This window comes from Amborella trichopoda, chromosome 9 (assembly GCF_054954075.1).
Source record: "Amborella trichopoda isolate Santa Cruz 75 chromosome 9, AtrichopodaSantaCruz75HAP2 v2.0, whole genome shotgun sequence".
NCBI lineage: Eukaryota > Viridiplantae > Streptophyta > Magnoliopsida > Amborellales > Amborellaceae > Amborella > Amborella trichopoda.
The window spans coordinates 38,873,561-38,975,793 of NC_142344.1; the positions used below are offsets into that span (position 1 = coordinate 38,873,561).

The following is a 102,233-nucleotide window of genomic DNA, read 5'->3' on the forward strand; positions in this document are numbered from 1 at the left end:
AATACACCATTTATTATGGTCAAAAAACTAAGCCAAGCTGTTATTCAGGGAGTCCCATTTCTTACATTACTATATCCCTTATCAATAGATCAAACAGGAATGTCTTCTAATTATCAAAATGTACCAATACACTTTGATTTTATTCATAAACCAAAATTAAAAGAAATCAATAATGTCAAAAGTCTATTACAAAATAAAGAAAAATTGCTTTGTACTTCAAAACAAGAAATTAAATATAAATATGTGGAAGAACAAATACAGAATCCTTTGATCCAACAAAAGATTCAATCCATTCAACAACAAATAGAAACCTCTATCTGTAGTGAGCATCCCAATGCTTTTTGGGAAAGAAAAAACATAGTATTAGTCTACCATACGAACCTGGATTTGATGAAAAAAAAATTCCTACTAAAGCTAGACTAATACAAATGAATACAACTTTATCAGACATGTGTAGAAAAGAAATTACTGATCTCCAAACAAAAAAGTTAATAAGACCAAGCGCATCACCATGGAGTTGTACAGCATTCTATGTCAATAAAAATGCTGAAAAAGAAGGAGGAGTTCCAAGATTAGTCATTAATTATAAACCTTTAAATAAAGTGTTACAATAGATTAGATATCTTATTCCCAATAAAAAAGATTTACTAGATAGAGTAGCCAACCCTTGTTTGCCTTTCTCATCTTCATCCTACTGCTTTCAAAATAATTAAATGTGAAGCCTCAGAATTGGGATTAGGGGGTATCCTCAAACAACGCATCGATGGTCATGAACAACTACTTAGGTATACCTCTAAAGCTAGGAATCCAACCCAACAAAATTATTCTATGGTCAAAAAAGAATTACTTGCAATAGTCCATTGCGTTACCAAATTTCAAAGTGATATTCTCAATCAACAGTTTCTTATTCGAACTGATTGCAAAGCCGCTAAAGATATTCTGCAAAAAGATGTTCAAAACCTTGTTGCCAAACAAATATTTGCTCGCTGGCAAGCTATACTTTCTGCCTTTGATTTTACTATTGAACACCTTCCCCGGTCTTCTAATTCACTTCCTGATTTTTTAACCCGTGAATTTTTGCAGGGGGGGCAACACTGACGCTAACGACGATTCACCATTATCACTTGCACCACAGCTCTTTGCAGCTAATAATAATAATACTCTGTCCAATCCACCTACCCTCATGGGCTCTCGTAGCAATTCCTCTCGCAGTGAGAAACGCCCTTTGACAATAATACCCTTTGAAAGTGAGAACCCGCCTTTGGTAACCCTTTCATCTTCCATTTCTCCTGTTCACCAAATCACTTATCTAGACACTAATACATCCACTCCCGCCTATACTCCAGCTCAATCAAAACCAAACCAAAGGCTTAATGTTCCTCGCTCTGCATATATTGAACGAGCATATCTTATAGATATTACAATAGATGACCACTATACTAATATGGACCCTATCAAACTTGCTTCATTATATTTTATCAACCATTTGAATCCAAGCAATGGAGTCAAAACTCGTGAGTATTATGAAGCCATTCTTATGGAAACAGGATCCATCTCTGTTGTCCATTACTACCAGCAAAATACCAGAGTAATTGCCTATTCAAAAATACAGATCAAGAAATTGCTTTCTTATGATGAGTGGGGTTGCAATCCTGCTCAAGGCAAAAAATTACATAATCCTGATTTTTCATACAAATATTACAAGTATGTCGAATACATAGAAGCATGGCATAAAATGTTTTATTACCAAAATCCAAACAATACTCATAGTTGGTATATTCAGTTTCGTTTACTCATTTTCGAAAGGTTCCCCAAATGGTTTAAAAAATTGTTTTTAGTTTGGGGATCAACCACTGCAATTTTACCTCCTGCTTTCCAAAAAGTGCAGGAACAATTCGTTATATTCAATAATAGTGATGATAATACAGACAATCACCTATAGTTTGTTGCACTATACCAACTCCCATGGATTATGAAATGGGAATACTCCATCTCTGTTAATAATACAACCGACCATACTTATATCTCACGCCTGGGAAAAACCATCTCAGTAAAATGGTGGAACATCTTCATCATGGATCCCACAACTATCGTCCCCAAACACATACCACCACAAAAACCTATATATAATCCCAGTCCAAGTGGACATAATATAGCCAATACTTTCTTTGACTTTCCCACGTATTTGAGAAATATGCTACAAACAAACCCTAATGCTTCCAAAGAAACCTTGGAACAACACATGAAGGAAATCTTTGCAGAAGCAGGAAGAAAGTCGGTCTCATCAGATGAGACCGTACAGTCATCACCAGCTCACAACAATAGATATTTTCCCTTGGACGAAACAGACCCTGAAGAAGAAGATGATCCAGACGAATTCAGTCAAAGACCACGACTCATTGCTGCCATTCACTCATATCACTGTGTCAAGATGCTCTCCACCAATATACGACAAACCAAGACTGTGTCAAGATGCTCTCCACCATTATACGACAAACCAAGACTGTGTCAAGATGCTCTTCACCGACATAAAAAGACAAATGAAGACTATTCCAAGATACCATCACTGTAGCACCGACATAAAAGACAAAGTCGCATACTATTCACTAGTGCCTTTTTGTCCACAAGTGCCGACAAAGACAAAAGGCTTTTTCATTTTTCTTTTCCATTTTGTTTTCTTCCGCCGACAGCATCTTCTTTATGTCACATGCCTTTTTCTTTTGCTTTACGCCTTGTCATCCTTCCTTCGCGACGAAGGCACTCCTTTTCCCCTCTATATAAGGGCTTGTCTTCCTCAAAAGAGGCAGGTCACTCAGGAGCTCTTCCTCGAACACTCTCCTCCCCTCTCTGCAGTCTTCTCTGCAATTCTCTTTGCAGTCTTCTCTGCAATTCTCTCCTCTCTTCTCTCATCTCTCTCAGAAGATACTTTTCTGTCTTTTACCTGCTCCATCCACTGCAACAGCTATCTTGACCTCATAGCTCATGAATACCAGATCACATAATTCACCTTAATTTCCAGGTTCTATCTTTTCCTCCTTTTCCATATTTCCTAGCATGTGTGATTGTAATCTTCGCTCTCTCCCTTCCTATTGCCCTCAACACTGGAAACTCTTTTCCAGCTATTGCATATGTAAACAGTAAGTGTGTTTTTACAGTTTACAGTTTGTTAATTTGTATACAGTTTGTTAGTTTGCATACAGATAGTTTGTTTTACAGTTTGTTACCTACAGTTTGTATAAGTTCTCTTATTCCTTTTTGATGTATCTGTACAAAGTTTTATAAGAATGTGATGTGATGTTATGCAATTCAAAATAGTGTTTAGTATCAAAATAGGTAATCTCAACCACACACAGTGGTTAGTCATAGATATATCAATCATACCTTTTATTTTCATAATTCTATTCTGTCTAAACTATTACAGAATTTTACAAGAAATATTAAAATATAACAGCTTAATATTCACATACTCAGTATAAACAATATGAACATGTTTTTACTGTAGATCCCGGCGCGTTTGGATAAATATCTTTTATTGGTACTTGGCTGTATTATGTCCACTTGGACTTGGGTTATATATAGGTTTTTGTGGTGGTATACGTTTTGGTATCAGAGCCAAACAGTAAAACAGTGAACTGTTAAGAGTTAAAAGTTACAATATTACTGTAAAAACCTATTTAAATTTACATCTAAAAAAGTTGGTCCGAGAGTTAAGGCAAGAGACGACAGGAAAAGTCTAAGCAAAGTACCCGCCAAGGCCAGGAAGAGCCGCTTAGGGGAACACGCTGGACCCTTGATCGTCCAAATTGTCATTATCCGCAACCTACAGATGGCAAATTTAATTAGAAATCTTAAAGGTAATACTGCAACTCAATCTCAAACCTTAAGAGTTAAAAATAAAGAAGAAATCATCATCAATGTTATTGAACATCATATCCAAAATTGGAATATTCCTAAAGTACCAATAAAATATATTTATCAGAAAGGATCTTTCAAATTCAAATTAGGTTATGTTATAAAAACAGTAGATGAAAGTCTATCAGTAACCCAAAACCAGGAAGACTTTCAACTATTATCAAGAAAAACTATCGAAAAACATAAAGAAAATAATTATAAATATTTACACATTGGATTAATATAAATAGCCATTAAACCTTTAACCCGTCTAGGGTTAAACACTTTAGTGCTTGTATGCCTAAGAGATACAAGACACAAAAAGTTCTCATATTCACTCCTAGGCATGGTAGAATCCAGCCTATGTAGTGGACCCATATATTTTAATTGTTTTCCAAATTTTTCTGTTTCATTAACATATCCAAATATATTAGATATATTAACTATCAATTTGAAAACTCATGGATTTAATATGACACATGGTTCTCAGAATTTGACATTAGTATACAGAATTTATTATAAAGTAATGAATACTCTCTGTCCTAATATTATGCAAACTGATAAGAAGGATCAAACTATATTATTTCAAACTAATATAGAAAAATCAAATACTATTATACCAAAAACTATTACTTGGTCCGATATTATTCTCCCTCAATCATGGGCATTGAAAAATGCAAACCAGCCCAGGGAAGTTCCTGTGAATAATATTCCAAATCAAATAATCGCGTATCAAGATGGAAATATTGAAATAAAATTTCAACAACCTATAGTACAGGATGATATAGATATTAATAGGAAAAGAAATAAAAAACCATTAATACCTGCTAGAAAATCTTGTCATACTACTCTCGATGTCATAATACTTCCTTCTCCATCAATACCTACAACATCTTCAGACTTCCAATTACAAGGAGTCAAAAGAACAGCTGATCATGTAGTTATTCCCATGTATACATCTGAACCTGACATAGCTGAATTTCAAATACTTATTTTACAAGTAGAATATGATATAGATAATGATGATGCATATCTAGAAGAATATTTAGCTGCTAAATTAGAAAGAAAAAAGAGAAAAATAAATATTAATTATATCAAACAAGATTATCTTGCTTCAGAAAATCAGAGTATTAGGGAATGGTATCTTAAAACCTTTCAACCCAGGTTAGTAGAAATATTCCAAAAAAAATATAATAAATTCTTGAAAAAAGAAAGAGAAACAAAATGATTTTTTATATGGTTATATGTAATATGTACTCAATATAACATAAACATTCCTCAATTTAATACTCTTCAAACAATAGAAGAAAAAACATACATCAGCACGGATGGTACTACTACTGCTAGTACACACCCTCTTGAAAAAAGTATAATACTAAAAGGAGTAATAACCCCTTTAAGCAATGGAGAACCACCACAATCCCTATATGATATTAATGCAACACCATATAAAGTTCTACCAAAAGAAATAGGTAAAAAACAAGAACTAATACCGCATATAGTAGAACAAAACAATTGTACCAATTTATATATGCAATCTTTAGGAAAATAAGCAGAACGTATAGAAAGATTAGTTACTCCTCAAACTAAGGGAATAACTCCTTCTATTCCTAAAGCAGTATTGTTCAAACTTCCTCCAGAACTCAATAAAAATAAATTCCATATAGGATAAAATAATAAAACACTACTAGACCAGTTAATATCTAAATTAGCCCAACTAGATATCAAAGAAATCCCTTCTCCTAAACTCAGTATTCCTATACCAATACCCAGTATACATGTACCAACCATCCCAGAATCTTCAGATAGGGGAAAAACAAAAATATCAGAGCATGAGACTATGATGCTCCAAGAAGAGGATCCAATTATAGAAGATACTATCCAAAACCAAGAATCTGCTTTTATGGATACTTCACCTATTGATTTAAATAGAATAGCATATGGTAAAACATGGAAACCAATCATAGCTTTACCATACTATAAGAGACCTACACCTATTGATGTACAACTTAAAGAAGATGTCATATAACAAGATGTTTCCTATTCAAGAAGATCAATAGTCAACTGGACAATAGATGGTTTATCTGAACTCAAGATATTAGATGTCATGAGACATATGACAATGTTTGCGTCAACAAATAAAATGGCAGGCAATCCAGACCAAGAGGTTGCCAAAGCAATAGTAAATGGATTTACTTGCTGGTTAAGAGGCTGATGGGATTTCTATATAGATGATGAAACCAAAAACAGAATCCTCACCAATACAAGACAATGGACCGCCAGAAATGAACAAAATCAAGAAATAATTTATACTGAAAGTGATGCAGTAAACACCTTAATATATACGATCACATTACATTTTGTAGGAAGTACAGCCCTATTAGCAGCAAGATCTGAAGATCTCCTGTCCAACCTTCGCTGTCCTACATTATCCCATTATAAATGGTACAAGGACGTCTTTTTCTCAAGATTACTGATACGAGAAGATTGTCAGTTAGACCATTGGAAAGAAAAATTTATTGCTGGTCTACCATACTTATTTACAAAAAAAGTCAAAGAGAGACTAAGAAAGAAACATAATGGAGTTATAGTATACTCTGCATATATACTTGGAGAGCTATCAACAGAAATATGTGCTGAAGGATTAGCTTCATGTATTGATCTTAACTCAAAAGACAACTTGATAAACAGCAAATTACCAAGCGTAAAGAACTTGGTAATTTTTGTGAGCAATTTGGTTGTCATTTAGATAGAAAAAATAAACCTGAAAAGCTATATAAGAAAAAGAAAAAATGCAAAAAAGACAAATATAGGTCCAATAAAGTCCATAAAAAAATATAAAAAGTCTAAACAAAAATTTATAAAGAAGTTTTCTCCAAATACTAAAAGGAAACTACCAGTATGTTGTAAATGTGGAAAAGTTGGCCATTACAAACACTAATGCAAGTTAAAAAAGAAAATAGAAGCATTACACCTAGATGAAACAATCAAATCAAAATTATATAATATAATCAATTATGATACCACGTCCTCAGATTCTACTGAATTACATATAGCAAATATCCAAGATGATGACCTATTATGGATAGAGTCATCTGATTCTTCAGATTCTTCTACTGATACAGAATCATCTCATCAAATGGAAGAATCCAATTGCACTTGTCCTATACCCACTCATAATTTTCATATGCTTACTATAGAAGATAATAAAATCCTAGAATTACAAAATGTATCTCATCAAAATTCAGATACAGATGAAATAGAATTCAATCATCTTGTCACAACATTTAGTCCAGATCCGCCGGAAGATATACCAGAAACATCAGAAGCTAAACCACTTCTGATCACAACTTCTTCTGTAAATCAGATAGATAAAATTATGATTCAAAAATGGTTTGTTCAAGTCACTATTATAGTAGCAGAAGATTATCACTTTCAAACATCAGTCTTAATAAACTCAGGTGCTGACCTTAATTGTATCAATGAAGAATTAGTACCAACAAAATATTTTGACAAAACAACTCAAATCCTAAATACTGCAGATGGCAGTAGACTCTTTATTAATTATAAATTATCCAATGCTTCTGTTAGTTATAATCAACAATGTATCAACACACCATTTATTATGGTCAAAGGACTAAGCCAAGCTGTTATTCATGGAGTCCCATTTCTTACATTACTATATCCCTTATCAATAGATCAAACGGGAATATCTTCTAATTATCAAAATGTACCAATACACTTTGATTCTATTCATAAACCAAAATTAAAAGAAATCAATAATGTCAAAAGTCAATTACAAAGTACAAAAAAATTTCTTTGTACTTTAAAACAAGAAATTAAATATAAATATGTGGAAGAACAAATACAGAATCCTTTGATCCAACAAAAGATTCAATCCATTCAACAACAAATAGAACCTCTATCTGTAGTGAGCATCCCAATGCTTTTTGGGAAAGGAAAAAACATAGTATTAGTCTACCATACGAACCTGGATTTGATGAAAAACAAATCCCTACTAAAGCTAGACCAATACAAATGAATACTACTTTATTAGACATGTGTAGAAAAGAAATTACTGATCTCCAAACAAAAAAGTTAATAAGACCAAGCGCATCACCATGGAGTTGTACAGCTTTCTATATCAATAAAAATGCTGAAAAAGAACGAGGAGTTCCAAGATTAGTCATTAATTATAAACCTTTAAATAAAGTGTTACAATGGATTAGATATCCTATTCCCAATAAAAAGGATTTACTAGATAGAGTAGCAAATGCTTGTATATTTTCCAAATTTGACATGAAATCAGGATATTGGTAAATACAAATTCAAGAAAAAGATAACTATAAAACAATATTTAATGTACTTTTTGGACAATACGAATGGAATGTAATGCCATTTGGTCTCAAAAATGCTCCGTCAGAATTTCAGAAAATAATGAATGATGTATTCAATGCTTACTATCAATTCATGATAGTTTATATCGATGACGTCTTGATCTTTTCTGAATCCATAGATGAACATATTAATACTTTTATTCATGCAGTCCAGAATGCTGGTTTAGTTGTATTTGCAAGAAAGATTACTTTATTCAAAACAAATATTAGGCTTCTAGGCCACAATATCCATCATGGCACTATTATTCCTATAAATCGATCCATACAATTTGCTAACAAATTTCCTGATCAAATATTAGATAAAAAAGAACTTCAAAAGTTCTAGGATGTTTAAATTATGTTAGTGATTTTTATCCCAATCTTGCTATAGATGCTAAGCCTTTACATAATAGATTAAAAAAGAATCCTCCAACTTAGACGGATATTCATACCATAGCAGTCCAACTCATCAAACAAAAAGTCAAAACCCTTGTTTGCCATTCTCATCTTCATCCTACTGCTTTCAAAATAATTGAATGTGAAGCCTCAGAATTGGGATTAGGGGGTATTCTCAAACAACGCATCGATGGTCATGAACAACTACTCAGGTATACCTCTAAAGCTAGGAATCCAACGCAACAAAATTATTCTATGGTCAAAAAAGAATTACTTGCAATAGTCCATTGCGTTACCAAATTTCAAAGTGATATTCTCAATCAACAGTTTCTTATTCGAACTGATTGCAAAGCCGCTAAAGATATTCTGCAAAAAGATGTTCAAAACCTTGTTGCCAAACAAATATTTGCTCGCTGGCAAGCTATACTTTCTGCCTTTGATTTTACTATTGAACACCTTCCCCGGTCTTCTAATTCACTTCCTGATTTTTTAACCCGTGAATTTTTGCAGGGGGGCAACACTGACGCCAACGACGATTCACCATTATCACTTGCACTACAGCTCTTTGCAGCTAATAATAATAATACTCTGTCCAATCCACCTACCCTCATGAGCTCTCGTAGCAATTCCTCTCGCAGTGAGAAACGCCCTTTGACAATAATACCCTTTGAAGATGAGAACCCGCCTTTGGCAACCCTTTCACCTTCCATTTCTCCTGTTCACCAAATCACTTATCCAGACGCTAATACATCCACTCCCGCCTATACTCCAGCTCAATCAAAACCAAACCAAAGGCCTAATGTTCCTCGCTCTGCATATATTGAACGAGCATATCTTATATATATTACAATAGATGACCACCATACTAATATGGACCCTATCAAACTTGCTTCATTATATCTTATCAACCATTTGAATCCAAGCAATGGAGTCAAAACTCGTGAGTATTATGAAGTCATTCTTATGGAAACAGGATCCATCTCTGTTGTCCATTACTACCATTCAAAAATACAGATCAAGAAATTGCTTTCTTATGATGAATGGGGTTGCAATCCTGCTCAAGGCAAAAAATTACATAATCCTGATTTTTCATACGAATATTACAAGTATGCCGAATACATAGAAGCATGGCATAAAATGTTTTACTACCAAAATCCAAACAATACTCATAGTTGGTATATTCAATTTCGTTTACCCATTTTCGAAAGGTTCCCCAATTGGTTTAAAAATTTGTTTTTAGTTTGGGGATCAACCACTGCAATTTTACCTCCTGCTTTCCAAAAAGTGCAGGAGCAATTCGTTATATTCAATAATAGTGATGATAATACAGATAATCACTTATACTTTGTTGCACTATACCAACTCCCATGGATTATGAAATGGGAATACTCCATCTCTGTTAATAATACAGCCGACCATACTTATATCCTACGCCTGGGAAAAACCATCTCAGTAAAATGGTGGGACATCTTCAATATGGATCTCACAACTATCGTCCCTAAACGCATACCACCACAAAAACCTATATATAACCCCAGTCCACGTGGACATAATACAACCAATACTTCCTTTGACTTCCCCACATATTTGAGAAATATGCTACAAACAAACCCTAATGCTTCCAAAGAAACCTTGGACAACAAATGAACAAAATCTTTGCAGAAGCAGGAAGAAAGCCGATCTCATCAGATAAGACCGTATAGTCATCACCAGCTCACAACAATAGATATTTTTCCTTGGACGAAACAGACCTTGAAGAAGAAGATGATATAGACGAATTCAGTCAAAGACGAATTACAAAGGTTCAAGATAGAGAGAGTTGTGAATGATGGATTTATTAATTTTGTACTTTATTTTTTTAAAAAAATTACTTTTATGGGGTAATTTTGTAAATATTACTACAAGACAAAAAGGTAATTTTGTCATCCCCGTCAAATTTTCATCACCGTCAAATTGTGTCCATATGGGCGTGCAAGTCACTCGGTAAAGAAATTAACATATTTAGAGAGCTCTCTCTATCTCTAAAACCGATATCGGATTTCTCTCTTACCCCATATCCCGAAAATTAATGAAATCCTCTCGATCCCCTTCAACCCATTTCTCTTAATGTTCTTAGATAGAGAAAGAAGCGAGCCCTCTTCAAAAATGTACTCTCTTCGTGTTTTTTCTAATTTCAGATAAGAAAGCAACAACAAATGTCTACAAAAACCCAATTCCGCGCTTAAGATAGGCATTCTCCCAAAAGCCCAATCTGTAGAATGTAAGAGAGAGAGAGAAGAGAGCTTCTTTCAATCTTCCTTGTTTTTTTAGAGGAAGAGAGTTCTCTCTCACTAAAACCCTAATCTTTGTGGGTTTCTTGTGTTCTTTCTAGAGAGAGAGATCTCTCTAAAAGCCAAATCTTTGATGCGTTTTTCTCTCACCTCAGATTCCCAAATTAGAGAAATCCACTATATCCGGACAATGTAGAAACCAAATTGGCGGCAACTTTTGGGAGGTTGTCTGCAATGAACATGGCATCAATACCACTGGTGCATACAAAGGAGACTCTCTATTGCAGTTAGAGAGAGTGACGGTTTATTACAATGAAGTGAGCAAAGGCCACTACGTTCCAAGAGCTGTGTTGATGGACCTTGAAGGCTTGAACCATGGAAAGGTTCTTTTCGTTTGAATTTTCATGCCTGATAACTTTTGCTTTTGGGCAAAATGGTGCTGGGAACAACTAGGCCATAGGGCATTACGGAGAGGGGGCAGAGCTCATTGATGCATGTGTTTGATGTGGTCAAGGATGAGGGGGCAGAGCTCATTGATGCATGTGTTTGATGTGGTCAAGGATGAGGGGGCAGAGCTCATTGATGCATGTGTTTGATGTGGTCAAGGAGGTTGGGAGTAGTGGTCACGAAGGAGATTAAGAATTGTGCCTGCCTGCAACATCATCTCGCCAAGGATTTCTTACTTCTTTACCGGGTGACTTTGACACCCCGAAACATCATCGAAATATGGTCAGAGATTTGACGGTGACAGAAGGGGTTCTATGCAACCGGCGTGTATGACATAAGATCATTAGTCATATATAGCATGCCTCGTTTTGTTTTTCTTTACAAACAGCAAGTTGAGCTTAAATTTTACCTCTAAATACTCTTTCTTTCATGGAATCTTACGAGTTATCAAAGAAAATGATTATTATACTCTCTTAACTTGCTTTCAAAGAAATAATGTTTTCAAGTGCTTGATTTCTCTAAAGTAGGATTTTCCATATAAATTATCTGAAATGTGCTAAAATCTTATTTATGAAACTCCACTTACGATTAAAAGTTAAGCTACTGTAGACAATTGGAGAGAGAGAGGGAGAAACAAATAATAAAAGAGATAAAATGGGTCGATTCATTAGGACTTCATTCTTGAAGATAGAAGAGAGAGAGAGAGAGAGGATTTTTTAAGAGATAGAATCCCACTTTCCTTAACTTATTAATTGACATTAAGAAGTTTACATTTGCACTATTAAATATTTATAAGTATATAGAATTTTATGTCAAAAATGTTTGTTGAATTTTCTGCATTTTTGATAGAGCACAAGAGTTTAAACCACAATTAGAAGTATGAATCTGTCTTTGAACTATTGCTGGTGTCATTATTCAAGCTTGGCTCATTGATGGGCCTAAATAATCGACACATCATCCAATGTATTTGAACGCATGGGTAAGTTCTTAAAAGCATAGCTAAAATTCATCTCACAACCAACTAGATGTAAGGTAAAAGCTACAACGCTTAGCGAAACTGCCACCTGCATATCAAGATACAACCTTCCCTAATAACACACAGCACAAGAAGCTCACCCAAACTCTGCCATGGCCGGTCCCAACCCGGTCATGCTGGTCCCTAGTCCGGAAGGATTGTGTTAGGTAGGGAAGCTAGTGTAAAACTTTGCCACATCTTTTCATAAATCCTGAACTATAAGCTCACTCAACAACCTTCTCATTAGATGATCCCTCTTTTCTCATGAACTAAAAGCTCACTCAACAACCTTCTCATTGGATGATCCCTCTTTTGTTTTATTGGACATCGCCATAGAGCTCACACCCTCAACGCCCTTCCCTTTCTCCTTACAAACTTTATCTGGATATTTTGCAAGAGCAGCAGCTAGAGCTGATCCAACAGTCAAGCCGGGTTCCTCGTGCTCCTTGGTCTCATGACCTTTCTTCTCTTCTTCTTTTCTCTCTCCACATGTTTCTTTACTTTTACCTGCCTCGTCAAGTTTTGGATCCTCTGGGGCTGGAATTCCTGATCCAGTAAAAGGATGGCTTGGCACATTGCGTTTGAATGGTTCATGAAATGTGTCATACAAGCGCTTAACCTGGAGAGAGAGATTAAGATCAGATTCAAGAGGTGTATTTTCTTGTTTTCACAAGATGATGAAGTAGCAAAACAGAGTAAACACCAGAAAGAGTTGAATAAACAGCATTCACAACATAATTTCTTAAAAATGGGAAAAATAAAGACCTGGACCATTAAAAACAGGCCCAAGTTTCCATTATCTCGTTAGGAGGCATGGTTCAGAACAAGAACCGATAGACTAGTATAGACAGCCTGTGGCGTAGCATATGAATCAGAGAGAGAGAGAGAGAGAGAGAGATCATGACAGAAGTCTAGGAAAATAATTGAACATACCATTGTCTTAGACTCTTCAAAATGCTCATCCAAATGTGTGTGTGTGAGAGAGAGAGAGATCATGGTAGGAGAGTAATAAACGATCTTGTTGTCTTAGGAATGCTCATCCACATGAAACACAAGTAGAAGATATCGTGGTGTACTGAGAGAAATATTAGGAGATTACGTCTTAAGGAAATTGAGAAGATCTCGTACTTAGGAATCTCAAGCGATTCTTTAGAATTTAGTATGTATAGACCATGATTTATGAGAGAGAAGATAAGATGAATGGCCATGGTGCCTTGAGCACAACACGGCGTTTGTCACTCAAGACAATTAGACGAGAGGATAGTAAGCATATATTTCAATAAGAAAAGCAATAAGGTCACATGCTCGTGGGGGAGTAAAATCTACATGTATCTGAGCAAAAACCTACCTATGGGAAATTTTTGGACCACAAATATTGGGCATTTAATCTCTTCATTAAAAAAGGAAGAGTGTGCACCCTAGAACTGCATGAAAAAATCACTCTCGAAGATTGAAAATAGACTACTCAGATCTAGATGTTTACGGACTCAAAATCTTTTTTTTGGTTGTTTATTGAAAACATTCCCCTGACGATTATAAGGTGATTCCCAAAGATTTAAATAAATCCTTCCTAAGTGGATATTTTGTCCCTGGGAAAAGTGAACAATTTGCTCCCCCAATAGTACACCATACGCACCATATGAATTTGTTACCCGGGTGTACACCAACAATTTGCCCCCCAGGAGTACACCACAATAAAAAATAGACAGAAAGACGACAAGAAAAGTGACAGGAAGTTTACATGAGATCACCCCACAAGAATTAAAAAGCTGCACATGTAAGTGTTCTGCAACTTCCAGGCTAGAAAATACATGAAGAGGTTAGCTGCTTCGCACATGGTTTTGCTCAGAAACCATGATTCCTAGAATGCAGAGATACTCCAAACAATACAAATTAAGCCTAATAAAGCATCGTCATATACCTATATTAACACACTCCACAGTATACATACAATGATTTCTTTCTATGAAAACAAATCAAACATAATAAGAAATTTCAACATACTGAATAGGACGAGTATCAGGAGAATAACTAAGATCCCAACCAGACTAGTGTGACAATGCACATATAACTATGTACTGGAAATTCCTTGTTTCTTTATAGCACTCATTGATAGAAATCTCTTTTCTTTTAAGTCAAAAGATTAACATGCTTCATGAGCTGGAAATGCAATCCAGTATGAATTTGTGTACTGTGCGATAAAGTAGCAATCCAGTTCTATGAACAAAAAATCACAAACATTGAGAATACATCCTACTGCTTTTGACTTCATACATTCCACAACTGCGGAATAGAAAAAAAAAACGATCACAATAGGTACAAAACTTTCTGTAGCAGCAAAATACAATGTTGTCTAGATGAAACCTTGTATCAAAATACTAAATGAACGACCATGCCGTGAAATTTATGGATAAAAGGAAAGAATATCAGGCATTTTCCTATATTTCAAGAAAACAAAAAAAAATCAGGCATTTACCTTGTGTTCACCAATACCTGGGCAGCGAGCTAAGTCTTCCATGGAGGCATCCATAACACGAGAGAGTGACTGCAATGGCATTTACATAGAGAACATTCAGAATTAACAATCTTCATCAGTGATGCAGGAAAATTTGAGAAAACAGTAAAACAAAAAGAAACAAAGCCAAACACAAACATAATTCAAAGAAACCTAGGTTTTCTTCTCCACACCCAAACTAGGGTTGCAAAAGCCTGAGCTTTTCTTTTTTCTCAATCCTGGAAAATCACGTGACTGCCTTCTCCTAGGCCCCCAAGCACTTCTTTATAATATAATTTAATGTTCCAAGTACAAAAAGTGTCCAAATAAACAATACATACTCTCATATATCCAAACTTGAACTTAAAATTCGTAACAATAGTGGTACCCCTGTAAACAGTACCCATCCATAGTATTCATATAGTAAATAAAAATATAAAAAACCTTAGAATCCTTAAAAAAAAAAAACGTTAGAAATAAAATCCAAAACTAAAACTGTAATATACATCATTTAAAAGTGAAAAAAATTAAAAATAAGAATAATTTTACTCTCCATCATTTTCCCCTGGTTGGAAAAAACTCATCCTCAAGTTTTGAAGTGTGCTAAAATGAATTCAACATCAAAATCATCTTCTTCAACCTTCTTTTTCTTTGTTGGTTCAAATATTATTCGTGGTAAAAATAATTCCTAATGAAATAGATCTCGATATGTATATTGAGGAATCAATGCAAATCTATCAAATACAACTATCCTTGAACTCCTATTGAAAATCATGTACAAAACTTCAAACCCAATTTTATAGTTTTTAGAGGTTTTCTTAACATCTATTTTCATTACTTTCTGAAATCAGGGTCACAATTTGTGGTTTGTGAGTTGACCACGTTTCATCTGTGCTACTCTGATTCCAATGCCCTAAAATTCTTGAATGCTCTACCTCTTTGATATTAATGAGATCTTCAAATGCCATGATTCAGATGAGTCCTATTGTCTTCTCTCCATACTCTTTACCCTCTTCCAAAATCCTTTCATTATCATCTTGATCCTTATCATATTTCAAATCCCCTAAATGATCTTATTGTTCATCAGAGTATCTATCTGAGGAATTCCAGGAACTTACAATCCCTATTACAGTTTTACATCAACCCTCTATATGAGGTCGAACACCCTTGATTCTGGCCTTGAAGCTTATACACTCATAGTTCTAAGAAGACAAATATACAGACAAGTAAAAAAACATCAATATGGGCCCGTATACCTGACTATGTGTTGGGGTACTATCCACGAATCTGCTACTTCTCGAGCTGAGGCTTCAAGTGAATTAGGATCAACAATTTCTTTCTCTATCTTAATGATTTCTACACCACAGATCAGAAGATGGTGACATCAGGACCTATCTCTTGAATGCCCGTGCAATCGGTATTGTCACTCCCCTTGTCTCTCTATCACGCACAAAATGGAAATGGGTGCGTATCAATTTTTTCCTCCCCCTTCTCACTGAAAAGTGGATTTAAGTAGACTTCCTGAAGTGATAAGGATGAGAATCCATGAAGTATATCCAAATCGTTGACCATATCGGTTTTCTCTCATGATTTGGTTTGAAAAGGTAAGCTTGTATCCTTGTTTGAATTTGAAAGCGCTTCCAGATAGCTTTAATGATAATTTTGTCCTTGTTTGATCTTGATCTTGCAATAATGTTCTAATTTGATTGTGCAACTACCAAGATTCGTTGCGAGATTCTATGAGAAAATCAAGGAAAGTGGTTATTTCTTATCCGTCGTCGATTAATCTGCAGAACAACATTGACATGTCTTGGTATTTCCGCTGCTGCATTCTGATGCCAAAACCTTTCACCATGAAATTTTGAGAGATAATAGAGGACTCAAAGACGAACACAATGTTTCAAACCTCACCTCAAATGGATCACAGACGAGAAAGATACGGCCCGTCGAAGTGAACCGATTTCTGCTACAGATTGCGACGGCAGATCTGAGGATTGCGGTAACCGCTTCCACCACAGGGGATTATAAACCTTGGGAATATGATAGTTTTGTGGAGGGGACTATGACACACATCTCCACAAAATTTGGGCTCAAGACTCTCCATATCTTGGGCAAAACGATCTAGCGACAGTCAAACTTTTGCACAGTTTTCATGGTTACTATTCCAGAGCTTGTTGCTTTCTCATGAAAGAATCATAGGATGCTGCACTTACATGGCTGATAGGGCATTGAGTAAGGAATCCAATGGTCTAGGTTTAATGAGAAAACTCTTTATAAATTGGGAGAAATCTCAAATTTAGCGACCGGAGTTCATCTTGGCTATCTGTCTGGCACGTAATGCATAAGGATCTGGCTGCAAATGAATATGGATGATGGGTTAAGCCATCTCCAAATGACCTAAATCTTTGAGATTAGGGGTATATAATTTCCAAGAGCTTCGGATCAATTCCCAAAATATCAAGCTCGGGGTCGTTGGTCAAGGCATATCTTGGCCGCCGATGAATCATGACCGGTGGGCCAAATGATGTCCAATTTATATGGTTCTTGGACTAGAGGCATATGAGGTCTCAATGAATATATTTGTAAAGACACACCTCATTTTGATATCATATGATGCGGTTTCCTTATGCTCCATCTGTCAAACACTCGTTTGGTAGACGATGGAGTCAAAAACGTATTGTACTGCATCAAACTCTTCCAATATTGTGTGGAGAGGTGTATTACAGCCTCGGAAATATATATCCCAGAGCTTGTCTCAAACTGAGATGGTCTAATGGTCCTTTACGACCGGTTGTTAGCCAAGATGCGCATATTTGACTGACGTCGGATTTGAAAGTGTATCATACTGTATCGAAACTCTTCCAATATTATGTGGAGAGGCGTATTGTTTCCTTGGGAGTATATGTCCCAGAGTTGGTCTCGAATTGAGATGGTTTACTTTTGCTATCATTGTTCCTAGAAAGATCATACTCCATTTATCATATCAAGGGCATGACTTGCAAATATCTTCAAGAATCACATCCTTCGGGTTTGTATAGTGACCCACCGTCTTCCAAGATATATTGATCTGGCGTCCGCTCAATACTTATTTCATGCGCCACGCCATAGCCCGATTGATGCATTTTTCCAAGTGTATTTAGTCTTGCATCATGACTAAAAATACACCCAACAATGATCAACAAAAACTTGCTAAAATCAGTAAGATCTACATTTGATTTCGCAAAATTTGGGCCAAATTCAGCCAACCCTAGATTTGGTTGGAGATCATTGGCCTTGTTGTTGAAGGAGCTTTGATACCAAATTAAAGAAGGGAAAATTGAAGAAAATAGTAAAATCAGCGAGAAACAAAGCCAAACACAAGAATGATTTACAGAAATCTAAGGTTTCTTCTCCACACCCAAGGTACGATTACAAAAGCTTGAGCTTTTCTTTTTCCTCAATTCTGGAAAATCACGTGACTGTCTTCTTCCAGGTCCCCATGCACCTCTTTATAATATTATTTAACGTTCCAAGTACAAAAAGTGTCCGAACAAATCATACATTGACCCATATCCAAACTTAAACTTAAAATTCGAAATGACAATTTTAGCCTCATGAACAGTACTAATAAACAATATTTATAATAGTACTCATAAAGTAAATAAAAAATATAAAAACCATAGAATCCCTAAACCTCAAAAAAACCTAGAAATAAACCCTAAGACTAACACTATAATATACATCTTTTGAAATTGAAGAAAAATTAAAAATAAGAAATTTTCCCTCATCCAATGAGCCGATAAATAAGTGATTGATAATAAGTGAACTATACACACTACAAGAAAATTGCAATAACCGAGACGAAATCAACGAAATTAATGGAATATTGCAAAGACTAGGATCAACTCATTTAACTTAGTAATAAAAAAACTAAATCACGAAACCGAAGAAACTAAGATCCAAATCTTCGACAAAAGAAGCAGGCAGAAACACTCGAACGCCCAATTCTATATCAACTAAGAAAAAACTAATATTACATAAAAATCAATAAAGACCTAATTAAAGTCAATTGCAAAGTAATTCTAGACTTGAGTTTGGAGGCAAAAAAAAAGTCTGGACCTCACTGAAGGAATTAACCTTGACAAAGCAGAAGATATATAGATATATGACCAAAATAGAAGTATGTCAAGATAGAGTATCCAGGAAAAATATTCACGCATCAACCTACTTTGGGACAAGAGAGTACCAATACAACTACAGACTAACAGCCTTACCCCAAAAGCAGACCCCAATGTGACAACATCACTCTTGTTCACACGCCGCACAACTGAAAGTGCATGTGATAGCTGCAAAACATTAAATAGTTTCAATCTATATGACATTGAGAGGTAATCATATCAATCCAGTGTAAATCATGACAAACTTAACATGTTTAAAAGTATTTCTAACACAAGATCATGGACGATAAAGTCAATTTAATTTCGAAAATGTTCAAAATAAGTTACCCGTGACAAATAGTCACTGTCTGTTCGCTCCTGAATAATGTCAGCAGGCTTATTTTCGTATACTTTTATGGTCTCCAAATACCGTCCACATTCTTCCAAGCTATGCAACAAAGAAATAAATTAAAAAAAGAAAAAGAAAACAAACACGGTTAGTAGCAAGAATTTTTCAAAATTTGTGAAAATTAAAAAGCCAGCTTGTCAATAAGTCAAGATAAAAATCTTCCTGTGAGAGGCTATGACTAGGTTCTAAAGGGTGTAACATTTTAAAATTTTGCTGCAGACTGAACTGAGCACCTTTCACCAAAGCCCCTATAACATGGTCTTACAAAAGCCTATAATGAAATTTTATTGAGTGAAACTAGAGTCACTGGACTGAAAAATACAGAAGAAAAACAAAGTTTACCCCAAGAAAACTTATTGTCACTGTTGCTAACTTGGTGCACCAAAAGAAGAAAAAACAACAAAGCTCACACACTAGAAAATTGACCTAGACTCACCTTCTAGGGTTTGTGTCACCCCATATGATCTCCCCGATCGATGGCACACCTTGTAGGAGACTAATTCACCTCTTTTCTTCTCTATAGGTTAGGTTTCACTCTTTCAGAGAATAGGTGGTTTTGGTTGTAGGGTTTCCTATCTCTTTTCTCAGATCTCTCACATAAGACAAGATATCCAAAACCCTGCCCAACCCCTCATGCACCACCTCTCCTTCTCTCTCACAAATTCCTTTTCATCAAGCCCTAAAACCCTACTTTTCTTGGAATTCACTTCTCTCTTTGACCTCTCTCTATACTCCACATGATGCTCTAAATCTCAGGGAAAGATATGGTGATCTCAGCATAAAGTGGTGGGTTACCCTTTATATAGAGGTTTAGGTGAATTAACCTGATCCATGGTGTGAAAAGGCAGATCTCAGTCATCCATCCCTTGGCTAGCCATCATGGATAAAGAGTGGATCTTAACACCATTATCCCTTAGGACTCCTAGATCCCAATCATCTTCCAATCTCTTTATGTTATTAGATTTCTTCATAGCACTAGTAGATCTAGTAGGATTCTCCAATCTCCAAAACTCTTAACTAAATAAGATCTCCTATGATTGATCCAATCTCGTACCCAAGTTGAATTTTGACTTTGTAAAAACAGATTTTATCCAAGTACAACCATTTTTATATTTCCAATTTGCAATCATCCATGGGCTCCATGAATCCCCTAGACATAAAGTGGGCCTATGCCATTGACTTTAGGCCTAAAGGTCATCACATCCCCTCAACCTAAAGTGGTCCATGTGGGTCAATTGGTCGAACCATGTGGGTTCAATATTATGCCACATACAATGAACAATTGACCTCAACTTGGGGTGAGAAAAAATTAACGACCTCTTTTGTAACAAATTAAAAATAATAAAACATCCATGATCTAAAATAAAATATCGCAATCCTGTGTTTAATATAGAGAAAACAAAACCATTTTATTTTCTTGAAAAATCCTTTGGAAAGTCACTATTAAAATTATTAGCAGCCAATGCTAGCATTGGAAATAGAAAATCCACTAGGCATTTAGTAACTAACCTACGATCTCATCTACACCTCAAACTAAAATAACAGAACCGTAACAAAGTCTCCAATGCAAGGGGCTCGTGATTGGTTGTCAAACCTGACTAAGACATAAATGTGCCACAATGTATGCATAGATTCCAGGTGTGTACCCAAGGATAAGTTTGAGTCACATTGACCAAGTATGGAGTTGTAGTGTCCAGGTTCCCTCCTTCATGCTTTGTTGGAGGCATTGTCGAAGCTCTTAGGCACTCGTCCTCACAAGGCACCATCCTAACATACAGGAGCCTATTTCATCACCTAGGTAAATGATATCTACTGGGCTGATATCGACCTCGATAGGGTACCTGTTAATAGGGGGTAATCCTATCTGGCCCAGGGTGTGCGTCCATTCTTATAACCAAGGCCTAATTGTACACCATGGCAAGAGTGAAAGAGCCCATTATGTCCCAAACAGAGATAGCTCCAACCAATTATAATGGCCTATTTCATCGAAGTAGAGCCTACTCAATCCTGCCCTAATGGCCTATTTCATTCAAGTAGAGCCTATTCACATCACCCTAATGGCCTATTTCATCCAAGTAAAGTTCATCTACATTAATGGCCTGTCTCATCCAAGTAGGGCAGGCTCACATAACCTATTTCATCTATGTGAGTCTTAACACACCCACTCATGCTAGGAAAGTAAAAAAATAAAAAAAATCTTGAACTACAAACACCTAGGGAAGACAAAAAGAACATTTATTAAAAAGATCCAAGTATCAAGGCCTTTGAAAGCCACAAAACTCCAACACTTCTCAATCTGAAAATGAATTTGTGTCCAAACAAGAAAAAAATTATTTATGGAAAATAATTCAGCACAACCCAAGTTTTTTATTTGTGAATTTTCATTAGACCTGTGAATTTGACTCTCTGTGTTTTCCCGAGTCAAAAATAATTTTTTATGCACTGATAAATACAAACATGCATGCAGTCATGTATATATCACTGGCAATGTAGATGAAAACGCGGAGTTGCGACTGTTAAAGAGAAAATCCATCTCCAGAATCAAAACAAACCAACTTTGATATTTATAGATGCCGGAACAAAGTAGAAGCAACATAATCCCTAGTTTAGGAATCTATTTATCAAAGAACGATAAAACCTATAGAATCCAATGAATTCTGCAGCCACACAAAGCCATCTACACTACTTTGACAAAACTAAGGTAACCATGGAATAATGAATTCTGCAGCCACACAAAGCCATCTACACTACTTTGACAAACTAAGGTAACCATGGAACAAGGACAGTGATGGATGTAAGGCTATGGCAAGAAGGTGACTGCTCTAAGTTATTATTCTAGGCACATGGAGAAGGTTTTGCTTCTATTTGTGGACACCAGATCATTAGGCAGCTGCTTGCAAAGTATAACGGGGTTACTAATAAGGAGGATATTTAACTAATTGATGGATCAGGACATGTCTACATAGAATTATTTGAGTTGAAATCAATTGCAAGAGGTGGGTTTCCTTGTGTTCTGAAGCAATACATTGAGAGTTCAGTACAAATCCTAACAAAAAATAAAAAAAAAGGAAATTTTTCAAAAACACACCTAGAAAATCAATTATTCAACATTTCACTCATTTATCAAAACAACAACACCTAAGATATAAATTATTCTAAGTAATGGTGATATGCCCTTTGATGAGTTGTTTGAAATTAAATCAAAAGAAATGGGTGAGATTATGAATAGCTGATCTCTTGAGTGCTTTGTGATAGATTTTCCAAAAATGAAATTGTCATTTTCCCTAAACAGATAAACCAAAAGTATAAGATGCATTTCAGAAACTGTTGTTCGAACAAAAGCATCATAAGCAAGGGCTTCTGAGAGATACATTTTACAAACCATTTCAAATCACGGTTTCTTATTGTTAATTCTATTGCATGCTTTTATTCCCAAAAACATGGGCTTCTATAATTGGTAGTTTCCTGTCTTCTTATACCATTTTCTTGACGTCCAACTTGTTGATCTTCAAAAGATATAGGAGACAATTTCAAAAAAATGGAAGAGTTGGCATCATACCTCCAGCCGCATAAAAGGGTACAGTCATGAAGCAAAGCAGTCCTTGTAACTTCAAGTAAAGGTTTCACCACATCTTCCTAACAATCACAGATCAATAACATTGAGGTCTTGATACATGCTAGGAAAATGCCAGCCCCAAAATATAAAAATAAGATCCCTAGACATTTGCTCTCAACAACTTTAGACTTTGCATATGAATTGTCAGTCCAGTCATCTTACCAAATCAACATGGCATAAAACAACCCGAAGCCTAAAATTCTTCTGTAACTCTCTGATCCGATAATATAAATAGTCAGGGTGAAGAAGATGGTACCGCAAGCTGTGTACCAATCATCAAATCAGCCCACATATAAAAGGATCTGGAAAAGACAAATGTATGTTGCTCTAATTTATCCTCAATTGTTTTTGTGATCCAAAAAGAAAACAGAAGGAAAGTGTGATAAGAACATCAAAAGTACGTGATAATCCAAGTTCAATAATTTTTAAGTTTGCACGGGTCTGGAAATCAAGTAGGGCGCAAATGTAATTTACATAGAGGATATGTGACACATGAATGATCCAACAGTGCAACTATCCACCCTGGCAACACGTTGCTCCATTGATCGTCTATAAATGAAACGAACCATTCATTTCAAAAGTTCATTCAAGATTATGATATGTACTTCTTGGTAACGTTAAGGCTTCATCATCAACAGTGTCAAATTGCCAGTCTTACACTATCAGCCCAGTGCTACATTGCAAATAGCATAATAGCAAAGAAAGGCCATTTGAGGTTTTCTCTTCTATATCATAAAACATGGACCATGAGTGGTGTTGTCAATATCCCCTTAATTGTAAAAGATAGCAGCAAGTGGACAGTTAACCACCATTGCATCTTCAACTGTATTGAGTCTTTATTGAAAGAACAATCCCAAAAGAAACCTAACTAGGTGCGAATTCACCCTATTTCCTCTAATTGAGTTCCATGTTATTCGATGCCAATCTACAATAATTCAATGGCTGCAAAATAGACACCCCTCGGTATCTCTTTCAAGCATCTTAGTGTGGTCATGATCATCAGGTGTCTATTTTGCAGTGATCGTCTATAAACATCGAAGAGTAGAATATACACTGATCTTAGCAGATAACTCTTTCAGGATTCAAGCTGAACTACGTAAGTGTAAACTTATAGTGGAAGTGGCATCAAATGGAATCTTACATCTATTTCCCCCAAACAAGAAAATCTGTATGAGCATCATCAGTAGAAAATTTTGAACTCTAGTGCCTATCAAGTACTCAAAATAATGTTTTATAAGAGAATATCATGAAAGGAAACATGGTTAATGGGGAGAACCTTAAATATAGTGCACAGGAAGTTTGCCCCAGCTGATAGTCCGGAACGATATCAGCAAACATCCACCTCGCATTTCGAATGTGTTTAAGCAATGGATTTCCTTGCTGCACAGAATACATGACCAACAAACAAAGTTTGCCAAATGAGTTAATATAAGAAGAAATGTAATTCATATTAGAAGTCGATGAGGTATAATATAGATATACAAATTTGAAATTCTGAATGCAAGGGTGTAGAAGAAAGAACTACAAATCATGTGGATTTGTAAGAGCAGTCTGAGACTGAGGAGACAATTTTGGTCTAAGCTAAAACATGTGTTACCATACCAATAATGACCAGTGATCAGATAGGAGTCATCTTTAATAAACAATCAACTACTTGAATATTTTTATTCTGGGCACCGGGAGTCTTAATTATGACAAGAATTACACACAGTATATGTTTATCTACTCCAATGCATACTTTATTCCTATCTGTCTTTACAACTAGAGCAAATTAAGCATACTTCCAAAGTATACTTTTCCCCCAACTAAAACATGCACTATCGATACCAATATTTACCAATGATAAACTTGGGACCTTCTTTACAAAACAAAACAACTATTTGATTGTTTTCGGACCTTTGGATAGTTCAATAGCGATGGGATCCCTACCCGTGGTAAGAACGGAACTCAAGACGTCATGTTTTGGTGCTCCGCCACCCTAACCACCTGACCTTGAGCTCATTTCTAGTTTCACACCTAATTGCTAATGAATAATCATGCAAGATAGGAGCATTAACAACTAGAGCAACTTAAGCATGATTCAAATGCATACCAGAATATGAATTCATGAAGAGCAATGTCCCAAATCATAAGGCTTGATATGACCAGCAACGACCTTAAAATTGAAGAAAAAAAGACATACGAAGTAGCCACAAAAGGTTTGGATAAACCCATAAAAATAGATTCATGGACTAAACTGACTCAACTGTGAATTGTAGTTATCCTTCAAATTGAGGCAGAAATTTCAAGTATTGACATATGCTTATTAAAGGCTGTAAAAACTAACCTGTCTACGACTAACGAGAACTGCATTGCAACCTTGGACAGAAGGAGAGGATGATGAAGAAGAAGAAGGCCCAGCTGATGCAATTTGCCTTCAAACAACCGAAAACAAATTTTAAAAAGGAACTCGAAAACATAAGGTTAGCAACAATCAGAACAAAAGAAACTAAAAATAAAAATAAAAATGATAACAAATGACCCACCTTCCATTCCCACAGTTAACATATCAAATAACAAAGAAAATAAAAACACCCAAAAAAAAAAAAAAACTATGAACAGAAAGCTAATGGACTAATGGAATAATTCCAATAAGATGGGCCCCATAGAGAGAGAGAGAGAGAGAGAGAGAGAGAGAGAGAGGACTACTAACCTTGGGGTGTTCTCTGAAACGGTGGGAGCAGGAGGAGGGGTATAAAACTCCGAGTTTTTTATGAAAGAAAAGGCCTCAGAGAAAGGAGGTAAAGAAGGAGAAGAGGAAGAGGGGCGAAAAAGTGACGGGGGAGGTTGAGGTTTTGAAGCTTCGAAGACCTCCTGGTAAGATGGGATCTTTATGAAGCTTCTCTGCTGCTCTTCATTTTCTCTCTCTTGCATCCTCTTCTCTCTCCTCGCTGCTCCGTGATTTTCACTCTCCGCACTCCTACTCTATTCTCTCTTTCCTAACTGCCTCTAGTGCGGGCGGGTCATCTAGGTCTGTTTGGGTACCTGGATTAGATTGCCCTGGGGATAGGCTTATTCTGGAATTGGTTCATCTTCGAATTCGTCTGTCCTGGGATAAGGTTGTTTGCTGTTTGGATAGCACTTGATAAGAAACATGGATATGCCTAGCACCTGATAAGAAACATGGATATGCCTGTCCACTGTTTGGATTGCCTGGAATAAATGAATCCATGGAAATTTAGTTGCAATTGTTGTATTATTACTCTTTAATTAATTTTATAATAATTAACTCCACAAATTCATTCAAAACTTGAAAATATTATTTCTAAGTATGATGAAATCCTTATTTTTTTATTGTTCCTTCCATTGTATCCTATATAATATATATATATATAGGAAGATGCTAGGGTGAGCCCACTAGCTCAAAGGAAAAAATGAGCTCAACGGCCCAGATTGAATCTGAGTCAATCTGACGATCACGGATGTCTGGTAGTGTTTGAATTTTAATTTTTTTCAACAAATCCAAATCACTTGAAATTTGAAGCGTATGAACATAAAAAATAAGTGAAGCTTCGAAAAATATCAAAAAAATATTTTACATGAAATAAATTGACCAAAATACCCCCGAAAAGTTTCGTGGGTATTTTGATCAATTTGTTTTTTAGAAATAATATTATTCTTATTTTATTAGGTGCGGCTTGATGAGAAGAACACACGTCTAAAATTTCAAGTGATTTGAATATGTAGAAAAAAATTAAAATTCAAACATTACCGAACATCTGTGATCGTCAGATCGACCCAGATTCAATCTAGGCCGTTGGGCTCATTTTTTCCTATGAGTTAGTGGACTCACCTAAGCTTTTTCCTATATATATATATATCTTACATATCAAATATTCAATTAACATCGATGTTTTGGGAAATCATGAAGTTATATACTTTGCTATTTTGAAACTTAGAATTAAATTATCTCTAATTCTTGTAGGGCAAACAATGTAGCTTGTGAAAAAAAAAAGAAAAAGAAGTAAGTTTATTCCAATATCTATTAGATGAAATATTGAACTTTCTACTTGTAATTTTTTGTTTAATTGCAAAACGTCCATCACAAAACACATGATTGAATTTTTAAAGGATACATGTTTTAATCAATTTTCCCCAAAATCAACCAGTTTGATTGGTGATGACAAGGACCTATTGGCCATGAGTATGTTCTCGGGCTTCAAGTCTGTATGAACAATGCCCATATCATGGCAATAGATCACAACTTCCATAAGATGCTTAAATAGAATGGCAGCCTCAGGTTCATAGTACAAAGCTTCATCACCAAATGCACATAATCCTCTTCTTCATATACAGCTTTGAGGGCCACCACATTTGGGTGGCCAGACAATTTGACCAACCTATCTTTGGCTATGGACTTACAAGCCAGGGTCCCACTAGTTAGCTTATCCTTAAAGGCTTTGATAAGGCCAAATTGGCCCCAACCTAATTGCTCACCTAACACACATTGATCCTCTAATTTAAAGGTCTTCTTTGCATCAAGAATGGATTTGATAAGAAAAGGTGTCTTATAATAGTTGCAAAAAGGGATTGATGAGCTATTGGTGCTCTTGATAATAGCCATTTAAAGACTTGAAGAGCTCAATACCCCTAATTGGACTTCTTTTCAGCAAAAATTGCAGCTTCTTCTGATTAGTGTTTCTGGGTTTTGAAGGAATCCCCAAATGCATATGTTTTATAGAGCTTGATGCATCATCATAACAGTCTACAAGAAGAAAAGGGCCACCTAAAAGGTTTTGAACCTGAAAGTCAAATTTTGTAAACATCAGATATGCAAATAGGATAGAAACCAAGTGAAGAGGTAAAGAGGAGTTCAGTCGATTAGCAGTAGCACCAATTATCAGAATTCAGAAACAATGAGATCAAAACATAAACTAAACTGAAACCGTGTAATAAGTTCAAAACTATGAAAGTATTTCTGAACATATCAACCCTTACAATCGCTTAATATATCCAATATTAAAGAAACATAGTTTTAAATTAGTTATCAATCTGATCTTGGAAAACATAGACATTAAAGATGATGGCGTAGTTGAGGAAAAGAATTTTCATGTACCCTCAATTCAATAAATGAGAAGCATTTCTCCAAAACTTTACACAGAAATTCTCATTGCAACTGACACACCACCTCATCTTAAAATTTTACCAGAGAAAAACAGTTTTTACAGTGAAAATGATCAGAAAACAAAAGTTCGTCAAAGAAACAGCAATTTAACAAATAAAAATGGATACTACTACTAATTACACCAAAATTACACATGAATCACATATTCTAAAAACAGAAAATTAGTGAGCTTGATCATTTCATTTGAAAAATAAATGCAAGTAAATTTCAGGTGAAAAGGAGAGAGTTCAGTGAATACCTCTCATTTCTCTGAGATCGAAGAACTGCACAAATTTGACTGGGCTTGAGGCTCCTCAAGAGATTCCTCATTGGCCTTCGAGGTTGGGGTTCCAGGAACTCCTCCTATATGTAAGCCTATAAGTTTCTCTCACTAGTGGGTTCCTAAACTCCTCTTCATATCTTCGTTTTCAATATCGGGGTTCTGAATTCTACAATCATCTACTACTCTGCAAGTTTGTCGAACAAGAGAGAGCTTGATTTCATCTTTACCTGTGGCAACCTCATCAATCTTTTCTTGGTTATTATCTTTGCTTTGATTAAACAGATCTAAAACCCCAAAACCTTCGTCTCCTTCTTCTGAGCTCTCCCCTTCTGATTCTCGCTTACCATGCAAAACTTCTTGACAAAAAAAAAAGTTCTGGATTTAGGGCTTCTCTAGTGATTTAGGGCTTACATGACTCAGGGCAATTTGGCGCGCACTACACAATCCACGTCATATGCGCTACCCAAACAGTGAATTCGAATTGAAAACCTGGATAGGCTTTATCCTGGAGAGATCAATCCAGGTACCCAAACGACCGGCTTGTTTAGTTACGAGAACAAGACGTTCCAGATAATGCATTGCATGGTATATTGTATTAAAAAATTGGAGTCGATTTTTTTTTTTTTGTTTGATATGTAGATTGAAGTAATAGTTGAACTTCTTCATTTTTTATACACTAGTGAACATAGATGAAATAAGCACACGAGAGTGTGAGTGTCGGGCTTGGCAGGCATTGGGCCTGCCATGTAAGCAAGCATGTAAAGCTCTTCAGATGGTTAAGAGAGATTTATATGAATATTGTGATAACTACTTCACAATTGCAAAGTACAAAGAAAGTCATGCCATACCATTACGGCCAGTCTCATACTTTGATATATCTTTACAAGGAGAGTCATCTTCTTATGAGCCAAAGATACTACCTCCACACACGAAATGTCCTCCTGGGCATCCTAGGAAGAAACGCATTGAGAAATAAGGCCTCTTCACTGTAGCAAGTGTGGCCAGCATCGACATAATAGAGCTACATGCGAGGTAGCTCTTTCATGGGAGGTCAGTATAATTTGTTGCTGAATTTTGCACTCGTTACTCATATTATGCATGTAGCTTGTACATGAAGCAAAGGTACTTAGTAATTTTGCACTCATTAATCACTTCATTATTTTTCAATTGAAAAAAAATCTGTATGCACCATTGACATTGTTCTGCCCTTCTCAAATACCGGTTTTTTGTTGTTTGTTATGCTGCTATTGTGAACCCAAAATTAGCATCAAACAACAATAGTTTTCTGCTGATTATAGTGGCCTTTTGTTGCTGAAGTGTAGTGCAACGCTCCTATAAGTTGAGGGGCTGTTTGGATAACTTGAAATGTATTATCTGTGAAATATATTATTGGCGTAATACATTACTGGGTAATATATTACCTGTAAATTAGTTGTTACTGTTTGGGTAGTATTTAGATGCAACCTGGAAAATACATTGTTATTGTGTGGCAATGTCTGAAAGAAAAATAGGAAATGCATTACCAACATTTTACCAACACGTGCCTATAAACTATCATTTCTTTCTTTTTTGTCACAAAATTCCACTAAAATGCAGAATTATCATTTTTTTCTTTTTTGTCATAGAATTTCACTAAAATACGGAATTAAAATCATCGTCACACCATTCCAAAAAGATTTCTAATAATAACATCATCACCATTCCAAAAAGATTTTTTAATAATAACTTGTACCATTTTACAGTCATCATGACACTATTTCATACTTATTTTACATGCTTTCGGCAGTTACATGGAATCACATGTCTTCTAACATGACATTAGTTTCAGCATGATAAGTCATTGGAACAATATGATTGGAATAACATGATTTTATTATGATAAGCATTATTTTTATTTCTTTTTTATAGAAGTCTTTCAAATGTCTCTCTATATAATTTAAAATAAACAATAAATTTATGATACTAAATTCAAAATCTCTATGGTACGAGTTAAAAAATAGGAAGAAGTTTGATTAGTAAACTAGAAGGTTTGGTAATTGGAGTATAAAATTTTGAGGTATTGGAGGAGACTAAAGATTTAGAGGAGACTAAAGATTTATGTTATTTCAATTGAGATTTTAGTAATATCGTATGAGGATTATGTTGTGTGAAATATTTTATTATGATTGTGTTGTGTAATTTATCATTAATTACTAATTTTTATTTTTATATGACAACTGTTGCCTTCAGATGAGGGGACGAGCTTTTGTATTATGATTGTGTTGTATAATTTATGATTGATTACTAATTTTTACTTTTATTATTTTTGTTTTTATATGACTGCTGATACCTTCAGATGAGGGAACGAGCTTAAAATCGGAGGGATCACCTATGCCTAGTATATGGAATACAAGTTTAGTAATAATAAGAGTAGAGAGGAAGAAGTAGTTAAGTTTGACGACTAAGAAATATAAAAAAAAACGCATTTTCGATATCTTGGGTCGATAATCCAGGAAAATAGAGAGATTGATGAAGATGTTGCACAAAGAATCATAACTGGGTGAGCAAAGTGGAGATGTACAGCCGGTATTATATGTGATCCCCACATACCAATGAAGTTAGAGGGTAAGTGGTATGAGATAGATATGAGACTAGCATTGCTCTATGAGGTGGTATGTTGGACGGTCAAAAATAATATACCCATAGAATGAGTATAGCAGAGATGCGGATGTTGAGATGGATAAATGACAAGCTAAGAAAGGATAAAATTCGAAAAGAATACATTTGGGAAATTTTAAGTGTAGATGGGAGAGAGTAGACTTAAGTGGGCTAAAAGGCTCAAAAAAAGCAAGGGCTATGCCTAAAAAGACATTATTAGAAGTTGTGAGGAAAAGTATGGGACCTATGACCACATTGATGGTATGACTTTTAATAGAGCAGATCAGGATTTGTATAGCCGACCGTAATTAGTTGGGAAGAAGTTTTGACGATGATGATTTGTGGGATTTTATTTTATTTTATTTTAGCTTGACCACCAAAATAAACTTAATAAATATCGGGATTTGAAAATGAGCATAATCAGTAAAAAAAAAAAACAAAAACAAAAATCATACAAAAAAAATCTCTATAGATTTTGGGTTTCACCAGTTTGATCTTAATTAGAAAAAAACAATCCAATCAGTTCTAAAATTTCTAGTTGAAGATTTACATTTACCTACTTGAGCCCCTAAAAATAAAATAAAATTATAACTCACTCTAGCTCTTTAGGGCTTGCCCTTGAGAGTTCTATTTTTTCCCAGCGCTGCCACTTCACAAAATTACGCTGCCGGGGCAAAGTCGGGGACTTTCCCACGTTTTCGCGGTTATCAAACGCACAAAAAAAAAGCCAAATATATTTCGGAACTCAGGTGGTAAAAAAATGAAGAAATGCATACTCGACCATCTCACCAATGGCTCGAGGTTTCTCGAGCTTTCTTTCACTTCCCTTAATGGTGGAACTCTTTCGCTTTTACCTATTGAGCGAGTACCCGTGCAGCTCTTACCTAGCCTTTAGGGCTAGTTAAGCCTCCTGTAAATCAGCTTTACCTTTAAAACGAGGTTTTGGGCTTTCTTCCTCTCCCATTAATGGTGGTTCTTTATTTTTTTTTGGTAATAATGGTGGTTCTTGTTCATTTTGCTGAAAATGATTCTTGCTAAACCTAAACCATGTACATTGGGGACCTTTAAATCCAGGTTATCTGATCAATGATTATAAGCTCTCAGGCCTTTTTCAGCTTTCGTTAATGGCTTCTAGGGTTCATTTTGTGAAATTAATGAGTATTTCATGTGTGTGCTTCCCTTAGGATTAGTTAGGCCTGGTTCTTATGTTGCTTTTTCCATTTGAAGGCAGGATATCGGACATAAGATCTGAATCATGTTGAAGTTAAGGGCTTTTCGCCTCGCCCTACAAATGACAAGATCATGCGAATTCAGACGCACCCTACATATCCATGGATTGTGACTGCGGATGCATCGGATCATGTGGTTGTCTGGAATTGGAAGCATCGCCAGGTAATTTTCAAAATTTCTTCCCTTCCCCTTCTCTGCAATATATTGATCTCATTGTAGTCTTTGTTGTTTCTCATTTATCTTTGTGTTGCCATTGTTTTTTGTGTCTCACATTTGCTATTGAATTTTCAGATTATTTATGAGCTTAAAGCTGGGGTGTGGATGAGAGGCGTTTGGTGGGGGCAAAGCTTGAGAAGCTTGCTGAGGGCGAGACTGGTATGCGTCTTGCCCTTTTGAACTGTCTTTAACTTTTCTTCTCTTTTTTGATTTGTGTTTTTGAGTATTTCTCCCTTTGTTTGTTTTCTTGCAGTGGATCAGGGTTTTCATTTTTGTTAGTTTTGAGGTTTTATGCATGCAAAATGCTTCAAATATTGTGAATCATGGCTAGTTTTTTGGATCATATGATGAAAATGATCGAATGGCTCATTCTCAATATTTTGGTTTAGTTCTTTAAGGCTGTTAAGTATGATAATTTATGTGAATATAACCCAAAAGCAAGCCTATCAATGTGAAATTCATGTGTATAGAGATTTTTCTGTGAATAAACGTGTAAATAGCATAATAGAATGAGGAAACTGAAGTTCTGAATTACATAACTACTAATTTGGAATTTAAGAGGAATATTCCTTGTAAATTATTATTTATTATTATTTTTTTGGAAAAAGATGCTCCATAGACTGTTAATTGTGAGAAGGCATTATGTGTATGTCTATACCTTACATTTTGATATTCTCAGTAGCATGTCTTATCTCCTCACATTATAGGCTGTGAAATTTCTTTGAACTTTTTTTTGTAATCAATCTATACAAACTTGCATTTGTTACATGATACATTGAATCTCAACATGATTACTTTACGTGCAAGTTTTGTTGACCTTTTATTGAGCAAACCATCAATGGCATTAATATCAGTTAACTCGTAGTCTTCCTTTTTGCTTGATTGCTAGACTCAAAAGCAAAACCCATTGAAGCCATGCGGGGAGGGAGGTAATGGTTCTATAAGTGCTACTTTCTTTCTCTCTTTTGACTTTTATCTAATTCAAATGCATTTGAGCTTTGGTCTTTTCCAAGACACACCAAGTTATGAAGTGGTCTTTTACATTTGGTTTCCAAACAATGAAGTGTTAAGCAGGTGAGCTTTTATGATAACGATGTTCGTTTTTTGCAACTTTGGCGCAACCGTTCTGCAGCTGCCGAGGCACCTTCTGCAACAAATCAGCTCTCCTCTGCCTTCAGTTCTCCAGTGTCTTCAACAAAGGGTAGACATTTTCTTGTTGTTTGTTGTGAGAATAAAGCCATATTTCTCGACTTGGTTACAATGCGTGGCCCTGATGTACCCAAGCAAGACCTTGACAACAAATCCCTTATCTGGCAAGTCCTTCTAGCTTCATACGTGATGGGGTTTGGTGTTTTACTTTTTCGTAAGTGACTTAATATGATTTGAACTGTGATTACATTCATAAATGAATGCATCTTAAGTTGCTATGTTTAATGATTATACAATGGCAATGAGAACATAAGCATTTGTGTACAACATGGATCACGAGCAATTGAAGTGCCGTCTTCATTGCTATTATTATTTTCTTAATAATGACTAATTTTATTTCTACAAGTATGAGATTACAAAGTTGCTGTGGACACAACATATACACTTTACACAATTTTCATCCTCAAGTCTTTGAGGCTGAGTAACCCTCTCTAGCTAAAGACCATCAGAGAGTTTCTCCTCCTGAGTATGTACAAACTCTATAATTTGTATCATGATCTTTACATCAAGCAAAAGCTTACTCTGGAAAACATCAACCACCAAGATTGGTTGGCTCTGATTTTAGCCCAAGTTATGATAATCTCCTTCCATCACTATAGTTTTCCATTCACCTATCAAAATTTCACATTGGTAAGAAGTGTTCTTGCCTCACTTCGCTCACATTGCATATTCCCATTGGACCACTTATGTTTAGATTTGTATCATTTGTGGTCAATCGAAAACCTATGCCGATACTCTCAGGGCCTGGATTGTCCTTAGAGATTCATACTTTTGAAAGAATGTATCACTAGGAAAATTATTTATATTTTTTTTTGGAGAACTTGGGGTCAAGATGTGAGGTGAGATATATTGACAAAGTCAGTGATGTAATTCATGAATTTTTTGTGAAGCCCACGGCTCATAGGCACTACGTACATGAAACATGATGGTAATAATGCCAATGAACTAGCTTCTGAAAATATGCTGGTTTTAAACATTAAACTTAACCCTCTACCTCAATATCTTTGGTAGCATGAGGAGGAGACGTCGTCTTCCTCCTCTTCCACCTCCTTTTCCTGGACGTCCTTCTCATCCGGCCCTCGCTCATCCTTCACCTTCTACACCAACTCCCTTTAGGCTTCACTCTTCTTGGTCCCCGACCGCTCCTTCTTTCTGGAATAGGATATGCAAACTTTACCCTAAACCTCTCTGCGTCCCACACAAGGCTTCTCCTAAGGGTGAGACAATCTTTAACTCTTGGCTAACCACAAAGAGTGTTACCGACTACTGTTTCTGGGCCTCCTGTATCCGTCGCGCTTGTTGTCGCACGCTCCTCACCCTCCCTCCCTCTTGCAGGCTCTTCGGTTTGCCCTAAGGAGCCTCCCTCTTCTCTCTGCAGCCAGCCCCCGCTCGGTCCCTTCTTCATCTCCATCCCTTTTGAAGAGTCATCCTCGCTTAAGGCAAAGTTCCAGTCTTTTTAAGTAGGCTCGTTTCGCCCTTCTTGAGATGATTTTAGAGGAGTTGAGAAATGAGCACAGAAAATTTGGGAGGATACCAATATTTCGGCTCGACTCCTCTAGCGGAGACTATCTTTTCACCTTTTCATCACAAGCTTATGCCTGCCAGGTTTTGCAGAACTCCAAATCTACGTTTTTCAAAGGGGCATCTTTGCGTCTTCATGCTTGGTCCCCCAGGAAGGATCTTTCAGAAGGCAAAAAGTTTGGCTTACGCTACACCATGTGCCCCTCCATGCTTGGTCTCCTGCAACTTTTGGGAGAATAGCAGAAACTTGTGGAAAGTTGATCTCGATTTGATGGAAATCTCTGAAAACTCTACCGCTAGTCTCCATCCTGCACCTGGTGGAGGTCCTGGACCCTAAGAGTATTCCACCTTGTGTGTGGATAGAAGTGGATAACCTGTTCTATCTGATATCTCTGGCCTGGTCAGAGGTTTCTCCCCCCTCTGTTAACCTAGTAAATAGCTGTCCGCACTCGTTGCCAGAGATCGCTTCACCCCTTTCTTGGTTCGTCGTTGCTAGGAAATCAGGCAAAGCCAAGCGGCGCCACCGGCGGAATCTCCATGACCATTTTCCTGGCAAGAGAAACAATCGGCCAAGCTTTCCGGCCGGTCACCAGTCTTCCCAGTGGACACCACGGGGCACCCTCCCAGCGCAATCTGGGGATGGTGGAGTCAGAGAGTCGGCGACGATCGCATGCGTGGGGTTCACCTTCTCTGAACCATTCTCAGAAGGCAGTGGGCTTGGCCACAACTGTCTGTTACCATCGAGTTCCCTGGCTTCCTCGATCCATCGACCTGGTAAGGAGGTAGTAGAGGACTTTGTTCTCCAAACTTCTCCTGGGCTGTCGGGTTCTGTAAAGGAGCCGTCTTCCTCAGTCGGGGCTGTGGTTTGGGCCTCGGTAGCTGATCCGTTTCACGTGGTGAGGTCCCCACTGGACGAAGGTACACATGCTGCCCTAAAGCCTATCTCTGTGGCCACGCGGCAGGTGCATCCTTCCCCATGTGTCCCAGGCTTTCATGAGGAGACAAATGCTACCTTTTCGCCGCCTTCCATAGCTTCAGAAGCAGCCTTTGTCCTCGTATGATGTTGTGCACTCTGCCCAAGAAATTATCTCGCCTCCGCCTCTGCCACATGGCCTCTCGCCGCAACCACGCCATGATGGTCCACCTAACGCCGTCCCTCCCTCTACCTTTTCCTCCCATGATGTTCCACCTAGGCCTTCCAGTGAACCTACCCCCGCTTAGAGCTCACCGATCTCCACGGGCCAGGAGCTGCAAGCTTCCATCCTATCCAGTTCTCCGTGCAGGTCCTCTTTGTGCCTTCCAGAGGATGCCTACAACAAAGGCGAGAGAGCTTACCCTTGTCACCTTGGGTCCCCCTCTATTTTATCACTGACTTTCCTACCCTTTCACTTCTTTTCCCATAGAGAGCCCCCTCTGTTTGCTTCTTTTCTGCCAATGGAAGTGGACCCTTGACGTCTTCCTTTCGGCATCATCACGGTACAGTCCCTTCTTCCATCTCCCCTTGACCCTTCTCACCTCTTTGAGCTTCTTGGCCCCTTTCTTCCTCAACCCTCTCTCCTTATCCCTCTCGGCAGGATAATGACGGTATTCTTCCCTTTTAAGTTCTTCCCTGCTTCGACTTTCAACCTTGGTCTCCAACCTTTTCCTTATCACTATTTACCATTCTACACCCCTCCTCCATCTCTGCCTGTCAACCCTTGCCCTTATGCCATTTCCAACTAGGCTCTTCCCCCTGTCACCTTCTGGACCCCTACCTAGTCCGAAGCCTCTACCGGGCACCCTCTTGGCTCACCACCTACTTCTGCTCCTTCCCAGGTTAACCCAATTGCTAAGTTCCCCACTGCACTGTCGCTTGATCTTAGCCGTAGTGAACCAGTGTCCTTGCCGTCTGTCTTGCATCCCCCTTGCCAGTCCTCCTACTCCACTGAAATTTTTGGGATTGTTCGTGATCCACTATCCCAAGCACCTTCTTCTTCTTTTTCGACAGAAGGCGATCTAGAGAGAGCCGGTGGGAAAGATAACACTTGCGAAGCTGACATGATGAAGGAGATCTACAGGGTAATGGGATTTGAACACCATGGACCCGAGGGCCCGGCACATCGGTTCTTGCAGGCAGATGCCCAAAGTAGGCTCAAGATGAATCTCAAAGGACATCAAGAACTGTGTAACCTCTTTTCTTTTAGTAATTATGACATAATTGCTACTGATGTCAAGCCTCCTCCCACCACTGCCCAAACCTCCCCCACTCCAAGGCGGTTGCCCAAGACTGCCCCCACCCCTGCTTCTCCCCATAACTTATAAAGATACTCTCTTGGAATATTAGAGGGTTGGGACAAAAGTCCAAAAGGGATTCGGTGAGAGACTTTTCTTTAAAACTCTCCCCATCGATCCTTGCCTTGACAGAGACAAAACAATAGGAGCCTACTCTGCAATCCATCCGCAGCGTGTGGGGCAGAAGGCCGTGTCAATGGGCTTCATTACCGGCGATAGGGGCTTCTGGCGGATTTGGGTAATTTGGAACCCAACTGAGTTTAATCTCCGCTCGTCTCACATAAGAGAATTCTCGGTCACTGTCCTTCTCTCCAGAACAACAGACAGTGCGCTGCTTAAATTCTCCGCCATTTATGGTCCAAACTCAGCTTCCCTTTGCCCTCGTCTCTGGTCTCAATTGGATCTGGTAGCAGCCTTACCACATCCTGCATGGTGTCTGGGTGGTGATTTCAATATCACTTGATGGTGTCATGAGAGAAACTTCAACACCAATATTTCCCAGGGAATGTTGGATTTCTCTGACTTCATCTCTCGACATGAACTTATAGACATTCCAATTCAAGGGATTGCCTTCACGTGATCCAATCACTCTGCTCAGCCCTCCCTGGCTAAACTTGATTGTTTCCTTTTGTCCCTGGGTTAGGAAGTTGCTTTTCCTGGTTCACATGCTCTTACCCTGCCTAAACCTACCTCGGATCATTGCCCCATTCTTCTTGATACACTAGTGATTTGTAGGGGGCCAAAACCTTTTCGGTTTGAATTGGCTTGGTTAGAAGAGCAGTCCCTTGTGACTCTCATCCCCAATTGGTGGAGTTCTGTCTCTTCCCAAGTCTCGGGTAGAGAGGGATTCAAGCTTCAAACCAAAATCCAGCTGCTTAAAAAGTCCTTAAAAAATTGGAGCCAGTCTCAGCCAAGGAATTATTCTCAGTTAAAATGCTCTTGGCTCAACTGTATCCAAGACCTTGATAAAATTGAGGAAGTTAGACCTCTCTCAGACTCTGAAGTATAGGTCCGAACACAATCCAAGCTGGAATACGTTTCTACACTCAAGAAAGAAGAGCGTTTTTGGTACCAGAGGTCCCGGGTCAAATGGTTAAAATCAAGGGACTAGAACACTGCCTTCTTTCATCGTATAGCCAATTGTAGAAGGAGAGAGAATCTGATATCCACAATTAAGGTGGATAACAATTTTCTTACCTAGCCAGATGATATCGAATATGCCATCCTAAATTTCTTCACGTCCCTTTATACTGCCCTTGTGGGACTTAGGCCAAGGATGACCACTTTGGATTTCCTTACTGTTCCTGATCATTGGTCCAACGAGTTGGAAAGTCCTTTTACAGTAGAGGAAATCTCAATCGCCCTTGACCAATTAGTTAAAGACAAAGCTCTGGGGCCAGATGGTTTTCCCATGGCCCCTTTAATTCTTTCCTGGGTACTTTCTTACCTAATCTCAGGAGCTTCTTTGAAGAATTCTATCATAGGGGGATCCTCAACAAAGCTATCAGTGCCACCTTTATAGCCCCTGTCCCCAAGAAAGATGGCGCTGAAGAGCTTAAGGACTTTTGTCCAATTAGCTTACTCAACTCTTCATACAAAATTTTGGCCAAGGTATTGGCTGCAAGACTCAAGCAAGCCCTTCCTTTTATCATCTCGCAGTCCCAATCAGCCTTCATCCAAGAAAGGCTGATCCTAGATAGTGCTTTGGTCGCTCATGAGTGTATCCACTCTAGGCACCTATCCAAGAAACCAGGCTTGATTTTCAAAATTGATTGGGAGAAAGCATATGACCATGTGTACTGGTCATTGCTGGATGAGACAATGGCTAGAATGAATTTTGGTCCTCAATGGAGAAAATGGATAAAAGGTTGTATTTCTACCCCCATTTTTCGGTCCTTATTAATGGGAGCCCGAAAGGATTCTTTGCTGCTTCGAGGGGGCAAGGGGACCCTCAATCTCCCTTTCTTTTTACAATAGTTGCCGAGGTTTTCAGTAGGTCTATCTCTCGTCTCTACCTGGAAGGACTACGTTCGGCTTTCCTCTGTAGCTCACAAGGTCTTTTGGTATCACACTTGCAATACGCAGATGATACCCTAGTCTTCCTAGATGCGGTCCCTCAGCAAATCGAGAACCTTAGAATCTGCCTCAAATGCTTTGAGAAGCCCACTGGCTTCAAAGTAAATATGGAAATATCAAAGATGATGGGAGTGGGCCTCACACTTCAAGAAATCAGATCCCTGATTCCATCCTAGGATTGTAAAGTAGACCTCCCTACCACTTATCTGAGGATCCCTTTAGGTTTAGCGAAACCAAAAAAGAGACATTGGGCCCAAGTGATTGATAGAATTGATAGGCGTCTAGGTGGTTGGAAAGGAAGATTCCTTTCCCTGGCCGGTCGTTCTACTTTGGTTAAGGCTACACTGGCAAACTCCCCTATTTACTTAATGTCCATCTTCCATATGCCAGTGTCGGTGGCTAATAGATTGGATCAATTGATGAGGAACTTTCTGTGGTCCGGCCAAGCCGAAAAAACGAGACATCATCTAATCTCTTGGGGTAGAGTCCGATTGCCCAAAGCCCATGGTGGTTTAGGAATCAGAGATCTAAGAAAGCATAATCTGGCTCTGTTGGGGAAGTGGTGGTGGAGATTGGCCACCCAACTAAACTCTTTTTGGGCACAAGTTATTCGGAATAAATATAACATTCCGGACCGCATTTGGGTATCTGAGAGGCCATCACAAAGCAAGGCTTCAAGAGTTTGGAAATCTCTCGCCTCTTCTCTTTCTCAATTCAAGAAAGCGCTTCGTTTCCATCCAAAATAAGGAAACAGAGTTCGCTTTTGGTCTGATCTATGGATTGGACATGCTCCTTCCCCTTAGGGAGTTATTTCCTAGCCTGTTTCAACTTGCTTCCAACAAAGAGTCCTGTATTGCAGATGAAATGGTCTTGGCAGGGGGGCATAGAACTTGGAACCCCATGTTTCGAAGGAATCTCTCTGAAGAGGAAATATTAGCTTTCACCACTCTTTCGGCTGCTCTTCACCCGGTGTTCTTACCTCCATCAGGGAGTGATTCTTTGGTATGGACACTATCCCCATCTGGTAAGGTTTTAGTGGCATCTTTCTAGAAGAAACTTATCCAACCTCCTATTTTCCCTTTAAATCCCATCTCTCCTCTCTCCAAAGTGTGGAACACTATAGCTCCTCCAAAAGTTCAGTCTTTCAATTGGATAGCAGGCTGTCAACGGGCCCTCACACTTGATCAGCTCCAAAATAGAGGCCTGCCACTTCCTAACAAGTGTGTAATGTGTTTGAAAGAGGAGGAGTCAAACCCCCACCTTTTTCTACATTGCAGTGTGGCTTATGAGGCTTTGGACACTGATTCTACACTTATTTAGTCTCAAATGGGTCCTCCCACATTCGGTTAAAGATTTATTTCTTCATTACTCAGAAGGTCCTTGGCCCAAAGCAGGTAGAACCTTGTGGAGGGCAGCAATCGCTGCTACCGTATGGGTTTTATCGCTAGAAAGAAATGAGAGGGTCTTTCAAGGACACAACAATGAAGTTTTAGGGCTGTTTCATAAGGTTACATCACTCGTAACTTTTTGGGCTTCCACCCACAGTATCTTTGGTGGGATTCCTATGAGCTCTTTCTTAGGCAATGGGACAATATTATCCAACTCCAGCCTATCGAGCTACAACGACCTCACAAATGGTTACCTCCTTCAGAAAATGGCTGTTCCTTGGGAAACCCGGGCCCTTCAGGAGTAGGGGGAGTTTTCCACAACCACAATCGAAATGTTCTCCTGACATACTCAGAATATGTCGGAAATGGAGATTCACAATTTGCCGAAGCATTGGCACTCCTAATGGGCCTGAAATTTTTTAAACCATCTTGGGGCCAATCATTAGTGGTGGAAGGAGACGCAAAAAACATTCTATCATAGGCAGCAGGCACCACTACCCCTCCTTGGTACCTTTCTAGAATCTTTGATGAAATTTACCACTTATGCAGGGATATCAACATCTGTTGGACACATACCTGGCGGACGTCGAACGAGTTCTCCGACCTCCTCGCTAAAGATGGTGTGCGACGACGACCACACTTGGAAGACAATGAATAGTCTACCTCCTTTTTTGCATTGGACCATCGAGGTCTTCTAGGACACTAGATTTTTTGGTTGTTGTTTTTTGTAACAGAGTGTGCTTTTAAGCCCAATTTTTTTGAGACCTTAATCTTTTGGTTACAGCCACTTCTAAGGATATAAGTTGTATAGGGTTTTTGGCTAATTTTTTTGAGTGAGATACCTGGCTCGTGGGTATTCTTGGTCCTCTCCTCCCACTTTCTGCTGTATTCCTTCTTTTTATATAGTAATACAATGATAACATTATAAAAAAAATAATAATAATGCCTATGAACTATTTCCCTCCCCCCCCCTCCAAAAAAAAAAAAGAAAGAAAAAAGGCAGTGGCTATGAATTGTTACAAGATAAGATAATTAAAGTGGAGCATTACTTGTCTGCTGTCCTGTATATGCATGTGTGGCCAACCTTCAGCCCTCCTCACTATTCCCCCCACCCCAACCAAATGAAGAATACATGCCTTCAAAATGCCTATTTTTAAAAATCGTGAAACGTGATTACTAGAAAAAATTATGTGCGAGTAGTGACAATTTGCCTATTTCTTACGTTTCGTTTTCACTTCTCATATCATATCCAGAAAAGATATATAAATAATTGTTGCTAAATGTGTTGAGGAGATGCAGCAGGAGTGAACTTTCTACTTCAAAAATTATGAAATACTTGTTTTGTAGAAATCTTGTTGATAGAAAAATATATTACTTGTAAGCTTTGCTTTGTGGATATGCTGTAGGCATTGGTGTTAAACATTTGTCCTGGTTTCCTATGTCATTGGTTTGATCATGTCAAAGTAGATGGTCTTTCTCTTGATAAGTTGGTCCACGTCTCCTATGCCTTTGGGAGATCTAATTAGAGAATGGGGGAGTATTGTTCTTAGGAATCTTTTGTGTCTAGATCGAGGATGCCATGGTGTACTCCTCTAGCCACGCAATCCTGGTTTGGACTTTCTTTCCCCTCTTAGCCCACCCTTGAGGGTTTTTCAACGTTTTAGATGAGGAGGCTAGAACTCTTACTATTCGGGCCATAATCCTAATATTTAGGCCCTAGTCCTTCTCTAATCCTCTAAAAATGTCTCTATTGAAAGGTGACATAAGTCATTCTGATCAGATGGGGCACAAATGAGTCCTAGTTCCTTGGTTGGTCATTGACATGCTAGTTGAAGTCTAGGAGTCTGAGCTTCCACTTGTTGATCACCTTCAAACATGTTCTTCTTGAAGTGGTTCTCCTTATTGCGTTGAACATGATTTTATGTCATGTTATGGTCATAGATTGAATTGTCAAACAATGTATATGTGATATAATTAACAGATTGAATTGTTTAATCATAGAGAGGGATTAAAAAATTATAGTGAACAACATAACATAGAATGAGTGTAGCTGAGATGAGGATGTTGGGATGGATGAGTGACAATATAAGAAATGATAGAATTCGAAATGAATACATCCGAGGGACTTAGGGGTGGTTCTAATAGGCAATAAGATAAGGGAAAGTGGACTTAGGTGGATGGCCATGTACAACAACGCCCTAGAATAGTACCAGTTAGAAGGGGTGATGTGCTTCAAGTGGAAGCTCTAAAAGGGCAAGGGAGAGGCCCGAAAGGACATGGATAAAATAAGTGAGAAGAGATCAATATTAAAAAAAACAGGGGCTGGCACCTAGGCCGCTAGGTTGGTACCTGGAAACACCTTTACCCCCTGTCGGGGGGGGGGGGACACCTTGGCTATCGTCTATTATTTCAAACATAGACTTTTTTTTTTTGTTTGTGCTGTAGTCTATTTATTTCAAACAACAATATCCCAATTGCTTCAAATACATACATGAAGGAATGTACACAAGATTCTTTTACTTTTTTTTTCACGCAAATTCTTTGTGTAATATGAAACCATATATTGCACCACTGATCTATGATCAAATTTCTTATAATCTTTTGTGGGGTTTAGCCAATTTTCTTAATTGTTTTATAATTAGTATCCCGTCCAACCAAAACATGCAACTAACCCTAATTTGCGAGGGTCCCTTGCATATTTACTTCCACATATCATCGAGACCGGTCCTTTTTATCATCAACGATCATTTCAAAATCACGTTTAAAGAATAAAGGAAGCCATCTTTATGACCTTATGATTTGATTGAGGGTATGACCATTGATAGAGCGGATTGGCAGAACAAGATTCGTGTAGCTGACCCTAAATAGTTGGGATAAGGCTGGTTTGAACTTTTTTTCCCCCTTTCAGCCCGCCCGTGAGGGTTTTTGAACTTTTTAGATGAGGAGGCTAGAACTCTTTACTATTTGGGCCATAATCCTAATATTTGGGTCCTAATCCTTCTCTGTTCCTCTAAAATGTCACTATTGAAAGGTGACTTAAGTCATTATGATCAGATGTGGCACAGATGGGGCCAGAACTGTTAGGGGGAGCCCCTTCTCGGTTGTCGCCTAGACGTAGATGGTTCCATTCTTTTCAACTTCCCCTCCGAGAGCAGTGTGCTTCGTGCTCTTCATTCAGACGGCTCTGTAACCTTTAAAGGAGCCCAACTCTCCCTCTGCCCCTTGTCTCAGGATGAAGGCTCCTTTTGCAAACAAAGAGTTTGGGTCACAACTTCCCACATCCCTTTGCATGCTCTTGCCCCAGCCACTTATCAAAGCATATCTGAAGCCTGTGGGTCTTTTGTCGCCATCCATTGGAGATCCACCGAGTTTCTCCCGTTGAGTTCCATGCAACTGTTGGTCGAGGTCTTGGACCACAATCTCTTACCCTCCTCCTTGTGGCTCGATGTTGAGGAGGTTTTTTTACAGGATTCGATTATCTTGGACTCTTGCCTCTCCCTCGTCTAAACATTTTTATGCCCCCCCCCCTTTCGCTATTCCGATCCACCTAGAGTGCCCCTCTAACCCGTGGACGCTGGTTATTAGGAAACGCTGCCCTTCAAACAACCCTTAACTCTAGAACCACCGCAAGCGCCACTTTCCTCCATCCCTCCACTCCGCTTCATCCCTCGGTAACATTGTCGCTGCCTCAGCCCCTCCACCATTTCGCCCTAACCCCAGTTCTGGCAAGGCACCTGTCGTTCCCACCATTGGGCCATTGCCCCAGCCGCTTTGCCACCTACCCCATCGTCGTGAGCAGGCTCCATCTCTCTTCTTGGGGAACCCTCTCACCTGGCCCCCATGCCATGTAGCCCGACCCGCCGCCCTTGCATCACCCCTCTCATCCTGTCCTGTACTGCCCCGTACTACCGCGCCCCCACCTGGCCAGCCACATTGCACCTAGTTATCCTTTGCCCCCTGTCCTCATGGTACGGCCCCCACCTAGTCTCTGACTCCTTGTATCCTACCCCCTTCTCCCTCATTTTCTCCTCCCATCAACCTACCCGCCCCCTCTCACCACGTATCTCCACCTCCCTCGGTTTCCCCCCCATCTGCTGCCACCTGGCCTTCCCCAGGCATTGTACCCTCGAGGATTCATGCTTCCTCCCCTCTTCTCTCGCTCTTTCCTCTATCTACACCGTAGCCCGCCCATCCTCATCCTCCCCTTCTGCTGCCCCCCAACCCACCCCCTCACCTTCCCCACCCTCTCGTTTCCCCTTTGACTGTGCACCCCTCCCCACCACCTCTTGCAGCCCCACTCTTCTCTCTTCACCACTCGCACCTCCCATGGCGAGAATACCCCGCCTCCCTCCCCGCTCCTGGCCAACCCTTACCCTAGCTTAACCGAGCGACACCCACTCACTCCCCTTCATTGCTGCTTCAAAGCCAGTCTTGGTCCCCAACATAGCCTCCCTACCTACGGCCTCCCTTGGTCCTGTGATCTCTCCTCCCCTAGTTTGCACTCTCGGCTCCTCAGACCTATCGACATCTGCGACTGATCCTTCCTCATCGGAAGCCGACATGGACTACCCCTCATCACCTCCCCCCCACGAGCAGGAGGCCGAACCCCTCATCTTTCCCTACCTATCGCTTCGGGGGCTTCTTGCGACCTGTGTCCCTTTTGCGGCCCGCATCCTTCAAGGCTTCTTCTCCACCGCCGTGCCCTTACTCCCTTGGCCACCCTACCAGATGCTTCACCTTGGCCTCTTACCCCACTCAATCCCAGCCCCTTCTTTCAATCTCATCCCAAGTCCTCCACCCCTCCTCTATAGCCCTTTCTTGGACCCTTTCCCCTCTTCCTCTCCCCCTTCCCCTTTTTCCCCAAGCCCCGCCCCTCCCCACCCTCTGGCACCCATTCTGGCACCCCTCACTAGCCACTCTTTTCCAAGCTCCTCCCTCTCCACCCCCTCTTCTCCTATTCTCTCCCCCTCCACTCGCCTGCACTCTTCTCCTCCCTCATAACCTCTAACGCTACCCTCTTCCTAGGCTCCTCTCCCCTTCTATCCCTCTCTCTCTCCCCCTTCCCTCGAGGCCTTCGCTTCTACTTCCCTCTCCTCTTTTCAGACTTCTAGCTCCTCACCTCTCTCCTCCCTCCTCTTCTAACCCTTCTCTCTCTCCCCCCGTGCGACTTCTTCATTCGTGGACTGTATGGACGAGGTAAGACACAGTGAAGGAAATTCTTCGTCTAATGGACTTTCCCTACGTTAGCACAAAAGGTCTGTTTCATCTCTTCTTTCAAGCCGATGCCCAAGCCAGGATGGAGGTAAGCTCTTTTTGTTCTTTGGAGGATATCGCCCCGCTTTTGGAAGCTCAGGTTGGCCCACACCCCACTGATTTCGCCATGAAGCTCATCTCGTGGAATATTAAGGGGTTGGGCCAACCCTTGAAACGTTCTTTTGCCCACGGCCTTTGATCCAGACTATACCCCTCCATCCTCTCTCTTGGAGACCATAGTTACCGAGATAACTTTCCTTGCTTGGCGATCCCTTGCAGAACCTTGATTCTCTCGATCTCAGAGTGGATCTCTTCTGAAACTCAATTTAGTGTTTTCGAGATCTCTCTCCATATTATAAGGGAGCGAGTTCCTTACAATTTAATTTTGCTTTCCTAAACACTACAGGATCTAGTTCCCTAGTCTTATGGTTCGTGCTCCAGAGTGCATTGGGATCTGGATTCCAAATGACGGAACACAAGCATCGTCATATTTGGCATCCAGATCGCACCAATATGGGATCACTTTAGAGGTCCTTATTTATTTCATAGAAGACTAAGCCAACATGTTATTGGTTAACAACTTCGGGAGCTACATTTTAAAGCCACAAATCCTTATTACCTATATGAGGAACTCGAGTTAAGAAAATGGAACACACTCCTACAAAAGTTATTTCTCGCTCCATAATATGTTGGATCACTTTTACAACTGCACTCTGCCCTTGGGAACTTCGCTTCTTGCATATAGGATCTCACACCTTTATATAATAATTCTCCATCCTATGTAATAAAGGAGCTCGATCCCCTATACGCATGAGCCTTGATTCTAACCTTTGAGACTCTACGGCCATCGATCCCTTACACATGGATCTTTAGTATAGCTTTGAGCAGCAGATCCCGCCCCCAAATCCCGGATCCATTCCTGTTCCCGTACTCAACAACTATGTTGGAGATTAAATCTCCTTCCCCTTCTCTTAGGCTGATTCGCTAGATTTGGGGACATCGACCATCCCAGTGGGAATCCATTCCAGCTTCTGGTGCGTCCGGTGGCATTTGGGTGGTCTAGGACCCCACTTTACACACGCTTATCAGCCCCTATCTGGGTTGGTTCTCGGACACTGTCCTCCTCTTCAAGATCTCCGATGGACAACTCTGGAAGTTCTCAGCGATCTACTGTTCAAACTTTGTTGAAGCTAAACCACAATTGTGGGAGGAACTTGACCTGGTAGCTTCTCTTCAGCACTTGGCATAGTGCCTGGGGAGCAACTTTAATATCACTCGGTGGTCTTTCGAACGAAATTCCAAAACCAACATTTCCTGGAATGCTCGACTTCTCTGATTTCATCTCCAGAAACAAACTTATTGACATTCCCCTCCAAGGTTTCCTTGGCTCTCATGCCATTTCCATACCCAAACCCACGATCCGCCTTGATACTCAACCTACTGCCAGGGGCCCCAAACCTTTTCAATTCGAGCTTGCTAGGCTAGAGGAACCTTCTCTCCTCTCCCTTTTCTCGTCTTGGTGGAGTGCATTCTCCCCTTGGTGTTGGGTAGGGCGTTGTACAGACTTCAAAAATAAAATTCAATTACTTAAACGAGCCCTTAAGGCTTGGAGCAGGTCCCTTCTGGCAACTTCACCCCCCTTAAAGCCTCTCTCCTCTCGGAAATCCAAGCTTTGGACCTCATCGAGGAATCCTGACCCTTTCCGAATGGAATGCCTCACTATAGCCTTGCTCAAACAAGACTATCTCTCCCTCCTTAAGAAAGAAGAAGTTAACTGGTTCTAAAGATCCAGGGTCGAATGGTAAGAGTCGAGTGAGCTCAACACTGGCTTCTTCCACAAGATCGCAAACTGCCGTCGCCGAGACAATACTATTTCGCACCTTAAGGTCAACGATAGATTGCTTGACCAACCTGGTGAAATCGAAGAGGTCGTTGTCTCTTACTTCAAATCCCTGTTCTCAGCTCCCTCCGAACCCTCGACCTCGTATGGGCGATTTATCCTTCCTCACGCTTCCACCTAACCTTGCCGAGTGGTTGCAACGCCCGTTTGTTGAAGAAGAAATCACCTCCGCCATTGCAGACCTTGGCTAGGATCAGGCACTGGGGCCGAACAACTTCCTGGTGGCACCTTTTAAGATTTTCTGGTCCTCCTTCAGGGATGATTTCCTCTCCTTCTTTGAGGAATTTTTCAACCAAGGAATCATTCACACCACCCTAAATGCTACTTTCCTCACCCTTGTCCCTAAGATCGATGGTGCCAAAGAGCTCAAGGACTTCTGCCCTATCAGACTTATCAACTCTACTTACAAAATTTTAGCTAAGGTCCGTGCCTCCCGTTTGAAGGAGGTTCTGCCCCATGTCATATCCGCCTCTCAATCGGTATTCGTGAAAGATAAGAAAATTCTCAACGGGGTTTTAGTAGCCCATCAATGTGTGCATTCGAGACACCTTGCCAACCTACTGGGTCTCACTTATAAGATTGACTGGAAAATGGCCTATGACCATGTAGACTGGGCCATCTTGGTAGAAATCATGTTTCGCATGGGGTTTGGAGAAAGATGGAGGAATTGGTCCATTCTGGTTGCCAGATAGGATTCAGAGGCACAACGCATCAGGTGCCTGGAAATCTTTCTCAACTGCCTTCACTCCTTTCAGAAGGTCTATAAGGTTCCACCCAAGAGATGAATCGAGAGTTAAATTCTGGTCATATTTGTGGTTAGGACCCTCACCCATGTGTGAGGTGTTCCCAACACTCTTCTCTCTAACACATATTATTGATTCCTCAATTGCCGAGGTGCTGGTTTTGACCGGAGGACGAAGAGTTTGGAACCCTTCATTTCGAAGGAACCTAACTGAAGATGAAACCATTCACTTCCAGGTTCTCTCGTCAACCCTACACTCTCTTTTCTTCCTGCCTCAAGGCAACGATGTTATAGTCTGGACTCTTGCCCCCTCAAGGAGCTTCTCTGTCGCCTCCTTCTACAAAAGCTTAACTCTGCTACCCACACTCCCAGGATCTCTTAACTCGGTGCATTTAAGAGTGTGGGCCACCATAGCTCCACCTAAAGTTTAGACTTTCTATTGGCTAGCCTTCTCCCACAAAGCACTCACAGTGGATAAGCTTCAGAAAAGAGGGATCCCCATCCCTAATAGGTGTGCTCTGTGTGAATGTGAGGAGGAAACAAATCTCCACTTCTTTATCCTCTGTGAGTTCTCCTACGACCTTTGGGGTCGAGTCCTGCAATTATTTTGCATCAACTGGGTCACTCCTCCCTCGGTCAAGGCTCTGATATCCTATGATCTTTATTCTTGCTGGCCTAAGGCCGGGAGAATCTTGTGGAAGGCAACTGTAGCTGCTACTCTGGACTGTTTGGCTGGAATGAAACTCAAGAATCTTTCTTGGCTCTAAACTTCAAACTTCGGCAATCTTCCACATGACTATCTCTTTGGTCACTTTCTGGGCCTCAAACCACAAGGTTTTTGTGGGCATCTCAGGGAGTTTCTTCCTTTCCCAATAGTACAATCTCCTCCATCATCGACCGCACTTGACTACAAGGCCTAATAACTGGCAACCTTCTCTAGAGGGAATGATCAAGTTAAACTTTGATGGGTGCTCCCTAGGTAATCCGGGTCCAGCAGGGGCAGGGGGGGTCTTTAGAGACCGCAATGGCATTATCCTCCAAACACTTTCTGGGCACATTTGCCAAAAGGACTCCCATCACGCTGAAGCCTTGGCCTTTTTAATTGCCCTGAAACACTACAATCAGTCATGAGGCTTACACCTCATAGTGGAAGGTGACTCACAAAATGTCATCTCCTGGGCAAGCAGGACAAGCCCTCCACCTTGGCACCTTATTCCAATATTTGATGAGATACATCACATTTGCAGGGCTATGGACATCTCTTGGAAGCATATATGAAGGATGTCCAGCGACTACGTAGATCGGTTGGCGAAAGCGGGAGCTAGAAGTCAGTCAAGATGTTCAAGCCGGGTCCACCTTCTTTTTTGCGCGGGACCAGTGGCACACAACTTAAACCTCTTTGCTTGAGGTTTTGCACAGTTGTTTTTTTTTTTATGAACGCTCATTGTAAATCTTTGTATTTGGGCGACTCTATAAGTCCCTTTTTGTACAAGATAGTCTAAACGATTTTTTATCGAGTCCCCAACTGTGGGTGACATCGAACCACTCTTGCCATGTAATCTTTTACCATTTTAATACAAGTTAACTTCATAAAAAAAACACCAAAAGATTACTTCCCGGCTTCTAGTGGCCTCGGACAAGGGGATCCCCTTTCCCATTTCCTGTTTTCCATCGCGACAGAGGTTTTCAGCCAATCTATTTCCTTCATGTTCCAATCTTGCCGCCAAACCGGGTTCAAAAGCAGTCCGTGAGGGCTTCTTTTCACCCACCTCCAGTATGCCGGCGATACTTTGGTCTTTCTTGGTGCCTCCACTGGGGAACTTGAATCCCTTCGCCTTTTCCTCTAGTGCTTCGAATTTGCCCTGGTGTTCAAAGTAAACATGGAGAATCCAAGATGATAGGGGTGGCCTTAAGCCCCAAATAGACCTTCTCCTTTGTCTCAGGTTGGAACTGCCAGATTGACAAACTCCCCACAACCTACCTGGGCATGACTCTTGGCCTGGACAAACTGAAAAAGCGACAATGGTCCCATGTCATTGACAAGGTTGACCAACGCCTAGCCCGATGGAGAGGTCGCTTCCTCTCCTTTGCGGGTCGTACTACCTCATGTCATTGTTTCACACCCCTGCGGCTGTCTCATCCCACTAGGAACATCTTATGAGAATTTTCTCTTGGCAAGGGATGCCGGCTCTAAGAAGCTTCACCTCTTGGCCTGGGATAAAGTTCATCAATCCAATCACCTTGGGGGTTTGGGCATTCAATTACTAAGACAACATAATATGGCACGTTTAGGTAAATGGTGGTGGCGTCTAGCTACCCTTGATAACCTCCTTTGGATCTATGTCATCCAGTGTAAATACAAACTTGACCCCACCAGTAGACCATCTGGGGCTTGGAGGTCCTTCTTAACCTCTCTCACGTCCTTTCAACGACTCATTAGATTCTACCCAAGGAGGGTCGTCGAGTTCGCTTCTGGACTGACATCTGGTTGGGGCACACTCCTCTCAGAGGCCTTTTTCCTTCCCTCTTCTCTATTCCTAAAGACCAATCCTCCTCGGTAGCCGAAGCCCTACCCCTCTTTGGCCCCTCTGAATTCTGGTCTCCCTCCTTCCAGGGACTCTTAACTGATGTTGAATCCTTGGAGTTTACCAACCTCTCTGCTGTTCTTCATTCTTCTTTCCTGGCCCCCTCAGGCCCATACAGGATGATTTGGAGCCCATCCCCATCGACCCTCTTCTCTGTTGCTTCCTTTTACAAACACCTTATCGCCCAAGCCTCGTCCTCCATCGCTCCCCCCAAAATCCAAGCTTTCCTGTGGATAGGTCTTCTCAAAAAGGCTCTCACTATTGATCAGTCGCAATGGAGTGGTTTACCAATCCCCACAGATGTACTATGTGTTGGTCTGCCGAAGAGAATAGCCCACACCTCTTTCTCCACTGCATTGTGGCCCAAAACCTTTGGGGGTCCCTATTTCGTCTCTTTGGATGGCAATTGGTCACCCCATCCTTCGTACCAGCACTGTTCAAGTTGAGCCACGACTGCCCTTGGGCAAAATCTGGCCGAATCTTGTGGCAAGCAGGAATGGCAGCTACGGTGGAACATCTGGATTGAGAGAAACTCTTGGATCTTTTGAGGAGAAATATGCTCGAATCCTCGACCAACTTTTTGGCCTCAAACCACAAGAGATTCAAAGGCCTACCCTCATCCACTTTCCTACCCAACTGGAAGTCTTCAGTCCTTCTCCGGCTTCCCCACCCCTCTCGGTAAAACTGTCATCACAAATTTAAGTTAAGTTAGGATATATGGTTCAATGTGTTATTTGTTTGGACATGTTTTATACTTCGAACATTAGATTATAATATAAGAGTGTATAGGGCCTTGAGGAGATCAATTCCACATGCTTTTTAAACAGTGAAAGAGAGAAAAGCTTAGGGTTTTGCAACCCTTACTTGAGGTATGGAGAAGAAACCCTCGATTTCTTGGAATTGTACTTGTGTTTGGCTATGTTTCTTGTTGATTTAATTGTTCCCTCAAATTCTCGTGCATCAAATTGGTATCAAAGCCTGCATTCTACATCGAAAGTATTGTAGTGGAGTACGCAGTTACTGTAGCACTATACAGAGTTACTGTAACACCAATTTTTTGTTGCCCTAGGTCCACAACAAAACGGGGAAGTTATAATGGGGGTCTATTTTTTCTAAAGTTTTGCCAAAACAACCTAGATCTTGCTGATTTCAATAGTTTTTTTGTTGATTGTTTGCCTAAGGTTTGTGATTTCGGCGAATCCATGGCAGCAAGAAGCGGCTATGATGACAGAATTGAGAAACTTGAAAGGCAAGTACAGCAGCTGGTGCAGCAGTTCGCGAGCCTCAATAATGTGTAAGATGTGATCTTTCTGACCTAGAGGATCTCAAGTACAAGCCTTTTCACTTTTGCACTCCGCGCGGGAGTCCAGTGAAGATGATAGCTAACAAACGACTTGGATGTGGGAACATCACTCTAGGGTTTTCGATTTGGAGGATGAGATTCTTAATTTTGACACAGATCATATAAAAATCTGTAGGATGTAGATTGGGATATGCTACCAATCTTCGACACATACTTAGATGAAGAACAAGATCTTGTAGGAGATCCAATCTATGATGATGATCAAAATTTTGTGGTTGAATTGATATTTAACTAGGAAAAAGATGAAGGACTCAAAGGAGAATTGATATGTGAGTCGTTGATCTCAAAGATGCACCCGTGGTGTGTTTTAGAGCTGAGTCTGGGCAAATTCAACATTGTCACATGGCTGAAGTAATGCAATTTCAATAAATTAATGTGATTAAAATATTTTACCGACAAACAATGACTATTTCCTCGAGGGTTTCTCAATTCTATTGTACAATCATTGTGTTTTGATTAGTGGTGTAACCCACTAGTCTCAGGATCATGTTTACAATATTCGAGTTGAAGAATGTTGCTGGACTAACGCCAATTTCATCTTAGCACACTTCAAAAATCGTCTTCGAGTTTTCTCCAACTAGGGAGAATAATGGAGGGTAAAATTATTCTTATTTTTTATTTTTATTCTACTTTAAATGATGTATATTATAGTTTAGTTTTAGGGTTTATTTCTAGGGTTTTTTATGGTTTTAGTTTTCTATGGTTTTTATTTTTTTATTTACTTCGTAAGTAATATTCACCAGTACTGTTTATAGGGGTAAAACTGTCATTATAAATTAAGTTAAATTAGGATATATGGGTCAATGTATTATTTGTTTGGATATGTTTTGTACTTTGAGCATTTAATTATAGGGAAAATATCCTATTATCCCCTACTTTTATCGTCTATATCTCATTAGACCCAAGAATTAAAAATATTACTTGTAAGCAAAAAGACTCCATTTTTTCTATCTTCCAACCCCCTAAACCCTTTTCACCATGTATTATTGACCTCAACAACTTATGAAATGACTCTATCTCTCCGTCTCTCCAAAACTCTATCTCTCTCACATCATCGTCTCTCTCTCTCTCAAAACTCCATCTCTCTCTAAAACCCAAACTACATCTTTCTCTCATATCATCGTCTCTCTCTCTCCCTAAAACTCAAACTCCATCTCTCTTTCTCTAAAACTCCATCTCTTTCTAAAACCCAAACTCCATCTCTCTCTCTCTAAAACTCCATCTCTCTGTCACACATAAGAAGGTGTGCTCGTGTTCATGTTCGAGCTCGAGCTCAAGCTAAACCCCTTGGTTGGTAAACTCACCAAGAAGCGAAGAGAGAGAGAGATGGAGTTTTAGAGGGAGAGATAGAGTTTTAGGGGGAGAGAGATGGAGTTTGAATAGGGTGTCATTTTAATGTTTGTTTGGGTCAAAAATTTATGGTCAAATGGGTCCAAGGGGTTGTAAGATAGAAAAAATGGAGACCTTTGTTTATAAGTAATATTTTCAATTCTTGGGTCTCATGAGATATGGAAATTAAAAATGGGGGATAATGAGTTTTCTCTTAATTATATTATAAGAAGATGTGGGACCTTGAGGGGGTCAATTCCACATGATTTCTAGAAATTAAAAGAGAGAAAAGCTTATGCTTTTGCAATCTTAGCTTGGGATATGGAGAAGAAACCCTCGGTTTCTTCGAATTGTGCTTGTGTTTGGCTTTGTTCCTTTCTTATTTTATTGTTCCCTCAAATTCTCCTGCATCACATATGCACGAAAACAACTCCTCACAGGTTGAATGCTCCTTACATAGTATCAAAAGAAAAATGAGGGGTATACAGTTCTCTAGCATCAAAGAATGGTTATGTTGGTCATTGCTACAATAAATGGAAAACTGATGCATTTATGGTCCCACAAGAGCAAAAAACAGTTGGATAGCTGCTGGTTTTCCCCTGTAGGTCCCCTTGCCCTGCCCTCACTATCCAGGGCATTGGCTACATGGTTGGCTGCCCACTGGATGTGAGGTTTAGCTGGCCACAAAGATGAAATATGTGGTCTAAGAAAGGAATTGATCTCCATGGGCTTTGGGCTCTTTTGGAGGCCCAAAGTATGGTATTCTTGGAGTCACTCTCTACAATAAGGGGGCTACCAATATTCCCTATTTGGGGACTTTTTTCAAGCCTTTGAGCAGTGTGATAGTCTCAGTCATTATTGAGTTGAAATTGCAATATATCCCAAACTCGAGAACAAAGTATACCCTTAGCAGTCTCCATGGATAGCTCTGAAACAAGCTGGTCCTTGGTTGCCTGGGGAACAATTGTCGATGTGCAATCCTTAAAAAAGAAAAAAAAAAAAAAAAAAAAACAAAAAAAGAATATGTTGAGGTACATGCAATTTCGAAAAAAAAAGAAAGAAAAAAAGGAAAAAGGATGTATGCTAGACGCAACTTGTCGGGTATGGGCATATATGTAGCCCATGCTCCAACGTGCCTAACAGGTGTGCTTTATGATGTAATTAGGGTGATACTTATTTTATATCATTAAGGTTTATTTCATAGTTACCAGAAGCTCTCCACCGACCTCGAGATACTGGTTCTGAAGCTCGATTCCGTGTTTTTGTTGAGGAATCTCCATGGAAACCATCTTTCAGAACCAAAGAAACTCGATTCCTTAATTTCGGAATCTCGATTCAACACATCTTTAGAAACCATTTTTCAAAACTAAGGAAACTCGATTCCTTAATTTCGGAATCTTGATTCAGCGCTTCTTTAGAAATCATTTATTGGAACCAAGGAAACTCTATTCCTTAATTTCGGAATCTCGATCCAACACATCTTTAGAAACTTGAACCCATTAATTATGGGTAGACGTTCCCAAGTATATCGAATTTGGATTCCAGCGAGGATTAAATCTTGATTCAAAAATAAATAAATTCAAAGTATCAAAGAAAAAAAAAACCAATACAAAATACATAATGTCCAATGTTTGTGATGGTTGTGCACTTCCTAAAGGAAATTGAACTAGAAATCTTCATTCGAATGCTTTTAGTGGTTGCAGTTTATCAGTATTTTACTTGTGCCACCCTAGAGGGCCTTTACTTCAAATTTAAAATATAATTGGATAGTACAACACATGCAATTAAAAGTAAAACCATGGCACAAACATAATCCTATTTTGTCTTTATAATAATAAAGTCAAAATCACAACTTAGAAATACTTGCTTTTGTATATAATGACCGTCAGTTCAATAGTCAACACAATAACTTTAAAATTTGGGAAACCTTCTAATAAGAGACGTCCAATATAGGTTCTAAAGTTGATAAGGCTCAAGATGTGCTTGGGGCTTTGTTCTCCATAAAAATGAAATCTCGATTCCTGATGGGGGTCGTCAAACGCATTCCATATTCCATATTATTGTAAATCTCGATCTCAAATTGTTATGGCTCTTTGATCCATATACTTCAAAAACTGATTCCACATATGTCAAAATCACGATTTGAAATAGCAACATATCTCTGTACCACATATGCCAGAAACTCAATTACATAGATGTCAGGAACTCGATTCCGCATATTAATGAATCTTGACTCCTGGAGTGTCGATTCCAGGGGGATGGGAATCTCGTTTCCAAGGAGGATGGAATCTCGATTCCAATGAGGATGGAATCTCGATTCCAATGAGGATGGAATCTTGATTCCGTTTGTGGATGAAATTTAGATCTATTTCAGTCGAGACACGATTCTTAAAAACTAGGAATCTCATTCCTAACGATTCCTAATGTACGGACAACGATTCCTAAGACAGGAATCTTCTAGCCAGCCGTGATTCTGCGTTTCCGGTTCCTAAAACGATTCAGGTTCCCATGCATTTCCAACAACTATGGTTTATTTCTTAGGAATCTGTAGGGCTAAGTTTGATTATTTTTCAGAGATTTTCGGATTAAGTCATTTAGTTTTATAAACATTAAATATTTTTAGGGTTTTGGGGTTTCTTTTGTTTCCAAATACATGATCTATTGTAAAGAAAGATGTAGAGAGGAGCTATTGGTTTTCTTAGACTTGATTTCTGTGGGGTGGCTTCCCTGCAGGTCACTGTATTTTTTCAAATATTCTTTATTTATTCTCTCCTCACTACATGATTTGGCTTGTTTGGTGAGCATTAAAAACGTCATACCCAAGGCAAATGCATGTACCTCATGAATTCAATAGAATACACAAGGACACATGCTCCAAAATGCTAGGGCAGTCATTCCTGTTGGGCATGTATCCATCCCTCAACATGCCAAACATATTTCATCGTGTATCCTAATATGCAGAGTTTTCCCCTTTAAACTCCTCTACAGAATATGCATATATCATCGAGGAAAGGATTAAATGAGATTGACAATGCTTCATATTGGCTTTCTCTTTCAAATATTGTGCATGATTAGCAGGACGATACCCTATCCTATGGATTATCGAGAAAAGACAGGAAAAGATAATGCTCCATTCTGTGATGATCTCATTTGGTTGACATGGATTGATAAGATCTTGGAAATTTTACAGGATGGTAATTCTGTTTGCTTATTCACTTGCTGGATCCTTTGGATTTCTCTATGTATGACGAGACGTAACAAGGATGAATAACATGTAGGGCAGCCGATGTTTACAGATGACATGGTGAAAGTTTAAAGGAGTAAGGCTGGAGCGGTTTCTAAAAGAAATCTAGAAAGCGAAAAAAGCGTTATCTGTCTTCGACAGTGCTAGGCATAACTAGATGATGGCTTATTGTTGCATTCAATGGCACATATGAAAGACTTTGTTCTGGGTGTGATAGGAGATGTCTGACAATGTGGTAAAGGAATTTCTTTATAGATGGATTGGTGTCAGGTCCTATGGAATCTGGTTCCATTTCTTGAAGCATAGGGCTCAAACCCTCAATCTTGGTTTTAGGAACAAAAGTTAGAAACTGTTTGACCATGGTAACTCATTGTCCATCATTATTTTTACATGTCATTTTTGAAAGGGTAAACTGCAAAGTTGTTTTTATTGTTATTATGATTTTTTAAAGCATGCGAATCAAACCCGCAATGTTGGGTATAGGAACAAAATTTCCAAACAGTTAGGCACTGGGAAATCACTGTCCTCCATTAATTTTACAGTGCACCTTTCAAAGGGTAAATTGTAAGAGTTTCTTTTATTATTGGTGAGCCTTAGAAATCTAGAAGGCTTTGGGTTCTTTAGTTTTATATCTAATGGGTATAGTAGCGTTCTTTAGTTTTATATCTAATGGGTATGGTTGCTGTTAGGTTCCTGCAAATTGTTTGTTTAATGATTTCTTTTTATCGGTTCGTTGAATGACTTTCTTTTCCTTCATTCTTGCAGTTCAGTAATTATACTTTGCAGATTTTTATCTTCTATTTGTGAAAGGTGTATTTTGCAATTTGGTATGATGTTTCTGATTTGAACAAGTTCATTGATTGACCACCTAGATGATTCTGATGTTTTCCGTGCTTTGTTGATTTGTTTACAGGTATGTTTCAATTGTGTGGTCGTAGATTTGAACAAGTTCATTGATTGACCACCTAGATGATTCTGATGTTTTCCGTGCTTTGTTGATTTGTTTACAGGTATGTTTCAATTGTGTGGTCGTATGTTCATTATTTTTAGTGTACAAAGTAAATGATTGGTCAGTGGTTCATTCAGGCAAAGGAAGACTTTTTGCTTGGGATACATGTTGTGATAGATATGCTGTGGTGGAATCTGCATTGCCTCCAAGAGTGCCTCTCATTCCTAAAGGGACTTCCAGAAAAGCGAAGGAAGCTGCTGCAGTTGCGGCTCAAGCTGCTGCTGTTGCTGCCAATGCAGCATCCGCAGCCACTGTCCAAGTGCGTATTTTACTGGATGATGGGACCTCTAATGTTCTGGCACGTTCTATACATGGACGCAGTGAGCCGGTATGAGCATTCCTGTTGGTCATCTAAGTCTACGGTTTTCTTTTCCCTTTACGTTTGCATCTTTTCTGTGTTGTACTGGGGTGGCCATCTTTTGTCTCATTTTAGATGCGGTTCTTGAGACGTGAGTGCAACCTTTACCATCTCAATGATGTGATCATCTGCGGAATTCACTCTTTCATCACCTCTTAGTCAAATGGCAGATTGTAAATGATGTTTTGCAGTTACAAAAGTGTTTGTACCATAGTTTCTAGGTCTCTAGGATGTTGTTTGTGAACTCCTGGCATCACTGAGACATAGATGCTTTTGTGTAGGTATTTTGTGCAATATAAATTAGAATGGCCATGTACAAACCATGGTTGTTGGAAAAGCCTGAGATTCAGAATCGGTTTAGGAATTGGAAGCATGGAATTGCAGCAGCTAGAAGATTCATCATGTTGGAATAACTGTATGTACAGTGCGAATTGCAAGAATCGAGATTCCTACTTTATGGGAAATGTATCCCAACCCAAATGGAATTGAGATTCTTACCTCTTTGGAATCATGCATCAACCCAATTGGACTCGAGATTCATTCATACATTTTTGGAAGCAAGTTTCAACCCAATTGGAATTAAGAATCCCTTAATAGTGGATTGGAGATTCCCAGCGGTCCTAAAGTATTAAGTGGCCTTAATCATGGTTCCCTACAAGGTATTGGAATCAAGAAAGTAAAAATGCGCAATTTGTTAATAATGAAATGTTAAAAAGACAATATATTTATTTTGGTTTTGCAAATTTAGGAATGGTGTTACGTACAATTAGCAGATGCTTATAGGGTTCTTAGACACCGTTCATTTATTAAATAATAGTAAATTTCGGTAATATAGTATTTCACTAGTCCACTAAGGAATTCATAATTCGTCAAAGCCTTTTACCAACTAATTGGGGTTGCCTACATGAATCCTGGTCCGCCATTCTGCTGTGTTAAAGGTCATACCCTGAGTACTGTAGGTTCAGGACTCATAGTAAGTTTTGACAAAGTTTTACGTTGGCTGCCTACCTAGCACAACCCAGCCTCTTTACCCCGGGCATGGGACGGGTTAAGGGAAAGTTTAAGGTCTTCACCCTTCTTAGACCAATGGAAAGTTATGTATATGCATAATTAATTAATATACAAAAATTTTTCCTTTTGAACACACAAAAAATAAGAATTGACTTATATCTGATGTTACATGGAAATCTATATGAGTGTTGCTGTCTCACATACGTGTAGCTCTCGGGCATAAAGAGTAGGACACATAGAATAATTTCACACAAATATTATTTGAAACAAATAATAGAAGTTTTATCTATAAATCATAAAATGCCCTTAGGTTAAGATTGGAAATCAGCTTAGATTAGCATTAGTAATCAGTAGTAAAGTGGGGGACCACACAGCACCTCTCCAAGAGGTCTTATGTCCGAGAACCTTGTGAGCACTTTTTTTGGTTTTATCTTTTAAGAGTCCGGAGGTGTCAACGCATATTAGCATGCAACACCGGCCCTTTGCTGGACTGTTGCAGTAGCACGGCTTATATCCTTGTTTACAATGACATCTAATATCCTCTGGCTATAACTGTAAATCCAGACTGAATTCAATACCATCTCCCATTAATGCAGATCTCAAAGGGAGTGATTTTGATGTGTTAAATCCACTGAATGCTGCTATGTTGCCACTAACAACATAACATAAACATGGCAACTGCAAATGATAAATATTAAAGATTAATAGGTATGCTTTCGAATCATTACAAACAGCATACTCCGAGCATAGTTAGCTCCAGAAAATTTTGGAAAAGTACCTTGTCAATAAATCATGAAATCTAAGGAATTGATGATTGTGTTTACAAAACATACAAATATTTTTTAAAAAATACTGAAAATGAGATTTTGATTTTAATATATATAGTTGAAAATTAGAGTTTGTTCATCATTGTGATGCTCCACGTTGTAATAGAGTAGAACCCAAATCTCTTTCCTAGTTATCTTTAAAACAAGTAGCTGCTAAGTTCTAGCACTAGTAAATTGCAGTATTTGATGCTGTAGAATCTGGATTTCAAAAGCAAAAAAAAGGAATCGGGATTCTATAAAGCTGGAAGCAAGATTCTATGTTGATCTAATTGTCGTTCCACACACTTGTGATTCACAGTATTTGATGCTGTAGAATCGGATTCCAAAAAAATCGAACTGAGATTTAATAAATATGGAATGGAGATTCTTAATTTCATGGAAAGGGGTTCCATGAAGATTCCTCTAAGGAATCGTTGAATTGGGATTTTGAAGTGGAATCATCACCTGGGGTGAGAGATTCCCGTAAGTATGGTACAAACTACTTTTCTACATATGTATTTTTTTTATCTTCACACTCGCTTGTGTCCTCATTCATGCATGCATGGGCTCTTACATACATATGTACATAATATACTGTGCGTGTCCACGAGAATGGGCTCTAGGTAGAGGTGGCCACAGTGGCAGGTGCCACTATTGATGTCTAGAGTTCCATTCTCACCATGTCCCATGTTAACATTCAAAAAGGAAAAAAAGAAAAAAAGAAATACTGTGCATGCTAATGACCACATGCACGTACATGTAAGCACAATTGCTTTGCTTTCAGCCATCCTCAATTAGGTCATGAAGAAGCACATGGACAGTTCTGGAAGCTTAAACTGCAGGGTTTGCCTTGTTAAATCCCTTCAATCCTGCTGCTAGTGTTAGTTCTCATTTTCTTCTTGTTGAAAACGGATAATGAATGGCCTTCAGCCAAAGATTGCAGTAGTGAGGACCAAAGAATTTGTAGCATGTCACTTGGATGGAACTCATGGAACCGAGACGTCTGGCCTTTATGACTCAAGCAAAGAAAGTCTAATGAGATTGGTTCTATACTTTCTGATGAAATATGGCTGGCTTTTTAATTAACTTTAGCATCACACATGTTGCTATGTCCTTATCCTGTTTCTCTACAGGTATAAAAAATTGTCATTTTTGTAGAGATAGAGAAATCAATATAGAGTGTGAATTATGTTTCCCATAAAAAATTATACGAACTGAATGCAATGAAAGAAATATTGTGCTCTGTTATTTACTGTGTATGTAGTTACTCAGTCATACGGTGTGGTAGGGTCAACTTTTAGGGATAGTCCATCTGTTGAAGTATATTGTTTTTTTGAGACCATAAATGTGTGTTTATAATGGTAGTTCGCATTACGACTGATTAGTTGCATATTAGTTTATTAGATATATATATCGCTGTGTGTGAGGGTGTGTGGGGAAATTGTTTTGGGTGCATCCCCCGATGCAATGGAATAGTTGTGGCTCCATCATCTGCACCGTCTTTTGGAACGGGTAGTGTACATTACGATACATTTTCTAAAAAAGGAGTGGAGGTGACATTTTCTAAAAAAAAGGAGTGGAGGTGATTACTGGTGAACTGGGGAACTGGTTTTCTCTTTTATTCAAACTGGGCCCATCATTTCCCTCATTGACCAGTCTCTCTCAACCACACCATTCTCTCTCTCTCTCTCTCTCTCTCTCTCTTATCCCCCCCACCAGACCCAAAACCCACCCTCTCCTTTTGTTCTCCCTCCCTCTCCCCTCCTCCTCCCCCACCAGGCTCTCTCTCTCTCTCTCTCTCTCTAAGCACCTGTCTCTCTCTAACATCCTCAAGAGAGAAAGCTGTAGAGAAGTTTAGAGAGAGGAGACATAATGGAAGAGCTAGGATGCAAAAGCATCCAAACCAGAAAAGCAATGGCATATATTTATCCCTTTCTCCAAATCATGCATCAAGATGAAACAGTTGGCAGCATCTCTACCCTTATAGATAGAGAACAGACTTTATTTCACTCTTAATCCACAAGATTGGCACATGTTCCCTTTTTCTTGCCAAAAATCTGTGTGGAATCGATTTTCCACTAAAAATCTGGCGGGTAAGAAATTTCTAGCGAAAATCCGTTGGAGAATCAGAAGCCTGATTCATTTTGTGTGTTTTGGGGGATCATGCAAGAATAACAGAGAGAAGGTAAAATGCAAGAATGAATCGATTCAACATAGGTTTCCGTTATCTAGTTTGGCGAGTTCCACTCTTCAGAGGTTTAAAATGATTTTTCAGGTGGAATTCTGGCGGATTTCTGGCCAAAATGTTTTCTGATAGGCTTCCCAGTAGTTGGCTGGGGATGGGGTTGCAGGTCGAAGGAATAGAGTTGGCTGTTCCCCTTCTAGGCGGATTAAGATTTTTTTTAGTTCATGAAGAACATGAATGGTTGGTCACCGATGAGCATGGGTTGATACAGAAAGTTACAGCTAAAGTGATCACAAGTGACTTTCACCACCATTTTGTTTGGTGAGCGTTACTTCTCAAAGATTATGGATAAAAGAATCTCTATGTTCATGATAAATGCTCGTTGAGAGCTATTTTCTATTTTTTCTCTTAGTCACATTTTTGTTTTTCTTTGACTTCTTTAAAGGCTTTCTGAGTCATGTACAGTTTCTCAATATAAGATACTAAATATAAATATAGATCTTTGTCTAGAGTCTAAACTGAGTTTTCTTGCATTGTATTTTTTAACCCCTCTCTCTCTTCTCCTTGAATGTAGTTTTCTCACTATATGTTTCTGGAGAAATCACAAAGGAATAAAAACTAAAGTTGTAATCACAAAGAAGGTGAGATCACTAGAACAAAGGACTATATGGTGGTCGGGATGAAACATACTTAAAAACAAACCCTATGTAGTTTTTGGTTTTATGGAGAAAAAGGGGGCTTTGGTAGGTTTTGGGTTTGAGAGAAAAAGAAGAAAAAGAAGGCGGAGGGGTGAATTTAAAAAAGGGATTCGGTACAAGGAAGGGAATGAAATATTGTCTGAAAAGAGGGCACATTTCCGGTTGTCCCTAACTAGGTTTTTGTATGCACTCTGCACCATCGAGATGGTGCGATTCCTGGGGATGCACAACCACGTTGGTGTATTTGAATGTTAAAATTGGACATTGGTAGGAATAGAGCGCTAGATGTCATGTTGTGATACCCCAGCCATCCTGCTGACCCAGGCCTAGAGGGCTTTCCCTAGTTAATATGTATTTTACCTTTTGAATTCATTGTTATCTGCTATATAGTAAATTCACTCCCAGTGGTGCACTGTTTTGTTCTCTCTATTTTCTAAAATCCAATGCTTCACTTTGATACTAGTCAACAAAGTGTCCAAGTATGTCAACCTTTCTGGATTTTTCTCGTTTATTTCAAGGTTTTTTATTTGGGTACGGACAAGGTAAGGAAGCATGACCTTCTCAATTCTAAGAATTTATTTATTTTGACTAATTATCATTACTTCTATATTCTCACTCACTGGATATGGCTGTTTTTTATGCTATATATAAGAAATGTCACTTATTAGCATGTATAATGATGTGTTATATGTGGGAGCTTATGTTTTCTTAAGAGTGGACACATTAGCATTATTTCTTAGTTCTCTTTATGGTTGCTTAATGTTTTTCTTGGCTTTCTTGTGCATTTTAAAGGACAATGTTTTACATAATTGACTTAATGATTTACCTGTCCTTCAACTGAGTATGTATATCTTTGTCCAGTGACTTGATGATCTATTATTTATTTCCTTTTGTGTCATTTTACTAGGTTATTGGCTTGCATGGTGGTGCATTGCTTGGTGTAGTATATAGAGCAACACGAAGAGTGAGCCCTACCACTGGAACTGCAATCTCTTCTATTCAATATATACCTGGCTTTGGACATGGTGCTCATTCATCATTTACTCCTGTTGACGATGCCATGAAGGTCTCAACTGCTGAAATGTCAACAAACTTTCAAAACTTTGAGCTCTATAGGTGCGAAAAGGATAATTCTTTTTTAATGCTCCTCTTTTTGTTTTTTATTTATAGGAATCATTTTCCTTTTCTTTACTTATATTTGCTATTCCTGAACTCTTCTGACAACAAAGTCGTGTTTTGTTTCACAATTTAACTGGATGCATCGTGGGATGTCACAGTTGGGAAACCTGTGAGCACTCTCCTTTCTCAACCAGAATGGACTGCATGGGACCAGACTGTCGAATATTGTGCAGCAGTATATTGTGATTTCCTCAATACGTCCTCAGTACAGATATCTAGGGGATGTGGCAATTCCGTCTGCAGTCAGTAGAGTCTGGCATCGAAGGCAGTTATTTGTTGTAACACCAACTGCAATTGAGTAAGATGAATTAACCAATCTACTCAACTAGGCCAACATAGGTTTTGGTGCCTAATTGAATTCTGACTTGCTTTTGCTTTCTAGATTATATCAAAAGTATCCAATAGGTGCTTGCTGCCACCTATTAGAGACTTGCATAAATTCTTATCTCCCTGATGTCTCTTGTGCCATGAGATATACTCTCATTCAAAGTTCTGAGTAATGATTAGTGGTAATGTTTCCTGTGTACTAAGTAGACATTGGTGTGGCATGTGAAATAGTTTCTTGTATGAGTTTCCATTGGCAGATTTTTACTGACAGAGATTAGTAAGCATATGCCGGCCAATTGACTTTACTGGTTATTTTCTTTAGATGTTTTGATCTTATCGTCTTCTTGTTCCTCTTTTACTGGTACAGCATGTGTCTTTATTGTCTTGATAGTTTCATATTACTGTTTAATTTAAAGGAGATGACCACTTCTTTATAGCATCTGAAAGGCAACCTATCCATTATACTGGGAAATTTCTTTCTTCAAAATCCCTCTTAATCCCAGATCAGCTTGAAATCTCTCTCTCTCTCACTTACTCTAAATGCTAAGATCTCCCTCCTTTCAATCTGAAGTTAGACCCAAATCTCTTTCTTAACCTAATCTCTCTCTCTTTCTCACCAGCACCTCATATATGTATATCTATATATATGGACAAGGTTTCCATGGGTCCTAGGACCCGTATGTAGAAATGTGTCCCCTCTTGAAAATCTATTTTTGAGATGGATTTAGGACCTAAACTTTATAGAATATAAATCTCTAATATGCAGATCATGAATATGTAAAAATAAATAAATTTTAAAAACTTAAAATTAAAATTTTCATGAATAAACTATATCGACCGGTGATTTTAACTTTCTTATGCATCCATCTTTAAGATGGATGTTTATGCCTCAGGGGACGCAAATGTAGAAATCATCCCCCAATGCATACGACAGTTTGGTTTGAGAGAGAGAGAGAGGAGGGATCTCACCTTGTGCTATCTGACTGATTGTATAGGCCATATTGGGCTTCTCTCTTATCAAAAACCTAATTCCACATTAATAAACAAAAAAAAAACTAATTATACAAAAGCCTTAATTTCTCTCGTCCTTCCACTCCAACGCCCTAATTTCTCACTGACATATTGCAGCCCTTATCTCCAAGTCTGGGCTCTTTCTTATTGCAAAAATAATTTCTCAGAATCCGTAGTTCTTTTTTTCCTTTCTTCTAAAAAAAACAAAAATAAGTCCTAATTTCAGAAACTTAAAATTTATCCTTAGCCTTTTATTTCTCGATTAATTTATCATTTTATTCCTCCTTTCTTCTACTGTATTTTAACCCTTGTTCTCCATTTTACAATAATATCGGATCCATTATCTATGGTCACCACCAAGTTGACCTCATCTAATTTCATATTACGGAAGGGCCTCATTGAACCCTTGGTCTGTGGCATATGACCTATCGAATACCTAGATGGATCTTCTAATCCTCTGTCCAAACTTGTCACAAAAGAAGAGGTTGACAATAATGGGCAGTGAACATTGTTTCGACAAAGATTGCGTATGAAGACGGGTTTGCCAACAACCTACAACTTAATGGATGAATCAATGCTACTCTCGAGGAAGAAATTCCAGCAGCAATTATTGGAATGCGAAATGCTACAGATGTATATAAGGCTCTTCATAATCCCTTTTGTAAGAAACAGGCATGTGTGATGCACTTGAGGTTTTCTCTCCAGCAATGCAGGCAAGAAAAATGGCAGTTATAGAGTATTGCAACAAACTCAATGGGCTTTGCAATTAGCTTGCCAAAGTCAAGTGCAACTTTGTTTTGTCTCTCAATTGACTCAAGAGTGCAAGTCAAATTTTGTATTTTAACAATTTTCTGTTTTATTGAAGGATCCATTGTTGGGGACTCCATTCACTTGAGGGGATCGACAAGGAATTCTGTTTTATTGAAGGATCCATTGTTGGGGACTTCATTCACTTGAGGGGATCGACAAGGACGTCTATATGTCGTGGATGATCATTAGAGGAAGTTTCCATTACTACTATCTTCATTCCTAGTAAATGTTGATGCCAAAGTTTGGTATCGCTGTCTGGGGCTTTGTAAAGAGGGTTGATCCCCTCATCACCCAAGAGTTGAACTTCATTCAGTTGCCATACTTGCTACTTGGGTAAACATTCCCAACTTCCTTTTTTTCATTCCACTAAACGAGCTTTCTTGCCTATTAAATCATTCCGGTGTATATGGACCATCATTGGTAGCTTCTTCTTCTCACTTGAGATTTTATATAATCTTTGTGGATAATTTCTTGTGACAAACTTGGATCTACTATCTCAAAGAGAAAACCCAAGCATTATACAATTCAAAAAATTTTAAAAAGTCATTTTTATAAACCAGCTCTTGTTTTCCAAAGTAGTGGAATGGGTGAGATCTCATCTCTTGTTTCCGAAGTAGTGGAAGCAGCCGACCCCAATTAGTTGGGAAAAGGCTTTGACGATGATGATAATGATGATGTACTCTACAATAAAATGGAGTGGAAAAATGAAAACATCACCATCTTTGTGAGGTTGCCCTTTCTTTGTTCTCTAGTGGGGCGCCAAAGTAATTACAGATTGAAGCCTTTCATACAATTATTTACATTGTGAAGCGACTGCCCATGATGTTTTGATTGGTTGAACTCCTTATATTATGTTTTATGGTAAGAGTGCAAATTCTTCGATCTTTTGGATGTTATGCTTATGTCCTAAAGACAAGATCAAAGAAAGGAACTCTCCAAAGGAGAAAGAGTGCACCTTTGTGGGCTGTGAAGGCTATGCAGGTAGAGCCCTAACTTAAACATGTCACCATCTCATGACATGTTAGTTTTGATGAATGAGGATGAGTAATCCACTTAAGGTAATCTTATCTCAAGAATAGTGTGATTCTGACAAGGAATCTTCATAAAAACCACTTCCTGGAACTTAGGAATCTCGATTCCGTAAGTTGAGAATCTCATTTGTGTAATCTTGGTCCCAAATTTTTCGAATCGATTCCAACATTTATTGAATCTTGATTCCATGTCTGTTTATTCTTGATTCCACACGTGATAAATCTTGATTCGTTATGGTTTTGAATCGAGAATCTACAACATAAAATACTTACGTTCGTAGGAGCAAGAACCTTGATTCGATCAACATGGAATTTTTCTTCTACCTCCATAAGATACTTGTTTGATGTCAAAATCTATCTCTACCCATGTGTTATTTTTAAATTCATACAATAATATATCCATTTGTGTGCTTGATGTTTAGACTGAATTTCTCCGCTATCACAGTGGCATAATGTGAATGCAAGCAAAAATAAAAAGTAAAAAATATAATAAAAAAGCAATTCAAAGTACATAACATCCAATTTCCTGAATGGTTACCACTTTTTAAAGGTAATTGGTGTAGAAATCTTCATACGATTCGAATGCTTGTAATAGTGCTAGGATTGACTCGAATCACATTTCTAATAGTGCTAGGATGGACTGCCTTTCCTTTAAAGTATAATTGGTAACTACAACACAAACAATAAATGCCATGGCACAAAGAAAATCCTATTTTGTCTGTATAATAATGAAGTCAAGATTGCAATTTAGAAATACATTAGATAACATTTGTATAATTTAAGTTAACTTCTCTAGTGGACTACTTGACCCTAAGTTCAATAATCAATACATGGACTTCAAATCTGAGGAATCCTTCTACAATTCTAATAAGATACATTTGATGTCGATTGCTTAAATAACTTCTTAGTCGATAAAGCACGAGATGCCGTTGATATATGAAAATTGTTTTTATGAGGCTTCATACTTGACTCAATGGAATTACAAATCTTGATTGTCAGTTGGGATCAAACTCGACTTTAAATTAATATGATTCCCGATTCTAAACTGGCATGAATCTTTGTTCCACATTTCAGAAACTGGATTCCAAATACGTCGGAATCTCGATTCCATTTTTGTCAATTCTTTATTCCCAAAAAAATAGGAATCTCGTTCACTACGATTCCCATTGTACGAACGCTGATTCTGAAAACAAGAATCTTCTAGCCGGCTGTGACTCCCCGATTCCGATTCCTAAAGCGATTTCGGTTCTCAGGCATTTCCAACAACTATGTTCTCAAGACAATTTCAACAAGGGTACAATTCATAGCACTCAAGAATCCGTAATGAGAGATGAAGTTATCTTGTTTGGGCTTGCTCCCAACAATACTCATTAACTTACTACCATTGATGAGAGAACGCCTCATCACATTGGTGGAGATTTTGAGCACCTTTTTGATGTCGACACTCCATCTAATGAGCAACCTAATGCTGTGACTAAAGAGGTAATCGTATATTAGAGATGACTTCCCAATGAGCAGCCCAACATTGCACAAGGAGGTGATTATATATCATAGATAGTACTAGAGTAGACAGCATGATGAGAACATGGCCAGCAAGTTGGATGAAATAGAAGGGCAGCAAGCCGAAAATACACAAATACCGGGGCAGAAAGGTGATAATGCTGAAAATATGGGTGTTGGGTCTGGAGGCAGCACGCTGAATATCGAGAGGCTGCCACAATGAATGACGATAGTGCAGTAAATCAAAGCATTCATCGATCTATCCATATCATTCATCCTATAGGTGGATGGATAAGCTATGGAAACTTTACAAGTGATTATTCAGCATTTATATAAAATGTCTTAAACTAAGGAGCCTACCAGCTATAATGTGGCAAAAAGCAAACCAATGTGGGTTGAAGCTATGTCCTTAGAAAGAAAAGCCACGTTCTTGAACTGCACATTGTGGGCAACAAGTTGGTATACAAGATAAAGTAGTAGTTCGATGGTTGGTATGTAAGATGAAGTACTAGTTGAATGGCAGTATCGAATGATTCAAAGCTTGATTAGTGGTAAAAGGTTTTAATCAACAACACTGATGTGAGCTAGGATCAGCCACTCATTAATCTTGGATTACAAGAACCTAAAACTATTTTGGAGAACACTTTAAATTCAAATGAAGCTAAATATCTACAATTCAGCAGTTAATTATCTAAAAAATTAAATAAACAAACTTGTGTAAATCAACATGTAATTCAAGAGTTTATTTTAATGCCTAGACGATGTAATTTCAAATTTATAATGGATTGAAATCTGCCCCTAAACAAAATTAAGTTAAATAAAAAATTGATCCCGATCAGATATAAAGCTAATATGCTACCTGGAGAGAAGCTGGTGTAGATTTTTAAAGTAACTCCCGAAGGTTTGCACAACTAGTTTTAGAGTTTGTTAACGTGTAAAACATCGAAGTTTTGACTTTACGTGTGGAATAAGGGTTAGGGTTTCAAAGGGTTTTAATTAGAGTTAATTCTAGGAAGCTATGGGTTATTTCTTTTAAGGGCTTCGATGGATTCTTTGAATGAGGTGTTTTTGTTGTTTGGAGTGTTGTAGTAAAAGAAAAAAGAAAGAAGAATTTAGGAAAAATAAGGGAGAAAGAGAAAAATTAGAAAAAGAGGAAGAATACAAAGACTTAAAGGAAAGGAAAAAAAAAAGATGAAGGTAAAGAAAGTAGAGGACAAAAAAGTTTAGGGGAAGAAAACGGAAGAATTGAGAAAAGAATTGATGAGAAAGGGGAGATGAAGAAATTGAAGAGTACCATGGAAGCGACGGACCTTGGGAGGTGTTACCAAGGCTTCTCTGCCTTATATCAATGAATCCAAGAATCCCTTTTAGGGTTTTTCTTTCTCAAAGTTCTTAAAATAAAATTGTCACTATTCGAGTAAAGAATGCAGTTCTTTTCCAACTTGATGTAAAGAATGCATTTCTTCATGGAGAGTTAAAATAAGTATACTGGGAGTATCCCCTACGTTTTAGTGAGCAGGATCTTTCGGAGTACTTTTGTGAGTCATAGACATCCTTTTATCATTGAAGCAGCTTCTTGTATATGGTTTCAAAGCTTTATCATGCAATAAAGGACTATGGTTCATGAGGACAGCACTGATCTTTTTCTTTGCATCCACAGGAGTGCTAGAGGCATTGTGATTATCCTCATGCATGTTAATGAAGCATCATTTCAATACTTATTTGAGATCTTAGCATCCACATCAAGGGCTTCCTTCATGATATATTTCAGATGAAAGATTTTGAACAGCTATGATACTTTGTAGAGAGAGAAGTGTCTCATTCAGGATGAACTTTGATTATCTGAATATAAACATGTGCTTGGTTTACATGAGTGCAATAGTATGTTGCATTGCAAACTATCAACCACTCTAGCTGCACCCTAGAAACGTTTGATAGTGGATAAAGGAAAATTACTTGAAAAATCATAGAAGTGCTGCAACATGGCAAGCACACTTAAGCTCCTCACCCTCACTCGTCCCTACATAGCCTTTACAGTAAATCAGGTATGCTGGTTTATGCACGCACCCACCAATGTCCACATGGAGGCATTAAAATGCATAATCCGATGCTTGAAGTTGCACAATTAATATTACATACCTAAAAACATGTAGATGATATATGTTTTGCTTCTTTCATTGGCTACTCCGATACCAGCTGGGTGGGAGATCTAGACTCGCATAGGTCGGTCTCAAGATATGCATTTATTTAGGAAGACACCTTGTATCTTGTAGTAAGAAGCAAAAGTTCGTGGAATGATCAAGTATGAGCATTGGATTATATGGATACGAAATCTGATCATATAACTTGGTTATAAAGTATAACAACGAACCATCTATTGTGATAATTGGAGGGTCTTGCTATTGTCACTAATCATGTTTCTCTTGACCGCACGAAGCACTTAGTATTAATTATCTTTTTGTGCACGAGAAGATAGAAGCAGAGGTGATTCAAATGATTATATTTGCATCGAGAATCAGATTGCTGACATTTTTACCGAAGAGCTCACCAGTGAGTGACATCACTTTCTAAAAGACAATTTATACATGTCCAAACATGATTGACTATGAGGGGGTGTTAGACTATGTATCATGTACAAGGGGCATTGATATCATAGTTATCGAGTCCTCCACCCTGGGTGGCAATTCTACTCTGAAATCTCAATCCTGAGTGATTTAGGATCTACATTCCACCACATTGAGTCTTGAGCTTATGAGTGCACCAAGCCGTGATTTGATTTACATGTTATTGAAGTTTTGATAACACGTAATCAAGATTCAAATGCAAATGTCTAGAGTGAGAGAATGATTATCACATAAAAGAGTTTATAAATTGATACAACAAAGAGAACTTTTTTTTTTGGTTACATAAATCAGCACTTAAATGAGTTATAGAATGATTGCAATAATATTATGAAATGCTTGAATTTCCTTAAATTTTATTTGAAACATTCTATTCTTTAAAACTTATTGTTAATTAATACAAGAATTGTATTCTCTTTATTCAACAAAGAAGGATTGGTTTCTTGAAACTCTACTTAACCCCAATCATAAATTCTTAATAATAGGGGAACCTGAAATAAGTGTCTCATTTTCTAAAATTTATTATTAGTTAAGTAATTGTACATTTTTTATTTAGTGAAGAAGGATGGCGTGTTTAGAAACTCTAGTAACCTCGATTCTAATACGTAGGGAGCCTTGGTCAAGGGCACTCAAAGGACTTTGATTTTAATACTAGTGGGGAACCTTGATTAAGGGTCCCGCTATACATTGATTCCAATTCAAGGGGAACGGCTTGTTCCATGTAGTCGAGAACTTGATCCCAAAAGTTTGAGATTATTATTTTTTGAATATTTTGACTGTTATATTAAATAAGGAGAAACTTACATAGGTATGGGCTACCCACATGCCGGTTGCCCTGAATAAAAACCCCAGAAGGGCGGAAAAAAATGATATTGCATTAGGGTCACAAAAAATGCTGTAGAGTCGGGAGGCATTAGACAAAAGTATCAAAAAAAGGGATGGATGCATAAAGTTTGCTCAAAATGTCCCATGTGGATTCGCAATAGAGGCTTCCGCTAGTGTAGCACCCAATGTAGCGAGGGTGTCGGCTGCTGTATTTTCTTCCCTCCATGTATTCCTCCATGAGTCGTGCACATTCCTGCAAATTCCTCCATGAGTCGTGCACATTCCTCCCGATTGAATGGGAGTAGGAGATGAGGGTACAACCATTGTGGTCTCTGAAAATGCCCCCAATGACCGTTGGACCTAAGTTACCGAAGGAGCAGCCATTGAAGTTGAGTTTGTCCTTAACATGTTCAGGCGGCCTCCATAAGGAGGTGTGTGCGGTCAGGCCTTAAGTTTAGAAGAGCCTCCCAATCTTGGTGAAAGTTCGCGTAGGAGAAGTGCTTGAAAGAATTGCTATTTTTGGCCGAAAGATGACAAGGGATTTGATCATATCTTTCAAAGCGTCAATTATTGTCCTCTTGCCATGGAATATCCTTTTGTTTCTCTCGGTCCAAATGACCCAAAGCATGGCTGCTATGGAGGCCCTCCACAGGGGGATGCCGGACCATGACCAAGGTAGGCGTGGATGAAAAGTTTGAGATATTTGGATCTCCAAGGGGTTGGGATTTTGATACCTAATAGATGCATTGTATCAATGATTCTCTTATAATTGGGATCTTTCAGCCTATTGTGTTTCCCCCTTCCGACAAATTGCTCCCGTACTTGCTCAACTATGATGTCATTCTTATTTGTTATTTTATTTCACAATGTTACATCCCTGGATTTTAAAGGCATATATGTAGTTGTACATACCCTTACATCAAGTCTTGTAATATTTAATCACATAGTGAAGATGCAACCCCATACATACTGAATGTGGGGTCCACACTGGTCTCTCTTGCTATTCTTTTGTCTCTCTCTTCTCGGTGACAAAGTATCACAACTTACAGTCACTTCTCTAATTTCTCTATAATGATGAAAAAACTCTTTGCTGATCCATTCACAAAGCCACATAGGGGAATTAGACGTATAATTTGTGGGTAACAGATATAAACCTAAGCATTCCTTGCTTTCAGGTGGTATTCCATACCAGATGGAAATGTCTAATATGTATCTACATCTTAGATATCCTTAAACCAGTTTTTGAGAGATGTGTTTGGGGAGAAGTGCGACGGCTGATGTGGCTGAAATATTCCATACCACGACAACCCAATTATCAAATTGAAAGGGTCATTTCAACCATCTGAATGATTGAGCTTTTGTGGCAGGGCTTGCACCGAAATCGTAAATTATATTTGCCTGGTTTGGCTGCCTTCTATATTAAAAGATTGAGCTTCTAAATACAATTCTGTTCGTCTTCTTAGGCCTGAGAGAGCCTCTTTAACGCACAGTTGAATATTCTTGAAATGATGATGCACGACCAACGGGTTGGATCCTACATGAGTCTGACAAAGGCTTAGTGGGCTATATCTGAGGTTTAGAGTCAGCAGCATTTAAGGTAATCTAAGATATCCTATTTTTAGTAAGAGTGAATAATTGGAGGTCTTAAGGGGGTTAGGACTAAAGGTGGGATGAGGTTTTAGTGAGGTTGAGGTAATGTTTAGGGTTTGAAATAGAGGGTTTAATGGATGTTAAAGTTGCTAGAATTTATCAGGTTCAGTAAGATAGGAGGCGGATGAGATGGATTATAAGGTTGAATTAGGAAAAGGTCAGTGTTTAGTTTTTAGCCTCTGGAGGTTGTGTATTTGGAATGAGGGTTGTAATGGCATAGATTACTTGAGGGTTGGACTGCTTGAACTAGGGTTTATGGTAGATCTCGAGTCAGTGAAGAATTTTGTTTTGGGAAATCTTAGACAAGGATGTGCCTCAAGAGGGGAAAGAAGGGGGATGCAAGCTTCCGTGGGGAGAACCTCCAATTGACAAGCTAGGGTTTTGAGTAATCTTGCTGTTAAAAGAATAAAGAGGGCTCTAACCTTTGCGGGAGATTTCCAAACCTAGGCTAGAGTTGTAGAACATTTTCTACAAAAAGATAAGGAATCTTCTCTAAACGTAGCCTCACCTCACACCATAGATGATAATTGCTTCACTTGATTTGGTTCGCCATATAGACCCACATGGGTGTTTGTAGAGGTTTGAATCCCTCTTTATTTGACTGAACTTTAGTACCCAAGTTATGTCTACTCTTACGCTTCTTAATCTTCGAGGTTATTCCGAAATTAGTTTAGTTCCTTTATCGTTTCAGAGAACCATACCTTTACAATACATTGAAAGAATCATTCTAACATCTTAAATATAATCAGGAAACTAATTCAACTTATGAAACAGAGAAAGAAATAATTTACTAGATTTGAAGAATCTCAACTTTCTAATTTATGGAGCTCACAATCTTCTAGAAGATTGATCTTTCTAGAAGGTGGTCTACCTTTTTGGACTCAGTAATGGAATGAAACCTAATGCCCTAAGGAAGTAAAATTTGTTACTGATTTTTCCAGCAAGCTTTTGGCCATAAAGCCGAAAACATCCGAATTATGAACAACCCATAGGGATAAGGGTCTTATCACTTGAAGAAATCTTGAACTGATGGTTTGAATTACCCCAACAGACATCCAGGTGAAAATTTGTCCTTCGAAAGCTGACTGCATCAGAAAATCTTCTATTCATCAGTAATGATTGTGTTACAAATTAGTGCAAACTTGTGCTACGGTTTTATTTGTTTACTGGACATAATGCAAATATAAGAGATGATTGTCGGTTAGTTTAATCATAAACATGACACGTCTACTATGCAAGCAGTGTTTTTACAAGGACTCCTGCTCAGACTCACTTGGGTCCCCAGCCCAAGTCGCCCCATTTAGAACTGCATAATTCTGTTATGATATTTTCAGTTCTTCAATGGCACTCGTGAAATGCATCATTTTGTTACTTATCCCATCCTACTGATAGAGGTGATGTTATATGCTTATCTTATTATATTGATATCTTAAAACCTGTTGTGACTTGGTGCTTGTCTCAGATGTTTTCAAAGGCATGTAATTGTTGTATTATTTTATCTTTATTCTTTCTTTTGAAGCTAATGTGACTTTCTATATTTCTGCTAGATGTGTTTTTGTAGATGCTGGTGTACCATCAATTGATCTAGAAACAATAAAGAAAAAGGAAGAGTTGAAGGCAAAGGAAGCACATGCTAGAGCTGTAGCTGAGCATGGGGAGTTAGCACTGATCGCAGTTGATGGTCCAAAAGCTGTTACTCACGAAAAGATACCCTTGAGACCTCCATTGCTTCAGGTCTGATAATTGCAATTCTTATGCTTCGTTATAGTTTATAATGTATTGACATGCTCCAGAATCACATATACTTAAAGCTCTATATTATGTTGTTCGATGATATTTATTTTTAAGATAATTGAATGTTGAGGGCAATTTAGTATTGACCAATAAACCTTAAATCTACTACTTATTTATCCTGCTTATGCGGGCACATTTCCACCTGTTTGTCTGTTTGTTTTTCTTGAACCCTACTTTTGTTGAAAACGCCACAAACTAGCACCTAAACAGAAAAAGTCGGGTTGAAAAAAAAAACTTATTTTTCCTGCATTACAGAATAGTACTAATACGACTACTCCTAGGGTGGTGGTCCAAACTCATCCTAATATAATAGTAATTTCCACATGTGATTCTTACGTGGTTGATATGCTTCACTAAGCTTCTCCATGAAATTATGCTTTTATTTTTTAAAATTAAAAATAGAAATTCTGTTTATATTCAAAGAGATGACCCTCAATTTTTAATACTGATTTTGAAGCGACATTACTTGGTCATTTCTTGGTTTCTATACAATATTATCTGTTTGTTTATTGTTTCTTACTGTATCAGGCCAAACCAATGGTTTAAAAACCGGATCGGTGACCCGGATCGGGCTTTCCAAAAACCGATCCGGATCGGCGAATCAGCGATCCGGATCGAGAATCGGGTGAATCGGTCAGAATAAAGCTTCAAAAAAATCCGAAAAAATTATTAAAATTCATTGTAAATATTGTTTTTTAGGAATTCAATAAAAAATGAGGGTACTCCATTAAGAATTTTCATGTTTTTGAATGAATATGCGAATATTGATATGTTCTTTCCCTGCATGAACCGCCATTCAACATTTAATTTACATCACACAAAAGGATAAACATAGAATTATCATGGAATAAGTATATCAACATACATGGATTACAATAAAGCATAAAATTAGTAACATACGATCTAAAAATAAAATGATAGACGACGTTGTTGTTCTTCTTGGTCACGCTGGTGCCATTGATTGAATTCGTTTGACAATTCATTGATTCGATCTAAAAACGAATCATCGATATTAGCGGGCGTCTGACTATTCCCAAATCCCTGAGTGTTAGTGTTTTGTTGTGTTCCCAATCCAAAATCCCCGAAGCTTGTCCATCCTTCATGCTCACCTGCACTGTCGTGCTCATCCCTGCACTGTTGCTGTTGGGACTCGATATGTGAATAATATGGCTGGGATAGGGTGGCTTCAGAATCATCTCTCTCATTTTCTCTTAGACCCCCTTCTCACTCTCCCTTATTAGGTGCAATATCACCGACATATTGTGGATACATTGGCTGGCTGCTTCCTCTTTCATGCCGCTCATCACTTTCTTCAATATCTTCATCACCGATAGCCTCAAGGAACGCTTTCTTGTGCAACACTGGCTCCTCCTCTTCTACTACCCATCGGTCTGCTGTGTCTGCGACAAATATTGTGTCTAAGTCTATCGGCCCATAGTCTTCATGCTTTCTTCTTATTTGTCGCTCTCTGAGGTTTAAATTATAATGAACGTAGACTAATTTATGAAGTTTCTCAGAAGCGAGTCGATTCCTCCTAGTAGTGTGCAACCATTGGAACGTACTCCAGTTGCGCTCACAGCCAGTAGCAGAACATGTCTGGGAGAGCACCTTGATTGCTATCCTCTTTAGGTGAGGTGCATCAGTACCATATATCTCCCACCATTCAGCTGGATTAAAATGTAAAAAGCATTGTAAGGGCAAGAACAATTCATAAGATTAAATATATGAATAAACAAAATAGTAGCGAGGGGATAACCTGGATCCATCATAGTTCGAGAATTTCTGGCAAGTCTAGTTCCGAAGGATCCTATAGCATCCCTATACATAGCAAGCTAAAACAAATATATTACGTTTTAGTGCATTATTCCTCACAAATATAACAACTCAATGAAGTTCTTACCCAAACATTAAATAATACCTCTTGTATTGCTGCTACTTGGTTTCGATGGCTTCTCTCCAACCTTGCAATAATGTATCTGACCCCTTCCATAATCTTGTGGGGTTGTTCAGGTGTCGAATAGAAAAATTTTGGGTTGAAGTAGTAACCTAAAAAATATATAGGTAGAAAAATGTCATTTACAATTTCATAAAAAAATGATTTAAACTGAAACATTGTAATGATATAAATATATATTTACCAGCATAATGAATTAGACGTCCGAATTTGGTGTTCCACCTCTTTTCTATAATCTCGATCACTTTGCTAGCAAAATTACACTTTTCCCCAATAGCTGATTTCGCCCTCTCAATACCTTCATAAAGGATACCCATGGTAGCTTTCTTATCAGCATCCACCATTCTTAACACCGTGACCAAAGGGGCAGTGGCCTCTACAACACTGGAACATCGAGACCAGAACAACCTATTTGAGATTATGTTGTCCACTTTTATACCGGTACTGGACTTCGAGAGGCGGTCATTTAACCACTCTTCACAAGTAAACAATCTCTTTAATGCACCTTCAGATTGTCGAATGGAGTCCACCGCTAAGTAATCGGTCGCAAAGCGGGTTATGGCAGGCCTGATTATCTCTTTTTTCTTAGAGTGTTCTCTAAACAGAAATAATATTTTAGAGTGGTTGTATATAAATCTCGACACCAACCTTGCTTCATCTAGAGTCTCCTTCACAATTTTGATCTCACCGATTTCCTCTAACATAATATCGTTGCTGTGTGCAACACACAGGATCCATACTAGATGCTTCCTCTTATCCATCAACTTGCTGCCCGCAGAAACACATGCACGCGCATTGTCCGTGATAAACTGGACTACATGCTTATCTCCCACCTCCTCCACTATCTGATCATATAGTCGTACGTAGAAGTTTGTATCCTTCTTCGTCCCTGATACGTCTTTGCTAGACAAAAAAGCTGTACCTTTTGGGGAATAGGCCAAGAAGTTTAAAAACTCTTTTTTGCTAACTTTATTCAACCAACCATCACTCATGAGAGTAATTCCTGTCCTTGGCCAACTCTGTTTATATTCTTCAATCCACTTTTTAACTTCCTCTACCTCTTCATCTAATATTGGCCCATTGAGCTCATATGCCGTCGGGGGTTTTACCCCGGGCCCGGCTCTCTGGATTGCACTAACCATAGGTGGAAAATATGGGTTATTGGCTGCATCAAAGGGAATCCCTTTATCGTAGAACCATTTACCAACATATCTCCCTAACATGTTTCTTGTACCTTTAACCATGCCTTTTAGGGTCATCTGTTGTGACTTAGACTTTGAGAGAAATGGGTCTTTACGATCATGACCTGCAATACTAGCACTCCTAGGTAACTTAGAAACAATTTCTTCAACAACTGATTCTCTTTGATACATATTGCCACCAACCTCTCCATACATATTTGAGCTGGGCCCGCCATACATGCTCCAGTTGGACCCGTCATGCATATCTGAACTAGGCCCACCATGCATATCGGAGCTAGGCCCACCATGCATGTCTGAGCTAGACCCACCAGGCATTCTAAACCCACATTCCCTCTGATATTGTTCATGTAAACTCAATCTTGTGGCCATGTCCAGCTCATTATTATATTGCTCTTCTAAGTCATAATTATATTGCTTTTCTGTATCATTCCTGCTTGATGGTGTATATAAACTAGCTATCTCCTCATTCATCCTATGTTTGACAATTTTTTTACCTTTGCTAGCATTAAGAATTGTCACCATCTGTTTTTTTACATTACTAGGGACACTAGTGCATGCAGAAACTTTTCCCTTAACCCCTGCCAAGTGTTGCTTGAACCTATGTACCCTACTACTTATCACTCTTTGACAGTAATTACAAATAATTTTCTTTCTTGTTGGGATCAAGTCTGACTCCATGTTGCCATGCAGGGTCTTCTGTAGATCTTGACATGATTCAACTGTTTTAAGATGTAAAAAGTTTAAATTAACCTGACAGTTCAGAAAGAAAAATAATCACCATATGTAGTGATAATATGTTGCGGTAGTTCATGTAGTCATATTCGTTGTTATTTGTTATTGCAAAATACCTTTTTTGACAATAATATTTTCGTACATATCAATTACAAACATTTAGAATAATACAAAATGCAAGCTCCAAACATGGTTACAACTCAATTATCAAGAACATACATTTTTTGCATTAAAAAATTAATAATAAAAACAATTCTTCAAAGAGCCGGCTAACATCAGTCATTCCAACTAAAAAATCCATGAACAACAGATAAAAAAAATACAGTTTTGTATTGAAAATATAATAACATGCATTTTTTTGCATAAATAATCCATCAACATACAATTTTTTCAACAAAAACTTTAACAATAAAAATTTAAAATATGGTTTAATACCTCATGATAATTAAAACCTTGTCACGATTTTCACATCTTTTCGGAAAATCATCATTTTTCAAAAAATTCAATCATGGAAAAAAAAAAAAAAAAATTACAGCAAACTCAAACAATAAAAATTAAAAATTGGGTTTAATACATCATGATAATCAAAACTTTATCACGATTTTCACATCTTTTCGAAAAATAATCATTTTTCAAAAAATTCGATCATGGATTAAAAAAAAAAATTAACAAATTTTCAAAAAGTTCGATCATGGATTAAAAAAAAAAAGTCACAAATTTTCTAAAAATTCGATCATGGATTACAAAAAATTCGATCATGGATTAGAAAAAATTCGATCATGGATTACATAAAATTCGATCATGGATTACATAAAATTCGATCATGGATTACAAAAAAAAAAAAAAAAACATAAAAAAACAAAAAATTCGATCGTGGATTACAAGAACAGAAAAAAACAATTCGATCATGGATTACAAGTAAAAAAAACAAACATTTCGATCATGGATTACAAAAAATTCGATCATGGATTACAAGTAAAAAAAACAAACATTTCGATCATGGATTACAAGTAAAAAAAACAAACATTTCGATCATGGATTACAAAAAAGTCGATCATGGATTACAGAAAATTCTATCATGGATTACAAAAAATTCGATCATGGATTACATAAAATTCGATCATGGATTACAAAAAAAAAAACAAAAAAAAACAAAAAATTTGATCGTGGATTACAAAAAAAGAAAAAAACAATTACATCATGGATAACAAAAAATTCAATCATAGATTACAAAGAACTCTATCATGGGTTACATAAAAAACAAAAAACAAAAAATTCGATCATGGATTACAAAAAAAAACAAACATTTCGATCATGGATTACAAAACATTCGATCATGGATTACAAAAAATTCTATCATGGGTTACAAAAATAAAAAATAAAAAATAAAATTCGATCATGGATTACAAGAAAAAAATACAAACACTTCGATCATGGATTACAAAAAATTCGATCATGGATTACAAAAAATTCTATCATGGGCTACAAAAAAAAAAAAAAAATTGTTCTTTACAAAGTCGTTTTACATAAGCGATTTTAACTCAAAAATTCACCTCTAAGTGAATAAATTACATCCAATTGAGTATATTTTCTGATAAACAACAATATAAGGAATCAAAAACCTAAATTTTTAACACATTATTTCTAATATATCATGAAAACAAAATCAAAAGGCGGAAAAAAAAAAAAAAACAGCGGAATTTGGTTCCGCAGACATCTCACTGTTCATATCAAATTTCTTGCTGTAATTGACCAGATTACGTAAAATTAAAAATTTTAAATCATACTAGACACAATAAAGATTAAAAACCCTAATTATTGAACTCATTTTGTTCAAAATATGCCGTGAAATAAATCAAATGGCGGAAAAAAGAAAAAACCCAAAGTTCCTACCTGTTTTTGTGAACCGAAGCCTTCAATCTCCAAAAAACTCTGTTTTTCTCAACGATTATCACAAATTAGTAACAAAAGGTTTTGATTCACAGCTTTAAGATCAAAATGCCTACAAATTTTGAAAGAATCATGCCCTATTTGGCATGAAATTTCAGAAAAGGCGGAAACCTTAAACCCCGATTTTTTCGTGATCTAAAAACAACCAATTTTTCCACCATTTAATCTTTGAAAAAGCTGAATAAAGCTGTTTACAGCCTGAAAATCAGATCACATGCCAAAAAAAACAAGAAAAATGATAAAAAAATGACAAATTTCAAAGAATCCCGTGAAGAACACTGTGCAACCCGTGTTCTTCACGGACTCGCCGATTCTGCACAGTGAATCGGCGAGTCACTGTGCGAAATCGTCCGGTTCTCTCTAGAACCGGACGATTCCCGTTTTTTAAACCGATCCGGTCCATTTTCGTGAATTCCGAGTCGAACCGGGCGAGTCCGGTTCGACACGGTGATTTTTAAAACGCTGGGCCAAACTATTATGGTGTTCTATACTTCTTGGTTGTTAGTGAAAGAGGACTATGTGATCTAGCGCAATATGTATAGTTTAAATTTTTTCTTTTTTTCTCTTTTGCAATACCGGCTAGAACACTTACATATGTTTAAAAATTTACAATCTTTGTTAAAAAATAAACTCCAATACAATCTAGGATCTTCTCTGGCGTACCATTGCAATTCTATATAATTAAATAAAAATACAATGCATGAAGAATCAAGAAATAAGGAGCCATTAGAATTATCGAATACCTTGCCTCAGGTTACCCCCAAGGACTTCGTACACCGACTTTTCTCTATCAATGGTGCACGGGATCTTGGTCTTTCTTGAATCTCAACAAATGAAAGCTTTGGCTAAACCCTCTTCTTCAAAGTATGAGAGCATGTGTGTGCACAACATGGGGCTTTTCCTCTATCAAGGGCGTGCCCCCCTTTCTTTATTGACCACCTAGGGGCCCCTTTCTTTCTTTTAAAAACCTTGGAGAATATGAGAGTGAGAGATGGGAGTAGAGGTGAATCGGCGATCCGGATCGGGAATCGGTTGAATCGGTCGGATTACAGCTTCAAAAAAATCTGAAAAAATTATTAAAATGCATTATAAATATTGTTTTTTAAGAATCCAATAAGAAATGAGGGTACTACATTATTAACTTTGATTTTTTTCATCAATTTGTGAATATTGAGAGGCTCTTGTATAAACTTAAGTATTAAATTTGTATCACATAAAAGAAAAATCATAGAATTTTCATTGATAAAATATATAATTATACATGGAGACTAAATCAATGAAAGAATGGCCATTGAAATCTCGTTTTGGCAAAAAACCCTAATTCGTTAAAAAAACCCAAATTATTACAGCCTAACTATCTATAATTCAAAATTATTATATAATTATTAGTTTACATTTTATAATTATTTTATTAGACAAATAATAACAAATTAAAAATATTTTATAATATTATCTAATTTAAAATGTATTATTGACAACTGTAAGAAAAATAGTACATTACATGATTTATAATGTAAAATTTAATAAATAAAATAAAAGATTTGGTTATCACTGTAAAAATTAATAAAATGCATACAAATTTGAAAATAACACTTCAATTTTTCAAAAATTTATTTTTTTAGGTTTCTATAATAAATTTAGTGAAAGTGATTGTTAGTAGAAAGATGGAGATTTCAAATAGAATAAACTTTTTATTTTTTATTTTTTTATGCCTTTCATATTATTTACAAAAATAATTATACCACTATATACAACAAAAATTAACTGTTATACAAAAAATTAATTTTTTTATTTTACATTTTTTATGCCTTTTATATTATTTACAAAAATATTTATACCACTATATACAACAAAAACTATTATACAACTAAAATGCAACGTCCAAGGGGATTCGACTTTAGGAGGTCAAGTAAAGTAACAAAGGTTATAACCATCCCGCTGTCTCACTGCATGTGATTATAAGTTGCTGATTAATAGAATATATTTACATTCCGTTTTCGTTTAGTGATGTTTGGAAATTATCTCACATCGAAACATGGGTATTCAACTTTGGTATATAAATACTTATGTATTATGAATTAAGGTATTGGCGCGGAAACATTGGGGCAACCTCACACGTGATTTTGTCGCACGTGTCCGCTTGTCGCACGTGTCAACCGGCAGTTCTGAGGTCACCACTTCGAACCGCCGGTTGATGATGTCATCGGGCGGTTTATCGCACGTGTCCACTTGTCGCACGTGTTCATGTGGGCGTGTTCGCTTGTTGCACGTGTCAACCAAGCGAACACGTGTCAACCGGCGGTTATGATGTCACCACTCCAAACCATCGGTTGATGATGTCATCGGGCGGTTTACTATTTAAAATCGCTCGTTTCTTTCTAAACACGAGCGGTTCTCATATTATGTGTGGAACCGCCTCGTTCTGTGGCGATTCTCGAGTCGAACCGGACGAGTCTAGCTCGACTCGGTATTTTTTAAAACCCTGGTTTAAATTATTTTTTAATATTATATATTATTTAAAGGGTGTGGTTTGTATAAGGCTAATGCCCTAAACAATCAAAGTAAGACGTACCTCGAAATAGTGTCGAAAGATGTTGTTTCAATATTGGAAATCTTTGTAAAGTCCTAAAAATTCATTTTCATATCTAATTATTAAATTTAGAGCCTCAAAAATACATTACATGATGCACTATTTTTAATACTTGAAATCCATTTTTTTTCATGTCCATATCTTGAGGCCAAGATGATCAATTTGAAGATTTTTGGACATTGAAACAACCTCTTCTAGTGAATTTTTGAGATGCATTTTAATTTGATTATTTAGGGCCTCACTCTTATATAAACTTTTTCTTTAAAAAATCGTTGTTGGATGTGCTCCCATAGTTAAAAAAAATATATATATATTTAAAAAAAAATTAAATGCTTATGGCCCCCCTCAAATAATGCAATGCACCCTTTACCTTGAAGGGAGGAATGGATGCCATTGTACTAGTTAGTCCATCTGGTGACAGAGATGCTGGGGAAATTTTTTCAAACGGCACATTTGGGATCCACATTTTAAATACCAGATGATTATTTTTCAAAAAAATTGAATTAAATATTATGAGACAAATAGATACAGGAGAAGTAAGGAAAGAGACCCCTTGGTTTTAATCCATCGGATTTCCAATTGGATTACTCTCGAAACGTTGATGGCCCACTTTGAATTATCAGCAATGTACGTTGATCTAAATGGATGGTAGTGCGTTTTTCGACTTTTCTCATCGAAAAAGCATTTACATGTAATCCCAATATATCAAACAACTTCATGCTTCCGCGGGTGCATGTTTCTTTGGGCAAAATTCTATACGCGTTTATATGACCCCAAGATTTCCGGAGGTAATTTCTTCAAGGGAATACTAATTAGGTCCTTTTTAGGACCCGGTTTCTATTCGGCCAAACCCTCATGTGTATCAATGCGGGCCTCTTAATAAATCTATTTTTGAGATAGATTTTAGTAATTAACTTTTAATAATATGTAATCTCTAACATGAAGATCATGAATATGAAAAAAGTAAAAAAGTTTCAAAAATAAAAATAATAGTTCTAGTAATAAAACATTTGGACCTTTAGTTTTTATTGTTTTTAGGTGGAACACCTACTTGCATCCATCTTTAAAATGGATAATTGCACTTTTTGGACAGCATATGTAGACATGCAGTCCAACCCGCATGAAACAATTTTCCTTCTTTTTATGGTGTAATACTACTCATGGTTATGAGTTCTGCACAAAATCTCCAAAATTATGAACTTTATTTTCTATTGATGTATTCTGGAATGTGCCCAAAAATATTTTTTTCAAACATTATAAGACACACCAACCCGATTGATTTTACATTTTACAGCTACGAATAATTGTGACCCTTTTGTACTATAGGTAAATGGTCTTTGTAATATACAATCTCATTTAAGTAAGGACAAAAATTATACAAGGTTGCAACTTTAAAGTGTAGAATTAAAGATGCACCTCAAAAAACCATCGAAGAATGTTATTTTAATGTTGAAAAACCCTCTAATTGATCATCTCGACATAGGGATGTATTACTATGAAAAAGAAAAAGAAAAAAAAAAGAAGATTTTGAGTCATGGAAATAGTACATCTTACAACACATTATCTAGACTGTCCATTTTCAAGATTTTCATATGTTTATAGATCTACTTGATTTTAACCATTTGTGAAGTTTCAAATTTTATAATTAGATTTAAAAATAGATTTATGGATAATCCTAATAATTTTTAACACCAAAATTACATGTTATGAAAAGATTTGGAGGTGCGCCTTAATTGGATTGTTTAAGGTTGCAACCTCATAGAAACCACACCCTTTAAGTAATGCAATTTTGGCGCTCAAAGATGTTCTCCTTTTAAAAATCCATCTTAGGGATTGATTTTCCATATAAACTTTGACAAATCCATAATCTCAAATTCTCAATCACTGCAATCATGAACATAAAAAGAAAAGAAATTGATTTTGAGCCTCAAAAATTGATTATTTCATACTTTGTTTTTGGGCCATTTAATTTAATTATAGCCATGACATCTAATTTATACTAATTTCTTGAGCTATAAAATCACCGATCTATACCGAAAGTTCAACTAAGTAAATTAGGATGTATTTCATGTCCTAAATATATAAATTAAATCTTTTCAAAAAAACTGCATTTGAATAGGTGCGAGTACATTCAAAGGAACTAAGGCATGATCCAATAGGCAATAAGATAAAAAATAGTAGACTTAGGTAGGCTGGTTATGTGTAGCACTGATTGAGTATAACATCTGTTAGGAGTTGCAAGTTGATTCAAGTGAATGGCTAGAAAAAGACGAGGCATAGGTCCGAAAGTACATGGTTGGAAGTAATAAGAAAAGATATGCGGACTTACAACTTCACTGAGGGTATAACACCTTGATAGTGCAGAATAGTGGACCAAGATTCGTGTAATTGATCCATAATAATTGGGAAAAAGCTTTGATGGTGATGATAGTGCTTGGTGATCCCAAACGTGACATAAATTCAATTTCTATTTATTTATTTATTTATTTATTTTTAGGTATGTTGGTGAGAGTCAAGGCTAGCAATTTGTAAAATAATTGCCATAATATATACAATCAAGCGTGTCCGTGTACATATAAATTGAATTTTGTCAGTCTACTGTTAAGAATCAAGGGGGAAGAGATGATATCTTTAAGGCTTGTAAGTATGCTATAACGAATCATAGACTTGTGAAAAGCAAGGTCATAAATGAAACGAATCCAAATCCACCAAGACTTTATCCTTATTAGATTATGGATGAGGTTTTTATAAGGCGTAGACTCTATGAAAACAAAATAGAGCCTCACCTCAAATCCTTGTCAAGAAAACACTTTCGGCATTGAAAATCTCCATGATGGCTCTAATATCATTTTCTAACACTGACCATGAAATTTGAAACTAGAAAAATGGTAAATATCTTGCAGATCTATGAACACTTACTTTTAGGGTGAAATGGACGGTATAGATATTTTGTTATAATATACACTATTTTAGAGCTTGAAATCCTAATTTTTTTCTATAGCCATAATGGTCTTTGTCAAGATGATCAATGTAAAGGTTTTCCAATGCTTGAATTACAATTTTTGATGAGTTATGAAGTGAGGATTTACTTATTTTGATAGGGCTGCAACCTTATCAAACTATTTTCCTTAGATAACCACAAAACTTCAATATCTTGATCGTTCTGGATTTGGTGGTCTTAGTGCAGAGAACCTTGAATGGCGTGAGAATATCTCATCCCTCCATGTCCTTAAATTCAACGGGAGACCTTTCAAAGGGAAGCTTAGATTTAGAGAAGTTAGTTCTTGGGGTTCATCTTTTCACTTAAATTTATGCAGAACTCTACTATCTCTTAGATTCCATCACTGTAATCATCATCATCATAGTCTTATCTCAACTATTTGGGGATAGTTACATAAATCTTATTCCACCATTCTACTCTATCAAGCGACATACCTTCAGTAAGACTCTAAGTCCATATATTTTTTTTCAATACTTCCATCCATGTCTTTTTGGGCATTCCCTTACCTTTTTAGAACCTTCCATTGGAAGCAAATCATATACCACAACTCTATAGATCTTTCAAGCAACCATTTAGAGGGAGAAATTCTTGAAGAACTATCAAGCTTGTTGGGTTGGTCTCCTTGTATTTGTCGAGAAACCATTTAAGCAAAGTCGTTCTAAAGAAGATAGTGAAGTTGTAGCAATTAGAGTCACTTAACCTTTCAAACAATCAACTCTATGGAGTCATTCCTAAAAACATTTCATCCATGTCTTCTTTAAGTGTTTAAAACTTATCTAACAATAATTTGTCAAGGAGAATCCCTATAGAAGGCCAAATGGTACATCAGCATTCTCCGGAAACCCATACTTATGTCTACCTCCCCCTATCCAAGGCTTCAAGGGTAAACACCAAACCTCTTTTCTCTGTTGATCATATTGAAAGGAGCATGAACATATTTGAATTCCCATGGTTTAATATGAGCAGGAGTAGGATTTGGGGGATCCATTGTTATGCTATTCATTTTGAGGCCTTGGACGAATGCATATTTTTGTTATATGGATAAAATAGTGATTGTTTTGCTGCAATTTCCCAATTGAAAATGGATAAGGTGTAATCCAGTAAGTGCATTAGAAACATGTAGTACATCTTATGTTACTGCAAATCCTTTCAACTGAAAGTTTTTTTTTTAGTTTTTAGTTTTACCAATGTTACTTAATTTATTGATATGAGACACAAATAGCTAAGGCAAAGTATACCACTCTCAGCAATAGTGGCCGTTAAAGAATTAACCATCCTATAAACATGATGAAAGGAGATAGTGAGGGACTCTGTCATTTCTAGAATTTGGAGCCATACCAATTTGAGCTCCCCGAGCACCTTCTGCTCCTTATTGCACCATCTAATGACATTCAAGGAGCCACCCAATGGGTACCCACATGTCTACTTTTGAAAAGCCTAAGACCATGGAAGAGCAAAATAATTTCGACATGGTTAGCAGAAGCCATACCAATGACACCAGTATAATTAAAGATTAAAACTCTATTTCAATCCCTTACTACCCCTCCAATTCCTGCTATACTAGGATTCCCAAGAGAACTCTAGTCAAAGTTTAATTTACAACGACTTTGTAAAAGCGGAACCAAAATACTTCTTAGCTGACATTTAATAATGCCCAAATGAAACTAATTTTGAAGACTAAGCATAGCATCCACCTTCGAAATACTTCATCCTTCTTTTGTGATGGACAACCAATACCACAGTGAATGCTTGATATTGTTGAGGACTTTATCGAAAGATGAATTATCCCCCATTGAAGGTTCTTCTATTCCACTCTTTCCAAACTCCCCACATATTCACTTCTCTTGTAACTTTCCATATCACGTTCCGACTTTCGGTAAGTGCGTGAATGCCAAATGCGCGACAATCTCCAAAACACAATGAGGCATGCCCACGCTTACCCCTAACTGCAAGAAGAACCAACACCAGATCCTAGAGACAAATAGACAATGCATAAATAAATGGGACCCAAATTCATCATCTTTCTTACACATAAGACCAATGTTAAGAAGAATTTTAGCTCTCTTTATTAGATTGTCTATGGTGATAATTTTATATTGGGCAGCCAACATCACAAATACTTGAACTTTGTGGGGAATCAATACACTTCCAAATTTGAGCAACTTGTGGTAAAGACCAGCATCATCTATCATGGAATAGTAGTCGGCACACTGATTTAACCTTGAATAACCCATCACTCTCAATCTCCCACACAATCTCATCTTCCGTACTTAGTGGGACATATATATGATTCAACTCCTCCAATAAGTTGCTCAGTCGAGAGTATATCCCATCATGCAGCCTATTATAAGGAAATTTCAAATTCTACATTACCTAATTTCCTCTAGACTCAAAGATCTCAGTGATGCAAATAAAATTGCGGTTGTTTTAATTTTTATTTTATTATTCTTTTGCTTTTTTTCTTAAGAATAGGAAGACAGATATGATAAGTTAAAGTGGGAGGAGGGAAATTTTGATGCGTAACTTTGTGTTAAGTGGGAGGAGGTACTTGAGTTGTTAAAAGAATTTTGAAAATTAAATAGGAACTAGTATTCGAAAGGTAATCTTGGTAGGAAATTTAATTAGATTTAAATAGATATGGATTTAGATAGGAGAAAGATAATGGATTTAGATATGGGAAAGATCAACTATGATAAAGATTAAGAAATAAGGATGGTACGTGGGAGAGAGGTGAGAGAAAAATAGGGATGTTATGTACGAGAGAGAAAAAGTGAGAGAGAAAATAGGGAGGAGAGAGAAAAATAGGAAAAAGTACATATGTGGGTTTTTTTCTTCTAAAGTTTATTTAAAGGGAGATGTCTCTTCTTTGTAAAAATTATAGAATGATCAGATTATGAAAATTGAGTAAATTGATCTTGTAAATGATCGTTTTTGGGGTGGATTCTCATGCAGACCTTGAGACAAGGTATATTCTTTCGTTGGGGTGGATTCCCTTGCAGATCCTGAGAGATGGTATAATCTCTAATCTTTTATTTTATTTTTTATTATAATTATTTTTTTCCTCCCTGTATCAATTGGTATCAGAGCATTGAGATCCCGGATCTAGTTATATGGAGCTTTGATTAAAGATTTCATAGACCTAAAGAAGACCTAATAGAACATGTTAAATACACAGTAGAACAATGTCTACGAGATCTAATTCATAGATTGCAATCGGAAGAAGAGGAACAAGAATACGAAGATACAAAAGATGACAATGATAACCCCAATGTACAAGAAATTTTGAAAATCAATTATGAAAATAAGATATGTGTGATGCAGTATTCGAAATCCAACCAAGTTAGTCTGAAGAAGAAATCAAGTTTGAGCTCGACATCACTGTGTTGAATCGGCTTAATGAAGAAAAAGTGCTGAGGCGTATGGTGGGACTATATCACTAACTTTCAAGAAGGCCTCTAAAATATTTGAGCTCTATAAGCTCGAGGTCGAGCTTTTCCTAATATGTAGAGAATGATGCAAATAAAATTGGGGTTTTTTATTTTTTTAATTTTATTATTATTATATTTATATTCTTTAAGAATAAGAAGAGAGATATGATTAGTTATAGTAGGAGGAGTTAAATTTTGGTACATGACTTTGTGTTAAGTGGGTGGAGGTGCGTAAGTTGTTCAGAGAATTTTGGGGATTATATGAGAACTAATTATGGAAAGGTAATCTTAGTGGGATATTTAGTTAGATTGAAAAAAAGATAGATTTAGATCGGAGAAAAATAAGAGATTTAGATATAAAGAAGATCAACCATGATAAAGATTGAAAAATAGGGATGGTATGTAGGAGAGATGTGAGAGAGAAATACGGATGGTACTCGGGAGAGAGAAAATAGGTAGGAGAGAGTGAATATGGAGGAGTGATAAAATAGGGAAAAATACGTAAAAGAGAGAGAATTATCTTTGTAAGTTTTTTTTCTTCAAAAGTTTATTTAAAAGGAGATGTCCATTCTTTGTTAAGATCAGAGAATGAGCCTAGATTGAGAATTGAATAAATTGATCTTGTAAAAAAATCGTTTTTGATGTGGATTCCCTTGTAGGTATTGAGAGATGGTATATTCTCTCGTTGGAGTGGATTCCCCTGTAGACCCTGAGAGAGGGTATAATCTCTCATCCTTTGTTTTATTTTTTATTATACTTTTTTTTTTCTCCCTGCATCACTCAACCACCTTAGTATTTGGATGAGTCACCTTATCAAATATATTTGGGTAAACAAATTTTAGTGGCCTATCTCCAAGCGACTTATAAATCTAAAAGAATACTTGGTTACTAAGTACATACATGTTTATCAAGGCCATATTTAGCCGATAAAACTTGATACCACAGTTGGTTTTTAAAATGAAAATTCCACCACCACCAGTTATAATGAATGACTTGATTGACAAGCCTTATATTTTTAATCCCTAGACCTCCCTTCACTCTTGGGAGGACAAACCCCATACCACCTTAAGATATGGAACTTTCTAGCTTCCTCGTAAGAGCCCCACAAGAAATTCGACATCATCTTCCTAATTTTTTAGCAATCAAACTTGGCATCTGAATTTGAGATATTTAACATATAGGGAGATTTGCCAAACACGATCTTAACAAAGTAACTCTCCTACCGAAAGACAAGTATTTAGACTTTCAAAGATCCAGTTTAAACAATACTCTTTGCACCAATATATCCCACACCGCAACGATTAATCTGATATTTGAGATTAACATGCTCAAATAGGTTATAGGAAACATATCAACCTTACACCTCATATAGTCTGCTAAGTCCTTCACAAGTGACTCAATACAATTGTTACCAATCAGTGAAGTTTTCTCAAAATTAGCTTTAAGCCCCAAAACTACTTCACAACATCTCAGGAACTTAGCAATATTATTAACTTGAAACGGATCAGCCCCATAGAAAATAAGTGTGTCATTTGCATATTGGAGGTGAGATACACTCGGCCCTCCAACGGCAACTTTGAAACCTGAGAAGTTACCCCTACTTTCCACATTGCGAACTAAAAGACGGAAGCGTTCGATATAAGGGTAAATAGAAAAGGCGACAGAGGATCACCTTGACGTAAACCCCTAGAGACCATTGATCAGAATAAAAAATGGGCTGAAGAAAAGCATCCAAATATCCAATTTCTCCATTTGTCTCAAAAACTCATTATTCACCACATTCCACTCTTTCATAAGTCATATCCACATTAGTGACCACCCTTGACTTAGCTCAAAATTATTGAATGGATATATTCTTGAGCAACCAAAACGCTATCGGTAATTAAACGATATTGCATAAACACATATTTGGGACCAAATATAATTATTGGTAGCACTACCTTTAGTCTTTTGGCTAAAATTTTAGCTACAATTTTGTAAAGCCTAGCGAGCAAACTAATGTGCATGATATCTGATAAACCAACTATAACTGATTTCTTGGGAATTAACGTGATATCCGTGGAATTTACTCCCTTAAAGAGTTCCTTCTTAAAAAAAAGGCTTTAAACATTTGCAATAGCTTCGCATCAATCATGCCCCAAAGTTTTAGAAAAGCGAGAAGACGGCCTTCTTAATTTCCTCAGGCGATAGAACTATCTCAGGCGATAGAACTTTGAATGGTACACGATCCATCCGAAGTGTGAACCTAACTTTAGAAGTGAAAGCCTTATTAAAATGATTTACAAGAGTATTTTCTATACACCTTCAATTACACCTAAGATAACAATACCCGAGATGTTATTAGTCTATTCAATGATACTCTTTCAATCACCCATTTTGAAATTTAATGGACAAGGATGATTGTGACCTCCATATACAAAAAATAAATGGTTTCTTTGTAAACAATCTCTTTATATATAACCTTGAATTATTTATTCCAAGTACCTAATGTAAGACTTAAATCGTCCACTACTTTATTTAAATAGTAACTAGCAAGTCACTATTAAAAAAGCTACATTTTCTAAAATGCACCGTTTTGTTGTAACACGTTTTAAATTACATTATTTTAAAAATATCGAGAAAAAAACACATTATTTTTGTGAAAATGTTAAAAACATGTTTTAATGACTTTTTCAAAAACAATGGTTAAAACACAGTTCACATTCATTGGATCCAAATTCAATTTTTTTTGGAAAGTTGTATACCTTTATTCTTTCTACTCCAAAGAAACCCATTTTTAAAAAGGTTATATTTTTGTGCATTCAATTTCAAAATTTTAGAACTTACCTTCTCTATGCCTTCGATTTTATTTTTTTTTGGGATAAAAACACTTCTACGAACTTTCAAATCTAGATTAATTTCTTTTAACGCTCTATTTCATCCCCTCTAAACATCATACTCCCCAAAAAACAATAAAAAATATCCGACACCTATTTTTTTAAAAAAAATACATTCCTTAGAAAAAAAAATTTGCATCCGAAAAATAAAATCAAGACCATCACAAAGAAGATAATGATGGGAAAAAAAATTCTACTTTTCTTGTCTTCTAAAGTTACGTGATTTAAAAAAAAAAAAATATCTACTTTTCTTGTCTTCTAAAGTTACGTGATTTAAAAAATATTTTTTAATGTTGCCTTTCATGTATTTAAATTTGGATCAAGTAACTTTGTTATGCTTTATGATTTCTTTTTGGGCCATATTGTGTATTTAATATGGGATCACTAAATTAATTGACTTTATTATATTAAAGTTCTAAATTTTAAAATTTTACATATCAGATTTTCTCAATCTAAATTTTTCTAATCCTGATCCGATATATTCACGATGTTTTCATTTACAATATTTTTCCCAATTTGAGCATTTTTGCCTGAATTTTTGCATCTGACTTTTTGAACCAAAATCGATTTAATTCCGATTTTGTAGGGAGCCGATATATTGTTTTTTTGCGACTTGCTAACTATGATCTAGACTATGACAAAGCATATTTTCCTTTCAGAATAAGCCGAAGTACAACTTAAAAAAAAAATAATCACATTGTTTTATAGAAATGTATAGAATGAAACTATTTATTTTGGTACAAGGAAATCACAATCATCACCAATCATTAGATGTGACACTGGGTGGTTTGAGATATGTCATTCACTTTAAGCTATCGGATTTTTTATCTGATGGCTAAAATGGGTATGACTTCTATATATCAAAAGTGAATGTTCTTATAGTACACAATCATTTGTTTTATTATCTATCTTCAAGTCTCTCTCCCCCTATATTTCTTTCCGAATGTTTTTATCACCCATGTGCAGAGAAACAAAAATAGAAGCAGGTGAAGGTGGTGAGTTCAAAGAGTGTTTTTATCACCCATATACAGTGAGAGAGAGAGAGAGAGAGAGAGAGAGAGAGAGAGAAGAGAGAGGCTGGTGAAGGTGGTGAGTTCAAGAAAATAGTCTATAGCTGAAAGGAGTTTCCAGATATTTGCATTTCATCCTGTTCTTATATTGAAAGGTAATAAACTTAGTACCTCGTGATTCCATTATCAGGGAACTCCACGGGACAACTGCATTTGGTACTTATTGGGATGCAGAGTTCATGTGTCACCAATCAAATATTTGGATATATGGATATTTCTAAATCTAAATTTCTGAGATCTTTGTAGGACCAAATTATTCAACACTTTACCTATAAAGTGAATTTATGGAAGGCGAAATCTCTCTCTTTGGGGGGCAAATTACTTCACATAAATCTACTTTAATGAATATGTCCTTTTATTTAATATCTTTATTTCTCGCTTAATGAGGGGAAAGCAGATCAACACGATTGATGAAACCGTTCCTTTGAGGAGGTGATACTAGCAAGAGGAAATACCATCATGTTAGTTGAGATGAAGTGTGTCTGCCAATCAAAGATGTAGGTTTGGGCGTTAGGAGATTGGCTCTCATGTATAGAGCTCTCTTAACTAAATAGTGGTGGCGAAGCACACAAGGCGAGATACATCTATGGAGGAAGTGTTATATGCTATGTATGGTTTTGATAGAGATATTTTGCTTATTGGGCATGATAGGCAAGGTAGGTGTGTTTCTTATATTTGAAAAAGAGAATATTAACGAAGGAACGTCAATCGCAAGCTTTAACCCGAAAGACTATCAAAGAAATGTCAATCTCATAAATGAAACTGATGAAAGCATCACACTTACAGTATCTATCAAAAAATTTACACAGAGAAAGTGACGATTTAAAGCTCGTGAAATTATAGAGATGAATCAGAGACCGATGATAGCTCTTATAGCTAGTAAAGGAAATGAAGCAAGCAAACTAGATGCTTTGATTAAATTTAACTTCAAAAATCAAAGAGAAATGCAAGAATTCCGTCAAAAATCACATGCAATCAGAAAGTGGGTGATCAATTCATTGTCTCTGTTACTCTTTTATTGTAAACAAGCACAATGTACGCTCAAGAGAAACTAGGGAACAAAAAAAAATATCAATAATCTATCATAAACCAAAGCTGATGTTATAAAACTCTAATAAGGAGAGTGTGAAACTTCATTACCTCAAGCCAAGGTACAAAATTGAACCTCTCTCGGTTAATGCAGTGTCAAAGCTTCAATTGAAAGCTGCTACTGCTAAAGCAGCTCTACAAGATCCCAAAATAAAAAAGAAATTGCTGAAATCCTGTAAAATAAAAAGAGATTCAGATAGGATAAGTAGAATTAAGCGTGGATCGCAAAGGAAATATAAAAAATGTTAAAGTTTCAGTAGCTGATGAAGATGAACAAGCAACATATGAATGTAGCAGAGTAAATCGAAAAAATGACAAAGCTGTAAACAATCGAACAAAGTAATGAGAAATGAAGTATAAAAAAACACTTAAAAGCCTATGGTGGACCTTTCAAAGGGAAGCCTAGATGTAGAGAGGTTAGTTCTTGGACTTCATCTTCATACTGAAATACATACAGAACTCTGTTATCTCTCAGACTCCATCACTATAATCATCATCATCGGAACCTTGTTTCACCATTCTGCTCTGTCAAGCGCCATACCCTCAATAAGACTATGAGTCCATATGTTTTTTCTCACTACTTCTATACATGTCCTTTTAGGCATTTTTCTTGCCTTTTAGAGCCTTCTATTTGAACTAAATCATATATTACAACTCTATAGATCTTTCAAGCAACCATTTAGACGGAGAAATTCCTGAAAAATTGTTGAGCTTATTGGGGTTAGTCTTCTTGAATTTGTCAAGAAACCATTAGGCAGAGTCATTTTGAAGAAGATATCGGAGTTGCATAAATTAGAGCCATTAAACCTTTCAAACAATCAACTCCCTTGAGTCATTCCTACAAGCATTTCATCCATGTCTTTTTTAAGTGTTTAAAACTTATCCAACAATAATTTTTCAGGGAGAATCCTTAGAGGAGGCCAAATCGATGTGTTTGATGCATCAATATTCTTTGGGAACCCATACTTATATCTACCTCCCCCTATCCAAGGCTCCAAGGGTAAAAAAACAAACCTCTTTCCTCTATTGATTATATTGAAAGGAACAAGAACATATTTGACTTCCCATGGTTTCATATGAGCAAGAGTAGGATTTGAGGGATCTATTGCTCTGTTATTCATTTTGAGGCATTGGACTAATGCATATTTTTGTTATATGGATAAAATAGTGATTGCTTTGTTGCAATTACACAATTAAAAATAGATAAGGTGTAATCCCATAAGTGTATTAGAAACATGGAGTGCATATTATGTTATGGGAATCATTTGAGTCGAAAGTTTCTTTTTTTTTACCAATGTTCCTTAATTTTTTAATATGAGACACAAGTAGTGAGGCAAAGATAAACCACTCTTAGCAAGAGCGTCTGCCAAATAATTAGCCTCCTTATAAACATGATGAGAAGAGATAGTGTGGGACTCCGCCATTTCTAGAATATGAAGCCACATGGATCTGAGCTCCCATGGTACCTTTTGTTCCTTATTGTACTATCTAATGACATTCAAGAAGCCACCTTCAGCTGCACAACAAGTACCTACATGTCTACTTTTGAAAAGCCTAACACCATGGAAGAGCACAAGAATTTTGGCATGGTTAGTAGTTGCCACACCAATGGGACAAGCATAGTTAAAGATTTAAAACTCCATTTCAATCCCTTACTACCCCTCCAATTCTTGCCGAATCAGGATTCCCAAGAGGACTCCCATCAAAGTTTAATTCACAACTACCTTGTAAAAGTGGAATCCAAATACTTCTTGGCTAACATTTGACAATGCCCAAATGAAATAAATTTTTAAGATTAAGAAATAACATTCACCTCCGAAATACCTCATCCTTCTTTTGTAATTGATAACCAATACCACAACGAATGCTTGATATTGTTGAGGATTCTATCGAAAGATAAAGTATCCCCATAGAAGGTTCTTCTATTCCGCTATTTCTCTAATTCCCACATATTCACTCCTCTTGCGACTTTTCATATCACGTTGCCAACATTAGGTAAGTGAGGGAATGCCAAATGCATGACAATTCCCAAACACAATGAGGCATGACCACTCTCACCCTTAACGGTAAGAATAACCAACACCAAATCCTAGAGACAAACAGACAATGCATAAATAAATGGGAACCAAATTCACCATCTTCTTTACACATAAGACAAACGTTATGAAGAATTTTACAACTCTTGATTAGATTGTCTATGGTAAGAATCTTATATTGGGCAACCAACAACACAAATACCTTGATTTTGTGGGGAACTAGTTACTTCCAAATTTGAGCAACATGTCATAAAGACCGATGCCATCTATCATGAAATAGCAGTCGGTACACTAATTTAACAGTGAATAACCTATCACCCTCAATCTACCACACAATCTCATCTTCCATACTCAGTGGGATATATACATGATTCAACTACTCCAATAAGTTGCTCAGCCGAGAGTATAACTTGTCATGCAGCTTGCTATAAGGAAACTTCAAATTCCACACTACCTAATTTCCTTTAAACTCAAAGATCTCAATGATGCAAATAAAATTGGGGTTGTTTCAATTTTTTATTTTAATATTCTTTTATTTATTTCATTACTCAAAGATAGATAGGATAAGTTAAAGTGAGAGTAGAGAAATTTTGGTGCGTGACTTTGTGATAAGTGGAAAGAGGTGCGTGAGTTGTTAAGAGAATTTTGGGGATTAGATATGAGCTAGTATTAGAAAGGTAATCTTAGTAGGAGATTTAGTTAGATTTAAATAAATACATATTTAGGTAAGAGAAAGATAATGGATTTAGATATGGGGAAGATCAATTGTGATAAAGAATGAGAAATAGGGATAGTACATGGGAGAGTGGTAAGAGAGAAATAAGGATGGTATGTAAGAGAGAGAAAAAGTGAGAGAGTAAATAAAAAGGAGAGATAAAATAGAGAAATATATGTAGAAGAGAGAGAACTGTCTTTGTGGGTTGCTTTCTTCTAAAATTTATTTAAAAGGACAAGTCTCTTCTTTGTAAAGCTCAGAAAATGAGAATTGAGTAAATTGATATTGTGAAAAGATTACTTTTGGGGTGGATTATCTTGCAGACTCTGAGAGAGGATATAATCTCTCACCCTTTATTTTATTTTTTATTATAATTATTTTTTTCTCTTTGCATCAGTTAGTTTCAGAGCTTTGAGATCCCTGATCTAGTTATGGAGAGTTTAGATTAACGATTTGATAGACTCAAAGAAGACCTAGTAGAGTATATTAACGAAGCAGTAGAACAATGTCTACTAAATCTATTTCATAGATTGTAATCGGAACAAGAGGAAGAAGAATATGAAGATACAAAAGATGACGTCGATAATCCCAATGTGCAATAAATTTTGAAAATCAATTATGAGGAAGAAAATGTTTGTAATGCAGTATTAGTAATCCAATCAAGAGAATCTGAAGGAGAAATCAAGATTGAGCTCGACATCTCTGTGTTGAATTGGCTTAATAAAGAAATTGAAGAAAAAATGCCGAGGTGCGTGGTGGGACTACACCACCAACTTTTGAGAAGGCCTCTAAAATATTTGAGTTCTATAAGCTCTAGGGTGAGCTTCTCTCAACCCTGAGAGAATGATGCAAATAAAATTGGGATTGTTTTAATTTTTTATTTTATGATTATTATTATTATTTCTTTAAAAAAGAAAGAGAGATATGATAAGTTAAAGTGGGGGGAGGAAAATTTTGCTACGTGAGTAGTTAAGAGAAGTTGGATGATTAGATAGGAATTAATCTTGGTAGAAGATTTAGTTAGATTTAAATAGAGATGGATTTAGATAGGAGAAAGATAAGGGATTTAGATATGGAGAAGATCAACCATGATAAAGATTGAGAAATAGGGATGGTAGGTGGGAGAGAGGTGAGAGAGAAATACGAATGGAACTTGGGAGAGAGAAAATATGGAGAGAGTGCATATGGAGGAGTGATAAAATAGGGAAAAGTACGTAGAAGAGAGAGAGAGTTATCTTTGTTGTTTTTTTCTTCTAAAGTTTATTTAAAAGGAGATGTCCATTCTATGTAAAGATCAAATAATGATCCGAGAATGGGAATTAAGTAAATTGATCTTTTGAAATGATCGTTGTTGGGTTGGATTCTCTTGCAGAATCTAAGAGACGGTATATTCTCTCATTGGGGGTAGATTCATTTGCAGAATCTAAGAGAGGGTATAATCTCTCACCTTTATTTTATTTTTTATTATACTTATTTTTTTCTCCCTACATCACGCAGCCACCTTAGTATTTGGGTGAGTCACGTATCAAAGACATCCGGGTAAACAAATTGTAGGGGCCTATCTCTAGGCGAGTTATGTTGCCAAAAGGATACTTGGTTGCCACTACCTAGACACCACTGTAAATACCGCTCAAGCAAAGGCTTGCAAAGGAAGATAAGCTTCCAAAAAATAGATCTATTCACATTATCTCTGCCACTTACTAAGCACATACATGTTTTTGAAGACCATATTTAGCCAATAAAACTTGATACCATGGCTGGTATTTAAAATGAAAAGTCCTCCACCACCACTTATAAAGAAGGTCCTGATTGGCAAGCCTGATATTTCTAATCCCCATACCTCCCTTCACTCTTGGGAGTACAAACTGTATCCCACCTCAAGATATGAACTTTCTAGCTTCCTCGTAAGAGCCCTACAATAAGTTCTGCATCATCCTCCTAATTTTTTAGCAATTAACTTGGGATTTGAATTAGAGACATCTAATACATAGGGAGAATTGCCAAACACGATCTTAACATAGTAACTCTCGTGACGAAAGACAAGTATTTAGGATTCCAAAGATCCAGTTGAAACAGTACTATTTCCACTTGTTTATCCCACACTGCACCGGTTAATCTAATATTTTTTGATTGACATACACCTCATAGAGTCTGCTAAGTCATTCACAAGATACTCATTACAATTGTTATCAATCAGTGAAGTTTTCTCAAAATTAACTTGAAGCCCCAACGCTACTTCACAACATTTTAGGAACTTAATAATATTTCAAACATGAAACAGATCAGCCTCATAGAAAATACATGTGTCATTTACATATTGAAGGTGAGATACACACGGCTCTCCAATAGCAACTTTGAAGCCTAAGAATTACCCCCACTTCCACATTTCGAACCAAAAGACTAAATCATTCGGCATATAGGGTAAATAGAAAAGGCGATAGAGGAACACCTTGACGTAAACCCCTTACGGCTTTGAAAAATCCTTTAAGGCTATCATTGATCATAATGAAAAAATTGGCTAAAGAAAATCATCCAAAAATCCAATTTCTCCTTTTGTCTCATAAACCCGTTATTCACCATATTCTACTCTGTCATAGGCTCTCTCCATATCCAATTTAATGACCACCCTTGACATTTAGCTCAAAATTTTGGAATGGATACATTCATGAGCCACAAAAACGCTATTTGTAATTAAACGATCTTGCAAAAACACATATTGAGGACCATATATAATCATTGGCAGCTCCACCTTTAGCCTTTCGACTAAAATAGTAACCACAATTTTATAGAGCCTAGTGAGAAGGCTAATGTGTGTGATATCTAATATACCAACTACAACTGATTTATTGAGTATTAAAGCGATATCCATGGAATTTACTCTATTAAAGAGTTCTCCTTAAAACAAAAAGCCTCTAACCATTTGCAACAGCTCTGCATTAATCATGCTCCAATACTTCTGAAAAAAGTACAATAGGAAACCATCAGGTCCAGGTGCCTTATCACCTGAAAGCGAGAATACGAAATTCTTTAGTTCCTCCAATGTGACATCAATTTCCACTTGGTGTACTATCTCAGGCGATAAAACTTTTAATGGTACACAATCCATCCTAGGAGCGAACCTAACTTCATAAGTCAAAGCCTTATTGAAATGATTTACAAGATAATTTTCTATAATCTTCAGCTACACCTTAGATAACAAAACCCACGATGTCATTAGTCTATTCAATGACACTCTTTTAACCACCCCATTTTGAAATTTAAGAGATAAGAATGATTGTGACTTTCATGTACAAAAAATAAATAATCTCTTTGTAGACAATCTCTTTATATATAAC

At 37.5% G+C, this 102,233-nt stretch overlaps 1 protein-coding gene and 1 pseudogene across 7 annotated transcripts; one reads left to right on the forward strand and one right to left on the reverse strand.

The window, feature by feature from the left end:
* Positions 1–12,266: 12,266 nt before the first annotated feature.
* Positions 12,267–28,859, reverse strand: ERCC1 (nucleotide repair protein). Of its 6 annotated transcripts, none has more exons than XM_020670214.2 (11): positions 28,453–28,859; positions 27,678–27,831; positions 25,743–26,242; positions 25,377–25,464; positions 24,327–24,430; positions 23,213–23,312; positions 22,994–23,070; positions 19,374–19,473; positions 19,143–19,214; positions 14,872–14,940; positions 12,267–13,014 (listed from the first exon to the last, which is right to left on the reverse strand). In XM_020670214.2, the coding sequence occupies exons 3-11, from the start codon at positions 25,961–25,963 to the stop codon at positions 12,673–12,675; spliced, it is 1,173 nt and encodes a 390-aa protein (XP_020525873.1). In that variant the 5' UTR covers positions 25,964–26,242; positions 27,678–27,831; positions 28,453–28,859; the 3' UTR covers positions 12,267–12,672. The 6 variants fall into 6 exon arrangements, with proteins under 6 accessions (XP_020525873.1, XP_088703894.1, XP_020525874.1 ...); XM_088847768.1 differs by having other exon boundaries at positions 27,221–27,831; XM_020670215.2 differs by lacking the exon at positions 27,678–27,831.
* A 3,142-nt stretch (positions 28,860–32,001) lies between these two features.
* On the forward strand, positions 32,002–76,349 carry LOC18438882 (uncharacterized; annotated as a pseudogene). Its single transcript, XR_016041368.1, has 9 exons — positions 32,002–32,187; positions 32,341–32,505; positions 32,635–32,718; positions 33,449–33,488; positions 33,692–33,872; positions 58,527–58,777; positions 64,415–64,623; positions 64,785–64,984; positions 76,009–76,349. The product of XR_016041368.1 is annotated as an uncharacterized LOC18438882 (transcript).
* The last annotated feature ends 25,884 nt before the right edge of the window (positions 76,350–102,233 follow it).

Coding starts and splice junctions, on each gene's coding strand:
- ERCC1 (XM_020670215.2), bottom strand. CDS start 25,963: ATGCAAGAGAGAGAAAATGAAGAGCAGCAGAGAAGCTTCATAAAGATC. Junction 23,313..24,326: donor TCCTGTGCACTATATTTAAG/GTTCTCCCCATT, acceptor ATTGGTACACAG/CTTGCGGTACCATCTTCTTC. Junction 14,941..19,142: donor CATTGGGGTCTGCTTTTGGG/GTAAGGCTGTTA, acceptor ATGCCATTGCAG/TCACTCTCTCGTGTTATGGA.